Raw genomic sequence first — 136343 nt, 5'->3', positions numbered from 1 at the left:
GTGCTGAGGGGCGTGCGTGTGACTGCGGTGCGCGGTGTGTGTGTGCTGAGGGGCGTGCGTGTGACTTTGCAGGGTGTGGTGTGTGTGTGCTGAGGGGCGTGCGTGTGACTCTGCGGTGCGTGGTGTGTGTGTGCTGAGGGGCGTGCGTGTGACTGCGGGGCGCGGTGTGTGTGTGCTGAGGGGCGTGCGTGTGACTGCGGTGCGCGGTGTGTGTGTGCTGAGGGGCGTGCGTGTGACTTTGCAGGGTGTGGTGTGTGTGTGCTGAGGGGCGTGCGTGTGACTGCGGGGCGCGGTGTGTGTGTGCTGAGGGGCGTGCGTGTGACTGCGGTGCGCGGTGTGTGTGTGCTGAGGGGCGTGCGTGTGACTGCGGGGCGCGGTGTGTGTGTGCTGAGGGGCATGCGCGTGACTGCGGTGCGCGGTGTGTGTGTGCTGAGGGGCGTGCGTGTGACTGCGGTGCGCGGTGTGTGTGTGCTGAGGGGCGTGCGTGTGACTTTGCAGGGTGTGGTGTGTGTGTGCTGAGGGGCGTGCGTGTGACTCTGCGGTGCGTGGTGTGTGTGTGCTGAGGGGCGTGCGTGTGACTGCGGGGCGCGGTGTGTGTGTGCTGAGGGGCGTGCGTGTGACTGCGGTGCGCGGTGTGTGTGTGCTGAGGGGCGTGCGTGTGACTTTGCAGGGTGTGGTGTGTGTGTGCTGAGGGGCGTGCGTGTGACTCTGCGGTGCGTGGTGTGTGTGTGCTGAGGGGCGTGCGTGTGACTGCGGGGCGCGGTGTGTGTGTGCTGAGGGGCGTGCGTGTGACTGCGGGGCGCGGTGTGTGTGTGCTGAGGGGCGTGCGTGTGACTCTGCGGTGCGTGGTGTGTGTGTGCTGAGGGGCGTGCGTGTGACTGCTGGGCGCGGTGTGTGTGTGCTGAGGGGCGTGCGTGTGACTGCGGGGCGCGGTGTGTGTGTGCTGAGGGGTGTGCGTGTGACTGCGGGGCGCGGTGTGTGTGTGCTGAGGGGCGTGCGTGTGACTGCGGTGCGCGGTGTGTGTGTGCTGAGGGCGTGCGTGTGACTGCGGGGCGCGGTGTGTGTGTGCTGAGGGCGTGCGAGTGACTCTGCGGGGCGTGGTGCGTGTGGTGCCGGCGGGGCTTCTCCCGCGGGACACGCAGAGCCGGGCGTGAACGGCTGCAGGGAAAGCAGCCGGGGTCACTTTCCACAAGGGCGTGCTACGCAGGATTCGGGGGTTGCAGGAGTGCAGCCTCGGTATCCCCCCCTGTGGGACAGCGGTAACGACAGTCCCTCTGGCGTGTGGTGGGTTGGGATGACCTAACTGTTACCCGTGCCACGCAGTAAGAGCCCCGGGGTTGCGGGTGAAGCCCTTCGTAACGCTGTTCCTCCATCTGCCCTGCAATATTGCAATATTGTTATTTTAATACCGTAAAATATTAATGCAGTGAGATACTTTCTTCAGGCAGTGAGATAATCTGTTCTTCCCATCCCCTGGAGATGCACGGATAAGAAAGCTCCGGTGCTTTATGTACGTTTGTATAGGGCTTCACATTTTGCAAAGTATTCTCAAATACAAACGTTCTCACTCCATTGCCTACCCCGCCACTGCCGCCTCGTCTCCGGCCAGTGAGTTAATCCTTTTGTGCCCTAGACTGCTTGTCTGCTAAAATGAGGTGGATGGGAGGATCCAGTGACTCAGTAAAGGTGAAGTGTCGGCACCTGTGCACACAGGTGGGCGCCTGTAACGTCAGCCGGTGTCCCTAGCCGCCCGCCCTGGGCAAGTTCTCTGCTCTGCCTGAGACGCTTGGTCCCGAGCTCCCTTGCTGACAGAGGACAGTCTGAGAACATCCAAGGGACTTAAGGAGGGAGAAGGAAGGGAGGAAAGAGGCGAGGGGCGAGACACAGAGAGGGGAGGGAGGGAGGGAGGGAGAGAGATGCAGATTGAAGCCCAGCCAGCCCAGCCCACGCATGGCCCCGAATGAAATGCAACGTCTCCACTTTTCTGTTTCCTTCCCAAGCAGAATTTCCAAGGACACGGAAGTCGAGACCTAAGACCAGCCTCTTCCTTTGTTCTCTCTGATATTCGAAGATCGTTTACCCCAAATGTCCGTGTCCAGATCTGCTCACATTAACAGCATTTTCAGAATGTATATGTCTTAACAGAACACACCAATTTCGAAAGACGTGTTAGCACAAAGTGTAAAACATGGGAAGCAGATGTAGCAAGAAACAAGCGGACCGAGAAGAATGACGCCTTAGAAAGGGTTTAACATAAAATACCCTGGGAACCAACTGGGTCTACGTGAACATGTAAAAGGGAAATTACATAAAACCCTATGTGTTTAGCGACAAAAAGACAACGGAAATTTGTATTTCAGTCTTTTACTCAAAATCAGAGGTTTCAGTGCCCATTCACTTGAAAATTACTTTCAGAAACCCATGCAATTGTTTTAATGGAAGTTTTATTTATTAGAGACCCTGCAGTACCCGGACAAGATTCTGTGGTGTCCTCAGCTTGCTCTTCTACCCTTCTTTGCTGGGTTTTTCTCAAGTTCTGTACTTAGAGCGTCTCGTGCCAGGTCGGGAATGAAGAGTGGGCCCCACCCCACATGCTGGGCTCAGGGCACCACTGTCTCAGTCCCCTAAGAGATGGTTCGGCACAGCCGGGAAGCCACGGTGCTTCCTACACACGACAGCACCATGGCTGGACTCAGGGGCCCAGTGCGATGTGGGTTGACCCTGGAGTATGTTAACCTCAGCCCAGGTGGGAATTGCAGGCAGGAATTGCAGCAGCCAGGGGGACACGTAAAGGGCCACCCGGAATGCAGGACAGGCTGGGGACGCGGGGAAGAACAGGGCTGTGGGCAACCTTGGAACCCCTGCGGCTCCTCCTTGATTCATTCAGCAGACATATCGAGTACTCGCTCTGTGCCAACCTCTGTGCTAGGCATTCGGGATACGTCAATAGACAAAGCAGGCCAAGATCATGGCCCTCGTGGGGTCTGTGTGCTGGGGAGGGAGGTGTGCGGGGAGACTGAGAACAGGGAGAGGCGGAACGGTCAAGGGCAAGTGTAGTGAGCAACTCGTGTGTGTGGTTTGTTATGGGAGATAAGTGCTACGGAAGGGCGGGAGGGAGGGAGCAAGGAAAGAAGGAAAGTGAGGGAGGATGGGATGGAAGGAAGGGAGGGAGGGAGGGAGAGAGAGAGAGAGAGAGAGAGAGAGAGAAAAAAGAAGGAGAGAAAGAAGGAAGAAGGCAGGAGGAAGGAAGAGAGAAAGAAAGAGAAAGAAGAAAAAAGAAGGAGAGAAAGAAGGAAGATGGCAGAAGGAAGGAAGGAAGGAAGGAAGGAAGGAAGGAAGGAAGGAAGGAAGGAAGGAAGGAAGGAAGGAAGGAAGGAAGGAAGGAAGGAAGGAAGGAAGGAAGGAAGAACAGTGAGGTAGGGACGGGTAGGGGTCGGGGAGTGCCCAGGCCAGGGCAGGGAGGAAGTGAGAGGAACCCTCTGAGCATGGACTAGAAGGAGGTGGGGGAGTGACAGTTCTAGAACAGCCCAGGGGTGCCCTCCGGAGAGGGAACCGGCATCCGAGCGGCCCCAGGAGGACCCCCCCCCCAGCATCTCCAGAACAGCAAGGAGCTGGAGGCCCGGCTGAACAGGAGGGGCCTCAGGGATCACTGTGAGACGTGATCCCGGGGTTCCCATGGGAACCCACCGTGGGGTTTCGGACGGAGGAAGGACACTGTTTGACCTGCCTTAACAGGTGGCAGCAGCAGCAGGCAGAGAACAGACCCTGAGGGCGAGGGGAGGCGGGAGAGAGCTGGGGGCAGGGGCGGTGAGAAGGCTGGGGGCCAGGACCCGGTGGCCCTCGAGGGGCGAGAAGCATCGGATCAGGTTCTGGCGAATGCTGGAGGCAGCCCCTGCGTGGTTCCTGAGGACGGGCTGCGGGCGTGAGAAAGGGAAGAGTCAAGGGTGCCTGCAAGATGTGGGGTCTGAACAACTAGAGAGGATATGGGGTGAGTCACTGCGGTGGGGGGTTTGTGGGGAGAGGGGATAAAAGGCAGAAATTCGGCTCGGATCACATTGAATTTGAGATGTGTATTAGAAATCCCAGTGGATTATGGAAGAGGCGGTGATTATGCAAGAGTGGTGGGTGTTCAGAAGAGGTCTGGGCTGGAGCTAATGATATCTTAAGCCCCGATTGAGATCTGGGGGAGAGCCCCGGAAAGTGACCACAGGCGGGGCACAGGAGCGCAGCAAGGACAACGCCCTGGCACCGCCAACACTAAGAGGTTGAGGAGAGGAGGGGCCCACAAATGGTCTTGGGAAAGGGAGACCCACCCAGTGTAAGGAGGAAAACCAAGAGGGGAAAGTGAGGCAGGAACCACGAGAACAAAGGCAGGAGGGCCAGCCCCCCACACAAACATTGCCAAGGGCTCGGGTCAGCGCTGATTGCCTTCCCCGGGCTGTGGACCTTCTTCCCCAGGATGCACCCGGGGTCCGTCGAGTTCAACGCCCAGTGTGGTGGCAACAGAGACTCAAGGACGTGAATTTGCGTATTTTCTTCCAAGCGTCGAGCACAAAATACCCCGGGCCAAGGTCCGTCCCAGGGAGTTTGAAAAATAAAAACTCTACAGCCACCACTTTTCCCAAGCAGAAAGGCAGGCAAGTCCAAGAGCGAGCCACCGCATTGGTAAACAGAGGGCTGCCAGCCTGCAGGAGCAGATAAGGCAAGCTTGTTTCCATTCCACGGGGAAGATGTTACCGTCTGTGGCCTGTAATGTATGGATACATTGTTTCCTTTCAAAAGCAAACAAAAGAACTTTTCTTAAATGAAAATAATCTACAAACAGTGATAAAGGGGAAAAAAAAAAAAAGAACAAAGAAACATGTTACCCTCAAATTCTTCCTGAAGTTATAGCATGGGTCCATTTCTCCAGCGCCGGAATCCGACGTCTCCACCTAGGAGGGGAAAGTTCCTTAGCTTCTCTGGGTGTCTGTGGTCTCACTTGTAAACTGAGGACAATAGCACCTGTTGCCCACAGTTGCTTAAGAATTGAACGCGGCAGCCTGTACGTCAGCCTGGTACATAGCACTGGTGAACTTCATCGCAGCGGTGATTCTCTGGCTTTAATCATCCTTCCCAAGAAGGTAACTCTCTACCAGGGGTCCCCTGCCCACCAGGAAGCCCCACAGTGTGAACTGGGGGGGGGGATGCCAACTCTGAGGTCCCCACCCCGATGGAGCCAGGTGTGCCCTCCCGCCCCTCCCAAGTGCCTCCCAGATTCGTGGAAGGAGCCCTCCTGGAGTCTCCTCAACATGTCGGGACGAGGCTCTCTGCGGGCTCCCTGGAGGCGGGAGGAGCTGGCAGGAGCAGCGGGGGCTTGCTGTCCCAACCCCGAATCTGCGGCTTAAAACAAATAGTTGTGACGCATTGTGCACACAGCTCCACATCCTGCTCTCTCCGCCCGGGACGACACCCACGGGGCGACTTTCTTTGTCAGTGCTTTCTTGTCTGCTCCGGAGCTGGCCTCCACCCACCTGAGGAGGAGGAAAAGGGAGCAGCCCCAGCCTCCCCTGCAAAAGGCAAACAAGCCCCACCTTTGCAAACCCAGCCCGGCCCAACCCGAGCCTGGGCAGCCGGGGCAGAGACCGGGCTCCACCTGCCAGTCACCAGCCCCGGCCCCCTCGGGGTCTATGAAGGCGCTGTGCCCCACGGGGGCCACAGCCTGGCCCCGGGTGGCGAAAGTCAATGCTCCAAACCCAGAATGCAAATTAGTAGGGCTTCTGGTACGATTATTTAAAAGAGTCTAACAATATGTTTGAACCTAAGTCACCTTCAATAATAATTATTATTAATTAAGGAAATACGTGGTGACTAGCCCTTAAAATGTGTCAGCTGTCTGGGAGGTGACAGACGCGTGCTATCACGTAACTTCACAAGTACTGGATGGAGTGAGCTCTGTCTCCCATTCCACAGAAGGGGAAGCCGAGGTGCGAAGAGACGGAACGGTTCGCTGGAGAGCGCGCAGCTGGCGCGGTCTGAGTCCGGATTCACTCCTTAGTGTGGGACCAGGGCGATGCCCCTCCCAGGTAAGCCCTCCCTCGCCCCCACCCATCACACCCCAGCCCCACCCCCGCCCTGCCCTGGCAAGACCACGGGGCTCTCTTCCTGCCCCTCCCCCTATTCTCACCCTACTCCCCCCTGCCCCACCCCCAAAAGAGTTAATTGGAATACTCTGCAATATTCTTTCTAGGATGTTTTGTGACTTTTTGTCTTTTCACGCGGCACCTCCTCTGTTTCAGGAATCCTGTCTTAACGATTGCATTCCATTTTTCAGTCACAGCATCAACAATTTGTTTAGATTCCATTTTGTTGTGCAGTCATATGCCACATAATGACATTTCGGTCAAACAACGGACCACATACATGACGGTGGTCCCATGAGATTATAAAGGGACTGAAAAATTCCTCTTGCCCAGTGAAGTTGTAGCCATAATAACGTCACCATGCTATGCGTCGTTCCCGTGTTTGTGGTGTGCTGACGTAAACAAACCTACCATACCGCCAGTCCTATAAAAGTCTAGCGTGTGGTTACCTGTAGTACCTAATACTTGATAATGATAATAAATGGCCATGTCACTGGTTTACATATTTATTAAATATTTTATCGTTATCTTAGAGTGTGATCCTTCTACTTAGAAAAGAAAATTAACTGGAAAGCAGCCTCAGGCATCTCTTTCAGGAGGTGTTCCAGAAGACAGCAATATTATCACAGCCCATGACAGCTCCACGTGTGTCTTTTCCCTGGAGACCTTCCAGTGGGACAATATGCTAGGGTGGGCACGGCTACTGATGATCCCAACCTGTGTAGGCCTAGGCTAATGCATGTGTTTGCGTCACAGTTTTTAACAAAAAAGGTTTAAAACATAAAAATATACAAAATTTTTAAAAATCGAAAAAGCTTATACAATAAGGACACATAAAGAAAGAAAATATTTCTCTACAGCTATACAATGTATTTGTGTTTCAAGCTAAATGTTTCCACAAAAGAGTCAAAAAGTTTATAAAGTAAAGAAGTTACAGTAACCTAAGGTTAATGTATAATTAAAGTCTTTTGAATATCAATTTAGTGTAGCTTAAGTGTCCGGCGTTTATGAAGTCTGCAGTGATGGACCGTGATGTCCTAGACCTTCACATTCACTCACCACTCACTCACTCACTCACCCACAGCAACTTCTAGTCCTGCAAACTCCATTCATGGTAAGTGTCCTGTATAGGTGTACCATTTTTACATTTTATACTTTATTTTTACTGTATCTCTTCTATGCTTAGATGCACAAATACTTAGCATTGTGTCACAGCTGCCTACGGTGTTCAGCACAGTACCACGCTGTGCAGGTTTGTAGCCGGGGAGCCACCTAGCCTAGGCGTGTAAAGGCTATGCCATGTAGGTTCGTGTGCGTGCACTCAACGATGTTCACACAATGACAAAAATCGCCTAACAACACCTTTCTCAGAATGTACCCCATCATTAAGTGACACTTCACTGCACTTGTTTTCCCATTGTGTTATCAACAATGGTTTAGATTCAATTGTTTTACTCACATCATTTTTCCTCAGATACTTCATATTCCTTTTTATGAACTCCTCCTTCTGGTTCATTTTTTTTTCACTGGGTTGAAGTAGTTCATGAATAAGAACTTGTTCAGTAAGGGCACGCGGCAGCCGCGCCATTCTTTCCTCTGCTCCTTCCCTCAGGAAAGACAGTTGGGCTGGGTATCGAATTCTGGGACGCTCCTCTTTCCCTGGGATCTGTCGCTCTGCTGTCTGCTACCATCCAGTCTGCTGGAGAGACTCCCACTCCAGGTGCACGCAAAGCTTAAATAATTTCTCTTTATCTTTGGGATTTGAAAGTGTCTTTTAAAATAATTCCCCGAGCATCTGACAAGCATTTTTTATCTGGTATCTCCAGCTCAAGAAAATCTTCGTATTTCTTTGATGCTTATGTCACCTCCACCATTTCTGCTTTCTCTTCTTGGACTCCTGTGACATAGAGGTAAAGGTTTCCTGGATGTTCCTTCATCACGAAAAGCTCCTTTCATCATTCCAACCCTTCCTTGAATACACTGAGGCACTAATTCAGTGCATTAGAAGTTAGCTCAGTCCCTTCAGCCATTTACTGCCTCTACTGACTTATCCTTTTATTCTCAAAAAGTATGTTTTTATCTCTAGTGATTCTTTTTTGAGCTCCGATTGCTTTTTTTTTTTTTAAGTAAAAGCTCTTTTTTCTTTTCTGATACAATAGCTTCTAGAATTTCCCTGAGTGAGTAAAGAACTAGCGAAATCATCTGTGAGGTTCTCTATGGCCCTCTCAGCTTGGCAGCCCCCTCTTGTGTCTGGGTACTTCTCACTGTCCCCACATATTGATAAGTAACAGCTACGGTTGATGCATTTGGGCAGCTAGTGGGGGTGCTCTCTGCCACCATTTTAGTGGGAGTCTTTGGGAGGGAGCAGAGAGGATGGAGCTGGGGGCAGGAACGGCCGACACCCCCCACTCAGAGCGCGGTGCAGCGGGAGAACGGAGGCAGGCGGGTGGGGGCTGAGCTGGTGGCTGCCACTCTGAGCCGTGCTGGTGGCTGTGGGCGCTGTAGTCTGCCAAGGCTGGACAGTCCCCCGTGGGAGGCACTCTGCTGGAATTATTGAGGCTCTTTAATTAGCTCTCCCACAACTGCTCCGGGTTCACCCCCCGCCCTTCTGGCTTCTGGTCCCACTGGTGGGACCTGAGAGGGAAGAGGAGAGGGCAGGGCCATGAGTGGGCTTTTCACAGTGGCCTGGAGGCCTCGTCCTGTTTTATTATAGCATTCTAACGTGAACCGCAGCCCCGCCCTCTTCCCTTGGGGTCCTGCTGTCTGCCCAGGGCCCTACCAGCCCAGATGCCCACATCACTTAGCAGGCAGCCGATGGGGGGTATCTGAGGTCAAATGCCACTACCAGCTGCTCCGTGTACAGGAGCAGCTGTACATCAGGCTGTGCCTGATGATTTGTCTGTTGAGCTCCTTTGCTGACCCCTCCTCCGGCCCCAACCCAGGAGACCCACGGTGACCTACTGCTCCCCGAGCTTGGTGGACGGTCAGCAAGGTTCCGTGGGGCCCTGTGAAAGATGAAACTGATCTGATTTAAACCAGGGCCAGCCAGGGCTTCTGAACCTCCCATGAGCACAAGACTCTCCTGGGAGCGTGTGAAAATGCAGATTCCCAGCCACCACCACCCCATCCCAGTCTCACTTGCATTTTCTCCTGCCTTTTCTTTATTTTCCCCACTTCTCTCCCTGCCTCCTTCACTCTTTAACTTTTTTCTCCTATAGATCATAACTGCAGAAAAGACAAGCCCATTCTCTAAATGGTCCCTGTCAAGACGGACACTTTTGCAGGCACTGGCTTTAATGTGTCTTCCTCCAGACTTTTACCAGGGCAGAGAAAAGACTGAGACTGCTAGAAAATGATCAAAATAAACATAGCACATTAAAGAAGATGCTTGCGCCGCCAAAGGAGTCAGTCTGCGGCTGGCAGCACACTTGGGGTTTCACCACTCCACGACTCTTCTTTCCTGCTTGCGTCGGCATTGATATCAATTAATCATGACGATCCGGAAGTTGCTGCGAATTCCAAAAAGATGCTGAATGCTCTAAAGACGATTCCATTCTCTCACCTGCAGGGCCATCACCAAATGACTCCCGGTCTCTAAAGGAAGAAGTGGAAACTGTTCTTGGTGCAATGGGAACGGTGAACTCATGCTATCACAGATGGGAGTAAGGAGGGCGCTCGGACCAAGCCCAAGAAATGAGTAAGCAGGCAGGCAGGCAGGCAGTCCAGACAGGAACCCCGCAGGTCACAGGGACACACAGCCAAGGGGTCACAGGCTTAAAAGCCAAGGCAACATTCTCAGCAAAGGCAAACTGGTTGGTGTCTGCCGCTGCATAACAAGCAGTCCTCCTACGTTGCCCAGTCTCACCAACTCTGATGATATTAAGCTACACACCTCAGCCAAAAGAACCATTCTTTTATGTACCAACAAGGAAAAAAAAATGCCACCGTTAAACCATGATACTTTATTATCATTTAGCGTTTTTGTTTCACAAGCATGAAGGGGGCTTTTGGCCCCATTTAGACATTCCTGTATAAACATAAAATATAAGTGAAATCGACTGTTAAATTATTCCTAAAATTTCCAGGCTAACTCTTCGGAATCACTTTTGGACTCGGAGTCACCCATACCCAATTTTTTCTGCGTAATAGCTTCCTCTGTGCCTTTGGGGTCTCAGCTGTGATACAGGGGCTCCGGGAGTAGGGTATTAGTTGCCTCTAGCTGCCGTAACAAATTACCACAGCCTTAGTGGCTGCAAACAAGGTGGGTCTTACCACCTTTCGCTCCTCCGGGGCACAGGTCTGGCATGGGTCTCACGGGCTGAGTCAGGGGGTCAGCAGGATTGCTTTCCTTCCTGGGGGCCCCTCGGTTTCCCTGCTTTTACCAGGTTCTCAGGACACCTGTGTTCTTTGGGTCACGGCCCTTTCCCTCCCTCTTCAAAGCCAGCAAGTTCGCATCTCTCTGGCCACAGCTGGGGAAGGTTCTCTGATTTAAGGATGCACTTGGTCACTCTGGGCCCATCTGGTTTCTCCAGCATAATCCCCCCATCACAAGGACCTTCATCTAATCACATCTCCAAAGTTCTTTTTGCCACATCAGGTGACTTATTGACTGGTTCTGGGGATTAAGGCATGGCCATCTTTGGGGAACCATTATCCTGCCCACCACAAGGAGTTTCCTGTGGTCTCCGGAACACCCCCAGCCTCTGAGCCCTTCTCGCAAGTGTGCATGCTGGGGCTCTCTTAACAGCACCAGAAGGTGTCAACAGAGAGTTTTGAGACAAGCCCAAGACTCGTATACACTTCCCTAATGGTCCTCAAATCATTCGGTGACTGGAATGTCACGAGAAGTGGTTTCCAATCGTGACAGCAGGCATCATCGCAAAACCCATGCCTCCACCACGCATGCTCCTCAAGCAGTGGGAGGTGGGGATGGAGAGAGAAGAGAGAGAGAACTTGGGGAACACGGTGGCAGCGGTGTCCTGCCTTTGGACCGATACAATGGGGACAGAGGTCGGGTGTGGTGGCTCAACGCCTGTAATCCTGGCACTCTGGGAGGCTGAGGCAGGAGGATCACTCAAGGTCAGGAGTTCAAAACCAGCTGGAGCAAGAGCGAGACCCTGTCTCTACTAAAAATAGAAATAAATTAATTGGCCAGCTAAAAAAATATATTGAAAAAATTAGCCGGGCATGGTGGCGCATGCCTGTAGTCCCAGCTACTCAGGAGGCTGAGGCAGGAGGATTGCTTGAGCCCAGGAGTTTGAGGTTGCTGTGAGCTAAGTTGATGCCACAGCACTCTAGCCCAGGCAACAGAGTGAGACTCTGCCTACAAGAAAAAACTGGGGACAGAGAGAATTGAGAGACTGGAATATGATCGCATCTTGACAAGGCGCCTGCTACCCGGAGTAAATGAAACCATCCTGACACACAACTTAGGGAGGCGGCGTTCACGTTGAATCTACGAGAACAGGACCTTGCGGGTGGACAGTCGACACACGATAAAGAAGCCAAGTCTCAGGGAGCAGGCCACATCAAAGGGGTGGCCCCAGCCCCAGGATGAAGAGCACAGGCTCTGAAATCAGCCCCGGGATTGTGAATACACTCACCAAATAGCAACTCGGTGCCTCAGTGTCTTATCTGTAAAATGGGAATAATAATGATGCCTGCCGAAAGGGTTGGCATTAGGATTGCATAGTTCGCTGAATCAAGTTTTCTGGCACACACACCAGTGGCCTGGGGCAGAATCAGAAGTTGATGCCAGGTCTCGGGGCTTCTGAGCCTCCCGCCGGCTTTTGTCCGTCTCCACGAACACTGAGCACCGAGCAGGGCTGGAGGTGAGAACAGACCGGCGGAAACCTCTGTGCCTTTGGCCGTGCCAGGGCGGGACCCTGCTGATGCATTATAAGGACGGGCCTATTTATCCAACCGACGCGTTCCTGAGAGTGCGCATGGCTTTCTGTAAATGGGACTCTATTTTAGACACACGAGGGAAGGTTGTTATTTAAAGAACGTCTGAGGTGAAACCTTACTTCCCTCTGTCCCAAAATGTACCTAATTAGTCATTTTTAAGAAGGCAGCATGGTGTAGGAAAAAGAACACCGGCTTTGGAAGCTGACTGACTGGGTTCAAACCCAGGCTGCTCATGGGCGCTGTGACCTCGGAGGAGCGAGCAGCTCTCTGGCTCAGCCCTCCCCGAGACGGGGGTGCGCCATGCCTTCCTCGGAGCATTGGAGAATTAGAGTCCGGAACGTGGTGGCGGCTCACGGCTGCTGTCCCTCGATTTTCTTTTATAAATACTAGTATCTACTATCCCCACTGCTTCAGGAGCAAAATTAGACAGGACTTGTGGCCCTGCTCTGAAATCGAACAGCGCCATGCAAACAGAAGGAAGTATTTTGCAGATATCTGTGTATTGAGTGTTCTCCACACGGGAGCGTCCTACAATGTGTCCCTCCCGCGTCGTGAAGACGGACTCTGCTGAGCACTCCACGCTAAACCTCCCTCGGCGAGCTCGCTGCCCAGTCCTCATGCATGCTTGCAACAGCTACCCAATCGGCCCCCCCCACCCCCAGTTCTCATCCACCTAGAAGCTAGAATGGTGTCTCCAAAAAGGAAATGTATTTGCAGTCTGTCTCCTGCCAAATTGTAGTCTCTCGTGAAAGGGGCTTTTTGGGTGTTTTGTTTTTTTTTTTGCCCATGTGGCCCAACTCTAGCGTGGTGTGGGCACAGAGGAGGACTTGGCCTGTGTCTGTTAAGTGAGGGATTGTGGAAACAGTCTGTGGGACCGGTCTGCCGCATCTCACCTGCATGTCCCGCCTGGGCAGCTGGCGATCTGGGGGCCTTCTCCAGCCAGCCCATCCTGTGATCTCCAGAAAGGCCACGTCAAAGGGGTGGCCCCAGCCCCAGGATGAAGAGCACAGGCTCTGAAATCAGCCCCAGGGTTGTGAATACACTCACCAAATAGCAACTCTGTGCCTCAGTTTCTCATCTGTAAAATGGGAATAATAATGCTGCCTGCTGATGGGGTTGGTATTAGGATTGCATAGTTCACTGAAAACGCTGCCTGGAACATTCCCCACTAGCCCGTATTATTTTGGGAAAAAACCTCATTTCATCCATAAAGATGGCAGCATGTGTCTCCACTAGATAAGAACTCTAAACACACACATGCACACTACCATTAATATACTTAAAATATTAATAATTCCATATCATCATCCAACCAGTGCTCAAAGTTTTCTAATTGTCTCATAAATAACTTTGTCATTTTGTTCAAATCAGGATCCAAACAAGGTCCATATATTGCAATTGATCGACAGGGTGTTGGGACTCTTTTGATCTAGAGCAGGGGTTGGAAAACGTTCACTGAAAAAGGTTAGACAACAAATATTTCAGGCCTGTGGGCCACATGGTCTTTGTTGCACCTGTTTAAACAAATGAGTATGGTTGTGCTTCTTTTTTTTAATTTTATTTTTTATTTTTTTATTTTAGCATATTATGGGGGTACAAGTGTTAAGTATACTTATATTGCCCATGCTCCCCTCGCCCCTTGAGTAAGAGCTTCAAGCGTGACCATCCCCCAAACGTTGCACATCTTACTCATTGTGGTTACATATACCCATCCCCTCCTCCCTTCTCCCACCCTCCCAACACCCAATAAATGTTACTCCTGTATGTCCACTTAGGTGCTGATCCGTTAATACCACTTTGCTGGTGAGTACGTGTGGTGCTGGTTTTTCTATTCTTGAGATACTTCACTTAGTGGAATGGGCTCCAGCTCTATCCAGGAATCTACAGGAGGTGCTACATGGCTGTGCTTCAATAAAACTTTATTTACAAAAACAGACAGCTGGCCAGATTTGGCCCCCAAGAGGTACTTTGCCAACCTGTGATGTACAGGATTGATTGAATTCAGGTTTGATTATTTGGGGGCAAGAACATGTCATAGGTAGCATTGTGGATTTCCATCAGGAGACACAAGATGTCGGGCAGTGTGTCTCTCTCTCTGTCTCTGTCTCTGCTTCTCTCTCTCACCAGGCATGCAGGCCAATATCTAGATCCATTAACTCATTAAAGGACGTAAAGTGGCCACATTCTAATTCTATCATCCCCTCTTCATTTATTGGCTGCAATACTTCTATAAAGAGAAGCTTGTCTTCATCAATTATTTCCTTATACTGAGGGACAGTTCATACAGGAAAGTCAAGATAATAAAAATGCTGGGCTCCTTTCCTTTCTTTGCCAGCTTTTAAAAATAATGAGTTGGGTTCCTTAGCATTCTTCAAAGATAATCAATGTACTTTTTAAAAGAACATTATGAGTGAATAGATTTCAACATAATGGACGTGTTTTTGAGCCACTGCAGTCACTGCCTTTAACGGTGTTTGAATTGTCTCCGTTTTGCCCCAGTTACGACAGGCCCTCAGAAGTCTTTGATAACATCCTTGCTTTCTGATGTGATGGGATGTTCCAGGGATATCTTAGTCAGTATATGAAATCAGCCTTCCTCAAAAAGCCCTGGTTCCCTCGAGAAGGAAGTGGTATTTAACCCTTTGCACTCGCTTGCATTTTTCCCATTATCCACTCGACATTATCCACACTCGACATCCGAGTGCAAAGGGTTGAAAACCCTGATTTGAAAGGGCCAGGCCTGGTGGCCCATACCTGCAATCCCAGCACTTTGGGAAGCCAAGGTGGGACGACTGCTGGAGCTCAGGAGTTCAAGACCGACCTGGGAAACACAGTGAGACCCCTGTCTCTACAAAATAATAAAAACCGTAATTTGAGTACTAGGGACGTTCATGGTTTCTAGAGCTTTTCAGTAGACACAACAAAAAAATAGCTTTTAAAAAAATATGTAACAGAAGACCTCAGGAATACACAATGAAATTTCCAAATCAATTCAGGACCACAAGGTCATTCAACCTCTTCAATCTGACACCCGCCCCTCATCTCTCCCACATGCTCAAATTCCCGTTTCACTTGGGGACCTTTAAAAGCCAGCAGTTCAGGAGCCCGCCCCAAGCCAGCTGGAAGAACCTCTGGGGAAGAGGCTCAGGCAAGACCCCACAGGCGACTCTAAGGAACGTCAGGAAACGGCACAGGCACCAGTGTGGAATGCTGCACAGGGGATAGGAATAAAGACCGAGAAATGTCCATCTCACCTGTGATTTTGCGGGTGGAGTTTTTTAGGGTGAGGAGTGAGTGAAGGAGGGGAGTTAAGGAATGTAGACAGCACTTTCGGGGGATATGGCCATAAGGGGGGGGGGTGGGAGGTATGGGGCAGTAATCTGCCAAGGGCTAAGATCTAAAAAGGTTTACAAAAGAAGAGAGAGGTGGGAGCTTTCGTGTGTTTTATAAGTCACTGAGAAGGATGCAGGAGGCAGGCAGAAAATGGAGCTTCAGAAGAAAGAAGGGATGATTCGATAGCATCCCTCTGGCCGGCCGTAGGTGGCTGGTGTCCTCTTGCAAAGCCAGGGAGGTGCGGGTAGACAAAGAGGAATGTTGCCCTTGACCTGCCCTGCACACTGAAGAGTAGGCATCAGACCGGATTTGGCCTTTTCCTCCCCGTTGTTGACAGAGTGCCTGAGACACAGGACTTGTTATATATTGAAAACGACTTAAGACACAGATGAAAGACAACATAAACCAGCACTTCTTAACAAAGTGGAGGTCTGACCCTTTCAGGGGGTCCCTCAGCTCAAAACTATTTTCATGATAATACTGAAATGTTATTTGTCTTTTTCACTCTCATTCTTTCATGAGTGTTGGGTAGAATTTTCCAGAGACGTCAGCACGTGTAATGACCCAACAGACTGCAGAAGCAGATAGGGCAGCCCAGCTGTCTTCTTTTAAGCCAGGCATTAAAAGAGATTTGGCACAAATGCAAAATAATGTCAGTCTGCTCACTCATTTTTCTGAAAAATAGAGTTTTCCTCAAAGTGTTGTTTGTGTTGCTGTGTAATCAGTTTGTGATTGTTATTTGTGATTGTAGATGTTATCTACATACTGACAACATTTCTCAGTTTTAATTCATAATTTGGTAAATATTGATAGCTATGATCCACATAAACAAAGGCTCGTTGGGGTCCTCCATAATCTTCAAGGGTGTAAAGGGCTCCTGAGCTCAGAAAGGTTGAGAATGGCTGGTGTCAGAGGAATGGAGCTGGCAGTGACGGCCAAAGAGCATCGGGGGCAGGTGCAGGTGCAGACTCTTTCTGGCTGAGAGCCGCGTAGTCCTGCAAGGATCCTTGGTTGGTCCCTGGGGCTGGAGGTGAGATCCTTGCTCACCTGCCACTGTCCGGGGACAGGCTCAGTGATGAGGTTTGCTCTTTCCAAGGAGTGAGGGGCCATGTAATTGATGGGCTTTTGTCTTCCTCGGTGGCCCGTGGGAGGCTGTGGCTGAAAACGAAGGTGCCCACAGAGGCTGTAAGGAGAAGGGAGCAGGTGGGGGAGGAGGAGGCAGCTACCACGCAGTGAGGGAGGGCAGGCAGGTGCTGTCAGGCAGTGGGGAGCTCACTTTCTCCTCCCTCTGCTCTGCTTCGCTCACCAACGCTACAGGAACGGGTTCTTTCTTGGGGAAGAGCTTCAAGGTTGATATAAGGGGAAACTGATGCTCTCCCACGAGAGGGCTGCCACGTACCATTTCAATTCAAACACCTGGAAGGTCAAATTACTGTTTCCCAAATCCAGCCAGCACCACCGCCCCCAGTAGGGACCAAGAACTCCAAGGCCATTCATAAAAATAGAGACAGACAGCCAAGACGACATTCACCAAGTGCTGTCACTTTGTCTTGCATTATTTCCTGACAAGGCAGCTCTGTCATCCATTAGAACCGCAGGCACCACTGTGTTTACATCTTTACGCGTCCGTTTACCTGCACACCTAAACCTTCCCTCTTAGCATGAAAAGCTCAGGAATACTCACCCTGGATGCAGTCAGGAGTTTCAAGCACAAACTTTAATTAGACTTGATATTTTTAAAGTTTCTCCTGTGGTTTTTAACTAATAGAGAGAGCAAACGTCTCTAATATTGAATTTATACAACGCACAGCCCCTATATCAATGTCCTTAATAAATTTCATGTGCTTTTCACAAGGGTTATATTCTTCTGAGAACTCCCTGAATGTCTTTTTGAACCCCCAAGCCTGGACACCAAGGAGTATAAATAATCATTTTTTTAAAAAATTACACTCCCTCTACAACCTTGAATTTAAAATGTGAATATATGAATGTAATAGCTCTGGAATAACTATGCAGATTTATGGAGAATATCAAGTTAGGTTATATCACGGGGCCCAAGGAGGCTTTTCTTTGTGTGGCTCAGGATTTGTTAAACTTGAAGACATGGTTTGGAGAAAATGTGATTTATTGTTAAAGTCGTCTAAAAATCAATATAGCTGAAGATCTCTGACATAAGGGTCCCTTGCAGAGCTAGACGTGATTCTAAAATTGGGAACACAGGAATAAAAATCAAATCTCGAGCTGAAGTAGCTGGAAATTGCAGAGAGGAGGGAAGCCTGGCTTTCACTCCCCACTGTTTGAAGACGGGCTTGTTTGTTTTTTGAAACAACCAACATAATTCAGCTGGAGGAGGTAGAGAGATGTTTCTATCCCTTGTTCTAGTGGAAATCGATGGACTTTAGCTTGTGTAATTGTCCCCCCTGCGCTTAATACCTAAAATATAATAAAAATAACCCCCATTGCTTGCGTTACTGAACGCGTTTCTGCGTCTGGGTGTCTGGGGCTAAACAAGTATTAATTAGATGGTCGGAGGACCGGCTGGGGAGGGAGGCCGCACGGTAGCAGGCGACCCCGCGCCCTGATTTGGGACGGTGACAGCAACTTGCCAGGTGGACTGAGTGGCCCCGGGGAGGTGAGCGAGCAGCTCCTAGCAGCTCCTCACTGCAGCGGGCAGGCGAGGGCGGGGAGAAGCCCGGGTTCACAGCCGGCCGCCGCGCCACCTGCCCGCGGGGACGAAGGGGGCGCGCCGAGAACCGGGGGTCTGGCCGGCAGCAGGCTGCGCCCAAGCCCCCCGCTGCCCCCAGGATTTTTAGGGAAAATTCTCCAACGCTCTCGCGTCCTCGCCTCCCTCCCCGCCCCCACGCAGACCTCTGCTGATCACTCGGGGCGCCGCGGGGACGAGGAGGGGGGGCGGGCAGGAATGGGGGGCAGCGCCCCGGCAATGGCTCGGCGCGCCGCCAGACCCCGACGCGGAGAGCGGCCGACGATGCTCTTGGCGAGGGGCGGCGCAGGCTCGGAGACTCGCTGTGCTGCTCGCGGCTTTTGGGGGGCTCCCTCCCCTCCTCGTTGACCCCCGATTCACCCCCGACAGCTCCCGCCCCTGCGGGCCCAGGGGACACCCGCGGGCCCTCCCGCGCGCGGGCCCAGGGGGCCAGTCCAGGCCCTCGCTGCCCCTTTAAGGGTTCCCGAAACTTTCCCCCCTGGTAGCAGCTGAGCCTCGTCATATCCGTTGGCCGTGGCCGCCGGGCGCCTCCCGAGGAAATTGGGGACTTGAGTTTCCCGGGGAAGAGGCGCGGCCGGCACGGCGGGGGTGGGCAGGGCGCGCGCGGGGGACCCCGGCGGCCCGCGCCCCGCGCTGACCTTGGCCGCGGGGAGGGCTGGGGGGCAGGGCCGGGCCCTGCGGGGCAGCCGCCGCCCGCCAGAGGGGGCAGCGGCAGAACTTGCCCAACTTGGCGGCGCGCGCTGGGCGGCTCCCGAGCCTCCGCCTCCGCCCCACCTCCCGCGCCTCCTCCCCTGGGTCCTCCTCCCGCCGCGCCGCCGCGGGTCCCGGAGCGCGCCAGCCTGCCCCGCAGCCGGCAGCCCGCAGCCCGCGCGCCGGCCGAGTCGCGGAGCCGCCGCCGCACGGGACGGGCCGCGCGCGCCCCTGGGGCCCCGCCGTGGGCATGGGCGCGCTGGCCCGGGCGCTGCTGCTGCCGCTGCTGGCCCAGTGGCTCCTGCGCGCCGCCCCGGCGCCCGCGCCCGCGCCCTTCACGCTGCCCCTCCGCGTGGCTGGAGCCGCGAGCCGCGGGGCTTCGCTCGCCCCCGGGCCCGGGACCCCCGCCGCACCCCGCGCGGACGGCTTGGCGCTCGCCCTGGAGCCCGCCGGCGGCGCCGCCAACTTCTTGGCCATGGTGGACAACCTGCAGGGGGACTCCGGCCGCGGCTACTACCTGGAGATGCTGATCGGGACCCCTCCGCAGAAGGTAAGTGGGTGGGCGCCCCCCACCTTCCGGGACCCGCCGCCCTGCGTCCTCCTGGCTGCAGCGTGGGCTTTTCGGGGGACCCGTGGGGGGAAAGCCCAGAGTTGCCTCCGTGTGGCTTAGTGTCGCCCCAAAGCAGCAGCTGTCCCCGGAGAAAAGATCGGGGAACGCAGGGACCCGGGTGGGCCGGGGAGCGGGGCGCTGGCGCGTGGGACGCGGCGGCTGGCAGCCCCCGCCCGGGGCGCAGCTGGGGGTGTGCGCCAGTGTTTCAGAACTTGTCCGCTTCCCCTTCCGCGCGGCCGGCCGGGCAGCCAGAGGAGACCTGTAACTTGCTTCCAACGTGACTTCCTTTTTGTGAGCGACACCACCTTCCAGCCGCAGACGGTGCCGTGGGCATCGGGCGAGAAGCTGTTACTCGGGGGAAATCACCTTGTATGAATATCCCCGCTTCTGCCCCAGTGCTGTCTCATTGCTAAAGAGGCTTGTGGCCAGCTTCCAAAGGCGCAGTAGCCTTTAAGGGAGATTTATGCTGGAGCTCAGCTAAAAGCAACCCGGTCTGAAGTGGCCAGCTCGCTGCCCTGGGGCGAGCAGGGCTTCCTCTGCGCCCGCATGCCTTGTCCGAGCTGGCGAGCCAGCCCCTCCTCGCTGGTCCAGCCGCCCTGCCCTCCGCACCGAGCGCTGCATCCACGCGCGTGTGTGAGAAAGTGGGAAATGCAGTCCAGCCACGGGGAAAAAATAGGGGTGAGCTAGGTGTCCGGGGACAGAGTGTCTCCCGACTGACAAAAATAAATCCAAACAGCTTTCTTTCTCTCTTTCTCTGATGTTCATTTATTAACACTTTTTGTAGTGAGAAACAGATGTTCCCAGGCATGCTAATCTTTAAAAAACAAAAAGCAGAAACAGGAGTAGATTCGGGCCCCCTTCCTCCTTTGAAACTACCCAATCTAAGTGGGATTTGAAGTCAAGTTTTGTCATCAACTGGATCCACTGTATGAAGATACTTTATTTTTATTTTTAACGTTGTCATTTGGGTTTTAATTCAGCTATGATTCCCCCATAAATAGAACATACTCATGACTTTTGTATAATTCTAATTAAATTATTCAAGACTTTAAGAGGAAAGACATGCCATGCTAATTCTTTTAAAAAAGGAAACTGCTGAATAACTTCTGTAGTTGTTTAATTAGTAAAAAAAAAAAAAAAAAGAAAAGAAAAAAACCTTCAAAAGCGTATTCTGCGCTAAACTTTGATTCTAGTTGCCTTTCATCTAAGTGGTGGGAAGCCACGTGAGTGGTCTTTGCCGCTTCCCAGGGTGGGGAGTGGGAGGGAGGGAATCGAGTCAGCTGAGCCAGCTTAACTGGACCTCAGGATGCTGGTCTCGGTCAGGCTGCCACGTGAGAACATGTGCCTGCCTGGTGGTGAGAACCCTGCAAATGTCGCGGGCGATTGAGGAAGAACCGCTTTTGCGGCCTACCGATAATCTTTTGGAACAGGCCTCCAGCGGCTCCCCACCGGAGATGTGAGCCTTAATTGAAAAAAGCTCGTGCTGGTTTTAGAGTGGAAGGGAATGCTCTCCACTGAAAGTAGACTTTGGCAGTTGGAGGGCTGTGAAGCCCCGAGGCGCCCCCTCCAGAGGCAAGTGGAAAGGGAAGATCTTCAGGAAGAGCTAAGAAAATACGCTTGGGCTCTCAAAAGAAAAAAAAAAAAAAGCTTTCATAAAGAATAGCTTGCCTTTGTTAATTAATTCAATGACCTTTACTTGAAAATGACGCTTAATTAATCTAATTAACAGGTAAGCATTGAGTGCCTGTGCTCACACCTACACCATAACCAAGGAAGTGGTTTGCCGAAGATGATCTCTCAAACATTAGCATGTTTCCAGGGAGGGCTCCTTTTACAAAAGCAGATTTAACTTTTACATTTGATGGAGAATGAAATATTCTGTACCTCCTTCCTGGCTTGACTTAGCGATAAGCTGCTTTGTAGCAAAATCCATGTGTACCATCTTTCCAAATGCCTACTGCAGACTCGGGCTCCAGTGCCTAGCGCATCAGGGTTAGCTTCTTGCCTGTCTCGCCCTGAAATGTCTCTGACCACCAGCAGGGTGCCGGCAGCAGTGAGGTGACTTCTGAACCTTGGAGTGAGTTTTCCTGCTCTATTAATGGCCAGGAGTCATGCATTTATTCTCTGCTGATTCTCTGAAGCCTAAAATAAAAATTGCTTAGGTGGAGAGAAAAATGGAATTGTAAATTCAAGCAATAAATAACCAAGAATTTTTCAAGACTTAAGTAATGGTCATAGACGTTTCTGAGACCTCTGGGTGTGGCAAGCACTGTGCTGTGTGCTTTCCCCTGGAGTCCCCACAGTGTCCTCCTACCCCTCCTAGTTTGCATTGGGGCAAGGGAGGGGAAACAGAAGTGTGGAGGAGTTGAATGACTTGCCAGGGCAAAGGGCAAGAAAGTGGGAGAGCCAGAAATGGGACCCAGGGAGCTGGGACCCAGGGAGCTGGATTCCAGAACCCACGTTCTGAGCCACCAGGGAAATAATGACTCTCTTACCCTCAAACCTTCTGATCTCTTTGGTTTTGGCCTCAAACTCCACTTTCCAGCCCAGGATCCCTGAACCTAATTGTACCCCAAAGTGTTAGGAACTTAATGTAAGTACAACTAGGCCCTCCTAAGCTGCCTCCCATCTCCTCCTGCCTTTGCTGCTGCCTTAATGAACAGCAGAACAAATCCTTGGATCCAGGTGTGCACGGGAGGGGACTTGAGAAAGGACATTCGCCAGGAACAAGAACCCCGCAGGTCCCTGTCTCCTACGGGAAACCCAACTGTTGGATGTGCACTTGTTCCCCGTGTGCTTTCATCGTGAGCTGGGGGGCCATTGTTCTGCCCGACTACTCTGCACGGCGCCCGAGCAGAGCCGCAGGACCCTGCGCTGGTGGGCAGGGCCGCGTTGGCATGGAGATGAGCCCTGGGCTTGTGCGCTGATCCCATTATGTGACTTCTTTCCAACAGTAGAGAACCAGCATCTGCTTGAACCATGCAATTTGGTCTTGTTAATAATAATAACGGTCTTCTAAAGTGATTATAATTACAGCAATTTCCATTATTAAAAAAGACTTTCATGCTAACACAATAAATCCAACTGAAGATAGGAAAAGCTCTTCAGCTATGTACCTGGCTGTGGCTTCAAAAGGGCTTTTGGGGTTTCTGATGAAAGATTTCCTGTCATCTCCACTAATGTGGATAACACAGACAGGGAAACCCTGTTCATATCTAAACATTTGACTGTAGAGAGCTGACAGATTATTTTGGTGGTTCACATTTTAATCATGATGCATTTAATTGTGATGCATTGATCACCAGCCTCTCAGTGCACAATTATTTGGAAGACTTGGGATTGAAAGTATGCCGAGCATGTGCACTTTGAGAGTGTGCTTTCTTCAGAATAAGCCGTCTGGTGTCCCAAAGTGATATTAAGCCAACTGCAGGTGAGGCTGGAAAAGGGAAGGCCATGGCCAGCAAGAAGGAATTTACACTGGAGCCACCTATGATGGTAAACTATTAAGAACAATGGAAAAAGAAACGATTACTGAGATTGAAAGAACAGGAAAGTCAAAGATGGTTTGCCTGCAGCCAGCTTCTCTGAGTGAGAAGCGAAAAGCCCCTGGCCCTTGGAGAAGGAATCTGTCATAGGCGCGATTACAGAGGACGGGGGCAGGCAGCAAGGAACCGGCTCTAGACAACAGGAGAGACGGGGTCTGCGGAATAGTTAACCACCGATTAATAGCCAGCCTTTATTTCTTGCTTGTTGGGAGCTGAGCCTTTTGCAGGGCTCTCCTCTTTCTATCCTCACCGCGTCCTGTGAGGTGCACGCAGTGACTTGACTTAATTTTCAGGTGGGAGAACTGAGGCTCGGAGAGCTGGAGTAATTTGTGCGAGGCCACACTGGTGAGGGCTGAGCGGGGATGTCAGTCCAGGTCTGCCTAGTTCCGAAGTCTGCGTGCCTCACTGCTCCAGACACGCCACTGTTTCAGTTACAGTAACTTTGTTTCAAAAGAACCATCTTGGTGCTCCCGGGCATGATTGGTACCTGGAAGGCAGCCTGCGCTGATCCCGGGTCCTGCACACTGCAGTGTGTCACCCGTGGCCGTGGGCAAGGAATTGAGCTCTCCCAGCTTCTCTTTCCTCAATGGTTGCTCATCTTCTAAGCTCTATTGCTTTCCTTGGGCCACTGTAACAAATTGCTACAAACGGGGGCTTAAAACAAATAGAAATTTATTCTCTCACAGTCCTGCAGGCCAGAAGGTCATGGAGTCAGCAGGAGCCGTCTCCCTCTGCAGGCTCCAGGGGACAGTGCCTCCCGGCTGCTGTGCTGCCAGCGTTCCTTGGGGTCCCTTGGCTAGTGGCTGCATCACTCCAATCTCTGCCTCCATTTTCAAATGACGGTCCCCACCCTATGTGCGTCTCCGGGGCCAAATTCCTCTCCTCTTGCAAGGACACCAGTCTTTGGTTTAGGGCCCACCCGAACCCAGCCCGGCCTCGTCTTGACTTGGTTAAACACCTGCAAAGACCCACTTCCCAATTAAGGTCACGTTCACAGGTCCCAGGGATTAAGATGTCAACATATCTTTCTGGCGGGGACACAGTGTAACCCACAGCCGATTCATTCTCTGGATTTTCCCCCTTTTATTCTGTCTCACTTTTTAATTGTCGATAATCTCAGTTTGGGATTCAAGTGGATTTTCAGTAAAGGCAGCAAGCACCTGCTGGCTCCGGCCGGCCGCTGTCTTGGCACCCAGCCTGTGGCAAGGCTGTGCCCTGGGGACTGGGGCAGCAGGAGGGGAGGGTTCCTGCTGCTTTTCTGTGTCTCTCTGTTGTTTCCCCCACTCGAGACTAATCAGTTAAGTCTTGAAGTGTCTCGTGCCACGTTTCACCGTTTGTCTAGAATTGCTGGAATTAGTGTGTAAAATGGGAGAAATCCTTCCAACTTGTGCCAGCTCAGAAAAATGATATTTAAGTACCTGTGAGTAACAAATACTCGTGTTGGCAACAACACAGACGTGGGCAGCGTGGGTATGTCGTGTTTTAAAGACACTGTAAGGCAGCCCCCTTATCACTCAGGACATAGTTAATGAGAAACAGACACTTTCCTCCCAGCACGTCTGCCCACCATGCCTGGCCTGGCCTGGCCTGGACGCCTGCTGGTCTCCTTTGTTGTGGGTAGTTGGCATAACGACCTCTTGGCCACCCTTTCTTGCTGTTCCTCCCTGAAATGATTCCCAGAAGGGCCAGGCTAGCTGCTGTGATGCGTGATTTCTCACTGCGGTGGTGGCACCGGCTGTACTGGACCTGGAAGAGGAACTAGAGGTGGGGTTTCTCCCTGTCCCCCGGCACCTGACAGCATGCCTGGGGCTTTGTTTGATGTCTCAGCCACTGCGGAGAGCAGGCCAAGCCTCTGCACCCTGAATTCAGGGTCCCCCAGTGCTGAGGGGAGCTGGAGGGCTGGTAGCTGCCAACTTGCCCCCCAGTGATAAGGGGGCACAGCAGGAGCGGGGTGGGGTCCTCCACGCAGGTGAGCAGGGTACCTCTCCGTGTGGCCTCCGAGCCTCCTTTCATGACCGGCCTCCATTCTGCTTGCCCAGCCTTGGCCAGACACTGGGGCTCATTGTCCGTTGGTGACAATAGACACTGCCTGGAGCGCAGCACACCTGTGAGGCCGGTGGGTGGCCCGTCTCACCTTCTGTGACTTCTCTGGCTGTGAACGAGTACCTGTTTATGGTGGAATCCCAGGAAGGGCGCGTGGCACCTGTCCCAGGCTACTTTCCCAGCCTGCGAGACTGTGTGCGAAGCTGGCTGGGTGCCCCTCTGTCCTCTCCTGACCCAGATGGACTATTTGATATTTTGCCTGTTGCTACTCAACAAAAAACAGTCACTTTTTCCCTCTTAGAATTCCCAAAAGAGGAAAAGGTGCTTTCGGAGAGCCAACATAGCTGCAGGAAGGCGACACTCCTGCAGGTTTGCTCTGAGTTAATGCTTGCTCGCCAGCACTGGGCGCGGGCTGCGTGCTCTCAGACTTTTATTATACGGCAATCATCTGCCGCTACCATTTCAGGAAGACGGAGAGGAGTGTCGCAGACGGAAGCGGGCAGTGCCCTGGGCCAGCTCCGTCATTCCAGCGAGCCATAAAGGGAGGTGGGAGCGAGGCTCTTCCATTTCACACCAGACTGAGAGGCGGCAGGGTGGAGAATTTATACCTGGCCTGCCGGAGGCGACCTCGTGCTCCAACTGCGGATCACCAGCCTCTCAGCCCAGCGCTCGGGGAGCGGCCTGGGCGGCGCAGGGTGGGAGGCTGGTGCGGCTGGTGCGGCGTGCAGCCATGCAAGCTCCCCCGTCACACACACCAGGGAACACGGCTCATAAAGCAGCCCCTCGGAATTGCATGCCGTGGGGGGAGAGAAGGTGGAAAGCACTGAATCTATTAATAACAGTCTTCCAGGTACCAGTGACGTCAGGATGACACTGTCTGACTCGCTGTCGATGTGAGACCCGGTGCCGGAAGGGAGCGGCGTGCATTCCAGAGCTTTCCCGCTGCATCCTGCTGCCTCCTGGGCAACTCCCTGAGCTCTTTTCCCAATCAGGGGAGCCACTGGGAAGCGCCCAGAGCCGTGTGGTTTGCTCAGTGGTCGGGGAATTCAGTGCTTTGGGTACTGATCCCAGATCTGCGACTCGCCAGATGTTGGGTACTGGGGAGAGGTCATTTAACCTGTCTGAGCCTCGGTTTCCTCATTTGTCAATTAGGGAATTTGACCAACTGACCTGAGATTCCTTCTATTATAGACGCTCTAGCATTCAATGATTATAGTCTTTTATTTAGCAGAACTTTCCCTAGCTCTGATGGGGTTTCTTTGCCCGCAGACCGGTCTACTTCGGTGCTGTGCAGCTGAGTCACCTGGCATCTGCTGAGGTGCAGAGTCTGACCCAGTGTACCAGGGCAGAGGGGGTGCAGCCGCTGCTGGCTGACAGGCCCCATTTGGAGTCATTGCTTCTTTCCCTGAGCCCACTGGCTGTGGGAGAGACCAGGAGTGCCTTGCAGAGCTGGCTAGAAATACAGGTTGTTCTTGGGACCCAGTCCAGACTCACTGCGTGAGACCGTCTGCACCAGGGCCTGAGAATCTGCATTTGCTCGTATTCAAGTCCCCGTTAAGCAGCCAGCTGGCTCCAGCCCTTAGACGCTATTTGGAAGCCACTACGGAGGCCAGATTTCTCCTCTGCCCCGCGGTTTCCTGTGCAGAACGGGCATGTTCTTTCATCTTCCTACATGCTGTTCTTTGGTTAAGTGTTTCCCTTCTTTTTGTCCGTTTAGAAAATCTCTACCTCCAGCAGATTGCGTTCCAGAAGCTTCCTGTGTTGGGCAGGTAGGAAACAAAGAGTGTGTTTTCTCTGGGCATCTCATTCTCAGGCAGTGGTGCTCCAAGTCTCAAAATCTCGGTGCTGAGAGCATCTTTTTGAGACTTCCAGTCTGTCGTGGAGCAACGATTTGTAAATCAGCAAAAATGAATTACTAGGAAAACAAAGTGAAAAAGAAAAAGACATGCAAAGTACAAGCGCTGTGCTTACCGTTGTTAGACTGAGCAGAGACCCCGTTCTTCACGCTCACTGCCGAGTCTGCAGCTCCCCGGGCACTCCGCGCTCACCTGGTAGCCTGGGTCTCGAGCCGCCCTCCACGGAGGGCACTTCCTCCGAGAGGCAGCCCAAAGCAGCAGTTGCTGCTAACCGTTCCAGGAACAAATGTGTTTTGCTGCCTCCTCCCTTTAAATGAGACAGTGAGGTTTTGTTTATGATTTTTTTTTTCCCCTGACAATGCCAAAAGGAAACGTGATCCTATGGGAATCCGTTTTGCTCTCTGGAGTGAGCCTGCCTGGGGAATATTGAGGCTGGCCCCAGGACGCAGAGATCCTTTTTAGCGAGGTATTCTCAGGCTAGAGACCGTCTGCCTGCATCCCCAGTGCCTTGTAGCTCATCCCTAAAGGCCACTGAGATGCGACTCCATCCAGAAGTGGAACATCAGCACAGAGGGGGCAAGAAGGGCAGAGGATCTCACCTGTCAAAATAGATACTCTGAAAATCCGAGTGCTAAAATAAGGCAGGCCTCCCCTCCCAGCCCCCTTCTTCCTAGTCTCGACAGGACCGCAGCCTCTCTTGCTGCGGCCTATCCCGGCCCACGGCAGATCAGAATCAGAACGAGGAGGCGGGCCAGGGCAGCCACTGCATGGATGACGAGCCTGTAGGGTGGTGGGCAAGGTGTGTGCCCTGTCTACGTGTCCATCCCCTGCCCACAGGTGGGCACAGGTGAGACAGAGTGCGTCCTGTGGTCACTGAATGAGGCAAACCTGGGGTCCCCACTGCCCGGCTGGGCATCATGGCCCCATCTCCTGCACCGCCCCCCTGTCCCCCGGCCCTGGTCTGCGGAAAATTTGTCTTCAGTGAAACTAACACACCGGGCCGCAGAGCAGGAGGTGAGCGGCAGTGAGCAAAGAGTCATCTGTCTTTACGGCCACTCCCCATCCCTCCCATTAACCCCCATCCGTGGGAAAAATTGTCTTCCATGAAACCCGTCCCTGATGGCTAAAAGGTTGGGGACCACGGAGGTAAAGGGCGCGAGACCCTCAGCACAGCCCCAGCTGTGTGGTACGTGTTCCCTAAATCTTAGCTTAGGGAGAGAAAGAGGGGAAGACAGAACAGACCACCGGGAACTAGATCTGAGCGTCCGGGTCTGCGTTTGGAGGGAATCTGAACTCGGGCGAGCTAGGCTGTCCTCTGGCCCTCTTAGCGGGGGCGGGAATAGCGCTTTGCCCTGCCGGTGGCAAACAGGCTCAACTCCGTGGTCCTCTACTGAGGAGGTTGTTTCCTTCCAGGGGACGCTTGGCATGACCCGCCATGACACTTTGGGTTGTCACAGCTTGGGTGGGGCTGCTGGCATCTCACAGGCGGAGACCAGGAGTGCTGTTCCACCCTCTGCAGTGCACGGGATGGCCAATCCGGTCCCAAATGACAGCAGTGCCAAGGAGCAAACCCTGGTAACTTGACACCCAGCCTAGGGGTCGCTGCCCGGAGTGGTGATGGGAGAACATCTGGTAGAAGGATCTGCCCAGGGCGCAGGGTCGTGGCTGGCACCTGCCACCTCCCCGGTCTTTGCGGTCTGGTCTTGCTGCTAAGAACACATGGCTCTTCCCAGATGCAGGAAGGCTAGAAGAGTTAAAAATCACTTCTGCCAGAGTGAGGGAAAGAATTCTGAGCTAGACCCAAAGAATGAGTCTTTTATTCCTTTCTCGAGCGTATTTATGCAGCACCTCCTGCGTGCCGGGCCCTGGTCCCGGCCGTGGTGTGGCGGGCAGCGTTCGGCCAGACAAAGATGGTCCTTGTGTTCGCAGGACCTCAGTTCTTGTTAGGAAGACGGATTATAAAGAAAGCCAGCAGAAGTTTTAGATAAGTGCTGTGAGACAGCACAAGCTGGAAATGGGTCTGGGCAGAAGAAAGGGCGCTGGGAAGGGCTTCCCTGAGGAGCTGCAGTTCGAGCTGAGACTGGACCCAGCCCTGAGAAGTCAGGGAGTGAGGACTTCCCTCGGGGGCAGTGTCTGCAATGCCGGAGGAGCGGCTCTTCTTTTGTCTGAGACTTTTGCGTTGGGGTTAGATTTTATCCAAACAGAAAAGCCTTACAGAGAGCGAAAACAACATAGGACACCACTCGTAGGCAATTCGCGTGGGGGCATAGGTAGTGAGACATGAGTGGCCAGGAGAGTTTCTGAATTAAAAAGGAAGATTAATCTCACAGTGCCCGGGGAAGGTGGGGTGGAGGGGACTACTCAGGGTATTGGGTATATTTTTCAACAGTGTCCTTGGTCGGGTTTCCCCAAAGCGACCTGAGACAGCATGTGAGTGTGGTGGCGTATTTGGTAGGTGATCCCAGCAGTCTGGGCAGGAGCGCGTGAGTGACGGGGAAGGTGGCAGGTATGGGCCCCTGGGCGCACTCCCCCTGGGAGATAGTGTCAGACAGACTCCTCTGTCCTGGCTGGGGGGCAAGGCCTTTATCGCCCTCTCCTCCCAGTCGTGGGTAGAGGCCAGCTCCCCAGGGAAAAGGGGGTTAACTCGTCAGCATTTGTGGTGGGACAACTGGCCGGAGAAACCAGCCAGTAGAGTCACAGGTGCTTTGGTCACCTGGAGCCTTTAGGGTCAGGTGCCTAGGAATGGTGGGGCCAGCACAGTTTCCTGCAGCCATTGTGTGCCTGGAACCACGGTGGCTGGTGCATTCCTTTTATTCGAGGAATGAAAGAACTAGTACGCCCTACCATTGGATGTATTTGAGAACATCATTTCAGCCCAGGAATCACGAAACAGTTTTACAACAACTCTCCTTTAGAATCACTCCCTCCTTGTGTGATCCAGGATCTCACTCTGAAAGCCTGTGGGGGTCAGTCTGGAGTGTGCCTCTCACCGCTCTGTTGTACTTTGAACTTCTGGAAGGTGAAGATGTGATGTGAGCAAGAGAGAATGGTTGGGGAGCAAAGGACAATTGTGTTTAGAGACAGCCGCAAGACCTCCTTTGAAAATTGAGTGTTCAGGACATAAGGGCTTTCAACCCTTTGGAATGGCCGGTGCCTTGTTGACTAGCAGCTCAGCAGAGGTTACAAAACAGGTGGTAGATTCCTAATGCACTAACACGTGTAAGTACGTACAAGTACGTTTTCCAAAGAATAGCTCCATAGCTTTTGCACACATAAGAATTTATTATGCAATAGTTTGATTGTGTTCTATATGACATTCATTGTTAAGTACACACAAATATTTAAAATACATATATACTATTTTTTATCATTCTTTGGTTAGTAAATATATGCACATCTTGGCGTGACCCTGTAGTACAGGGGCAACTTCTATCATCCCACCTTCTTGTTCTTTCCATCCAAATAATTGAGAACACGATGTCGAGCGGGCTGGCTGGCCGCAGGCACACGCGTGCTGGGCCGTGTTTGTAGAGGGCGGAGTCCCTGTGTGCCCAACAGGACCCTCGCCTTCCGCTCCATGTCTGAGCTGGTGCCTCACTTGGGGTCCGAGTATGCCCAGTGACCCCCAAATGCTGAGGCAGCTGGGAAACCAAAGAAGGAGGAAGACAACCCAGTTTGTCATGAAGGTGATTTATTAGTGGACCTACAGACAGAAGGGTGGTCTTGGGCACGTGCAAGGCAGGTAGATCTCCACACTGCAGCCCCCCAGACCCAGGGCTTATGTCTGGGGGAAAAGCATACACGCTCTGGAAGAAATGTGCAGGTGGCTAAGAGGATGCTGTTGATGCCACAGTGCACCGGCATCTAGGCTTGTTTGGGAGGAACGGTGAGACTTGTAGAGTTTGTACAGGGTAGATCGGAGTTAGGTAAATGAAGGCCTGTGGGCCAACTCCGGCCAGCCACCTGTTTTTGTAAATAAAGTTTTATTGGAACGCAGCCATGCTGATTTGCTCACATATCACCTGAGGCTGCTTTTGCACTGTAGTGGCAGAGGTGAGTCCTTGAGACAGATATCGGACCACCAAAGCCTAAGACATTTACCCTCTGGCCCTACACCAGGGAAGTTTGCTGACCTCTGGGTTAGACGGTCAGGCTTCGAGACTAAGGAGGGAGTGGGAAGTGGCCAGCTGGCCCGAGGAGGGGGCGCCCACACAGGAAGTAGCAGGTGGGACATATCCAGGGACGGGTGTTGGGGGCTCAGGAGAACCCACTGGACACCCGCAGGAGGGAACGTTAGCATATGGACACCAGCCACACTCAGAGCGGACCGACCACTTAAGTCCACTTTCCTGTCCTCAAGGGGAGCTTTCCTGTCCTCACGCCTCCATTCTCCCTGTTTCAGCCCTGGTGAAATCAGAGGCTTAGTCCTGAGCAAGGTGGGGAAATAGTGACAAATCCAAACAAGCTCTTCTTCCCCCCTGCAGGTCTGCAAGCCTAAATCATGCCTGTTACACTGGACGACAGAGAGAAGCTTTGGTATTAGGTAGCACTGGACTCATAATGCCTAAAAACAAATGTATTTCCACTAAGCTATTAGAAAAACATAGGCTTTGTCCAATATTTCATTCAGAGGTGGAGAAGGATAATTTACAGGGCTTGTTTGAAGGCAGTAGTGTGGCAAGAGAAAGTTCCATTGAAATGTTATTTCATCATGCAAACCCTACAGCGGGGAGTTTGGAAATGTTCAGCAAAATTACGTATGCGTGTATCCCTTGACTCAGAAATCCGCTTCTAGAAGTTTATACAGAAGTTAAACTGGGGGGAAAACATCTGAAAGGCGATTCACAAGGCTATTCACTGCAGTGCTACTTGTCATAGCGGATGATTAGAAACAGCCCCCAAGTACGTCGGAAGGGGCTGGCTGGTTACGGCCCTTCTACACCATGGAGCACGATGGGAATGGATGAGAATGTCTTTAGGTACCGCAAGTGAGAAAAGCAAGGTAGAAAAAGCGGTCGATCGTGCACCACTGGTCATGCGAGAAGGCAGCGTGTGGCACATGGAGGTGTCAAGGAATAGCCCGGAACAGAGGTCTGCAGAGTTGGGCTGGACACATCCCAGGGTGCATAAGGGGTGCAGGAAGGAAATTTTAGCATGTTGCATTTGTCACTACCTAAGATAATAAGGAATTAGACTATGCTAAGTTGTGATGGACGCAGGTAGTCTCGTCTGGTCCATCTGCCAAGTGGGCTGGTCACCGTGGCGACGGTACAAGAGGAACCTGGAGTCCGGGAGGTCACTGGTCCTACAGCCCCATGAACATGACCAGCACTGACCCCCAATGTCCCTTCTCCTACCCTCTGTGGCTGGCTTCGGTTTCTAGACTTCAGCCTGTCACCAGTCTGTTGTTTTTTTGTGTTTTTTTAAACATGCTCTGTAAAGATGGGTTACATGCTTTTATTTCCCAGAAAGTCATAGTTCCAGATCTACTCACTTTTATTGTGGTAGCAAGTGGCTGGTAGTGGTATACTACTGAATAGATAGTGAAAAAAGTAAAATTAGAACAGGTCCCTCTAACGTGGTATTTTAACGCTGGGTGAGAAGCCGCTTCTCTAAAGAAACTCCTGGTATGGAGTCTTTTGAAGATGGTATCTGTAAGTGTTTCCGTCATTATTTGATTTCTGCTACCAAAAATGGTATGTCTGCTTCCTGCAAAAACACTTCTACAGGTGTTTCCCTTAACCTAGAAACAGAATTTCCTACCTTTTTAAAAAATTGTCCACAGAATTTCAGTTATGTGAAAACACCCCAACAAACTAGAAATACGCAGTGCCTTCCGGTTAGTTTGCTAGCGCTACTGATTGACATTAGGGAACATGAAAGTTTGGTCACTATCCCCACTGGACAGGTGGGGAAAGCGAGGCACGGACAGGTTATATCGCAGAGGTAACACAGTTCATGAGGGCAGAGCCAGGCTTTGAAAACAGGTCATCTGGTCCCGGACTGTTGTCTGAACCCGTGTGCCAAGCTGCGTGTTCTGTAAATTTCAAAACGGACATAGCATGCCAAGGGAGCGTGTGCCCAAGTTATAGATACGCACACATGTAGGAGGTAAGTACTCAAAAATATTTTTCTTGATGGGGCAGTTTATCCCCAGATTTCAAAGTGGCTCATCTGCGCGAATTCTAGAGCCCTGCCGGGCACGACGGGCCCAGCCTGCGTTGAGAGCGGCTGCGTGCTGCTGACTTGAGTCCCTGCGTGCCTTGGTGCTCAGGCCAGTTCTCGGACAGTCCCAGTTGCTCAGCAGACACGCGCCCAGTTGCTCACTCACCTGCGTGTTCCTGGCACGTGGCCTTCCGGAGCATGCACCTGCTTCCTTCCCTCAGAAGCTTCCACCAAAACAGTCCCAGAATAGAACTGAGCAGTTTCTTTTAAAACCTTTATCTAAACCATAAATATCAACTTGCAGCAGCGCTCCCCACGCAGCTCGGGGCCCGCTGTGGCGCGGCGGCCCTGTTCCCAGCTAGCGAGCGGGGTGGGCACGCCCCTCCACTTCCAGCCGTGCCCCTTCCTGACAGGAGCCACGTCAGAGGTCAAGGTGCTGCACACCTTCCTGCCTTGGGGCGGGGGCCCTGCCATGCTGCTGCTCAGCTGCGTCTGCAGCTGCTTCCAGAGAAAGGCCCTGGGGCGGGGGTGGGGGGTAGGGCAGCTGCTGGGGAGTCCAAGAAGAGGCTGGGGACGCCCCTGTGGCTGGTGATTGCTGCCACGTGGCCCTGCCCCATGCCTGCATGGAAACGGCCCCATCCACCCAGTGGCCCCACCTGTGCTTACTCCAGGGGCGGCGAGTTTTCCTGGCACTGCTCCCTTCTGTCCTATGCCCGGGAGGCCAGCTTCCAACAGCGGTACCGTGCGGGCTCCTTTGCTTCTGACTTCCGAGTGGGCGTAGCAGGGCAGAGGAGAGCTGGTGGCCGGGTCCCGCTGGCCGTGCCTTGCCACTCTGGCCTGGCCCAGGCTCCCTCTGCAGCTGCAGCCACCGCCAGCAGGACCTCCCCCGGCTCTGGCCGTTCCCGCCGTGCCCAGCAGGCCTGGGCAGGATGGTCCCCACTGTTGCAGGTCCCCGTGCCCCGCCTGTGCAGAGCCCCTCTCCGAGCCACTCGTGACACCTCTTCCCGGGGCTCTTGAGTGGGGTTCTCTTCCCGGCGGGCTCTCGCGAATGCAGCAGGTGATAGTTACAGCCGGGGTGAAACTCTGTGTAGAGTCTGTCCAAATCTTTTGGCCGTTTAAACTCAGGCTCGAGTTGACCCCCTGTGGAAGAAATACTGAGCTGCGGAGACCTAGGGGAGGGGACGGTTGAATCCGAGCTTCACTGCCGTCCCCCGCTGGTCCGGACGGGGGTGTCTGTGTGCGCCCACGGGGACTGCAGCATCTCGGGGCCGTGTCCCTGCACTGTGCTGGCCCGGCCCTCTGCTGTGGGCAGAATTGTGTCCCCTGTCCCCCCAAATTTATATGTTGAAGTCCTAAGCCCCAGTGACTCAGACGATGGCTACTTTTGGAGAAAGGGCCTTTGAAGAGGTAATTAATTTACGATATGGCTATCGGGGTGGGCCCTAATCTGTTCTGACTGGTGTCCTTGTAAGAAGACGAGATAAGGACAAACAGAGGGACACCAGGACATGCATGGACGACCATGTGGACAGGCAACAAGAGAAAGGCTGTCTGTAAGCCAAAGAGGCAGGCTGCCTACTGACACCCTGATCTTGGACTTCTGGACTTCCGGAACTGTGAGAAAATAAGTGTCCTCTAAGTCCCGAGTCAGTGGGACTTCGTTCTGGCAGCCCGAGCTGCCCCACACACCCGCTTCCATCCCAGTCTCCGAGCAGGTTCTAGGTTCGCATGGCCATGCCCGCTTGGCCTCTGGCCGCGTGTGCACAGCCTTCCTGTGCCAGCATTGCTCCCTGGACCGTTTTACATTGGCAGGAATGAGACGAGGAAGGCCTTCCGGGACACAGTGGCCCCTCTGCTGCCCTGTTCCACCTGGGCCATAAAAAATTTTTGTCTTCTGAAATCTTCTGGGATGAACGCCTGCCACTAAAGCAGACCCGTCCCGAGCATCCGCTCTGTGCCAGGAGCCACACGGCTCTGATACCACTAGCAGTGGTTCTAAGAGAAGCGTGTTTAATAAAGTTTGCTTTTCACAAATCAAGGCACAGCCACTTGGGGCAAAATCGTGACATTCATGTGGATCTGAAAATTACGGCTTCTTTGATAGCCGGTTATTCGAGGGCTGAGACCCTCCAGCTGCCTGCCCTTCTGAGCACTTGAGACGAAAGGATTGGAATGTTTGGAACAAAACCGGCACTTAAAAAGCATGAGGCTTTCAGCTGTGACTCTTTCCTTGTCCTCTCTGTCGCGGCAGTTCATTGATCCCCAAACCTGGCAGCCTCCTCAGGGGGAGAAGATTTAAGACAGAGCAGCCAGCTCCAATCTCCACTTTGTGCAAGAGCCAGGAGGTGTGAAGGGCGGCCGGTTAGGAGATATTAACGTTCTGCCCAAAGCCTGCAAGACCCCTTTGCATATAAATCTGAGTTCAGGAAATTGCATAGTGAAATTTTTTTCCCCAAAATCTGCATTTATGCTCTTTTCTGAAGGAAGTCTATGTTGGCATTGGCGGAGATAACGTTTGAGTTAATTTTGGCAGTTTTAAGCAGTAATCGATATTTTCCAGACTAGCAAACCCAGCAGTTTTTAGGATCGTTGTCAATGATTAAAATTAAAACTTGGTTGTTTTAAAACTTCAGTTGAATTCTCACGGGGGGAGGGCCTGGATCAGACAGGCAGATGTGTCGGAGCGCTAAAACGTCTTTATTAAGTGCAGATCCCATTTTCGTCTGATGTCAGCTTTTGTGTAAGTTTTAATGTTTTAGGAAATTGTGAAATCGTGTAATACGGTTTTTGCTGTGAGTTTATCTTCAGAAGTCCTTGTACTCAGTGACCGGGCATGAGCGTAACGAGATGTTGGTTGTCTGTATCGTGGTAAGGATAAAGCTTAGTTGGCGTGTGCGGAAATGGGTAGATGTCGGATTAGGTGAAGGGCTGGACATTGACTTGGGACGGGACCCTGAGACACTACTGTGATGGGGAGGGGGCAGGAGACCGTGTCACATGGCCCGTGCTTGGAGGATCCGGGGGAGTGTGCAACCTGCACACCTCCACCCCAGAGAAGGGACGCCGTGGGCTCTGGGCAGGGCGTTCTGTACTCAACAAGCTGCCTGGTGGAAGAGGGAGCTTCTGCAGGGACAGGTTCAGGTCTGCTGGAGAGCAGGCGCTGGCTGGGAAGTATTCAGCAGACTTTGGCGGCGCCCATGTCGTTAACCATTCATGGCCAGGGTGGAGCATCGCTCTGGCATAGGGCTCAGTGCGTCGCTGTTGAATCAAACTGGAAAAGGAAGAAAATGGTGGAACAGGAGCCCTGAAACCATAGCAAGCTGGGGCGTGAGGTGGTGCGTGTCCCGTCACTGGGTCTCCAGCATGACGCCACCGCCTGTGGGTGCTGGGGGGGAGTGAGTGCTGCATTACGGGGTCGGCCCTGTCGTGGTCCCCAGGCCCGGCCGACCGTCGGTTACCTGGGGACCTGGTTAAAGGACGGATTCCAGGCTCCATTCTCTGGGTTGGAGAATTTACATTTTTTAAGTTCCTGGGGTGATTCTGGTAATGATCTAGGACACAGTGGTGACCCCCGGGATCCCCTTAACCCTTTGCACTCCCTTGCCTTTTTCTCAATTCCTTTATTCTACTTGGGATTTAATTTTTTAAATACCCCCGATTTTACAAAGCACGGCAGTAGAATAAAAAAACTGGAGTTTCTTTTCATACAAACTTATTTGGATTTTTTTCATATTTCAAATTATTGATACTTTCAAAGAGTAATTTTAATCTCTATAATTTTTGCCAACTATGTCGAATCACACTTGACATCTGAGTGCAAAGGGTTAAGGCTTCGTTTTCTGTGTTTGTTAATAAAATCTAGTCTGGGGGCTGGGTCTGGCTGTTGTTTGGTAGGGCAGTTACTGGAATCCACACGTGACCGCAGACAGTCAACAGGTGTGTATTTAATGTGCTCTTGGGACTTGTCTGGCCCTGTTCTAAGCAAGGAGGTTACAGCAGTGAGCAGCTGTGCCCCAAATCCTGCCTTCTTGGAGCGTGCACATTGGTGGGGAGAGACAGGCAGCACCACGTGTTGTGAGCATGTTGTATCTGGATGGTGGTAAGTGCTATGAAAACCTTAAAATATGGGCACAGGCGTGCTGGGGGTAGGGAAGTGTCAGTCATTTACATAGATGGCCGGGGAGACATCTCCATACGGGAGAGGGAGTCAGGTACGGGGGAGGATGTCCAGGCAGAAGGAACAGCCAGTGCGGAGGCCCTGAGGACACCCAGTGTGCTTGCGTGCTGGAGGAAGCCCACGGAGGCCCGTGTGCCTGGAGCTGGCGGGTGAGCAGTGGGTCAGAGGAAGGGGGTGGGTGCTGGGAGGGTGAATTAGGAGGTGGTCTTGGAAACGCCAAATCCAGGTGCCTGTCATAACACTCAGGTGGGAGGCCCAGTAGTGGTTGAACGTACCTCTGGGGTGCCAGAGAGACACCTGAGTTTGAGAGTCCACTGCGCGGAGGTGGCACTCAAAGCCGTGGGAGCATGCGCTCCCCAGGGAGCGAGTCTAGACAGAGGAGGTGAGGCCAAGCATGGGCCCCCGGGCACCTCAAAACTTAGAGGCGGGGGAGGTGAGGAGGAGGAACCAGGGAGGCGGGAGGAGCCCCAGGAGCTGGTAGAGTCCTGGAGCCCAGGGACGCAGGGTGGCTCGGCCCTGCCCACCCCAGGGCAGGCGAGGGAGGGGAGCCCAACGGTGAGCTTTGGCCTAAGGGCGAGCTTTGGCAGGAGATGTCCCTGTTGCCGAGGGCAGAGCTGCTCTCACCAGGTGGGGGAGAGAGGGTTTGGAGCCCTCGAGCCCACTCCCCTCTTCCAAGGGGTTTACCGGGAAGGGAAAGAGAGAAGTAGGATGTGGTTGCAGGTCTAGGTGGGTGAAGACAGTCTGCATTGCTTTCTTTCTTAAGACGGGAATGTGACATGCTCTCTGGGGGCCGGTGGGAGGGATGGGGCAGAGGAAGGAGAAATGGCTGGTGCGGAAGAGAGGGCAGTTTAGGGTCCTGCTGTCCTGAGTGGCCCGGTGCCCACGGAGCAGTGCAGGTGCCCGGAGCCAGCAAATACACAACGGTGATATACAAGGGCCCTCACATGCATGTCGGAGACTTGGCCAAAGTTAATATGTCACATTTTTTTCCCGAGTCTTTTTGGTTTCTCCCATCTCTAGAATGTTCAGGAAGATTTCCATGGGACTGTTCTATACCCTAATTAGGAGAACATCTGTATTTCACTGGCATAGGACCAAAAGAGGGTTGCTTCTGACATCTCTCCTCTGGGTGAGTTTCCTTTCAGAATGTCTGGACACCATAAAAACACAGAGGTCAATGGAGATTTAATGTTTTTCCTGAGAGCGATGTGCTTGGAAGGGCTTTAAAAAAATCTTTTTAGCAGAGAATGCTATCTTTGATCGCCATATGCCATTAAAATACTTTTTATTTTCTTGTGGGTTTAACAAGAAAAAATCATCAAAGCCTTTTACGAACCACATAGCGATAGCCTGTTTCTTAGATGGATGCCAGAAATTCGGAAAGGGGTAGCGCCTTGAAAACAGCGGCCTTTCCGTGTTGCACGTTCCAGGTTTGGCGCATGCAAAGAGATTCATGTGACATGGAGATAACCTTTTAGATTTCAAGAAGGTTCCGTTGCAAAGCTAGGTCGCAGCATTCCACTTTCAGACGAGTATTAGGATTTGTGGGTTATCGGTCATTATCCATTAACATACTCGTGTACAGTCATCATTGTTGCTAAGAGGTGTTTGTCCCTCTCTGACACTTAGGACTCAAATCCCATTTTCTGCTTTCAAAGCCCTTAATCACGGTCAGGATTTTACGATGTGTTTTCATAGATAAAATAAAACTCCAAGAGGCCAACCTTGCAAAGCCATGCAGCAGGTCACTTTTAAATACAATATGGTTATTATGCAGTCATCCGTGTGCATAACTCAGAATAATGGGTTGTGTGATTGGCAGTTCACATCGCTGTTAGGAAATTTACCTTCCTGCTCTGTTTTACACAGTATTAAAATTGTGCTGTTGCCTTGAAAAATGGCATAATCAACAGAAGGAGTAATTTTTTTTTTAAGTGTGTTGAGTGGCAGAGGAAAGTGCTTAGAAATTAAGCTTTGCGTAGATAGACCCCGTATGAATTGTCCGTAGTCGCTTATGGGTCAGTCCTCAGCGTCTGGAAGCCAATTCCACAGGAATTGAAAACGGTTAGGAAAGAGACGGCTGGTCTTTGTCTTAACCTTAGGGACACCGTATCTTCTTCATCTCCATGAGCTGGGCATGTGGTAGCAGCTCACTAAATATTTATCAAAAAAAAACGAATCTCCCCAAAAGAATTGAAAGCAGGGTCTCGGAGAGATAGTTGCATATCTGTGTTCACAGCGGCATTATTCATAACAGCCCAAAGATGGAAACAACCCAAGTGTTTATAGACAGACGAATAGATAAAAAAAAAATGCGGTATAATACAAGGACATATGTGTTAGTTTAGGCTGCTATACCAAAATACCATAGCCTGTGTGGCTTGTAAACAATATAAATTTATTTCTCATAGTTTGGCGGCTGGAAGTCCAAGATCAAGGTGCCAGCGTGGTCGGGTTCCGGTGAGGGCTTGCGTCCAGGTTGTGGACTGGGCTACTTCTCGTTGTATTAATAGCTTCACATGGCAGGGTGAGCAAGCCCTCTGGGGTCCTTTTGATGAGGGCACTCATCCCATTCATGAGGGCTTCGCCGTCATGACCTAACCTCCTCCCGAAGGCCCCACCTCCCAACGCCATCATTTTGAGTGAGGATCTCGGCATGGGGTGGGGGAGGGACGCAAACCTTCAGCCTTGCAAAGGAGAGCCATCCTGGCACGTGCTGTCACATGGATGAAGCTTGAGGACATTATTCCAAGTGAACTAAGTCACAGGGAGGACAAGTACTGTGTGCTTCCACTTACCTGAGGCGGGTAGGGCTGTGACAGAAAGTAGAGGGGGATTGCTGGGGAAGGGAGGCGTGGGGAGCTGTTGGGTGAGTAAAACTTTCAGTTTTGCAAGATACACAGAGTTCTAGAGGTGGACGGTGCTGATGGCTGCACAACAGTGTGAGTGTGCATAATGCCACTGAACCGTACACTTAAAAATGGGTAGGGTGGTAGATTTTGTGTGTATTTTACCACGCTTTAAAAAAATAAATCCCAATACCTGCCATTGGATAATAATAGTAACTGGAAAATCTTGCTGGTTGCTCCAGCAGGTGTATACCCCTTCTCTCTCTCTCTCTCTCTCTCTCTCTCTCTCTCTCTGTCATTTGCTAAAAACTGTGACAGTATTTGAATGTTGAAAACCAGGGTGAAGTTAACTATGTCCTTTTTGTGAAAGTTCAGATCTGAAATGGCTTTTTCAATCACTGTTAACAACTCTTGAGCAAAAGGGAAGATTTATTGAAACTCCGGAAATATCTTGAGGGTTTAGACACTACACTTTTGATGAGAAATGTGTTTAAACTCCTAGGGGGAAAAATGTGCAGAAATGTGCTAGTTTTTAGGTAAAAATGACGTCTCCCGAAATCCTTGGAAATGTGTAATGGGTTCCTGGGGCTTTCTGGGGAGTGGCTTTGGTTGTCTCTTCCGGAAGGAACAAGCTAACCAGCCCTCTGTTAATGGAAGTGTTTTTCTATTTGCCCCCCTCCCCCACTATCACCAAGATGTTGGGACAAAGTTTCTTTTGTCCTGTTTAACAGTTTGCTTTCTGGAAAGTGGTTGAGTGTGAGTTTTCTTTTCCATAGGAAAGGGATTGTTGTTTTATTGGCATCGGTGATTGAAGTCCAGCCTTGTGACTCACCCGTGACTGTTTAAATATCCGCCTTCATTCCTTAATCAGTAGGATTGCATCCTGCTGGCAGGGGCCTGTGCAGCCTCCAGGCTTCCAGAGAAACTCCGCAGCCCCAGAGAGTCGGGGTGGTGGGGGCGGCCGGCCTCCATGGAGAACACTCCTTGCTCTCCACCTCCCCAGCCCTGCCGACGCCTGACCCGCCCTTGCACAAGGTCGTCTGCAGAGACAGGGGCTGGCCAAGCAGATGGAAGCACACCTGTCACTGAGTAGACCCCCTTGCAAAGAAACACTTTCTCTCTGGCCTCCAGCGCTCACCTCCAGAAGCTTGGTTGGCGTGAGGCTGCTTACGGCTGTTCCCCTTTGAGTCCACGGTTAATTTCTGCGTCCCAGAGCTAGACAGAGAACTGGGCCCTGGTTGGTCGTGATCCCAGCAGACAATCAGAGGCGTGTGCTGCCTTGGCAAGCAGCCAGCGCCCTCAGGTGGGACACCTGCCTTCAGATGTGCGGCGGCTGCTCTGCAGGCTCTGAGCCCAGTGGTGAAATGGCCCCGGACTCTGGCCCTGGCTGTGTCGGTCACTGGGCAGGCAGCGCTTGGACCATGATCACAGCCCTGGGCCTAGGGGCTTGTCTGTTAGGAATGGAGGGACGTGCATGGAAGCGTCTGCCCCCATCCTCAGCAGCCTAAATGGACGGACAGAGCTCAGAATGTTGAGTGAAACCACCAGGGTCAACACCCACATGTGAGAATATGGCCAAGGGCCGGAAGGCCCACAGACACACCTGTGTGAAGGTGGTGGCCTAGAGGACTATTTTGTCTCTCTTTTCTAAGCGACCACGCTCCCCACACCTCGGCCTCAACCACAGGGGGACCCGGGCAGCACAGGCAGGATCCAGCTAAAGGCGTCTTCCACGAGGTGACGAGCATTTAAAACCCCAGATGACGGGCAGGTGCCTTTGCCCGCTGTGGGTACGGGCAGGTGCATGTACTTCCTGTCCGTGGGAAGTGAATCCTCCGCTGCTCTCCCTAGCTGGCTGGGAGAGAGGGGAGGAGGGAAGACTTTGGAGGTATCAGGCTGCTCCCAGGGTGAGGCCCTGGCAGTCCCCTCTGTTCAGCAGAGGCAGTAAGGAGCGTACCTGCCAGGAGAGCCGGCCTGGGCTCCGCACCTGACTGGGTGGAGAGGGATGCAGTGAGATGGGAGGGTGGCAGCGCACGGGGTGGGGGCTGCTAAGGACGTGGTGTTTGCACTCCTGCCACCCCACCCAGTCCTCTGCTCCCCATCTGCCTAGATCACCCATCAGCAAAAGGGTACTAGTTCCACGCCCAGGTGGCACCCAGAGGGAAAGCAGCAGCCACTGGAGGTGCTGTGCATGGGGAGGTGGGAGCTCAGGGGAAGCAGAGCCCCGAATCAGGAGAATTGGGCGGCCAGGGATGGAGCGGCCACTCACCCGGGGAGGGAGGGGAAAGCAGGTGACGCGATAACAGCCCGTGTGCCCTGGAATTGGAGCGTTCCAGGACGGAGCGCTGCCTTCTTGCAGCCTTGCGCAGGCTCTGCTTACACTCGGGCCACTCCCAAACGTCCCATGTGGTGTCCACTTCCACCCCAGCATCACCTGCCACAGGTGAGGCACAGGTGCTCCACGGAGGACTGCCGGGCACGCTGTGCCTGGCCCTGGTGGCTGGGCACTCCACGTCTGGTCTGCATCCAGATCAGCAGCAAGCAGGAGACAGGAATGACAGTCTGAGGGGTGATTTGGTACATTTCATGTTGAGCAGAGTGACACATATTTGTGAAGTTAGCCCTGTAACAAGCAAGAAAAAAATCTTCGGGAAATGAAAACATGCTGGAGTGCCAGGCATTCTTCCGGGGCGTGACATGTGTGATCCCACGTGCCGCTCAGAGCAGCACCCCACAGTACCCCACTTTACAGAAGGGGGCATCGAGGCTCAGAGAGGTTGTGCACACCTCACAGAGACCCCACAGCCAACAGGCAGTGGGGCCTGGGTTCGAATCCAGCCATCGTGTTTCCACACAACTGTGCCTTCTTTCATCGAGTAGATACAGCTGCGTCCTGGGACGAAAGCTAGAAAATGAACATGAGCCCAGCCTCCTATGCATCCTGCAAGTGGACACGGCGGCCAGCACGTTCAAGGGCATCGGCTGTGGGTTTGGGATAAAATCTCCCCCACCCTTAGGTTTGTCCTTGCCACTCCTTATAACCGGGATGGGTTGTTTGGAACATTGCAAAACTCAGGGAGGTCCCAGGGTCCGGTAACCACCCCAGGGTCCCAGGGTCCGGTAACCACCCCAGGGTCCCAGGGTCCCAGGTACCGGTAACCACCCCAGGGTCCCAGGGTCCGGTAACCACCCCAGGGTCCCAGGGTCCGGTAACCACTCCAGCCGCAGAGGTAGTGGCAGCTCCAAGGCCAAAAGGATTCTGATTTGGGGGCCCAGCTTTGAGTGATCTCTTAGGTTTTTAAGACGGGGACCTCCTCTGTACCCTAAGCATTATTGCCCTCAACTTGAGCCCCTGCGGTTTTACACGCTGAGCGCCCGGTGAAAAACCATCTCCGCGTCCCACAGTCAGGCAGCCAAACCTGTGTCCCTCCCCACCATCCACTTGGCAGTTACGGTTTCCCCAAACGGAGCCAGAGTATCCACGTGTCTCTCGACATGTGTGTTTCTAGTAGGAGCCTGTGAGGCTGTAGTGAAACCGCTCCACGTGCTCTTGCGTGCACACAAACACACACACACACAGCCGGAATAAATTGTATAATCAAGCTGCTCTGAGCTAAGTTCTGTAACATCTGTTTGTGTTAAGTGGTGCTCTTTGAAAATGATTTTTCCCCTCCTTTACAAAAACAACCTTAATTTTAGATGGTGGAGAAGTGGTGTGTGGCAATTATTTTTGCTTTCTTCAACAAGACGCGTTTAAGTAAATGAGATTCATTTCTAGAACTGAAGCGCTGAAAGAGCCTGATTAACGAAATCAGTGCCTGCAATCACACGTAATCACTGTGGGCAAACAGCCCCCAGTAGCTGGGCCGGAAAGGCCGGGGCTGGCGTGGGTGCTGCTTGCCGGCAAGCCGTCAGCAGATGGGCTGCTAATATAATTAGGAATCGTTGTGTTAAATGAGCCATTATTTAAATTATCTGCTAATTTTCCTATCTATTAACCTGCTGAAAAAGAGACAGTACTATCTGAGGAATCTCAGGCTGCTAAGCACCAACTAGATGAATCACCCAGTTTTTTTCCCTTTAATGCAACATTTTACCTTACTGCAGCAATTAGCAAATGGCTTTCCGTAGGGTTATTGCCCGATGCATCAACTGAAGATTAAGAAGGGGCAGCGGGAGACACCTGCAGTCTGCACTTAGGTTTCTGCCAGGTGGCAGGTCTGCGGTTCATCACGGGTCCTTGGCCCTGGGAGGCCCTTGGCTTTCTTGAGCATTCTGTTGTCTAGTTGTGTTCATGGTCTCTGAGTTAAAGGTCACTGGACCTTTAGAAAGCATGTCTTAGTCCATTCTGGCTGCTATAACAAAATACCATAGACTAGGCGGCTTAAAAGCGGCAGACATTTATTCCTCAGTGCGGGACGCTGGGAGTCACAGATCACACAGCACTGGCATGTTCCGTGTCTAGCGGGGGCTTCCTGGTTCATAGAAACGACACCCTCTCTCTGTGTCCTCACTTGGCAAAAGGGGTGGGAGAGCTCTTTGGGGCTGCATTTATAAGGGCACTAATCCCATTGGTGAGGGCTCCACCCTTGGGCCCTAATCACCTCCTGAACACCCCACCTCCTCATACCAGCACGTTGGAGACTAGGTTTCAACATAAGAATTTTGGGGTGAGGGACACAAGCCAGCAGACCACTGCAGAGCAGAAGGTGAGGTTTGCGTGAGTAAACTCCTCATGCTTTCCCTGCCCCGAGACACTGATGGGTGTTAGGGAATCGAGGCAGGGAGGAGAACAAGGAGGAGGAGGAGGGCAGTATAGGGTGCACCGCAGAGAGGCTTATTGCATTGCAAAAATGGGGCTCAGCCCCACCGGGGACTTGTGGGGGATGGCACGGAGCAGGTTCGGAACTGTCGCCCTGAAGAGCGAGGGAGCGAAGGCTTGAATCCGCCAGCTGTTTGCTTTTGGTGGAGGGCTGCTCCCGGGAGCCTTCACTCTGGCACTTCATGCCTGCCCTGGGTGCTACACACGCTGGCTCCTGAGGTTGCAGAAAACACCAGACGCTGAAGCCAGTGCCCAAGGAATATGGGTAGGCTGCCGACAACCTCTGCTGTCATCTCGCTTCTTTCTTTGGTTATACTTGGACATTTGAGAGATAAGTTTGTGGTTATTTATGTAGCAACTGGGAAGTTAACCAAGTTTAGCCTGCCTTAGACAATTCTAGAAAAGCTAAATAAGTTCTTTGCACACATGCATTAGGAGGTTGGCCTGGTGAACTTTCTCCAGCTATTTGCGACTTCTTGGCAAGTTTGCTTTCTTAACTGGATTTCCCTCTGCTCCCACATGAAGCCCATGCCTATCTCCCCCATCAGAAGTAACAAATAATTGGTGAATTTCTATTAGTCATAGGCACTATGGGACCAAAAAGAGACTAAGAAAAAGGGCTTTGCCCTCAGGCGACTAACAAGGTGTGTTTCCGGAGCTTTGTGGAGGGGGCTGGTCCTCTGCGGCCATTGCCACCTGCAGGACAGACAGGTAAGCGGAGACCCAGGGGTGACTCCGGGTCTGGACCTCTGAGGTCACCCGTGCGTCTGGCCAGCCGTGGACCGCTAAGGCAGAAGACCCATCTCAGCAGGATGCAGAGAAGAGGCATGAGGAATGGCCACCAGGCGGCCCCACTGCTTGGCTGTGCAGGGGGCAGGGCAGTAGCTGGAAGGAGAGTGTTTGGGGTTTTGCTGCTTTTAAGAAGTTGAGAAAAATTAGCCTGCTCCATTCCTGCAGTTCCTAGGTCTCTTGTGCATTGGATCGTAGATGGCTTTAAAGGACGGGTGCTGGTGGACACGCTCTCCATACTGCATTCTCCACCATGTGGGGCCAGGACGCTGGCACCGTCGTCTTTGATGCTCTGGGCCCTGCTCCTGGCCAGGCACTCGAGGTCCTGCACCTGCCCTGAGAGTGTCCTCCGGGCCCCTGGCGACGGCTGTGGGGTCGGGATGGTTAAAAACCAGTGACTGTCGGCATGAGAGCCCCGGCTCCTGGTGGAACGAGGTGTTCGTTTCTTGTTGCTGCCATGTTTCCCCAAAAATAAGACAGGGTCTTATATTTAGTTTTCCTCGAGAAGACACCCTAGAGCTTATTTTCAGGGGACGTGTTATTTTCCCCTCAAAGCCTCAGCTTGCAGCACGCACAGGATGGCCGGGACCCGACAGGGGGAGCTGACCTTGTAGGTGGGGCTGCCCCCACCATTCCGGTCACCTCTGGGATAGTAGCTGTCACGATGGGGCAGATGAGAAGGGCTGCTCGTCCTCTTTACTGCTCCTCGACGAAATGCATGGGTTGTGCAGACGAGCTACGTAGCCACACCCGTCACTAGGTCTTATTTTCGGGGTAGGGCTTCTATTGTGCAAATGCTTAGAAATCCTGCTAGGGCTTATTTTATGGGTAGGTCCTATTTTCGGGGAAACACAGTATGTTCTGGAAAGATGGAAGGCGAGTTCCGTAGGAGGCTGCTTTACAGTGGGGAAGGACTGCAGGCTCTCCCGGGCCGCTGCCCCTCACCACGCCTTTCTGTTCTCCTCCGTAGTGAAGTAGGAATCACATCTGTCTCTGTGCTTCCGAGCCCATTGTAAGTCGCGCTTTGAAAGTGCACAACATTCCCTGAATTTGAGACTCTGCATTTCAGTTTCCTTTTGGTGGCTGAACGACATGGCCTGGAGTTAGGCCATTGTGTGTGTGTGTGTGTGTGCGCGCGCGTGCGTGCCTGTGTGTGTGCACCTGTGTGTGTGCGCACACACACTTGTGTATGTATGGAGTTGAGCCCAAAGAGGCAGGAAATGATTTTGGAAATTCCTAGAATAAAGGAAGCAGCGGATTAAGTTACCGGCATGTGGCGTGGGGTGAGGTGTCCAGAAGAAACCTTCACCCCAAAGCGCTTGAGTTTCCGGTTGCTTCAGAGCGTATTGAGACATTTATAGGGCCAGTGGCTTTACTTATTTTCCTTTGTGGTTGAGACTTCTTGCAAAAGGGGGTAATGGTCTTGGCGGGAATTCAGCGTGAGGAATGTCTACCTCTGGCATCTCCACGCAGAAAACGGTGTCGGCTTCTGGTTGCTGCTCGGACTCTTTACTGGAAACACAGCCCGGGGCGCTTACTGCCCTCTGGGTGTCTGTCCCTCACCTGACTTTGCGGCTGCCTCGTTTATTTGGGCCGATGTCGCTCCTCAAATCACACACTCCAGGAACGGCCCACGGGGTGGCTGGTTTTGCTGGGCTGTGACTCTGAACCGAATTTTCTCGAAAGCGGCTTCTGCCGCAGTAGCCGTGAAAGATGGGGTTGTGCGGCACGCCCGGGCCACGGGGAGAGGCCATCTGCGTGAACCAGCGCGCACTGCCTTTTGGCCTGACGTCCTCCGCCTCCGTGTTCCCAGGCTTCGCACAGGAGCCCCAGGGCAGCGCTGGGGGCCGGGGGAGAGGAGAGAGACGCTGCGGAGGCTGGGGTGGAATCCAAACTGGGGGAAGGAGGCTGGAATGTCTGTGCGGAAAGTTCCCGTCACTGGGCTATTGTGTGGGGACAATGGCCTTGTTCCTGCTCCGGCCGTGTGCGCCCGGCTATGCAGGGCAGGGAGCGTGGACACGCGGTGCCGGCCTGGCCAGCCACACTCGGGGAGCGCCGGGTTTGTGGGCGTTTTCAACGGGCTGCTGGGCGCTGGGGTGCCGGTGAGACCCAGGAAACACCGGTGGACGTGGCGGCGCGCTTCCGTGGCGGGCAGTGGGTGTGGGGAGGAAGGCTGCTCTTGCCCAGGAATCTATAGCTTTTACTACCTGTGACATTTAATGACCAAGAAAGAGAATGTCTCCGTATCGTGTCACTGGTCATTTCTGTATGTTGATTGGTGTCTCTTGCAGAACAGCCACAGTGGCCTCGTTTAATGACCTAACGTTCCCTGGTTTGCTTCATATGGGAATTTCTCTTGTGGTTTTTTACTTTTCTCTCTTTTACGCAAGCAACTTTAAAATCCATCTCGCCTCCAGGAAATATTTAAACCTGGAGACCCAGGCGAGGCCCCGGGGCCATGCGCGTTGCATGTATCGGCTTTGGTGGGGCAGCTGCTGGCGGGCCTTGGCGCCGCCCACCCACCCTGCCCACCCTGCCCACCCTGGTGCTGGGCGAGGTGCACTCTGGAACCCACTCCCAGTAATGTCACGGTCCCAGGCCTTGCTGTGCTCACATCAACCACGCGTGTAGCGTTTGCTCCCGCGTTCACCCTACATGGGCTGCAGGGGACGTGTCCCAGAAGCCAGCTCCGCAGGCGGCTGGGAGGCTCGGAGACCAGCGTACCTTGGAGATGAACGGCATGGTGAGCTGGCAGGTGTCCTGAGCAAGTCATGGCACCTGCGGGCAGAGTGTGAGCATGAAACATGGGGAAATGTCTTCTGTCATCCTCCACCTGGGATTGCCCTCCCCTGCCAGAACCTGGATGAGACAAGAAAGGGTCCTCCCCGGAGCGTGGGCGGGGAGCACAGCCCTGCCGGCGCCCTGGTTGTGGCCTTCTGGCCTCCAGGACCGGGAGAGGATAGATGCGTGTTGATGCCACGCAGTGCGTGATCGTATGTTTCGGCAGCCCAGGAAACTCACGCAGCGGGTAAGCCCCACCGTCCAGGAAATTGAATCAGAACAACCCATATCAAGATATATCGAGAAAGCTATAGAACTTCGTGGCTACAGAAAGAATTCTTTATATATCTAAGAAGAAGAATGAAGTTGCTTCTAAGAAGGAAAAATAAGACATGCCTAAAGATTTCTCCACAAATGCTCGGTGATGAAATACCCTGGAGAAGGTGGCGTCCACTTCCCTGTGGGGCCCGCGGGCGCTGGACACACCCGAGCTGGTGGAGCAGGGGCCGTGGGCTGGTCTATTTCCCGTGGGATGGCGAAGCCACTGTGGGAAATGCAGCTATCGAAAGTGACCTTGCGAATGTGTCATGAAACAACCGATTTATCTCCTGGGGGGTTGGTGGGACGAGATTCCTGGCCATTCAGGTGCAGTCACCATCTCCTGTTCCTTAACGCGAGGACGGTCCTGAGAACCAGAAAAAATACAGGCAGGTGGGTAAAAAAGGCTTTATGTGCATGATGTAAATTATAAAAAGGCATCTCATAGAAGGAAAAATGATGTTACAACCCCACACTCCTTCCCATCTCTCCCTACCCTAGAATACCCCTTTCCTTCCCAACATCTTGATTTTTTTTTTTTAGAAATGTGCTAATTTTGTCAGATTTCAGAGTGGGGAGTACACAAACACTCTCAGTTGCATAATCAAGAGGTTAATGGGTATCATTTAAATGACAAATAAAATGACCAAAATTATTTAAAGATGGACGATCTTTAAACCTGTAGATCACCAGAAAAATTCTTAAAACAAGGAAATCTGTGAAGATTAAAAAATAAAGGAGGAAACATTAAAACAGAAAAGGCAACGTAGGAAGTGATAGGGTAAGGAAAAATATGTATAGTTGGATGTAAGTGGGATAAATTCATCCCTTAAAAGAATTGAAGTTGGGGGATTTAAGAAAATGGGGCAGAGATTCTGACATGCCGACCCCTCTGAGCACCGGGCTGTGAGCCCCTGATAATCTAGTGTTCAGCACTGAGGAGCAGAGGAAGAGAGAGCCCCGCCCTGCTGGAATATCTGGCCCTGCCAGACTGACCTACCAGTGGATTCCCCAACCCATCTTGACCTGTTATCCACGGCTTGGTACATACGAGAATCTCTCAGCACCCACCAATTCCTCTCCAGTAAAATCCAAGTGAATGCAGATTTGTTTGGTTCCCTGTAAGTGGAAAAACCGCAAAGAGTTTTTCTCTGCTCTCACACCACGACGGTCAACAGAGAAGACTCTGGAACCAACAGTGTGGGGATCCCCCCGCCCACAAGCCAGCGATTAGTTCTGCAGCAAACACGACCTAGGTGTCCTCCAATCAGTTCAGTCCCAACACCGTCTACCTGGACAGAGCTCAGACCCCACAGCTGGATGGGAGGGCTCCCTCGGTCTCAAGTACTGCCCCGACTTCCGATGCCGGTCTCACGCCCTGGGCGGTTTCAACCTGTGCTTCTGCCAACTGGCTACCAATCGCGATTCCCAGGATCCCATCTTGAGTTGGATTCATTTGCTAGATGGGCTCATAGAACTCAGAGACCCAGGTTTGCCAGTTGATTACCGGTGACATTACAAAGGGTACCGATGGAGAGGTGCATAGGGTGGGGCGTGGAGAGGGATCAGAGCATCCATACTGTCGTCCAGATGTCTCCATGTGTTCAGCCACCTGGAGGAAGCTCCCCGAACCCAGTCCTTTTGGGTTTGTGTGGAAGCCTCAATTATGTAGGCGTGATTGACTACATCACTGGCCTTGGCGATCAGCTTAACCCTCATCCCCTTCCCGTCCTGGAGGCTGAGGGTAGGGTGCGAGACTGGAAGTCCCCGCCCTCTGATCCTGCCCTGAACACTTCCCCATCCTGAGGCCGCCTGGGGGACAGCCATCCCTCAACTCACAGCGTCACAGACACACCGCTTTGGAGAGTCCCAAGATTGCAGGGGTCTGTGCCAGGAAGTGGGGATGAGAATCAGATACACATTTAACAATTTATCTCACGCTTCTTTGCACATGGATGAGAAATACAGACCGGATCCAATCAAACTGTGGTTTGGGGGCTTGCGGCTATTGACTACCAAATATTTGGATGGAGAACATGGAAAATACATGCACGTTTTTAAACCACATTCCATCTGCAATCAGCTCAGACATCTCTCTGGGGCGGCGTGAGATCTCACGTTTTCTGAAGGCTGTGTGTTAGTAACTGAAGTTGAGGGTAGAGAATTCATTTACTAAAACTAAGATGTGTAGAGCGACATTTATAGTCCCTGTATTTAGTGTGTTGTCGCCTTTATTTTAGATGCACTGCAAGCCTCAGTCCCCAGATCTGTTTGTCTGCAAAGTTTTCCTGAACTCGGTCTTCGGTGTGGACTTCTCTCCAGTCACAAAGCGGGGTTTGGCTTGGGAAAACAGGGTGTCACCATTCGTCACCATTTGTCACCACAGCCCCTGCAGATGCTCCCAGGACCATTTGTTCCACACTCTCCGCTATTCCTGCGGCCTCCTGTGGGGCAAGGCCAATGCTCGGATCAAAGGAGCAGGAACCTACCTGGCTTCTGCAACAGCCTGAAAACCCTGCCCCTTGCAGGGCCTGCGCACGGCAGGTCTGTGTGCACACACTGCATTCCTCTTGCTTGTTTATTTCCTCTGCATCTATCATCTCTGTACCAAGGGCACAGTTGGTGTCTTTGTTTTCACCTTTGAGAATAATTTAGTTGTTCAGTCAACAAATATTTGAGTGCCTACTATTTGCCTGTCTCTGCTCTGAGCCTTGGGGTCAGAGCAGCGAACAAAATTAGCAAAAATCCCCTCCATAGAAAGCTTTCTCGCCACCGAGAACCGTCGGGAGCAAGTGAGTGCATGAGGGTCCCCGGGCCCAAGCAGTGGGAGAGTGGGGTAAGGGAATGTGGCCAGAGTCGAACTCTCTGGGTTCGAGCCTCAGCTCTGCCACTTACTCTCGTGTAAGAGGACAAGTCAGCGTCTCTGCCCTCAGTTTCCCCATTTGTGAAATGGGGGTGATGACAGTGCCACCCTCAGAGAGCTGCTGTGAGGTCTGAACAAGTTGACGTAAACACGAAGCCCTCACAGGCGTGCCCCGCACATCCTAGGTGCTGTTATTCAGTTAGAGGCGACGATATTATGGGGGTCAGGGGACAGACAGGTCAGCAGGGGGCTGGGAGTGGCGGTATTTCAAAAGGGTGGGCAGGGCAGGCTTCCCGGAGGCATGAGGCAAAGCCTGGGAGGAAGCGATGGGTGCGCCAGGTGGACTCGGGGTACCCTGGGGAGAGCTCCCCGCCTTGGCGAAAGCAGTAGCTGAAAGCCCTGCATGTCCAGGGCAGGTGTGGGGTGTCCAGGGCAGATGTGGAGTGTCCAGGGCAGGTGTGGGGCATCTAGGGCAGGTGTGGGGTGTCCAGGGCAGGTGTGGGGTGTCCAGGGCAGGTGTGGGGCATCTAGGGCAGGTGTGGGGCGTCCAGGGCAGGTGTGGGGCATCCGGGGCAGGTGTGGGGCATCCGGGGCAGGTGTGGGGTGTCCGGGACAGGTGTGGGGCATCTGGGGCAGGTGTGGGACGTCCGGGGCAGGTGTGGGGCATCCGGGGCAGGTGTGGGGCATCTAGGGCAGGTGTGGGGCGTCCAGGTCAGGTGTGGGGCGTCCGGGGCAGGTGTGGGGCGTCCGGGGCAGGTGTGGGGCATCTGGGGCAGGTGTGGGGTGTCCGGGGCAGGTGTGGGGCATCTGGGGCAGGTGTGGGGCGTCCGGGGCAGGTGTGGGGCATCTAGGGCAGGTGTGGGGCGTCCAGGGCAGGTGTGGGGCGTCCGGGGCAGGTGTGGGGCGTCCGGGGCAGGTGTGGGGCGTCCGGGGCAGGTGTGGGGCATCTAGGGCAGGTGTGGGGTATCAAGGGCAGGTGTGGGGCATCCGGGGAAGGTGTGGGGCATCCAGAACAGATGTGGGGCATCTGGGGCAGGTGTGGGGTATCCGGGGCAGGTGTGGGGCGTCCGGGGCAGGTGTGGGGCGTCCGGGGCAGGTGTGGGGCATGTCTGGCGGTGGGTGTGCCTGGGAGCAGTGAGGCCGGGCGCAGGCTGGCGGCGGGAGCCGTCGGAGGTCTCTGGCTGTCACTCTGAGAGGCGCAGGAGCCGTGGGGGGGAGGATCGGCCTGCTGTGACTTACACAGTCATGGGGTCGCGGTGGCCTCTAGCTGGGAGTAGACTGAGGAAGGCAGTGGGAAGACCAGCTGGGAAACGGAGGTGACGAGGGGGACACAGACCACAGCGGGCCGGGTGGAGGAGGAGGAAGGGGCAGTGGTGACCAGAGCCCGGTGGTGGGGCCCAAGCCGCTCCCTGGTCGGCTGCAGGGGGCGTGAGGGCGGGAAGCACAGAGCTGACTCCCAGAGTGTCGGGAGCTGACCCAGTGGAGCTGCTGTGGGCGGGATGGCCGAGACCGTGGGGGGAGCAGGCGTGGGAGCCGGGGACACGGTTCTGGGCTGTCAGACTCGAGGTGGCCTGTCGGTGTCCTGGGCTGCCTTGGCTGCACCACAGACTGGGGGGCGCAAAACAGCAGGAACTGATCCTCTCACACCTGTGGACACCTGAGGTCTGGAGTCAAGGCGTCAGCAGGGCCACGCGCCCTCCGAGACCCTGGGCAGGGCTGCCCTTGCCGCCTCCAGCTCCCGGCGCGGCCATCGGTCCCTGGCGCCCACTCGTCTGAACACGATGGCCCCCACAAAGGCCCACCTGCCGCTGAGGCCGAGGCTGCGGGGTCAGCACTCGCACCCACCTCCAGGGAAGACCAGTTCAGCCCAGCACAGGTGGTCGCAAGGCGTCAAGCGGAGGAGCTCGGGGGCGGGTCTGGCCTGAGATGGGAGCTTGGGGGTCTCGACGAGGGGAAGGCGTTTAGAGCCTCAAGACTCGGTGGGCTCACAGAGGGTGCGAGTGTAGACGTGCCCCAAGTATAGACGAGCCTCGGAGTGGTCCCCACGCTGAGCCCTGGAGAACCCCCAGGCTGGGGAGGCAGAAGTGCCCATGGTGAGACTGAGGCAGAGGAGTCAGGAAAGGAGGATGTTAGGAAATCCCGATGCCCCCGAAGGCAAAGTGAAGAAATTATTCCTGGAGGAGCCGGGAGTGAAGAGTCAGAGTCTGCCGGTGGGTCAGGTGGGAGGAAACAGAAAACACCGGACCTGGGAGAACTGAGGTTGTTGATTAGATAATCCTGGGTAAAAAACCTGCCTGTCTTGATTTTCTGTTCTGTAGCTTTTTAAACTTGATTTTCAACCTTTTGGGCTGTGTCTGCATATTCTACGTTTATTTCTAAAAGACGTGTCCCTTCTGCAAGCCCCTGGCCGTGTGTCTGGACCGGAGAGGTGCTGGGCAGGAGAAGATGCATGACAGTCGTGCCCACCCTCGGGTGCCGTCGTTTAGCGGGGCACACGGGTGACACTAATGCAATACAGTGTGACCGCTCTACGGCTCTGGTCGCCAGGGACCTGCAAACTGAAACCACAGCAAGATACCGTTCAGCATCCACAGGGATGGCGACAATAAAAAAGACCGACCACACCAAATTCCAGGGATGGTGTGGAGCAAGTGCACCATGGATAGGCTGCTCATGGAAGTGTCACTTGGTTTATGGATGTTGCAGAACTGTTCAGCAGTTCTTTGGATGAAAACATTAAAAATACGTCTACCCTATGACCCGACGAATTTCACTGCTAGGAATTTGCCCAAGAGAAATGGAAATGTACATCCACAAGAAGACTTTTATAAGAACGTCCATGGCAGCCTTATCCCTGATAGTCTGAAACCGGAAACAGTCAGGTGCCCATCGGGAGAAACGGGGAAACAGTGGCATGTCCCTGCAGAGGGATCCACTCCACAGCGAGAGGGAACAAAGGACCAGTGCACGCAACGTCAGAGAATCTCAAAAACAAGTTGAGCGTAAGAAGCCATAGCCAGGGGTCCTCAAACTTTTTAAACAGGGGGCCAGTTCACTGTCCCTCAAACCATTGGGGGGCTGGACTATAGTTTTAAAAAAAAACTATGAACAAATTCCTATACACATTGCACATATCTTATTTTGAAGTAAAAAAACAAATGGGAAAAAACACCCGCATGTGGCCCGAGGGCCGTAGTTTGAGGATGCCTGAGCCATACTAAAAAAACAGATCTTGTATATTTATTGCATGCAAATTATACCTCAGTAGAACTGAAAACTGGTCCCTGTGACAGGTGTTTGCAGGTGCTCTGCAGAGAGGTGAGGGGCATCCTGCAGAGGGGAGGCCAGGCCTGGGCACGAGTTCAACCTGGCCAGAAGCCCAGCGCCGAGAAAGGGCTTTTGGCCTCCTTAGCGAGTTCCAGTGGCTTAAAAAGTAAACCTTCATTATTTAACAGAATTTATTTTCTTTTAAGGCTCAGTGCGGATGTGAGGCAAGACTGCCCCCCGTCCCTCGTGCAAGCTGCTTCAGGGACCGTGCTCAGATTTCAATTTTATAACAGCTTTTCCTCCCCTAATCAGTATAAGTTTTTCTTCAATGGATAAATGACTCCTCGTACGCAGTTTAATTTTTTGGAACAAATTATTTGAGTATTATACAAATAACCTGACGCTTTGTATTCTTTTTCTCCTTAAAAAACAAAAGCTGCAGATTCTCGTCGACACTGGAAGCAGTAACTTCGCCGTGGCAGGCGCCCCACATTCCTACATAGACGGCTACTTCGACACGGAGCGGTGAGTGAGGGTCTGCAGGCGTGCGGGCCCGGGCACTGCGTGCTTCAAAATGCACCGGGACACGGCTTCCGGCTGCTGCATGTTAAGGGGGGATGTGTGTACGCATGTATTTGCATGCACATGCACATGTAGACATATATGCTGCATGTGTGCATATATATATGTTCATTCCAGGGGGATCCATAGCAAGATTCTAATAGCCTTAGTGCGTTCACGTGAGATTCACCTAATGAAAACTCAAGTCAAACGCAAGCTTTGTAGCCATGCCTAAATCGAGGTTTACTGCAATGCCTCTAGTCCTGCAGCAGAGCCGGGCCTGGGCAGGGGAGGAGTGTCGCAGGAGACTCTGAGGCTGCCCTGGGCAGGCGTGTGGGGCTGCTTCCTCCCCGGGAGAAATGCGTGAAAACCACTTGTGCGTGGCCACCTGGTTCAGTAGGGTAAGGTGCGGTTCGTGGAGGCCAGTGCTGTGGGGAGGTGTTTCCAGAGGAGAGAAATCCATTGCTCGTTTGGAAAAGAGTATATGCTGCGAGTACAAGGCATTAAGACCCCAGAATGGGGCTGTGCGCCAGCGATTGTGGGGCTGGGTTATGAGAAGAGAGCAGAGGCCAGAGGAAGGTCCTTGCAATGGAGCTGACTCTGCCCAGGACGGGCCCCGGAGCCCTGGCTTCGCAGTGGCCCCCGGCGGCCTCTGGGGGAGCCCACGGGGTCTAGTCAGCTCCTTCTGGGAACTCGAAGCCGCACTAGGGCTGTGCACATTTTGAGTTCACATCTGCTTTTGTGATCCTAAAGCTTAAACTCAACAGATAAAACAGAGAAGGTGACAGGGAGTGGTTTGCTTTTTAGGGCAGAGAGCTGTCTGCAGACTCGGAACTGCCGTGTTGGGTTTCCCTGCCGTAAACCCTTTTCATGTCTTCTTTGTGCTCACTTTCCCTTGCCTGCAGTGTTTGGGTCCAGGGAACAAAGGCCGGCTTTAGCTCGGGGAGGAAAGGAGGAGAACGATAGCTGGCGGTTTCTGAAAATGCCGAGAACCTTCGCGAAGCGGGAATGGCTGGCCGTGTGTAGTCTGTCCGACCTACGCTGCGTCCTGGGCTCTTGGTGGCATGAGTGACGTGGCTCGTGCATGCACAGCTGAGCTGCTTGCTGGGGAGAGGGCATGGCGGCCAGTGCGGTGTGGGGTCTTGCACGGCAGACCCCTCCCTCAAGTGTATGACGTCAGTGTATGACACCCTGTATTGAAAAGCCTTTGTCACTGATATTCTGGGGTACACCACACCAGCCAGTGATCACTTTGTGACTAAGACTAATACATGCCCGGCTGTTGTTGCTGTCCCCAGAAGCATGTGTGGGAGTGGGAGTGGCATTGCTCTGCGTGTGCATGCCTGGATTGGCGGTTTTCCACTCAAGTTGGGGTTCCATCCAAATCCTGGATCCCCGAACAGCTGCCCACCTGCAGCGGCTCGCTGTGGACTGCTTCGTCATGGAACGGGACTTGGAGTCGGTCCAAGCCTTTCACTTTGATTCATGCAGCACAGGAGGTCAGAGAGCCAGGGAACTTGCCAGGGTTTGGGCTTTGAGACCCGCAGTTTCCAAACCCTCAGCCAGCACCCTCTTTATATAATGAGTGCTTTACAGTGCCCTGCAAATTAGTAGTTAAATGAACAAAAAGGTCATTTAACTACCCACATACGTAGCTCTGAATGCCCTGATGTGATGGGGGAAATAAAAGGGTGGTCGTGCGCAGTAATCGGTATCTTAGCGTGGAAACGCTGTGTCGGTGGTGCTGGCAGACCACGCAGTCAGGGAGGTGGAGGCTGAGTGCATGTCACTGTGGACCTGCAGCACCCAGTGTAGACTGATCAAGGCGGATTGAGTAAGACTCGGACACCCAGAGCAGCTTAGGTTGCTGTCTTAGTCCGTTGGTGTTGCTATAAAGGAATACCTGAGCATGGGTAACTTACGAAGGAAAGAGGTGTGTTGGCTCAGGGTTGCGCAGGCTGTACAAGAAGCCGGGTGCCAGCATCTGATTCCAGTGAAGGACTTGGGGAGCTTCCACAACTGGCAGAAGGCAGAGGGGAGCCAGTGTGAGCTGAGGTCACAGGGCGAGAGAGGAGGAGGGGGCTGGGAAAGATGCCAGCTTGCAGAGCTAGTAGAGGGAGGACTTGCCCATCATCGCCAGGGCGGCCGCGAGCCGTTCGTGAGGGATCCATCCCAGACGCCTCCCACCAGACCCCACCTCCAACACGGGGGACCAGATTTCAACACGAGATTTGGAGGGGACAGATATCCAAACTATCTCAGTTGCAGACAAGAATTTCCAAATTGGTGAAGAATCTTGGTAAAATTGAAAAATTACCACCCTTCCTCAGTTTACACAGCAGCTACTACCCAATGCCTGTGAAACTTGTGGAGGATATTTTGTGCGTCTGTGAGGGGGTGGCACACACCGTGCTCAGGCGGTCAGTGGCAGGTGGAGGCCCAGAGCGGCTTTGCAGAGCGGTGCGGCACGGCGCCAGTGCTTCATTTTGCAAGACTGCCCCAAGCATTCTGGAACAGCCAGCGTGCCAGGTGCGGGCCCACCAGCAACCAAGAACGCCCCCAGAGTTTCCAAAAGTCCCCCGGGGGCAGTGCCTTTCGCTCTGAGAACCACTCATCTCGACGGCCCCCAGTGGCCCGAGCCCAGTGCTGTTCCCGCTGCAGGGCTCTGGTCGGCACTGCACGTTTACCCAGGGTCCCCGCACCTGCCAGGGGCCCGGCACAGAGAGAACCCACACACTTGGAGCTTCCTTCCCATGCGTGGCAGTTTCCTCCCCCTGGAGTGATTTTGTTTCTCACCACACATCTGTAGAGGCAAGACACGGTGGGAAGAAACAGCGAAGTGCAGTGAAGTTAGGGTGATGTGCACGTTGAACACTGTGCTTGGTGACTTCCTTCCTGGTAGATTAATGGCAGTTCTTTGGCAGCCGCCCATGGCCGGCGTCCACAAGGGTCAAAGTGTCCGTCCCTTACCCCAGCATCCTTTTGCCATGCAGATGCAATTGTTGAAACGTTCAAGGGCAAATAATGGCCGGCATTACCGGTACGATGCACAGAATGTAATCACCTGTAGACACCCCAGCACCTTTCTCAGTTACCTTCGAGTGCTCACTGGCTGAGTCGCAGTTCTCTCTCAGGCTCCTGTGGGCTCATCTGTCCAACTTACCTGCCAACCCTATTTGCCTTATTCAGGTGGGTGTTGTGCCCATCACTAGGTTTGCATTTACACGGCAGATGGTTCCTGTTTTCCATGCTTAAAACGTGTGGCTTCTCTTGTCCACGTACATCTGATTCAATATGAAAACTCCTGGGACCGTCTGAAGCTCCTTTGGTGACAAAGTCCTCCGTCCTGATCATCCCACAAGAGAATTTAGGACTCTGTCAGCTTTCTGGCCTCTCGAGGTCCTGATCTCTTTCTCCTCTTTTGGGTAAACGAAAAGCGAAATAACAGAGCACACCCATGCCTAGGGAAGGCCCCAGATCCCCTGTCAGTGGTCAGTTTCACCCATAGCCACTTTGCTATTCAAATCCGGCCTTCCTTCCCCATTTGCAGGAACCGCTGAGATTGACTTATTACACGTAAAACGCCACCCACATTTTGGGTCTGCAGCCCGGCACTGCCTCTTTTATTCAAGAGACCATTCTTCAGCAGAGCTGTGGGGTCTCTTCTCAGCTGAATCAGGTGCAAAGCACCCCCCCCATCTGAGTTTTAAGCTTGCTCTGTCCCCCAGCGGCATCCCTGCTACCAGGCTTGCTTTGCAGCTTACGCACTTTCCTGGGTTTACGTTTGCCTTGTTTTCTTTTCTCTGCTTTTTCCATGCTGCTTATAGGCTTACAGTCAACATGGATTTGAATACTATCTTTCGATGTCAATTACGTATTGTTAAATTGTCTAAAGCTCTCAGCTAACCTGAGAGTCGAGTCTGCCTAAGGTATACTTTCCACCATCGTACCTGACGGAAGCCACGACAACCGTGTTCTTTTTCCTTCTCAATTTTTGACAAAGGTTCCTTTTCCGAGATGGAGCTCCCGCCCCGGGACGTGCCTGCGTTTGCTCGCGCCTCTGATCTCTTGGTTCTAATAAGGTTTTTCTGGTCGGGTTTGCCAGCCTGTGATTCAAGTCCACGGTCTCCGGGTATGCAGGTTTCACGCTTCCTGAAACATTTTATAGTAATTGGAGATTCGGCTTGGGGTTCTTTGACAAGATCGCTTTGATCTGCGGAATGAGATGTCAGGCCACCATTAGTCACTGGGGTGGCTGGTCTTCGTCAGAACTCCTCTTTTCATGGCGGTGAATGTGCTAATGAATTACTGTGTAGCAAGAAAAAGAAAGTTGTGTGTGTGTGTGTGTGTGTTTTAATGTACAACTTTTTTTAGCCAATAAAACAGCCTCCAGCCGGTTGGCTTGATGAGAGATGCAACGTGTACTCATTCCTCGACCCTCTGTTAATCTACTCAGGAAATTAAGTTTCCATGAAAATGTCTCCTCATTCCTGTACTGCCCCCACCCCAAGGGGTGAAGCTCACAGAGCAAGAAGCCAATTTATTTTCGTCAACTGATGTTTGTAAGTGGAATTAAGGAATGAAAGAATTACCTGGTGGCTTCTTGAAAGAGACTGAAGTGGGTGCAGATCAAACACCTTTTCATGCAGCGACGACAGATGACTTTGCCTGGTCGCTTAGATCATGTCTCGAGCCTGCCTGGCATTTGCCTGTGCAGAAGGGGACTCGCCACTGCTGAGGACGTTGATGAGCCAACAGGTTAGGCAGGTCAGGTGGGCAACAGCAGCCCCTGGGCTCAGTGGTGGCATCCAATGCAGGTGTGGGGACTGCCAGGATCACAAAAGAGTAAGGGAGGCATCCGGCCCCCGAGCCAGGCCAGGAAACCCACAGGGGATTCCAGACCCTGAGTGCAGAAAAGCCCGGGGCGATCTTCGGGGAGTTCTTTAGGGCATCTGGCACTCTGGGTGGGGAGGCTTAGCAGAACCAGAGCTGCCCTAAGGATTCAGCTCCTTGCCATGCCGTGCTTCCCCACTCTCTTCTTATGTTCTCTGAAAACAATAGTGGGTTAAAAAAAAAATGTTCTGTGGCTCTTATCTTCCTCAGTTCAATTGATTTCACTTTTTAATCCTGCATTGCCTGAACACGCTTATCGGAGGTGGAGCGTCTTCTGAATTTGGTTCAAAGTGTTTTTACTACCGCGAGCGGGCTTTCTCCCGCGGCCCGCACCCCTGATCCATTGCTGCTTCCGAGCGAGCGGCGTGGACCCTGCACGTGAGAAGCCCGTCTGGGCTTCTCTCTCCGTATATTTAATTATTGTGCAGAGCAATTGAGAGCCAGAGCATTTTAGTCCCAAGAGGTAGGATGTTAGAAAAACGGAGATGAAGTTATTTATTTTTTAATTTAAAGTGCTAGAAACTATATGCTCGTAATAACCCTGAGAGTTGCTTAGGATTCCTCTCTGGGGTTTTACGCAGAGCTTTAGTTCAGGGAGCCCAGGGAATATGAATAGGAGCTTAGAATTACTTTTTTTTTTTTTCCACTTTAGGACTGTGCTTTTTACAAGGGTAGTCACCAGCCGTATGTGGCTATTTAAACTTGAATCAATTAATGTTGCAAGTTCAGGTCTTCGGTTGCACTCTGATCACATTTCAAGGGTTCGTTAGCCACCTGTGGCCACCGTGTTGGACAACACAGATAAAGACTATTTCTGTCCTCACGGGAAGTTCCGGCCCAGCGCACAAAAGAACTCTACTTTTCAGACACCTGTTGCACGAGAGCTTAAAAGTGTCACGGCGTCCCCTGACCTCCGTAGCCAAGTCACCCCCCTCCACAGACTTGTCCCTTTTCATGGGTGTGGATGGACTTTAGGATGGGATAGTTTCAGGTATTCAGTAAGAGTAGCTCTATAGGAGCATTTTCTAGAAAAAGAAAAAATCCTTGGATTTTTCTAAGAATAGCTCATAGATTGAATAAAGGTAGCAAGTGATTAGATGATTATAATAGTAGCAGCTATTTTTGTTGCATACCTGCTGTGTTCCAGGTTTTGTTCCAAATGCTTTACAGAAGCATATAATCCTCAAAATTAACCCCATGAGGCATGGCATTATATTAGCCCCATTTTTTAGTTGAGGAAACTGAGGCACAGAGAGGTTAAACATCTTGGCACACACAGGTGCGAAGGGGTTGCACTTGTATTTGAACCTGGGCAGTGTAACCCCAGCTACCTTTCGTCTCTCTGCAAATGGTACCAAAACATCCAGAATGTTCCCTGGTCAGGAGACTATAGAAGAAATAAATGCTAAATAGATGTTCAGGCTGGTTCAGATTCTTATTAACATTGCAGATTCTAAGGAGTTTTTTTGTAGCCTGCATGGAATAAAAATAAAACAACTTTTCAAAAGGAAGTCATAGCACTTTAGACTATTTGGGGAAGATGCAATTGATCTACCAGACCAGGAGCCGGCAAACTGTAGCACAAAGGCCAAATCCCACCTGCTGCCTGTTTTTGCAAATAAAACAGCCCTGCATGCTTGTTTGTATATCATCTGTGGCTGCATACGCATTGCCTTTGCAGAGCTGAGGAGTTGTAACAGAGATCATGTATCAAACACAACCAAAAACATCTATTTTCTTTTCTTTTGCAGAAGAAGTTTGGGGACCTCTGTGCTAGATCGTATTCTCCAAGCGTTTCAACATAATTAGCATTAGTGAATTTCTGAACTTGAGGAATGACCCCTCATTGCGGAAGGGATTGACTAATTCAGTATTGTCATTGCTTTGCATCATAAATGTGTGCACCCCCTCCTGTGTGCCAGGCACATCTGAATTTACATTGGCTCTGAAACTGGGCATTTCACCAATCCTCCAATACCCATGTCTCCAAGAGCGGACTGCACTTTAGCCGGGTCATTTCCAGGGGATCCGTTGGTGCTAAGTGTGCCTGTCACTTACCTCTCTCTGTGCCTGCCCACTGCCGGGAGGTTGTGCCCAAAAAATGCTCACGTAATGCTTCTCTTACTTTAAGATCGTGGTGGAGTGAACTTAAAATAGTAGGCAAATATTAAAATTCAACACTCTTCATATTCTATAATCCATTATGTAGTTAGAATAAATTAAGTTTCCCCGAAATTTTTCTTGCCAGACAATTTTAAAATAACAGTTTTTCCTTGATTATAAAAGTTATATAGGCAGAAAATGTGGAGGGATCTAACCATAAGACCGGAAGAGTTCCCTTCTCTCCCCCTACCACCACCGACGGTCACCACTGCAAATATTAGAGTAATAAATACTTTTGAAGAAGATTCTGCCACATATACCATTTTTAACTTTGTGTCATTTAAAATTTCTTAGAAAAACAATTTTTCATGGCTGCATAATTGTCCATCATATGGAGGTACTGTAATTCACTGAACCGTTTCCTTTCTACCGAGCAATTGAATTGTTTGCAGCTGTTTGTGATTCTACATACAACGTAATAACCGTCTTTGCATGTGAGCCCTTGTGTCTGCTTCCTGGGTGCCTCCTTTAGTTAGGGTCAGATGCTCAGAAGTGCAAGTACTGAGTTAAAGATATGTAAAATAGGGAAAGCTCAGGAAATATCCCCAAAATAACTAAATCAAAGGTCATGTCCTCTCTGGCTCCGACTTCTTCCCTATCCTCAAACACGACTATGCTACTTCATGTAATCCTACAACAAAGACTTACTAACATTTGTTGATGTTGCACACACTTAACGTTAAAACAGTGAAACAAAACTCGCAGGCCAACAGGGACACTTCAGAATTACCTGTGTGGTGACTTCACATTAATCTTAGAAATTTGATCATTCTCTTAGGGAGAGCATGGTTTGAATGCCCAGATGCCTGCCTAGAGCTGTTCCTTGGGTTCCTTCCCATATTGCCATGGTTTTCAAATTCAAATGGGTATAAAGTGACCTCAGGTCAGGCGCAGTGGCTCACACCTGTAATCCCAGCACTTTTGGAGGCCAGGGTCAGAGGATCACTTGAGACCAGGAGTTCAAGGCCAGCCTGGGCAACATAGTGAGACCTGATCTCTACAAAAAATGAGAAAAATCAGCCGGGCGTGGTAGCATGCACCTGTAATCCCAGCTACTACTTGGGAGGCTGAGACAGGAGGATCGCTTGAGGCCAGGAGTTTAGAGATCACCCTGAGGAAGAGCAAGACCCTATCTCTATTAAAAAAAAAAATAGAAAAATTAGCTGGGCATGGTGTTGTGCTTATAGCTGCAGCTACTCTGGAGGCTGGGACAGGAGGATCACTTGAGCCCAGGAGTCTGAGGTTGCAGTGAGCTGTGATCACACCACTGTACCCCAGCCTGGGCAACAGAGTGAGACTCCATCTCTAAAAAAGAACGACCTTGTAGGGTTGGACGCCCCAGGGCCTTGACACCTGCTTTCCTGTCTCCAGCAAGTCCTGCCCCAGAGAGCCGCAGGCTCTTTGTCTTCCTTCAGGTCTCATGGAGGTCGTCACACCAGAGAGGCCTCCCCAGCGGCCCCGCCACTTGCTCACCACCCACCTTCCTCATTCCCTGGGCAGCTCTTACTCACTCTACTCCCTGTCCACATGTGCCTCTCCTCCCTGCAGCGCAAACCAGGGTTTTCCTGGGCCCTGCCCATCACCTGATCTCGTGATTGTCACCCCGTGTCAGTAGCTCATACCCTCAGAGGTACGTGCGTGCCAGGCTCTGGGTCACGCCGTGGTGATTTATCCCCAGGGTGCCATTAGCCTCATTGCCCATACTTTGGTGTGAGTGTCGTCAGCTTGGGGGCACTGGGGGAGAGCCGTGAGGAGGACCCGTGAGTGACATCCCGTGACATCAAGGGCCTGGGCTTTGCTGGGTGGGTTTTGTGCGTCACTTGGGCGGGATGTGGGAATCCGAGCCCCAGCCACTGCTGGCACGGCGTGTGGAGCCCCCTCCTGGTGCCGCCACCCCCTTGTGTCACAGAGCAGCAGCCCAGCGTCCCTGCAAAGCCAGAGGGCCAGGCGGGTGCCCCAACTGGGTTGGGACTTGCAGAGGCCAACGTATTTAAGTAAAGCACCTGGTTTGTGGGGTTTGACTTGGGCGCAGGGAAGAATTAAACTCAAGGCCTTTTCCACGTGGCTTGGAAAGCGCTGTCACCAAAACAGTAGTGATTAGGTTTTGGAGGGAACTGCCACTTTGTCCGCATCGACACTGCTAAATTATTACGCATTGCTCTCAGGCTTACAGTAGACTGTTTCGGGGACAGCTGTCTTTGGCTCGGGGAACCCGGACGCGTGCTGGAGTCCAACGCACTTTCCCTTCCCTCGGCCAGGTCCAGCACCTACCGCCCGAAGGGCTTCGACGTCACCGTGAAGTACACGCAGGGGAGCTGGACGGGCTCGGTCGGGGAGGACACCGTCACCATCCCGAGGGGCTTCAACAGCTCCTTTCTTGTCAACATTGCCACCATTTTCGAGTCAGAGAATTTCTTCCTGCCGGGGATCAAATGGAACGGAATACTCGGCCTCGCCTACGCCACCCTGGCCAAGGTAAGGCCGACCCTCGGGTTAAGTGCCTGGCAGGGTGGGACGGCGTTCCGAACGCCCGCGGCAGAAGGCGGACAGACGGGTCCTGGGCTGTCCCCGGAGGTGGTCGGGGGGAATCGCATGGTTTGAAAGAGACCACTGTGCACGCAGTTATACTTCTAAGCATTTTTAAAATTTAAGGTAAATGGCGCGATTCTTTGAACCTTTCTATGTGATATACTAATAGCATTAACGTTTTTTGGTTTTGTTTGTTTGAGTTCTGTACTTGAAAACGTTAACAGAATTTGAGTCATGTTGATTGTGGTGCACGTTTAGGAGGTTTTACTAGGGAAGGATTGAAAGAAAACACTTTTATTAAATCCATACGCTTTTATTAAATCCATACACTTGCATGAGACGGAGCCTGCAGGTGGCCCTGGAACCTGGGCAGCGGGACGTGCCTCCACAGGGCTGGGAGCGTGTCCTACTGCTCTCCTGACGCTGCAGGGGACACCTCCAGGGAGACACCTGGCAGCGGAATAGGGGCGACGACGGGAAGGTGTGCCCGGGGTTGCCGGCCACGCCCAGCAGTGAGGAGCCACGGGACGGTTCTGTGGCCCTGGCTCTCTCAGCATCGGAGGCTTCCCCAAGTGGAGAAGGACAGATTTGGATGTTCCCCACGTATTTGTACCTGGGGCTGACCCAAAGGAAATCATGTCCGTGTGCAGGAGGCAGAGGCAGGTAGGGGGGTTTCTACCTGGAAGGGTTGCCAGGGGCAGGTGGGGTTAGCACAGGGGCAGTGTCCTGGGCTCCCGGAGACCCGGCGGGTTTGTGTGTGCACTTGGGAACAGCAGGAGGAGGTCCCCTCTCTTTGCTCTGTACCCGGGCACTGCACCCCGGCCCCGTCCTTGCTCGGAGTTAGGCTTGGAGCCAGAGCTCAGTGTGGGAGGGAAAGGAATGTGCTTGCAGGATGGCAGGCCCCCACTGGCCTGTGACAGTCATTTTCCCACCCTGTAGGAGCATTTGTTCCAGCTCACGTTCATTAGCAAATGGTGTGGGGCGGGGGAACGGGCAGGGGAGTGCCCCAACCCTGGCTTCCCTGGGAGGAAGAGTGATCACCAAGAGCCTGTTGAGCTCTAGGCTGAGAGTGTGATGAGGTGCTGTTCACTCAGCGCTCGCCACCTCCTGGGTGGCGTGCGTTGTCAGGCCTCGGTCTCCCCATCTTAGAGACGTGGGGCTGGGGGCCAGAGGGGTTTGCCCGTTCAGGTCGGAACACGGAGCCCTGGTGTTCTTGTCCGCAGAGCTGGGACAGGCACAGGTGAGCAGCACAGGGAGTCAGCACACTGGTAAAAACTGACATTCCCAAGTTCGTTTTCACTGATAGCGGGACCTTGGACAAAATGTTTCATCTTTAAGTGACTATTTGGAAATGAAAGATGCAGGATTGGTTTTATGCTCATTTTTCATAAGATAGTAGAATAAACTTTAATTATCCAGAATTAATAACGTGAAACATCTATATGAACAAAAAACTACTTTGGGGCTCTTGGGGGGGTACCCTCACTCTCCACGTGATCTTACATCTCTTTTGCCTACGAAATGCCAAGATTACCAAAAACTGGCTCCCCGTTCCCCAGGTTGGAGGAGAGAGGAACAGAACTCGTAGGAAGCGGCGTGGAGCTGGGAACAGGACCAGCGGGGTGGTCTGGGTTGGCGGCCCAAAGGTGTCTCTGAGACGGGTTGGCCAGGCGCCCAGTGGTGGTTGTCGTGGTTTGTGGCAGCCCCTGCTCCATCCCAGGCGCTTCCCTTGCGGGCTGTGTCAGAACCACCTGTGGGGCTTCTGCACCGTGGGCCCCTGGGTCCCGCCACGCACCTGCTGCATCAGGTTCTCCTGGGCTTGGTCCCGGGCAACTGCCTTTTAAAATCTCTAGTGGGAGCCCGAGGCACAGCCCTAGTGCAGAAGGACTTGACGGAGTAGCCACAGGTCCTTGACCACGTGCCAGGCCCTGTCCCAAGCACTTCATAGGCATTGACCCATCGAAGGCCCCGGAGCGGCTCTACGGGCTGCCGTTATCCCCATTTTACAGGTAAGGAAACAAAGGAACAAGTTGCCCCATTGGCAAGTAGTAGACCAGGCTCCCCTTCCTGTGAGCGTTGGCTTCGCTCTGCCACGTCCGGAGAAGGGGACAGAAGGGGACGGTGGCACCACCAAGGAGGCACCCACCGCACTCACTGGCCCGTGCTCAGGGTTCCCACAAGGACTGCTGTGGGCCCTGCTGCTCTCTGCCTTAGAGCTCCACAGAAGCTGAGGTGAAACCACTGGGAGGCCAAGTGCAAATGGACCGTACAGATGGACAGAGCTGTACCTGTCCCATAATGGAGACCTGCTCACTGCCCTCAGGAATGACAGTTCTAGTCCTCCCGGACAGCAAATAATTATTCCCTTGAATGACCACAGGTGGTCAGGGGACGCCCATAGCGTCTGTTCTACGACCGTTAATTTTTAAGTTTTCACCAAAAAACTAACAGCTCGTGGTGACCAGCTGCAGCATCCCTTAGTTGTCAGCCAAAATGCCAACTCAGGTCTATCGCTAACCTCCTCCACGACCCGGCGCCCTGGGCCGCCCCCAGCTCAGAGCAGCTGAGCTTGTTGCAGATCGCTCCCCGTCTTTCTGCGCCTTCGTGGAGAAATGGGTGTCTGCCGAACGCTTAGCTGCAAGAGGGGGAGACAGGCAGCAAATTGTGCCCGCTGAAATTCGGCGGTGGCGAACAGTACGCTTCGTAAACTTCAGAAGTGTAGCTCTGTTCCTTTCCTGCCACGCTCCTGATCGCCCGGGTTCAGCCGGCAGAGTTGAGCTCTGTGCACGCAGGGTCTGGGGTCCAGATGAAGTGTCCTCGTGGGCCGGTCACCTCTCATCTGCGTGATTGACGGCTGCCGCTGAGAGGGGCGATCGAGGACTCCAGCAGCCGTGGCATCTCCGTGAGAAACTCTTCTCTCCTTACTCCAAAATGTCTGGGATTAGAACCCACCGCCTACTGCATAATCCAATTGCACAGCATCTCGTGCCCACCTGACAAGGCAGTCCTGATGGTACCTGTGACAGGGTCCTAATAGCTTTGGAAATAATTCCTTATTTTTACAGCAGAGCTGTACCAAAAGGAGGAATGCCAGGCGGCGGGCAGTTCTGTTGGAGCTGTCTGAATTACTGCATCTGATCACAAGCTTGTTTGTTGTTTAGCCATGAAAAAAAAAAACTAGCTATAAAGATCAGGAATGTCGTCTGTGGCTTGTGGTGTCTACACTGGTCACCCCTGTCTACGCTGTGAGTCATGAAGCAGGTGTCCTTCTTTGTCACCCTCCCACAGCCATCAAGCTCCCTGGAGACTTTCTTTGACTCCCTCGTGACACAAGCAGACATTCCCAACGTTTTCTCCATGCAGATGTGCGGGGCCGGGCTGCCCGTGGCTGGAGCCGGTACCAACGGAGGTAGTCTTGTGGGTATCTTTTAGTCTTAAAGGGGTGAAAACTCGTAAATGGCCGGGGCTGTTTTGTTTTTTGTTTTTTTTTTTTTTCTGTTTTGTTAAACACCTGATCGGGAGTATTAGACATGTAGGTGTGCGTAGGTACTATAAAATTGTGATAATCCTTGTTCTAGATCCTTTTGAAGATGGATAAAATTAGGTATTGCTTTTCATCTTTCCTAATCATCCTGCCATCTAGGAAGATGATTCTCGTTGCTTCTCCAAATTCCATTAGTGCTTTTCTCTGTCGTGCTTTGGGAGGGGGAGCTGCTTCCCATGGGGGGCCGGGGGTGGGTGCCACGTGAGCCTTGCTCTTGGCCGTGGGGCAAAGGGTGATTGCTTGTGATTTCATAAATTAGGTGGGGACACAGGGACACATGTACATCCTTTCTGTCTCTCTCTGTCTCAACACACACACACACACACACACACACACACAGCAAAACTGTTTTCTACTGAAGCTGAACCAAGGCCAGCAGCACTACAGATGTGCTGTAGTCTGGGCTCACCCCCTCGGGCCCTGCACCCAGACATCTACAGTAGGAGCTGGCAGGGAGGAGGCACGAGAAGGGGCCCCCTTGGGTGGGTGCCGCCAGGTGCTCTCTGCCTATGACAGGCGAGCTCCACACCCCGGTAGCTCGCACCTAAACGCCTTCTTACACTTACCTGAGAAGAGAAGGGGCAGCCTAGGCTGTGAGGGGGTGTTTCGCAGTCCTGCAAAATGAAGTTTTGATTAGGAAACTCATCTCTTCTTCTTTCCTCTTTTCTGACTTCTGGGGGACTAAGTTACTGTCAGACATCGTGGTTACCTATTTTATTGAATTTCCTTGGGGGAAAATCATAACATCGTGAAGCCGAAATTGTACTTTCTGTAGATAAAGGGAAACCACCAAAGCATCTTGGTTAGACTAGAGCGTGTTACTGTTGGGTGTTGGGTGTGTGGCCCATAACTTCCCCTGGTGATTTCTCAGGCGTTTGTTGTTTGTTTCATAACATCACAGTGACCTACTGATTCCAGCCAAGTGTCCCCTTGTGAGTATGTGCTTCTCTGTGTAGCCTGTTGATGTGTCTCTGTGTTTTTTCTCTCTTACCCCTGTAACTATTTTCCTTCCCAGGTCCTGGGCGGGGTTGAGCCCAGCTTGTATAAAGGAGACATCTGGTATACCCCGATTAAGGAGGAGTGGTATTATCAGATAGAAATTCTGAAGCTGGAGATCGGAGGCCAGAGCCTTAATCTGGACTGCAGAGAGGTACTTACGCCGTGATCGCCGTCGTGTCTGTCCGTCTGTGTGTGCCATACATAGCACGGCCGGAACCTGTCCGTGACATCAGACAGGTGCATTACATTACGAGCTAAATCAAAGCTTCCTAACGTGAAAAGATAAAGGGCCTTTTTGTATGGTGAGTTTAAATCGATGAAACTCCCCCTCCCCCCCCAAAAAAAAACCGCTTCCTCACAATCACCTGTCCTAACAGGACAAAGTTAGCATTGAAAGGTGAGTGAGGAGGACTGAGCCATGCCTTTCGCCACTCAGCTTGGCCTGTGGGGCCCTGGGCTCTGTTTAAGACAAAATAAGCGGGTTTTTGTCAGTGATAAATGAAACCAAAATAATGGCCAGCTTTATCCTCTGTCACAGCTGCCCCTCCCCGCCCCCACCCCCCACCCCCAGCACACGCTGGCCGCTCCAGAGTTAAGAGCTCTGACACCAACCCTGCACCTGTGTGCACGGCCTCTCTCAGCGTTTGGGCTGATGTGTGGCACGTCATGACTTTATGATTAGGGTTAGGGCCAGGGTCAGGGTGGCTTGAGGGAGCTTCGGTCTTCCGCAGCCCTTCCAGAGTGGTTTATAAACACCGCCAGCGTCTCATTGCGTCCCTGCCCGTTGGCACTGCTGTTTCGTTAACTGCCACCTTCCACCATCCGTCCTCGTGTGCGCGGGGGACGTCTGCTGAACCAAAGGAACCGAGAGTGATGGTCCCTGCCACCGTGATGGTGTCTCTGCCCTGAGTCCACAAATCTGTGCTTATTGTCAGAAGGAACTTATTTGCCGTTAAAGAGCCCAATGGTATACTCTAAAGTCAGGCCTAAAATAAAATATAAACCCCGTGTGTGTGTGTGTGTGTGTGTGCACAAGCACATACCTGGAGGTGTGAATCTTAGGTTCCAGGTTCTTTCCTGCCCACCCCAATATGCACCCACCCCACAAAACCTGGGACATCCTACCACAATATTTCAGTTTACTATAGGGCTTTCAAATATTTACTTTTCTTACATAAAAAAAAAATGATAATTTTATAAAGAAGCTAAGTTATATTTTAAATTAAAATTGTTTCTAAACTGAAAATAATTTTGTTTGAAAAGGACACTAATAAATTGGGATGCTTCATTTTTCTTAAAATTCTTAACTGCTCCGAACTTTTGACCCGACTGGGGGCGTGTCTGGCCGATGCCTCAGGGCTCTGCCTTGAAGCAGGAGGATGAAACCGCGTGCCTGGCAGCCTTGCTCGCACAGGTGTGCGCCTGGTGGCCAGAGTGGCCTGTCTCGGATCAGCCCGCTCACCTCCATGCCCCTCACTCTGCCACACCGAGAATGATGTTACAGGTGGGGCTGGGGCTGGCATTGCCTCTGTGTGTGTGTGTGTGTGTGTGTGTGTGTGTGTGTGTGTGTGTGTGTGTGTGTGTGTTATTGACTGTGTCTCTGGTTCCTTTCTAAATGCAATATGGGAGGTCTAGTGCAAAATTGTCCTTTCTTCGTGAATGAGATAATAGTTCATTTGTGCAGTTTGCATAAGTGGCTTTTAACATGTCATATCACCCTCTGAAGACACGCGAGTCTTCCCTCTGCCCTGGGGAGGGCCCCGAGATGAGGGAGTCGGGGCAGCTTGGGGGAAGGAGAAAGCTCTTCCTTCCAAAGGGCGGTTGATCCCGGTCACGTCACTTCCCTTTCTGGGGCCTGGTTTCCTTGTCTCTGGCGTGAGAACGCCGGGTCAGAAGGTCCCGGGCTCCCGAGTCCTGAGAGTATGAGACGGATCGTGGCCGACGGCGGCGAGATTCCTGTGTAGCAGACTCACAGCGAAGGTGGCCACGCGTGGCCGCTCACACGCCTTCTCCCCGCTCTCCTCCGTTCCAGTACAACGCGGACAAGGCCATCGTGGACAGCGGGACCACGCTGCTGCGCCTGCCCCAGAAGGTGTTCGACGCCGTGGTGGAGGCCGTGGCCCGCACGTCTCTGGTGAGTGCCCGGGAGGCGCGTGGGTCTGCAGACACCGGGTCTCGATCGCCCGGTGACGGTCTCCGAACCCTCACTCTGGACGGTTTGAATTTCACGTTTTATATTCGTATATTTTAAATATCATAGAGGTGTGACACACATAAATATATTTTACGTTTATTTTAAAATTTTATACTTTGAAGGTTTTTTTAAAGCTATTACTTACTGATTTCACAATCTTGCTCGTTGACATTAACCAGCAAACGATGCCTTCGTTGCAACCTCAGAGGACGTGGGCTTGAATGCGCAGTGCCTTTCAGTATCTCAAGTCGTGGTTTAGTTGGCTTAGCATGTTTTTATGTGAGCAAAGCAATGCCTGGTAATATAACTGTATTAAAGTAAACAGTAAAGCAGGAATGCATTTATAGCCTTTAAAACAAAGCACATAAGCCAAAAATCTTACTCTTTTTTTGGCCTTCACCCAAGCTGTGCTGGTATCTCAGCTTCTACTTCCATAAAAGAATATGATTCTTGGCCGAGCGTGGTGGCTCACACCTGTAATCCTAGCACTCTGGGAGGCCGAGGCAGGAGGATCCTTTGAGCTCAGGAGTTTGAGACCAGCCTGAGCAAGAGCAAGACCCTGTCTCTACTAAAAAAAATAGAAAAGAAATTAGCTGGACAACTAAAAATATATAGGGAAAAAGTTAGCCGGGCATGGTGGTGCATGCCTGTACGGGAGGCTGAGGCAGGAGGATCGCTTGAGCCCAGGAGTTTGAGGTTGCTGTGAGCTAGGCTGAAGCCACGGCACTCACTCTAGCCCGGGCAATAGAGTGAGGCTCTGTCTCAAAAAAAATCCAATTCTTCCACAGAAGATGGAGAAGGTCATTGGGCCAGTCCAATGGCCGTGCTCCAAATACAAGTCAAGTCACGGTGGGGGACATCGTGCCTCTTGGGGACCTGGCTGACGGTGTTCCCAGCATGGCCTCAACTTTCCATTCAGTTTAGGGACGGCAATAGCATTGGACAGAACACAGGCTTGGGGCTCCAGTGAAATGAATCAGGTCTGGTTCTTGTCACTCATATAGCAGGTGCCTGGGGCGGGGTGTCGTGCCCGCCGAGAGCCCCGCGTGCTTGTCCGTGGGGTCGCTGCGAGGGCTGGCTGGGTCAGAGGCCGGCGTGCAGGAGACACTCGGTAAGAAGGAGCTCCGGCATGACGTCCGGCCGCTTGTGAGATAGACGTTGCCTTTGGCATCCTGAGTCTTCCCGTAGCGTCTGTCCACTAAGGGCCCTTTTTGCAAGATCACCCGAAAGCAGCGTTCCCCGCACAGCGCTGGGATCGCGGAACTGGCGTGGGGCAGACAGCCCCTGCTCCGCTGTGATGGCTGAACCCGAACAACCGCGGGCAGGAGGAGGCATAGCAGTCCCTTTGCGGCCAGTGATGGCAAAGACATAGGAAGCAAGAGAGGGCTTTTGGTTGTCCCGACCCCAAACCGCAAAAGCCTGTAGCTGAAGCAGGCACGCGGACCGACGCAGAGGGGAGGGGAGCGAGAAAGGCCCGGGACCCTTTCGAACCAGCTGGTCTCCCAGGCGGCAGCCCAGAGCCTCTGCCATGGACAGCAGAGTGGAGTCGCGATCTTTATCCGCTATCTGCTGAATCTGAAAAAACGGCAGGTACCGTGGGTAGTGCCTTAAATTTGGAACAGTTGCTGAAAATCAGACCACGCTTAAAATAAAGGGCAATGCGCTTGATTTCTCAGATAGTAACAGTGTCCTCAGCAGAATCATCATGAGAGCGCCACGCTTAATATGCTGAATGACGAGGATCTGACAAGTGTCCCAAGGATGTGTTTGAAGCCTCCGTGTGCGACTGACCGCAGCAAGCGGTGGCCCGGGGGCCCCTGTCCCGTGGCACCCACGGGCGTTCACACTCCTGAGTTCATCCCAGCACGTGCTCAGCAGCGGCTGGCTTTGTAAGAAAACTGCAAGGTGGAAGCGGTGAGATCATGAAGTTTGTGTGCCTTGTCTAAAATTACCCACTGATCTCATCCGGTGCCTGTCAGGTGGGAGAAACCCGGGAAGCTTGTTAGTCTGGGGCAGGGGACGCTCAACAAGGCTGCGTTGTCTCCCTCCTGCCGTCTACGCCAGGCGTGCTCATCCTTCCCGCCTGCCGGGCTCCTGCCCGCCGGCCCTCCCGGCTCGGGCGTCTCCCTAGCGACGGGCAGGGCTGGCTTCGGAGGGCTGCAGACAGTGCAAGGGCCGGGCTCCGTCTCCCGGCTCGGATCGTTCAGATGGGACTTTAGAAGTTAGTGGGTCGTGGGCCTGTGTTTAGCAGTGCACCTGCTGGCGGGAGTTGCGTGCCGGGCCGTGTGGCCTGTGCAGAGGCTGGGGACCCCGCCCTGGGGTGGTGCCCATGTGCCTCGGGCCTAGCACTTCTCCAAATGCAAAGTGGAAAAGCAGAGGCCACCACTTTAAGAGGACTTCTAACCCTAAAACTCCACAGTTTCTCCTGAGTCACCTATGGTCAAAACTGTCCCTCAAGGGCACGTGGCTTAGCCCCAGGGAGGCCTCCGGACTTATGGTTGAGGGACCCGGCTTTGGGGGCAGTAAGTCCCAAGTCCAGCCCTGAGCCAAGTCTTGCAGGCCAGGAGCTGGGCCCCCCTGAGCCCCGCTCTGCAGTCGCAGCGGGTAGTGGTGCCATCAACGGAGCTCTGTGCCAGCACCGTAGGCCCAGCCCCGCCTCCCGCTGCTTGTCGGATCCAGCAAGCCGACCCTCCCGCCTCTCCGCATCCCCTTTGGGAAGGGGCTCTTCCCTGCGACCCGTATTTCAAATCCACTGAACTTTTTTAAAGAGCAAAGGCGTATTAATGCCAGCATTAGAAATTTCACAAATGGGTGGCAAGGGTCCGGCTAGAGGATGCGGGACGGATGGGCAGCGCTGGGCGCGTCCTCCCGGCGGTGCACCGGGTGGGGCGGGCGGGCACGTGTGTGCCGCGTGTGCGGCTGTGGCTGCGCGGTGCGTGGTGAGCACTCGGTATTCAGTACGTGGGCGTCACCAGGTTCATCCAGGGGCACCTGCCTTTCCCTCCGTCCTCACCTTGGCAGCGTTCTGTCCTGCTTCCTGTCCTCCTTCCCGACGGTCCCTCTGCTCCCACGATACCCCCTCCTTCCTCCCTGGATGTCCCTCGCCTGTGCCCTTCCCCACCGGTCCCTCTCCCCCCACCCCCTGCACAGTCCCGTCTGCGGCCTCAGTGACTCTCGGCGTGTGTAGCCCGGGCCTGTGCCCTGGAGCTCGGGGCGCTCGAGGACCAGCGAGCCCCACAACGTGTCCACCAGACGCCTCTGCCGAATGAGGTGCAGTGTGTCACTCCTTCACAGTGGTACCTGGTCTCCCCCCTGCCTCACCTCGTGTCCCTGTCTGTCCTTGGCACCAGCCTCAGCGCTGTCACCCCCATCGTCCGGGGCCAGGGTCTCGCCGGGCACCCTTCGCTCTGCCCCCAGCCCTCCCTGGCACCCGCCTGGCCTGCAGCCCAGCTCCCTCCAACCGGCCGGGGCCCTGCTGCCTCTGCCCGCCCCACCCCTCTCTCCCAGCGCTGCCCCTCGCGGGCTGCTGCCGTCCGGGATGTGTGAGGGGCATGGCAGACACAGTCAGTCCTCCGCGGGGTCCGGCAGGCTCTGCTCAGGGGCCGCCGCTGTGAGAGATCGCAGGTGTCGTTGACGTCCCCATGCAGCAGCCAGTGCACCTGGCAGATGGCACGCCTCTTCCTGTCCCTGGTGGGAGCCGCAGGTGGGCGTCCTTCCGGTGTTGCTGGCCACCGTTTTGTCCCTGGGAGGCACCCCAAATATTTCCCGAGTCTCTTCCACGTGCTGGGCAGCGTGGGGGCCGGGCACCAGGCCTCCGTCCCCAGAGGCCGCGATTCCAGTGCCGGAGACAGAGCTCAGTCACAGCCGTACCTGCGCGCGGTGCACCGCCACGGGGAGGGGGGTGCTCGGGGTGCCCCCCTGCTACCTGGGGGAGCCGGGGCCTTCCTGGCCCAGCTGGCGTCTGAGCCGAGCTCTGGAGGAGGAGGAAGGTGTTCCGGAAGGGCAGAGAGCCCACCCTGGGCCCCCGGAATTCAGAGGGCGGGTGATGCCCGAAAGGGCCTTCAGGGCCGCATTTAAGATTTCTCTCTCCCAAAAAGCTGTTGTCCGCTGCTGTGCAACCTTGGGCAAGTGACTTTGCCTCTCTGTGCTTTGTTTTCTTCAGTGGTGAAGTGGAGGGGATAACGCCATCACACGGGTTGAGGATTAAAGGGCGTACTGCCGCCGCAAAGCCACCGCGACGGTGCCTGTTGCGGGCAAGGGCCTCGAGTGTCCTGGCAGAGTTGGCGATGGTGATTTCGCCATCACCGCCACTCTTCCAGGGGACCGAGGTCCCTGCTGTCCTGTCCACATTAGACGCTGTCTGTCCCCGCGGGCATCTGGCAGGAGGCTGGGAGAGCCCGGAGCTGTTTCCTGTTGACGAGTCCCCGTTTCCCACGTGGTCTGCTTTTGTCTAGATTCCAGAATTCTCCGACGGCTTCTGGACGGGGTCGCAGCTGGCGTGCTGGGCCAACTCCGAAACTCCTTGGTCTTACTTCCCCAAGATCTCCATCTACCTGCGGGACGAGAACGCCAGCAGGTCCTTCCGGATAACCATCCTGCCTCAGGTAGGGGCTCCAGTCTGTGCTTTTCTCTGCTTAGCACGTAACGTGCAGAGGTGAAAGCACTTCGTGCGTCATACGTGTACTGACTCATTGCTCGTGAGTCCGGGCCGGGCGTGCCCACGTGCCTCCGGTCAGCTGCTGGCCGGCCCCAGCCGAGGCTGGCGTGGGGTGGCCCCTTCTCGGGTCTGGTGGTGAGGTCCGTGGAGTAATGGGGCCACGCGTGTCATTCCGTGCAGTGGCCGGCGCACGTGTGGTCACAGGGTTCCAGGAGAGAGAAGAACACGCGGGGCTGCTAAAGTCTCAGCTCAGAACCGGCCACCGTCACCTCACGGCGTCACCCAGGCAGGCCGAGGCCAGCCCAGGCCCCCGGTTGGGAGACAGACCCCTTGCAGCGGGGGAGCTCAGAGCCAGGGCCCGAGGCTGCGTGGAAAGGGGACGGACGGGGCGCATTTTTGTCACGGCCACCACACCACCTGTATAAGCTTTTCTGCTATTTATGTATGAATAAGGACCAAAGCTAGACCATCACAAGTGAAGACAATCAGTTTTTTTACTATAATCCCAACACCCGAGGATGCTTTCTCTGCCCTGACTGGTTAACAGGCCGAGTTCTGGCTTCCTGGGGCCTGGTTCTCTCCCCTGCCCGCCGCTCCGCGGCTGTGGCCGTCCCTCCTGTGTGGCTGTCACCACCTCACCGCCCGTGCCTCCCAGCCCCCACTGTCCCTTCTTTGTCACTCTGTCAGATGAATGTCCCTAAAGCACCGTTTTCCTCTGAGCCCCCCAGGCCGTGAGCAAGCGCCGGGTCCCCGCGGTTGCAGTACAGAGGTGCATTCCCTGGCGTGCCCGGGCGTGAGTCCCTGCCAGGCCCTCCCAGCTCCCCAGCCCGTCTCCGGCCGCCCTCGGACACTCCCCCGGGCACTCCCGGCCTCCAGGGCCTCTTGCCCGCCACCGTCCCCAATCCTGCGTTCTGCCAACCCGGCCTGCACTGCCCGCCCGCCCTCCTGCCGTCTGCGCGTCCAAGCTCTTCCCGTTCTTCCAGGTCCAGCTCACACAGCTCGGCTTTGTCGCGACTCTGCTGAGCAGAATGACCGTCTATGAGTGTGCACTGTAGTCCCACGAGGCGTGTCTTCCAGTCCGCTCATGGGGCGCGGAATCCTCTCTCTAGGGGACGCCGTTTGCCCTCGTTGCCCGTTGCGTTTGACTTCTGTTTTCTTCAACAACGCGCCGACTTATGTTTCTTCTTCAATTAAGTGTAAATCCCTCAAAGATAAAAGCTGCGGGTTTAAAAGCGCACCCTTCCTTCTCCGACCTCGCCAGGCGGCGCGGGACAAGTGCGGGGTAACCGTGTGTCAGACGGACACGCGTCGCCGCGTCTGTGTCGGGATACCGCGACTGGGGCGCAGGGGTTGGGATGGGCGGGGTAAGGAGGGAGGAATCAGGTCAGAAGGAAAAAGTGAGTGGGAATGCCGCCTTCTTCCCCTTTTCGTCTGGCATGTGGGATGCATGTTCCGGAAAAGGAGAGACCTTCCGGGGAGAGGGCTGAAAGCTGCAGGAGGAAGCCAGGCCGGCGAGGGTGCCGAGCGGGGGCGGGGCCCGAGTCACAGCCTCAGCGCTGCCCTTGATCGCGTGGCAACTCTGAGCGGCTCCCTCGGCCCTTGCTGTGCCCGTCTCTAACCGTAAAGGAGAAATAGCAACCCTTGCTGCGGGGGGACGTTTTCGTCCTCGGATGCATGGCGCTGTGCAGAGCTGGAATGTTGGAACGATATGTTTTCAACGTCTTTAAAACGTGGTCTCCGGGTGACTACGTTTTGGCCAGTAGAACGGCAGAATGCGGACGTCATTTCATCAGTGTGGTTTGTAGCTGATGTCAAACCCAGCGAGGCGGGCGTGTGCTGGTACCCGAATGCCCTGGGGCCGGCCGGCGGGGCCGGGGGTGGGTCCCGGGAAGCAGGAGGACAAGCGGCACTGGGGAGAATCCCTCCGTCCAGGGCAGGCGACAGCCGGCAGGCTCGCTGGGATGTCGGCGCTGTTAGGACTGAGTACGGGCGGTCCAGCAGTCACAGGGAGGCGTGGGGCCGGTCCCTTTCATTCCCGCGTCTCCACTGAGAACTCGTTCCTGCTTTCACTTGTGAGACGGGAGAGATTTTTTTGGTTGACTTCGACATGTTCACATTTTTGATTTTTCAGAATCTGCTCTCCCTGCTGTTTTCTCATGAGTTACCCGACATCACCCCTCCTTTCCTTCCCCTGCCTTGCTGGGCGGGGGCTGGAAACCTCACCTGGTCACAGAGCCCCGCACGGGCCACCTGCCTCGCCGGGCGGGGGCGGGTGGGCCTGGGAGTCGTTTTCTAGAAGGGCTGGCCCTGCCCCGCCAGCCCCCTCCCCGACACTGAGGGCAGCCATCAGGGCTCCCTGTCACCGAGTTCTAGGACAGACCCCTACCTGGGACCTGCCAGACGTCAGCAATCACGGGTCGGCAAATGATCGCTAGCGCCGGGGAAAAAAGTCAAGTCCGAGGCAATTATCTTAAATTTCGTCTGTGCCCAGCATTGCTTTCCAGAAACACATGGGCCAAATCCTGTTTGGTCTGTTAAAAAAGCAGCCCCAGCCCCCAGGGGAATTCTGATTTTTTTTTCCCATAAAATTGTCGTCTCGTGCTTTCCGGTCCTAACGACCAGTCCTCACCCCACCGTCAGAAGCCTCAGTTTGCATTGTCTTTTTCAGAGCCGTGGCAGGGCAGCCCCCAGCCCCCGCCCCCTCCCTGCCCCGGTCCTCTCTCAGTCTTCTCTGCTCCCTCCAAACCCAGCGCCCCGGCCAGCAGCCCGGGCTCCTGGGTGAGACTCACTGTTTATCCCCAGCCCTTCTTCCTGCCTTTGCCCTCTCCAGCTAATCGTGACTCACAGGAACGTTCTCTTTCTCACTCATTTTGCACTTTATTGGTTTTTTTCCAAATATGTGGCATTTTGTCCTATTAAGCTACTCTACTCTCTAATTGCCTGCATTTGAATATTTTGCTGTTAATATGAGAGAGCAAACAAATTGCTATTACTGATAGGATATTATTTGCTCACTGATTATTTTAGGTTTTGGCCCATTTCCTCACATACCGTGTTTCCCCGAAAATAAGGCAGGGTCTTATATTTATTTTTCCTCCAGAAGACACCCTAGGGCTTATTTTCAGGGGATGTGTTATTTTTTTTTTAAGTACATTACAACAATCTACATTTATTTAAGTATAGTTAAGTCATTGTCTTCTGGAACATCATCATAACTCTCCAAACCCTGAATTTCATCCTGAATTTCTTACGACTCTATTTCCTTTAGAACCATCGGCCCCAATCTCTCATGTCGAGCCATAGAGCTCTCATGGGGCGGATGAGAAGGGCTGCTCGTCTTCTTTCCCGCTCCGCGACAGCATGCATGGGTTGTGCAGACGCGCTGTGTAGCCACGCCCGTCACTAGGTCTTATTTTCAGGCTGGGGCTTCTATTGCGCAAATGCTTAGAAATCCTGCTAGGGCTTATTTTATGGGGAGGTCTTATTTTCAGGGAAACACAGTACTCTTGGTGCCAGGATCTCAAGGGCCACGTCCCGTGTTTATTTAACACCCCAACAGCACGTTCAGGGAGTAGTCCTCAAACGCAGGGAGCTGCTCACCCGTGGATGGACTCTGTGTCTCCTCCCTGCTCACTTCTCCCTCTTCCTGCCAGCACATCATCCTGCCTGTGCTGGCTGCCTGCTTTTAAAACCCGCTTTGCCGCGGGGGCCAGTTAGGAGCCGTGGCGGTGGATCACGAGAGACAGGGTGGGCGTGCTGGGGTGATTAGATCCAGACTGGATTTCACGGGAAGGCCCCCGGGCCTCTGGTTATGGTGTGGCCGTGGGGAGAGAGAGAGAAGGGGCTGACCGGGATGGCAGGGCCTGAGTAACTGGGGGAATCATGAGCTTGCCAACACGGAGACCCCGGGAGACACGCTGATTTGGGGGAGGTGTCCAGAGTTCAGGTGTTTAAATGTCACACGTGCGCGAGATGCCATTTGACAGGCGAGGAGGCGGGCGGATGTGACAGTGCGGCAGTGACGGCCGGGTCTGGGCTGGGGGTAGAGACTGGGGAGTCTTGGCCCAGAGCACAGGTGTGTTTGGGGCTGCAGGCGGGCTGGGTGGCCAAGGAGGGGAGACCGAGAGGAGGCCAGCGCCCGGGGTGCTCCGATGCTTGCCAGCGAGGAGGCTGAAGCCCGTGCAACACAGAGCTAGGAGAGGAAGAGGGATTCCCCAGGTGGAGGCCCAGCAAATTTTAAGGGCTTCCAAGCAGAGGGAGCTTGGTCACCACTCCTGATAGATGGGTCCTACCGGGCCACTTCCCACCCTGTGGTTTCTACCTGGCTTCCCTGCAGGCAGGAAGCAGGTGTTATTCATAGTTGGAAGACAGGGTCTGACCGTGGTAAGTATTCGACTGCTGGGTGGATGGCTGGCTGGACAGATGAGCAGGTGGACAGGTGTCTTCTGGGTGTGCGCACCTGTGTGTAGTCACCGTGTTTTTGGTCTCCTCACTCGGGGGGAGGGATAAGCCATCATCTTTCCTTCCAGGCGACTCCTCCATGCACCCAGGAGGGTCCTAAGCATGCATGTGACCTCCACGCTCCACGGTTTTGGGGTGTTGCTGACGTGTGCTTGTTCTTGTTCGTTTGCAGCTGTACATCCAGCCCATGATGGGCGCCGGCCTGAATTACGAATGTTACCGGTTCGGCATCTCCCCTTCCACGAACGCGCTGGTGATCGGGGCCACCGTGATGGAGGGCTTCTACGTCATCTTCGACAGAGCGAGGAGGAGGGTGGGCTTCGCGGCCAGTCCCTGCGCAGGTGAGCCGTCCTCTCGTGGCACAGGGAGCCCGGGACTCTTGCCCCTTTGCGTAAATGTACTCACTTGGAAGCAGTTCTCGGTGAGGAGCCGGTTGCCGTTGGATTGTTCCACGCGTGCCTCTTATCAGTGATGGAGAGCTAGTCAGTGAAGCGGGCCGTGGGGTTGCTGCAAGGATTGAATGAGATCATCCTTGCACAACTTCTAGTCCAGCGCTCGGCACGTGGAAAATGCTCCATCAGTGTTAGTCACTACAGTTGCCGGGAATAAAAATTCTCTGGGGAGCCTCGATGTTGAAGTTCAGTTTTTTGGCAGAGCAAAATGAGTGAAGAAGAAAACTCCTAGACAGGCTGTGGACACTTGTTTTCCCTCAAAGCGGTCCTCATTACGAAATAAGAAGCAAACACTCATCATTGCTATTTCTCAAAATTCTAAAATATTGAGACCTGGGAGCCCCGTTTGTCGTGGAAGTCCTCCCAAGGGGCAGGTGGGGGTGGCGTACCAGCGTTATTCTGCAAAATCCGGCTCGATGGTCGGGCAGGTCTTCAGAGAAACCAGGAGAGTGCAAGAAAGTCGATAGGATGGTTAAACCCCTTAAGCGTGAACGTGTCTTCGGATCTGACGGTTTGCCCGAAACGGAGCGTTCACGCAGCAGGTGGTTTGATGGGCGGAGCGGGCACTTGTGACTAATAAGAGTCCCAGCCGGCGGGGAAGATGCACATCACAGGAGTGGGCACGAGATGGAATTGCTGGGGACGAGGGGAAGGAGAGTCAGCTCAGGGAAGTGGCCGGGAGCCGGCAGTGTTTCAAAATGGGATTTCCAAGGACTAAAAAGAGGTTGGCACGTTGGATTTAAAGTCAAGAACAGAACGAAATCCCAAAGACGTGCTGAAAACACGCCCCAGGGAGGGGCAGCGTGCGAGGCCGAAAAAGAGCGGAACGACAAGGAAGTGGAGTAGAAGAAAACGTGGGGGGCGATAGTGAAATCCCGGGTCCCCACGTAGACGAAGGGAACGGAGGGGAATTTGACAGACGCTAGACATCGCGGTAGGACAGGTGGGAATGCGGGACCCGGACCGTCACCCTGAGCTCAGCCCGGCTGAAGAGCTGCCGGATGACAGTGAGCACGTGAGATGTCAGGTGATCACAGCGGAGTTGTTCAGGGAGGCAGAGATTTTGGTTATTGTTTTTTAATAAAAACACATTCTTAAAACGGGAATTCTGGTAAGTGAAGCAGATAAGCGATACTTGATATTCTCGTGTCAGCCCAGTGGCATTTCTGAAAAGTGAAGTCACCGCTTAGAGAACGGAGGAAGAGAAACACTGAAAGGAGAAATTACTTCTGGCGTCTTTGGCCGATGCCTATTCTCTGTAAATAAAAATCGCCCGGCCCAGTGTTTGTACGTGATACGTTGTAAAACGTCTTCTTAAATATCAGTGCAAACTTACTTCCCTTTGCATCGGTGAGCAGATTTGAAGCGTTCAGACTTGTCGTGTTTTTAATCTTTGTCGTGAGTAAATGTTTACCTTTCGGGTGTGCATTCACTCAGCCAGTTAAATTATCATCGACAAGACGTTCCTCTATTTGTAAGCGGGACTGAAACATCACTGTATTTCCCAACCGTGAATATTTTACTTCTTTTTAACCGAGGGAATCTAAGAACCAAAACAATTTTGCCCACAATTTCTGTTCTCCTGCTAAATACCATTAAAGTAGAGGATACTATGGCAACAGCAGTCAGAGCGTCCACTTAATACTGCAGAGCATAATAACCGTGTGTTTCTTAAGTGAATTGCCATTGGAAATGGTTTCATATTAAGCATGTCTAGGCAAGGCAACATTTTTTTTTTTTCCTGCATTTCATTGCGAATTCTTTGTTAGGAGCTCGTGTGTAAGTTTTGTGTTGCTTTTTAAAAAATGTATTTGAGGTTTTGGTGCTTACACATTCGATTTAACCAGCTCTGGGAAAAATCCACTGATACATGGCTCATCTTCAGTGCAAATTGTTTAGCCATTAAAGTAATCACTTTCCTCGGGGCTGCCATTAAAGGAGCCAGACAGCGCTCTGTATCCCCGTAATAAATGGACTAGATGTGCTGCCTTTCTTCCTTTCTAATAGTGTTTATTTTTAATTATGAAATGTTTTAAGCAACAGATAAAATGCCTTTCGATATAGAGAATCATATACCATGCACAGCACACTTACGGGGATGGCCAGGTTTAACTGCTAACATCTTGTCATATTTTCTTTAAAAATTTGTCACAGAAAAGAAAAGCCAGTGTAGCTAAAGCCCCGCCCCAGCCCCAGCCCCAGAGTTACCCTTTATGCTGACATTGGCGTATAGTCTCATCCTAATACAACTTTGCCAGGCAGGCGTCAATACCTTGCAGTGGTCAGCTATTGCCACGTGACAGCTCGCCCCCAAGGCGCAGCTCTTTCCTCCTCCGCGCTGTTGCGGAGGGGCAGGAGTCGAGGGGTGGCTGGGCGGGGTGTTCTGGTGCAGGGTCTCTCCCGAGGCTGCAGCCTTCTGAAGTCTGTAGGAGCGAGGCCCCCATTCCTCACCATGTGGCCCTTGTCACAGGACTGCCGGAATGTCCTCTGGTCACCCAGAGCAGGCGGTCCACGGGAGAGAGTGCCACAGAGCACCCAAGACAGAAGCCACCGTTTTTTTATAACCTAATCTTGGAAGTGACATGCAATCATTTCTGCCCTGTCCTGTTGGCTGCACAGAGCAAGCCTGGTACCAGGTGGGAGGGGACCACACAGGCTGCATGCCTGGAAGCCGGGATCATCGGGAGTCCTCGGAGAAGCTGCCTACATAGACTTATAACACAGTGTACGTTGGTTGGTCTGTTTGTTTGGTTTCTTTATTTCCTTCTTTCCTTTCTTTCCTTTCTTTTCTTTTCTTTTCTTTTCTTTTCTTTTCTTTTCTTTTCTTTTCTTTTCTTTTCTTTTCTTTTCTTTTCTTTCTTTCTTTCTTTCTTTCTTTCTTTCTTTCTCTCTCTCTCTCTCTCTCTCTCTCTCTCTCTTTCTTTCCTTCCTTCTTTCCTTCTTTCCTTTCCTTCTTTCCTTCCTTCCTTTCTTTCTTCCTTTCTTTCTTTCTTTTCTTTCTTTTCTTTCTTTTCTTTCTTTTCTTTCTTTCTTTTCTTTCAACAGAGTCTCACTCTGTTGCCCAGGCTAGAGTGCCGTGGCATCAGCCTAGCTAACAGCAACCTCAAACTACTGGCCTCAAGCGATCCTCCTGCCTCAGCCTCCTGAGTAGCTGGGACTACAGGCATGTGCCACCACACCCGGCTAATTTTTTTCTGTATGGTTTTTTAGTTGGCCAATTAATTTCTTTCTATTTTTAGTAGAGACGGGATCTCACTCTTGCTCAGGCTGGTCTCGAACTCCTGAGTGCAAAGGATCCACCCACCTCGGCCTCCCAGAGTGCTGGGATTACAGGCACGAGCCACTGCACCTGGCCTTTTCTTTCTATTTTTAAATGTGTGTGAATGCTATGCTACTGAGTGTATCCTTTGTCAACTTGGTTTTATCACTCAAGGTTACATTTTATAGATTTTCCACTTTGACATGACGTGAGTACTAGGTCATTTGTTTTGACTGCTCTAGAGTATCTCTTTTTATGGACGCACCTAGATTATTTACCCAGTTCCATGCTGGTTGGCATTTGGGTTGTCTCTAGTATTGGCAGTTAGAAACAGTACTGCACTGAACACCATTGTGTGCGTGAATGAGATCTTCTAGAAATGCAATTTCTGAACGCTTTAGTAAGCCAGTCTTCAGTGTTATTGGCTAATGTCAGATTTGTCTTCAAAGTAGCTGGAACATCAGAATTAGTAATAGATGGGAATTTCCATTCCCTCACAGTATTATCCTAGTTGTTTTGTTTTTGTGTTTTGATATTCTATGCATGTGAAATGGTGTCACATTTTAATTGATTACTTTCCAGACTACACCATGTAGGATATGTTTATGGTATGTTTGAGCTTTTTCTCTGAGGGTGAATTTCTCTATTAATATCTTGTGCACATTTTTCAACTTGTCTTTTTTTACTGATATATATGAGTTTCTTATATATTTGAGATACTAATTTTTCAGGGTTATATCTTCTAAGCTCCCTGACTTTTTACTTGTTTCTTATGTCTTTTACTTGTTATGTCTTTTACTTGTTTCTTATGTCTTTCATTAGCATTTAAAAAAATTTAGTGAAATCGAATTTACCAATCTTTCCATTATGACTTGTACTCTCTGCCTTATTTTAGAAATTCTTCCTTAATCAATAAGAGAATAGGGATAATTTTTTCTTCCTAAGATACTATATACTTTTTTCTTATTTTCTTCTAAAACGTGGATTAGGAGCCTATTTTTTATAAAAACATTCAATTTTCTCAGCATCATTTACTGAATATATAATATTCTTCCCTCTGATTTTCCTAACATTTTATTATGAAAAGTTTTGGTGTACAGAAAACTAAAAATAACAACAATGATGGTCCTGTATACCAACCATCTAGATTTAATGATTTTTGTCATTTTGCCCTATATCAGTATGTGTGTCTATGTAGTTTTTGCTGACCCGTTTGCACATAACTTGCAGATAGCATGACAGTTCACCCCTAAATATTTCATTATGCATCTTAAATATGAGGACATTCTCTATATAACCACAATACCATTATTATACCTTAAAAAACTTAACAATATTTACCAAATGTTGTGTAATATCTTGGTCATAGTCAGATTTTTCCAGTTTTCCCAAAAATGTTTTCTTAGCTGCTTTGTATTGTTGAAAGCCAGTTGTTTTGTAGAATGTATTGTATTCAGTTTTATCTGGGTATTTCCTAATGATATCATTTAACCTGTTTATTTAATCTCGTATTTCCTGTAAACTTGAACTTAGGTTTAGAGGCTTAATTAGATTCAAGTTTAATATTTTCTGCAAGGTAGCCACTAAATTTTAGTAGCATCTTTGTCAAGCACCTAGTCCCCATTTGTACCTGAGCCTATATCTAAACCTTCTGTTCTGTCCTACTGGCCTAGTTCTTTACCACTGTGCTGCACTATATAGTTTTAGTTTTCATCATTAATAAGAAGGCAGTATTTGGCAGGGGGTTGACCTTTCTCCTTATTTCCCTTAAAATAGTCCTGGCTACTTTTGCCTTTTTATTCAGCTTGCCAAGATTCCTGGAAAACCCTATTGGGATTTTGACTAGAACTACATTGAATTTATAGATTAACTGGAGAAGAAACCAAATCTTTATCGAGCTTTTCCCCATGGATGTGCTAAATCTTTTCGTTTGTTTAGGTCTTCTTTTGTGTCCTACTGCAATGTTTTGTAATTTACTTCAAAAAAGGCCTGGCGCATAGACTTATTATTAGGTGCCTCTTAGTTCGTATTATAAATGAGATTATTTTAAATTGCTTTTTCTAGTGGATTGTTTGGTATATAGATATGCAATTTTTTGTATATTAATCTGCTATCCAACCACATTGCTGAGTTCTTTTTTTTAATAGTTTTTAGAGTCATTTGGGATTTTTCTATTAAAACCATCATATAATCTGCAAATAATACATTTTTAATACTGTCTTATTAAAGGTAGTAATATACCTTTATTTCTTTTATTTGTATTTTTGTGATGCCTTCTGAGACAATATTGTATAGAATTATTGTTGTTAGACTTTTTTTGTCTTTTTCCTTACTGTAAAGAAAATATTTCTCACATTTCACCATTGGGCATTATGCATGGGGATAGGTATGTGGAATTTTTTAAACTCTAAATGTAGAGATTCCCAGTTTCTTGAAAGTGTTTACTAAGAATGGTAAAGCTTTTTAATAGTTTCTACTAAAATTAAACATATACCTACTCTGTAATCTAGCAATTCCACTTTTAGGTATGTGCAAAGGAGAAATGAATGTGTGTATCCACCCAAAGATTTGACTAGAAGGTTCACTAAAACTTTATTTATAAAATTGCTAAGTCATACATAATTTAGTAAATGTAACTACAGAAAGCTATCATTTTCATCAAAGTAAAAACAACCCAAAAGTCCATCAAAGGAGAATGGATAAACAGCCGTTGACTGTTCATCCAGCAGAACATTCATTACACAGCAGTTTTCCTTCTGAAGAAATGAGGTTTCTTTTCACAAAAGATTGTGAAAGGTAAACTTCATTTGGCTCCAGCTTTTGAATCATAATTTAGCTATACATGGAATTCTAGATTGACCATTTTCCCATGGTGTTTTAAAAATGCTATTTCATTGTCCTCTGGCCATGATTATTGCTTTTGAAAAGACCCTGGTTGGTCTCACTGGTTATGCCTTCAAGGGCAATCTGTTTATTCTCTCTAATTGCTGTTGAGACTGCTCTTATTTTATACTTCTGGTGTTCTGAAGTTTCACCGTGACTCGTTTAGGTGCAGGTTATTGTTTCATCCTGCTCAAGATCCTTTGTGCTCTCTGAATTTGATAATTCATGTATTTTGTCATCAGTCCTAGAGAATTCTCAGCTGTCACCTCAGACACGTTTTTTCCATGGGTCTCCTGTGACAGTGATATAAGATTTCTTGTTCTGCCTTTCAGGCCCCTTGACCTCCCATTCATATTTTCTTCTCTTTGTCTTTGCTGCATTTTGTGTACATTCTTGGGATACATCTTATGTTGTCCTAGTTCTCTGTTCAGCTCTGTTTAATCCACGATGTAACCTATTCAGTGAGTTCTTCATTTCAGTGCTGTATTTTTCATTTCTAGAAATTCTATTTTGTACTTTTACAAATATACTGGTTAACTTTTCTATAGTGTCCTGTCATAATTTTAGGGTACCTTGGGTTTTCTTTCTCTTCTTTTTATTTTTTATTTCATTAAAAAAGCATAGGAACATTCAGAAGGTCCAGTATATCATATAGTGTCCCACCCCCTTAGAGGTAATCATGTTCGTACATAAAGTGCTTCTTCATTTTGGTTTTGAGCCTCATTGTCTATTATATAGATGTTCCCTAATTTGTTTAGCCAGTTCCTTATTGGTAGACATTTAGGTTGTTTCCAGTCTTGTTGTTACAGTACTACAATGCTACATTTCTGTGTCCATTGAGGCATATGAACATGTATCTCCAGGCTAAATTACTAGAAGTAGAATTGCAGAGTTAAAAGGTGTGAGCATTTGTAATTTTGATGAATATTGTCCCATTGCCTTCCACAGAGCTTAGACTCATTTATCCCTGGCTAGACCAGGCCTTTCGGAATGTATATGGTGGCCTGTTCCTCCAGTTGGCTCTGCCAACGTGGTGTTAGCAAGCTTTTTGGAATTCTGCCCATCTGACAGATGAAAATGATTGTCCCAGCATAGTTTTAACTTGTGGTACTTTCCGTGGGTGAGACTGAGTTTCCTTTCATATGTCTAAGGCCATTTGTTTGTCTTTGTCTGACAACTATCTATTCATATCTTTTGCCTGTTTTGTTTTTTTTTTTCCTGTTGAGGTTTTAGGGTTTTTGTATTGCTTTGTAGGATCTCTTTATGTAATGGAGTAATTAACCATTTCTCTGGAGGGAAAAAAAAAACTGCGATTCATATCTAGGTTATAAATTTTTAAAACTCTGCTTATGATGTATTTATTATAAAAATGTTTACTTTTGTGTATTTAAATATTTTGGTCTTTTGCTTTAAGGCTCTTGAATTTACTATTAAACTTTAAATGGCCTTTTTCACTAAAAGTATTTTGTGATTTATTCAAATATTTTTATATTTGACTTACCTTGCATAGAGTATATGGATTAATAAGCATTTTCCCCCGAGATGACTACCCCACTGTTATATATTCATCCAATAATCCATCCTCACTAATTTTAAATTTTCCAATTATTGCGTACCAAATTCCAACAAATATTTGGGAGATGTATATGTATTTCTGGACTTTCTGTTCTATCCCATTGATACGTTTTTCAGCATTAGTTCTTATTCATTATTCTTTTTCCAAAACTTCCCTGCTTTTCTTTCTTAATTTTTCTTTTGCTTTATGAACTTTCGAATCAGCTTATTTAGTTAAAGAAAAACCCTTGTTGATATTTCAGTGAGTTTTTCATCATTTCAGACACAGCTGTAGTATAATCTTGTGCAGATTGTCCTATTTTTCTGTGGTCGATGGAGTGTTAATCTGGTTTCATGTCTGCTGACTGTTTCTCATAGTGGCCTTTCTTCCCATTTGCTTTGCAGTTTTTTGCCGTGAGCTCGTCTTCGGTGGGAATGCCTTCTCCCTTCTGAGCGTTCGGTGCGCCTTGGGGGTGAAGTGTTACTATAAAGCAATTTTGCATTTGTTTCTGCTGCGCGTCCTCAGACCACGGGAGCTTTAGATTGTGTGACTTTCGGTTCCAGCCTAAATGCTCCAGGTGGAGATTTGGCAGCTCCCGTTCTCAGGGGAGGTGCGTCCTTGCCTCTTTCCCAGCTTCTCCTCGGGCTGAGGCAGGGCCCTGGCTGGCAGAGCTTCCCGGCGGGCGCTGTCCCCTGTCGGCCAGGCTTCCCCGGCATCCGGACACCGGCGCCCCCTCCCTGGCGCTCAGGGCCAAGCCTCACTCCCCACCTGGGCCTTGGAACCCGAGCCCAAGGACTTGTTTCTGGCTGAGGAGTCTCTCTGACTTCTAGGCTCAGATATACAGTTTAAATTTGGGGTTGTATTTTATCCTGTATATTATTACAGCAGGAGGAGGTTCCATCTCGGCACCAACTAGCATCCGACGGAGCCGAAATCTCTGGGAGCTGCCCTTCTCCCCCCGCATCTTGTATTTTGGTTTTCAGGACCATTTGTGTTTCCACTCTTAGCCTAAGTGTTGGGGTGGGGGGAGCAGTGAGTGGGGGCTCCTCCATTAGAATTTCCTGGGGAGCTTTTTCAACATTGTTGAGATCATTGCACCCTTTTACAGCCCCCAGGGCACGGCTGAACGGTGGTGGGTTGGCGGGTGGTGGGGTATTTTGGAAAAAGTTCCCCAGATACTTCTCATCTGCTGCCCCGGCCTCTCCCAGCCCACCTCCCGGCCCTGCGGAGACCTGCGCCCATCAAACCCGGGGCAGGGGGGCGTGTGTGACAGAGCCGTCCTGGGTCTTTGGCGTGTGGCGGTCTCACCTACCCGGGGCAGATAGGGACTGGGGACTGCAGCGTGTTCAGCTGCCTCTGTGTCACCTGGGCCAGGCATCCTACAGCTAAGAAAATAATAAGAGTGTTAAAACTGACAACTCTCTGTTATGTGAATGTATCCGAAGCTTCTGAAATACCACCCGTCTCTTTTTATAGATTGAGACATTTAGCACCGAGAGCTGTATAGATTTCAGCTTATACGGCTTGAGACACATCATGGATTATAGCAGTCATTTCACTGTGAATTTTTCTTGCTGCAGGTTGAAAGTGGATCATCTGGTACATGCTCATGTTTAAAAATAGGAAACTTAGCTGTGAAGAGCAGGGTTTCAGACATGTGCCTCTGCCATCCACCGGGACTTTGGCAGTCGAAAGGTGCCAAAGCCAGGGGACCCCCCAGGACATAGGTCGGGCAGCTCTGCTTCCTCGGTTTACGAAAGAGAATAGGGAGGCCCCCGGTGTTCAGTGGTTTTCATGTGGTTGCAGAGAAAACCGGCCCTGGATCCAGAACCTCAATCCCTAAACTCCAGAACATTCTTCTGAGTAAGCCATGGCTACCCAGAAAGCCTCTCGGTACCAAATAGTCAGCTTGGTGGGTCAGCTAACGTTGTTTTGTAGGCTACAGGGAAAAAAAGACCTGACCGTTATAATTTTTATCCTTGGTGAAATGATAGGTCTTCTCCAGGCACGTATTATCAACCAGGTCCTGACCTTTTGGAGGACAACACAGAGAAAACACAATTAAAATTATAACCTGAGACATTGATGAAAGAATTAAAAATAACAATATCGTAACAGGTGACGCTTACACAGCACTGACCTAACCCAGGCTAAGTGTTTAACTCCGTCAACTTGGTTGTTCTTAGAACAAGACTGACCGGTAGGGTCTGTTACAACCCCATTTTACAGATGAGGAAACTGAGGGGCAAAGAAATTCAGTAACTTGGCCCAGATCACACAGCTTGCACGTGGGAGCTAGGGCTGGCACCTCAGAAGTCTGGTCCCAGGGCCCGTGCTAACCCACTGTATTCTGTGGCCTCCCATAAATGCACCCCGTGTGAAAAGTTAGAGTCTGCTTTGTGACCGCAGAATTAGTAGTGTCTGCGTGAGCACACAGACCGTCAGTGAATGGCGTCCCTAGAAAGCGTGCTCTGGGGGTCATTTTAAACCAGCTTTCCTTTAATGAGTGCTGAGTGGCTAGTGAGCAGATGCCGGGACACAGTTGTTTCCGGATAATGCATCCTGTCCCACAACCTGAAGTTGGTGGTGTTTTTTAAAAACTTAAAAACAAAATACACAACTCTTCTAATTATAAAAGAAATACACGTACACTATGATCACACTTGCGAACAGCCACTACATTCCAGATGGGGCAACATAGCAAGACCCATCTTAAAAAAAAAAAAAAAGAAAAGAAAAGTAATACATGTATTTTGAAGAAAGTTTGTTGTTGTTTTTTTTCTTGTATTTTGTAATTTTGTTATATATACACACCACACCTAGCACCTGTGGAAAGAAGTGTATGAACGGAGGCATTCAACCTGAAAAACAATGCTAAAACCAGTCCCCTGTACCTGGCATGACTGAGCGTGGCTTGGTTTTTCTGTTTTACCCTCAAAGTGATTGTATCACACATGTTGTTCTTTGACGTGCTTTATTGACTACCTAATTCTCCTTAGACAGCGTTACTGAGATGTAGCTGCTATAAAACAACAGACTGCTTTCACTCAATGTAATTATTTTGAGGTCCATTGATGTTGTTTCATGTTTCAATAGTTCATTCATTTTTATTGCCGAGCAATGATCAGTTATATAGAAATGCTACAGTTTCTTTAGCCCCATTCACCTGCTGATGAACTTTTGGTTTGTTGCCAGGATTTTTTTTTGTTGTTGTTTGTTTATTTTGCAGTCACAAAATAAAGCTGCTATGAATATTAGCATGCAAGTTCTTAGACATATATTTTCAACTCTCTTAGACAAATGCCTGGGAGGAGAATGGCTAGGTCATAGAACAGGTATGTTTCATTTCCTACAAACCTGCTAAACTGAATTTTAAAGTTGGCTATATTATATTACATTCCCACCAGGAGTGTGTGAAAGTTCCAGTTGTTCCACATCCTCACCAACATTTGTTATGGTCAGTCTTTTAAATTTAATAGGCATTTAATGGTATCTCATTGCATGACTGATGATCTTGAATATCTTCTCATGTGCTTTTTTTTTCCCATTCAGGCACCTTCTTTAGTGAAATGTCTTGTCAAATGTTGTTGTCCATATTTGTATTCGGTTGTTTATTTCATTTATGTTCATTATTGCATTTTCAGAATTCTCTATATATTCAGAATACAAGTCCTCTATCAAAAATTTGACTTGCTAGTATTTTCTCCCAGACTTTCCAGTCTCTTTATTGTCTTTCACAGTATTGTCTTTCAAAGAGGGGAAGTTCTTACTTAATTTTGATGAAAGCAAATGTATCAGTTAATTTTTGCTTTTACAAATTATGATTCTTGGCATCATAGCTAAGAAATTTTTTGCCTAACCCAGAAACACAAAGATTTCCTCCTGTGTTTCCTTCTAGAAGTTTTATAGTTTTAGAAATGTGTTACTTACTTTTCAAACATTTAGGGATTTTTCCAGATAACTTTCTGTTACTGACTTCTAATTTAATCTCACTGTGGTCACAAAATATAGTTTCTATGAATCGAATCCTTTTAAATTTATTGAAATTCGTTTTATGGCCCAGAATATAGTCTACCCTGGTAAATGGTCCATGTGCTCTTGGAAACAATGTACATTCCACAGTCACAGGTAGAGTGTTCTGTAATTTTCAATTAGGGCAGCTTAGGTGAGAGTGTTGGTCAGGGAATCTGTGTCATCACTGATGTTCTGTCTACTGCTCTATTGAGAAAGAGATGTTGAAATCTCTAACTATATTTATGGGTTTGTATATTTCTCTTTGCAGTTTCATCATTCTTGTTTCATGTATTTTCAAACTCTGTCATTAGGCATGAAAAACATTTAGAATTATTACATCCTATCTATGAATTGAGCATTTTACCATTATGAAATTACCGTCTTTATCCCCGGTAATTCTCTTAATCACTATCTACTCTGATAGTAACATAGCCACTCACGGTTCCTTTTGATTAGTGTTAACATGATACATCTTTTTCCGTCCTTGTACTTTTGTCATATTCGATCTTTAGAAGTGGGCTTCTTTTAGGCAGCATCTAGTCAGGTATTGCTTTGTGTCTAATTTGACATTCTTTGCTTTTCATTGGTGTGTTCAGACCAGAGATCAGCAAACAATAGCCTGCAGGACAATGGGCATGCGGCTGATTTTTGCATAGCCTGTGAGCTGACAATGGTTTTTACATGTTTAAAGGGTTGAAAAAAAATTCTTTTAAAACATGATCCAAATAAGCCTAACGTGTTTACTGCCTGGCCCTTGCAGGAACAGTTCGCCAGCCCCGGGTTGAGCCTGCGTTTGATGTGATGACTGCTGGGTTGTGTTCAGGCCCACCGTCTTGCCGTTTGTTTTCTCTTTGTCCTGTCTGTTCTTTTGTTCCCCATATCCTCTTTTTCTGGCTTCTTTGGGATTGAGTATTTTTATTCCTTTTTATATTTCTGGCTAGTTTATTAGCTGTAACTCTTCATTGTGTATTCAAAGGAGAGGAGGGAGTGGGAAGCAAAAAAAAATATTTAAAGAAACAAGAACCAGAAATTTTCCAAGTTTTATGGAAACTGTAAATCCACAGACCCAGGAGGCTCAGAGAACCCCAAGCACAAGAAATAGAAAGTAAGAGTATACCAGTGAACTGCTGAAAGCCAGTGTTGAAGAGAAAATCTTAAAAGCAGAGAGAGAAAGAGAGAGAGAGAGAGAGAAGAAATATTATGTACAAAGGAACAAATATAAGGATTTTTACTTTAGAGCTTATAGTGTACATTTGTAACTTATCAAGTCTATCAGTCATGTAGTTTAAGAGCCCCACAACAGTGGACTTCCATTTCTGCCCTTCTTTTCTTTGTGCTGTTATTGTCATACATTTAACTTGTGCATATGTTACAAATTTCCCAGTACATTGTTATAATTTGTGCTTTAATTCGTCGATTATCTTTTTAAATAAGTAAAGTTAAAAATAAAGATTTTTATCACTGGCTAGATTCAGGTTTCCCTCTGCTACCCCTTTTCTCTGCTCAGAGGATTTTTGTTAGCACAGATCTGTCCATGATGAATTCTTTCAGCTTATGTAATCTGAAAACATGTTTAGTTCATCTTCATTTTTGAAAGATATTTTTGCTGGGTATAATTGTAGGTTGCCAGGGTTCCCACCCCCCAGTACTTTAAAGATGTTGCTCTGTTGTCTTCTAGCCTGCATTGTTTCTGATATGGAATCTATAATTTGTATTTTTGTTCCTTTGTACACAATATTTCTTCTCTCCCTCCCCCCCCTCCTGTTAAGATTTTTCTATATTTTGTTTTCAGCAGTTTAGTGGTATACTTTATTTTATGTTTCTTATGCTGGGGGTTCTTTGAATCTCTTTGACCTGTGGGATTACATTTTACATAAAATTTAGAAAAACGTTGGTTATTGTTTCTTTAAATATTTTTGTCTTTCACCCCCTCCTCTCCCTTGAGTACTGTGACTTAGCAGCCTGAGGGTTTCCACAGTGCACCGATGTTCTCTCTCCTTTTTGTTTTTTCCCTCTGTGTTTCATTTTGAATAGCTTCTATTGTTATGTTTTTAAATTTACTAGTCTATTTTTCCAAAGTGTACAATCTGCTATTAAAACCATCCAGTGTATTTTTCATCTCACGTAGTTTTTATCTCTGAATGTTTGATTTAGGCCTTTTAATATCTTCTATGTCTCTATTTAACATGTTCAATATTTCTCTAGCTTCCTGAGTAGAAAACAATTATAATGACTGTCTTTATATCCTGCCTGCTAATTCGGTCATCTGTGTCATTTCTCGCTAAGTTCCAATTTTGATTTTTCCCCTTATTATGAATTGCACTTTCCTGCTTCTTTGCGTAATTGGTGTTATTGACCAAATGTTGTGTTCCTCCAAAATTCTTATGTTGAAGCCTAACCCTTAATGTAAAGGTATTTGGAGATAGAGCCTTTGGGAGGCGGTTAGGTCATGAGGGCAGAGCCCTCCCTTGGGAATGGCACCAGTGCCCTTATTAAAGAGATTCCAGAGAGCTCCCTTACCCCTTCCACCGTATGAGGACACACCAAGAAGACAGCCACCTGTGAACCGGAAAATGAGCCCTCACAAGACACCAAATCTGCAGGTGCTTTGGTCCTGGGCTTCCCAGACTTTAGACTATGAAAAATAAATGTCTTTTGTTTATAAGCCACCCAGTTTATGGAATTCTGTTATAGCAGCCCAAATGAACTAAGACACTTGCTAATTTTTTTACTGGATGATGCCTGTTGACCTTTTTGCATGGTGAATATTTTTGTATTCTTAAAAACATTCTTGAGATTTGTTCTGGTTTACAATTAAGTTCGTTAGAAAGAGTTTGATATTATGTACTTTCTTGTCTCGCTTTTGAGCTTCATCAGATGAAATCAGAATAGTGTTTTGTCTATGGTTAATTTTTCCCATTACAGAGGAAAGACCCTTCTTAGTACTCTAAGTGATGCCCTGTAAGTTGTTTTATTGGTGTTTTCTTCCTTTACTGTGACAGACAGAGTAAACAGGAAACAGTTGGCAACAGGCACTATCTCAGCCCTGTGTGAGCTCCAAGCTCTGTTCCTTGTTCCTTGTAATCCTTTTGAGTGGTTCTTTCCTCAGCCTGCATCATTCCCTGGTCGGTACTCAGCTGATAGTGCAAAGGAGGCCTCCTGAGATACTTGGAATTTCTCTCTGTGCACCTGTCTCTCCATTACTTCTCCTGCTGGCTCTTGCAGGCCTGACCTCCTTGGTCATCCACCTGTCTCCCTGCCTGCGGTCCCTGTCACTACGCCATGGCTTGGATACTTTCTTAGCACAGTGAGCTGGGACGGTCCTAGGGGCTGTCTGCATTTGTTTCCCATCTCAGGATGCACTCTCTCCTTGCCTAATCTCCCATATGTTCAGAACATTTTTTTTCACATATTTTCCCCAAAATTTTAGTTGTTTCAGGTGGGAGGATAAGTCTGGTCCCTCTTACTCCAGCTAGGCTGGAAGCAGAAACAGTTTCAAGTGATTTTTTAAATTTCTTTATGCTTTACTGTATTTTGAGGTATTGTTGTCTTTGCACTAGGCATGTTTTCATTTCACTTATATTGGTTAAAGCTTCTCCATTTACAAAAGTAATTTTTAAAAAAGCAGTCAAATGACCTACTGTGGAAAGACATTTGCAACATAAGAAAGTTTTAACCATATAAAAGATTTTTATAGATTAAGGAGATAAAGATAGTAACATAATAAGACTATAAATGACCAATAAGGTTTTTTTTTTTTAAACAGTGCCCCCATGAGTACTCAAAGAATTGTAAAAATTATGTACTTGGGTTGAGGACCATCGTTTTCATATTTTCCAATGCCGGTGAGGGGTGGGGAGTGGGCACGCCCATGCCACGCGCGCGGGTGGCACTGTGTGCTGGCTCAGTCTCTCTCACGGGCATGGTATCAGTATGTATCAGGACACTTTAAAGAGAGCATACCTTGATCCACAATTTTACTTTTAGGAACTCTTACTAAAGAAGTTAAGAATATAAGCAAAGATTTAGGTACAAGCTGTTTCTTGCACCAATGATGGAAATATTGTAAACCACATAAATGGCCAAAAAATAGGAGATTGGTGCCCGCCCGTCAATTCATGAGTGGATAACTAAAATGTGGTATATGCTCACAATGGAATATTACTCGATCCTAAGAAACGATAGTGAACTAGCACCGTTTATGCTATCCTGGATTAAGCTTAAGCCTATAATACAAAGCGAGACGACACAAGACCTGGAAAATGGGCTACACATCTACCCGCCATCAAATTGGTACTGACAGCCTAAAACTATGGTGCTCAAAAAACGGTAGTGTTCAACAGGGATTTGGGGAGTAGGGGGAGACCCACATCTTAAGGATGTGGTGAGCATTATAAGGGGGAAGGGATTACCTCTATCCCTTTTTAGGGAGAGGCAAAGATACACACTGTAACCAAAATGTCTAAAAAAAAAAATCTGTTATTGGGAGGTGGACAGGTGGAAGGGGGGAGGAGGGGAAGGGCACGCACTTACATGGTGGGTGCAGGCCGCACCACTTGGAGGCTGGGCACGCTTGAAGCTCTGGCATGGCGGGGTGGGGAGGGGGGCAGGGGCAAGATATGTAACCCTAACAATATTTGTACCCACAGAATATGAGATAATAAAAAAATTTAAAAAATAGGAGATTGGTGAACAAATTCAGTGCATCTATAATATGGTTTTTGTGTGGTCATACAAATGGTAAGGTTGAAAATTAGATGACAGTGAAAATGTCTTTATCATATTAATGGGGCTGACTTTTTTCTTTTTGCAAGTAAAGCTGAAGATGCTGTACTCCTGAATGGGGCAGATAAGCCTATGTAGGTAAAGGAAATACACTGGTAATCCCCAAACCAGCTTTGAGAAATCATCTCAGCTTTCTTCCTGGTTTGAGTTTATTTAACAGTTTCTAACAAAAGTCACCGGATGAAAATATAGTTTACAAAACAGCATGTACTGCAGAGTCCCACCTATGTTTTAAAGAATGATGCATAAGAAAAGATTATAGTATGAATATGGATTGTTTCTGGCTGGTGAATTTATGAGTGTCTTTATTTACCTGTATCCTCACATTTTCTACCATAAATATGTATTGCCTTTTTAGCAAGAAAAGTGGGGTTATTTTTACTTATTTAAAATGTTTGTTAAATATTTGCCTTTTCATGCTTATAGGCCAGAGATTGGCAAACTTTTGCCATAAAGGGCCAGATAACCAACTCTTGTAGTATCTCGAGCCAGACGGTCTCTTTCGTACCGCTCAGCTGCAAAGCACAAAAGCAGCCGTAGGTAGTATGTTGATGAGCAAATGTGACTATGTTCCAGTAACACTTGATTTTCAAAAAAGATAGCAGGGCTGGGCGTGTTGGCTCACGCCTGTAATTCCTAGCACTCTGGGAGGCTGAGGCAGGAGGATCACTCAAGGTCAGGAGTTTGAGACCAGCCTGAGCAAGAGTGAGACCCCGTGTCTACTAAAAACAGAAAGAAACTAGCCATGGACAACTAAAAATATATAGAAAAAATGAGCCAGGCATGGTGGCGCATGCCTGTAGTCCCAGCTACTCGGGAGGCTGAGGCAGGAGGATCACTTGAGCCCAGGAGTTTGAGGTTGCTGTGAGCTAGGCCGACGCCACGGCACTCTAGCCAGGGCTATAGAGTGAGACTCTGTCTCAAAAAAAAAAAAAAAAAAACAAAAAAAAAACAGGTGGGTTTGGTCCACTAGGTGTCATTTGGCGGCCACAGCTACAGGCACTTGGGGTCTAGATTAACTACCAGCTACATCCTTTGGGCCTTAGGTGTTGGCAGGCTCTTGTTCATTGCTCTCCTTTTTCAATGCACTTAGAAAAACCATATTATAATGGAATCCACGCTAGCCGGAAACTGTACTTTCTTTGCAAAGTAATCAAGTCTATTTTCCCCGCACTTTAAAACCATTCTTTGAAGGCCATTATTCCATTGTTATTTTGACTTTTTCTTTTTTCACTTGAAAAGGATCTTATTTGGCAGTCCTGAAGATCTTAAGGCTTTAGTTAAAGAAAAATTAAATGCTTGGTGGCGTTATTGTCTGGTGCTGAAATATTCATCTCTGCAATTAAATACAGGAGAAATGGGTAATGAGGCCTATTTCTTTTTCTTTTTCCAAGTAAGGCTTAAGATTCCATGCTCCTAAAGGGAGCAGATAAGCCTCAAACCTGCTTTAAGAAATCATCTCAACTTTCTTCCCAGTTTGAGAGTCTCCCCCTAGCAAAAGTCACCAGATGAATTTTGGATGTTTCTGTCACCTGCGGTATCGTGAACTGGATGCTGTGTTCATTGACCGCTCCTGGTTGTCACAAACATAGGGTGAGAGTGGGGAGGGGGTGGGGGTCTCCTGGGCCATCTGACCCAGTGGTCTTGAACCCAGTAGGACCGTGGGTCGCATGTGGGGACCTGTGTATCGTAGAATCCATCTCACAGCGTGGACTTGGGGTGGCTCCACCAGGGAAAATGCCCCGTGAGGCAGGCAGGTCCCACGGAGCTTCATGCAGCAGCTGGTCCTCCCCTTTCCACCCTTCCTGCTCACCTGCAGTGCAGAAGCACAACGGCAGAGCTGTGGCTCCTGGGCGCTGGGCGGTGCTGTCACCGTGCAGCCCTTCGGGAAGCACACGTGGTCCCGTGCGTGCCCTCTGCACACTCTCTCGTTCCAGCACGCGGGGGCCAGGACCCCCAAGGCTGCTGCAGCCGAGCCCCTCGGCACACACGCGGCTGTCCCAGCCCCGGGCACCCGAGTGCCACTTCGCCTGCGGTGTGACAAGCCCAGGGTTGTCTCGGCGCCGTGTGTTGGAGGCAGACCGCTCGTTTCACAGCTGTGCATTTCTCCCCTTCTGTCTCCCAAGAAATCGCAGGTGCTCCGGTGTCCGAAATTTCCGGGCCCTACTCGACAGATGACATGGCCAGCAACTGCGTCCCCGCCCAGTCTCTGAACGAGCCGGTTCTGTGGATCGTCTCCTACGCCCTCATGAGCGTGTGCGGCGTCATCCTGCTGGTGCTCATCGTGCTGCTGCTGCTGCCCTGCCGGTGCCCGCGGCGGCCCCGCGACCCCGAGGCCGTCAACGACGAGTCCTCGCTCGTCAGACACCGCTGGAAATGACGGGCACGGCCTGACCCCAGGCGACCTCGAACGCGGCGGTCCAGAACGGGACAGGCCGGGGCGGCAGGCAGGCAGGCAGGCAGGCAGGCGCGGGGTAGGAGGCAAAGCCGCTTCCTGGGCGCCGGCCGGACATCTCCGTCCTGCTCCCAGACGCCTTCCAGACTCACTGTATTCCAATCCATGCACTTAACGCTTCCGATTCTTCCTCCCCACTTCCAAGAAAAATGGTAATAAACTCCTCATTCTTAACCGAGTCAGAGTGAATTGGGATTTAGGCTTGACGGGACCGGTGACAGCTGCTTAGGTGTGCCACTGGAAAAAAAAACAAAAAAGCAAATGAAAACCCAACAAGCCTCAGCTTGCTCTTTCTCTTTGGTCTTTGGGGAAAGAACGCGCATAGTTGATACCCCTCCTAGCTTGCAGGAAGCTTCTTGTATAAAAAGCACATTTAAGGGTGTTCAGAAGGCTCGCGACAGGATGGCAGGAGAAGCAGCCCAGGGCTGATGCTGTGACCGCCCTGCCCCTTCTGAGTCGGAAGTGCAGCAGCTGCCCCTTTTGGGGGTCCCTCTCTGTGCTCTGAACGGGCGCTGGGAGTCTGCTAAGAGGTCACCGTCCAGCGGTCCTCACCAGCCTCCGCTGACGGCCTCCTGTGCGTGCAGGTAGCGTGGAAGGAAACCTGTTTTGTACCCAATGCTCCTGTGGTCTTCTTGGTGTGCACATGAAAAAGCTACCTCTTTTGAGACCTGGACCAGGGTCCTGTGCCCCGGGGTGGGGTGTGGGCAGGCTGCCTGCAGCTGTCTCCCTCGCCCCAAGGAGTCCTCACCCCAACAGGTGCACATAACAGGTGCCGAAGTCCTGTGACCAACACAGAGAGAAGTCCTGCCACCGGGCTGGTCATGATCACACATGCTTACTCTTACTTAAAATTAATAAATAGTGTTTTAATGAGAAAAATTTTATTTCACTAGCTTAGTTTTTTTTTTTTTTTTTCCCCAGATCATCTCTGGGAAAAGATCTGGGGGAAAAAAGATCGGTTATTAGCCTGCTGGGAGATAGCTACGTGCCCGTAACTTCCGAGCAGCTGCTGGGGAGGGAAGATGCAAGACGGGCGGAGGACGCGGAGGGAATTCCTACTCTTTCCTGTGCTTCGAAGCCACGTGTCTCCCTCCCAGGACCGCAGGCCGGGGCAGCCCACGCGGGTCTGCTCGGCGGCTGACCTGTGTGCTCCCTCCCCCGGGCGCGGTCCGGGTCTGGTGCCCGGTGTGCAGCGGGGTCCGTCTCTGGGGAGATCCCCACTTCTGTCGCTTATTTGAGGCCTTTGCCAAAGAAAAGTGGAAGCCTTTATCTCCCTGTACCCAGCCTTTAACTCTCATGTAATTAGGAGAAGGGTGTGAAGCCAGTGCCGTATCCCTTCTGTCTTGTTTGTGTGCCAAGTTCGGTGTTCGCTTCGCTTTGCTGTTGGGGTGGGTTCGATGTGTAACGAAATTCCACCGATGTGCTAAATGTCCCCTCTTGCGGGAGTGTCATTTGTGTTCTCAGCAGGTGACGCAGGATGTTCCGGCCACCTGCTCTGCTCACGGGGCCACCTCCATATGAGAAATGCGTGGCCTTGCCAAAGAGACACGGAGGCCACTCGGGCTGGCCATGATGTCCCCGAAGACACTCCAGCAGCCAGAAGAGGCTTCCGTGTGATTCTAGCGAGAGAAGATTTGAGTTGCATCCCGGAAGGAGCAGGAGGGACTGCAATGGGAGGCCAGGTTTCGGGGATCAGGTGCCCAGCGTCGTGTCTGCTCCCAGCTCTTGGAAGAGCTAATCGTTTCAAAACGCATTTCAAACTTCCAGAGATCTCCAGAAGTCCAATTCACTTCTTGCCCTGTTAGTTTTCTCAGCGGTTCCTGTTTTGCGGGCCACTTTGCACAGAAGTGACGCCAGCGTCCCTAGACTGTGCCTTCCCCGTGCTCTGAAAAAAATGCAAACCCCTGAAATGAAAGGAGGGAGCCGCAGGTGTGACCCGGCCCGTTTTGCCGCCGATTCCTCCGTACAGGCGTCTTCCGTCTCATTTTGTCATCGTGTGAGGTTGCGCGGTGGGGAAGCTTCCCACGGCGGCGGGTGGGCGGGCTGCGTTCTCAGGATGCCTGACAAGTCCGTCTCCAGGTAGGGCAGTTGAAGGAAGTTTGCTCCAAGTCTGTATCGCATATCACGTTTCTCCTCCTTTTCATCTCAGACATCATTGGATGTGACATTTTAATGAAAATACTTAAATTACAGAAGCATAACTTAGCAACAGGAATGAAATAGACACCTGAACGCAGGCCGTTTCCTGGCATGCCTCGCCACTGGGAATTGGACTTTGACTCAAAACCCTGTTAGGGACGCCCACGCCCTGCAGCTATGTAAATTGAGGCTTAGCTTGGCAAGCCTTCAAGGAGGTTTGCTTTGAACAGGAGAGGAGGTGGCAATCATTTGAGGGTGTCACTTTCTACCTTGTAATGCCCTGTGGAACGTGCAGGACGATGGTTCCCCCTGCCTGAAAGGTGCAACTGAGCATTAGGTTGTCGTCAGAAACCTTGTCAACTCTCTGATGGAGAAACAGACACTCCTGGGTGAGTGAACAGCGCTCTTTTCAATAGGACGAGGCTCTGTGTTCTCGACAGCTCCTTCGCAAGTCTGAAAGGAAATCCTGCCTTCAGTCACTGAAACTGTTTATGAAAAATAGCAAGAAGATCGAAGGTGAGGATTGATTCTGTTTCTCCCGGGAAATTAAAAGAACCGCAAGTGACTTGGTATCAGATCTCCTAGCATAAACCGTATACTGTTTCCTCTCTCTGCTAAACCAAAAACAACTACCTAGCATTGAAGAAAAAAACAGATGTCCTGTGTGTGACCACGAGGAATGTTTTTCCTGAACACGTTCTGCTTCTGAACGTTTGGGAGGGCTTTGCCTGATTCATCGTGAAACGCGAGAGGCTTTGGTGGGAGATGCATTTGGGGTCAGTGACTTCAAAATTTCCAATGTGGTTCCCAGCAAGACAGCATCACTGACTCCACAGAGCTCTGGGTGATGGATTTTGAAAGGCGGCTGTGATTTGGGAATTGCATTGTCTCATTTAAGAGGCGAGGAGGGATTATTTAATTATTTAATAGGCTTGGCCAAGCGCGAGTGAGAATTTGTTAAATTCCTCTCGCCATGTCCCTGCTTGGAGGAACTGCCACACATGGTTCAGTTCTGAGTTCTGGCCTAGTGCCACTCGATGTCACTGGGAATAAATCACCGTCCAACCGTCTGTTCCATAAACAACAATAATTAAGTTTCACAGTCCTTATCCTTATTAGTGGAAACCAAATAATTGGGTGGAATCCCAGTGTGTTTTCTCTGGCACAAACATATTAGAATTGATTGTAGAACTGTTCAGAGGAAAAACTCGCCGCTAAGAATTTTTTTTAAAGAAAAACAAGCAAACACCATAAAATGCAAGACTATGGGTTTTGCCAAGAGACCTGCTAGATTTTTTTTGGTGCCAAGAAAACTGCACATGGCAGAAGTTACTGTGTACATCTCTAGCAGGTCTTAACAATTTCATATTTGAACTTATGGCAGTTGACCAATTAAGTAGCAAGCTGGAAAAATACATTTTGAGAGTAGGGAAGGAAAATAAGAATATAACTAAAAGTATGCTAACAAAATAAGCAGAATTAGCTCTTTTGGAAAAGGAACTTAAATTCCAGGCGTCCTCGGATTTTTTTTTTTTTTTTTTACCCTTAAAGTGGCTGAATCCATCGGAGCTGTGATTTGTCTTGCGGAGCCAGCAACCCCAGACTTCAAGAATATTCAACGTTGACATTGGCAGAAGGAGAAAATGTGGCCTGGTGGCCTGCGTGGTGCCCACACCGAGCAAGGATTGGTGCATGCTTGGGACGGAGTGGAGACTTGGTAAATTCCAGAATTGGGGAAGGGGGTCGGGGGCAAGAAGCAGCCGGAAGAGAGGTCGTACCCCGCTGTGGGCAGTTGGCCGTGAGAGTCTGCACAGCCGAGGACACCGGCAGGATGCACAGCACCCCATTGCACCCCAAGTTTTTGGCACAGCCGATTTTTTTTTAGGAATTTTGCAAAGGAACTCCTCATGATCGAAAATTTGTCAGAACAATTAAGCCAAGAGAAAAACTGCTTTGTGGTCACATTTAGAGCACGTCTGTCCTAATGAGACTAGAGGTGCCGGAACACTCCTGGTGGCAGTTGCCCTTTTTGTGTCATTGAGAGCCGGAGCAGCCCGGACCTGACCTTGTGGGGGACCTGACCCTGCGGGCCCAGCCCTCAGGTGCTGGAGGTCGTGCAGTCTCCTGCTCCAGGACTGTCCTCTATCAGAGACACTCCAGAGAAGGAGCTTGAGGCTCCCCCTGGTGCTGCTGCCAGCCTCTGTGCCCTCGGGCTCCGGCAGCCCTGGCAGGTCCAGGTCGGTCGTCCTGGGGCACAGCCAGGCCTGTGGGGGAGGAGCCGGGAGTCCGCATTGCCCCGAGCTGCCCAGGGGAGAACGGGGAGCACAGGTGGGCTTGGGCAGGTGCCCTGGGCTGGCGGTGTGTGCCAGCCTGGAGTTGACGGAAGGCCTTTAGCAAAATTTGTGGAATATGGACCTGAGAACAAGGCCACCCCTCCTAGTGACATCAGCGTGTGGGCAAACCCTCTAGTCCCGTCAGTGACCAGAATCAGGTGAGAGCATTGAGCAGCTTCGACTGATAAATACAGCCTCTTCTCCCCTACCCACGAGGTTTCTTACAATCGGATGTTACCTACAGATGTCTCATGCTGCTAAACTGAATTGCACCATGTACTTTTTACAGCGCACTTGCTCTCAGCAAGCACAGGGTAGGTGAAGGCTGGGCCAAGGGGCACCGTAAATCCAGCTGGGGCCAGAGCGCCGTGGGGGACCGGGTCTCTGGCCCAGGCTCTGTGTGCCCCATGCTCCCTTCGGGGACTTGCTTAGACACCGCCGTGAAAGCAGTGGTTCTGGATCTTTCCAGTTAGCATCTCGGAAGACAAGAAAGGACGGGGATGGTAAAACATGTCTCGCCTCTGGGAATCACCCGGCAGCATGAAGTGGGCATGCATCTCCCTGTACAGATGGAGGATTGTTTGCGTAAGACCAACGGGGTAAAGTCTAAGCTGTGTGTAACACGCGTGCGCCTCACACATGGCGGTCTGAGCAAACTCTTCTGCCGCTGCGGATTTGCGGTTATAACATCATATAGCTATAAACGATGGATCTGTAATAAAGACTTCAAATAAGCTGTCTTTTTTAGTGGCATCAATAAAAGACTAGAAGCCTTGAGCAGCCTTTGCAACCTGCCTCCTTTAACACCGATGTCTTTCCGCAGGATTTTTTTCATTTGGGTTGAAATACAGATGCATTTTTATTCACAGTGCATGCACAGATCAGAATATCATAAGGAGGCAAATGTCACCAAAGGTCAGGGCTGTTTTTTCCCTCGGTTAAGTGCTATATATACATATGGAGAGAAGGAGGTTGTTGACAGTTTCTTGTTATGACAGGTTTCAGCTTGCCGCTACCTTGTGCCCATCGAAGTCAAATTTTACAGTCAGATTTCACATTTCTGATGTTATCGCTTCTGAATGGAAATGTCAAGAAAGCATTAAAAAGATCTCTTTTTGAGATTAAAGAAGTGAACAAATCTAATGATCTGTTAGTCTATGATGAAAATCACACGAAGATAAAATTCCTTAATTTTTATGCAATTTTGCATTCTTTGTTGCTAGTGATCTAAAACTTGGCATTGTTTTTTCTCCCCCCCCCCCCCATTTTCCTAGTTGTAGCTGTAATGTCTCACGTCCATACCACTGAGGTTTGAAGTTCCGGGTAGCAGCTACTCAGTACATGTGAGAGGACAGAGGACGAATGAGATTTGTCATGCGCTGTGAAAGCTGACTTTTTGTAATCTGAAACGATGTATTTCCCGCTGCTTCTGTTAATTTGCACTGTTAAAAGTTCTCTAAATCTAAAACACCTATGTTCAGTCATTTGAAGAGGCCGCTCATCTTTTCTTAAAGTGGATGGCTTTTCTGCTGTGCCCGCAGCCAGTACTTTGGTTCCGGTGTAAGAGCTGCAAGCTGCGTATTCTAAAACAGACGCTGAAAGTAGTGCTTTGCAAAATGTATTTTGTGTATATCTCAGATTAACATCCTTTAATACATGATTCTTAAAGTGTAACTAGTATTTCCAGAAATGCTTAAAATTATTTTATATTTCCCTTTTGGAATTCTTCTCTATTTCCAGTACACCGAGTTGATTTAAACTTGTGCTGAGACCAAGCATTAAAGGATATTCATTCCGTCCTAGAAGTGGCTTCCTAAACACTGACAAATGTCCAAACCATTGTGCCCTCCAGAGCTGGAGTTTTCTAAAATAATCTTATTTTTGTATTTGTATGTTCCACCAATTTAAGGTATATACAACTGAAGAGAGAAAACACTTTTGTTTACTTGAATAAATAATACTTCCAACTTGTTGGGTTTGGAATCTTTTTTTAATACTGATTTCTCTTGGGTCACACTTCCCAAATGACCGTAGGTGACGTGTCAGGTTCTGTTTACTACTTCAAAGTGGGTCCCTGGGAAGTAGCAAAGATAAAAATGAATGGCGGGGGAGGGGGTGTTCAGGTTCAATCATTAAGGTGCAAAACGTGCTGGAAATGGGGAAGGAATAAAGCGCTTTGAAATCTGGAAACCATACAGGCGGAGAGAAACCACCAGTAGAAAAGAAACCACCCCCCCAAAAAAATAATAATTAAAAAAAGACCAAAAAAAAAGAAACCCAGTGCGCACTTGTCCGCAGTCTTAAGGCTGGGACACGGCCACTCGGTCACCAGATTAGCAACGCCTGTACGAGGTCACTCTCAGTTACCTTGCAGGGAGGTGGAGTCCTCACTCACCTCGCAGGGAGGTGGTGACCTCCCATTTTACAGATGAGAAATCAGCTCTGAGTCGCCTGCCCCGGAAAACTCAGCTAAAACAGCGTTCCCCCGGGGAGTGGGACCCAGCTCTGTGCCCCTCCAGACGCCATACTCTCTCTGCACCACACCCTTCTGCCCAGCAGTCCTGAGCCACCGCCCTGCAGAGCCTGGGGCATCCTTCGTGCACGAAAGAGCCAGTCCCATGGTCCAGTCTCTAGAGAGGGTGGGTGTGCACCAACTCGGGGCACAGCTGCAACTTTTCATGAATGAAACAGAGATCATGCGTGAACCGTGATCTAGCTGCTGCTCTCATCCTTTAAAAATATGCTTCTTTCAATAACTAGACCCTTATTGTTTGACAATGCCCAGAGGAGAGAGAAAAAAGAGAATTTCCAACAATTAGGAGGTGAGGCAATAGTCGCTGGAGGCACAGAATGGGATTTTTTACTTTCTAATAATGAAGGAGGTAACTTGACTTCTAGGCTAGACTCCCAGGCTTGTCGTATTTTGCCATCTGTAAGCGGTGGGTGGCATAGCAGATGGAATGTCACAGGGCTGTCACTAGGTGGCACCATTGTGAAGCTTTGCGGTGCGACGTCTGGGCTGCTCGTAGCTTTCACAAGCAGCTTTTTAATCACATGTGGGCAATTAACTATGAAATGTCCGATTTCCTTGCGAACTAAATTGATATCTCTGACATTTCATTTCGACACTTATTTTTATTATTGTGAAAACACATCATTCCCTCAAATGCACAGTTTGGCTTGTGATTATCTCCCCAAAATTTTTTTAAAGCAAATTTTGTGAAACCACGGATACGTCAAAAATTTGTGTTATTTTCAAATACGAGTTCCGTCGTGGGACCAATGCTTCACAGACAGCCCAATATAGCAACGAAGTGTTTGGGAAGGATGTGGCTAATGAACGCACAGTTTGAGAAGTTCCCTACCGGTGATTTTAACCTTGAAAACGAGCCACGTGGGCGACCTGAGACCAAGGTGGATGATGATGAGCTGAGGGCTGTAGTGGAGGCGAATCCATCTCCGCCTACTTGTGAGTTAGCTGCAAGGTTTGATGTTACTATTTCAACAGTACTGAACCATTTGAAACGAATTGGCAAGGTGAAGAAGCTGGATAGATGAGTACCGCATGAATTAAATGAGCATCAGAAGAGAAATTGTCTTGAGGCTTGCCTTTCCTTGCTGTCAAGATGAAGTGCCAAAACACAGCCCAAAACCGAATATTCATCAAAAAAAGCTAATGGTGTCTGTTGGGAGGTCCAGCGCTGGTAACACCCACCAGAGCTTCATGAAACCTGGTCAGTCAATGACAGCGGATGTCTGCTGCAACCAACTGGACAAAATCATGAGGATGCTTGCGATTAAGCAGCTGGGATTGGTCAACAGAGACAGGCCAGTCCTTCTGCAAGACCACGTGTCCCACAAGCAACGCTGCTCAAACTACAGCAGCTGGACTTGGAAACTCTCTGTCATCCACCGTGTTCACCAGACCTTGTACCAGCTGACTCCCACTTCTCCCAGGCTTTGGACCACTTCTTGCAAAGAAAAATATTCAATTCCCAACAAGCCGTGGAAGACGCCTTTTGCAATTTCATCGCCATTCGTTCTCCAGGCTTCTTTGCTGCTGGCAGGAACCAGCTACCGTTAAGATGGCAAACCTGTGTCCGTAGTTTAGGTGCACACTTTGATTAATTGCACTGCTGCTTGTTTAAGTCATAATAAACTACACTTTGATGTGCAACCTTTGGGGGATGGTCACGCTTGAAGCTCTGACTCGAAGGGGGGAGGGGGGCACGGGCAATATATGTAACCTTAACATTTGTACCCCCATAATATGCTGAAATAAAAAAAAAAAGAAGGGCCAAATACATAAAAGAAAACATCTGGATATCACATTAAATATTGAAGCACCGCAGTGAGTAGAGAAGTAATAGTAATATTTAGGAAAGAAAAATAAGACTTGGCTGACTCCTGAAAAAAAAAAGACATAATAAACTACACTTTTGATTTGAAATAGGACATTTCATATGTAATGACCTAAGTCTAACCCAGAAACTACCCAAGGATGCCCACTCTTCCATTCTGCTCTGGAACCTGAAAATCAAGCCAGCTAGGTATGTACCATAGCTTAAAGATAACTTCCAGATATATGCGTCCGCGGGCCTGGCCTGTTCCCGGGCCTTCAGATGTGGAGCTCCAAGTGCTCTCTGGACACGTCTGCCTGGCTGCCACGCTGGGATGGGAGCTGGGGCACAGAGAGGGGCCAGGAAGTCCATAGGTGCTTTGGTAAATGGCACAGTTCAGATTCGAAAGACCAGTCTGTCTGATTGCCGGACCCATGATCTCAGTCATGATGCTACTGCCTTTGAAAGGTTTAAAAAAAAAGTGAGAATTGAAAGTGATTTTTTTTTTAATTAAAAATTATGCATGCTAAAGTCAAAATGCTGCAAGGGAATACCACTGAGGAAGATATTTGTGACAATATAAGGGCGGACGCTGGCATTTATCAAACAGCAAGTTCTGGCCCTGCGTCATGGCATTTCATCCTCAGAACAGCCTCCATCACTACACACCGTCACTAAAGTTATTCATGAAACCCTGGGACGGGAGTCAGGGGCGCAGAGAGCACAGGTCCCAGAAACCAAGAGGCTCGGGGACAGGAAGATCTCTCCACAGGAGGAGACTCCACAGGCCAAAGTCCTAAGCGTGTCACCGTGGTTAAAACTGAAAACCAGAAGGCCTATGCTTTTACTAACCACTCCAGCACGAGCGTCGCTGTAGTCGATAGCCACAGATGAAGGCGCACAGCCGAGCGTCGCTGTAGTCGATAGGCACAGATGGACGCGCACAGCCGAGCGTCGACTGTAGTCGATAGGCACAGATGAAGGCGCACAGCCGAGCGTCGCTGTAGTCGATAGCCACAGATGAAGGCGCACAGCCGAGCGTCGCTGTAGTCGATAGGCACAGATGGACGTGCACAGCCGAGCGTCGACTGTAGTCGATAGGCACAGATGAAGGCGCACAGCCGAGCGTCGCTGTAGTCGATAGGCACAGATGAAGGCGCACAGCCGAGCGTCGACTGTAGTCGATAGGCACAGATGAACGCGCACAGCCGAGCGTCGACTGTAGTCGATAGCCACAGATGAAGGCGCACAGCCGAGCGTCGGCTGTAGTCGATAGGCACAGATGAACGCGCACAGCCGAGCGTCGACTGTAGTCTACAATTTTGGATTGACTTTTCTAATTTTTCATTTATCAAAATTGTGAACATTTAAGAGTAACGTAATGAAAACATGTATGTATACGTTCCCTACTCTGATGTACATGACAAGTAAAGCTGCCTGTAAAGTAAAACAAGCTTTCAGCGCTTTCAAGCTTTCCTCATCACACAGGAGCAAAACGGACGCGTCGTCAACGCACAGCGCAGACGCCGCGCGGGCTGTGAGTGCGGCTGCGGGCGAGGCTCCGCGGCCGGTGAGCGCCGCACTGAAGTGGTTAAAATAGCATACACAGGCCGGGCGCGGTGGCTCACGCCTGTAATCCTAGCACTCTGGGAGGCCGAGGCGGGCGGATTGCTCAAGGTCAGGAGTTCGAAACCAGCCTGAGCAAGAGCGAGACCCCGTCTCTACTATACATAGAAAGAAATTAATTGTCGGACTAATATATGTAGAAAAAATTAGCCAGACATGGTGGCGCATGCCTGTAGTCCCAGCTACTCGGGAGGCTGAGGCAGGAGGATTGCTTGAGCCCAGGAGTTGGAGGTTGCTGTGAGCTAGGCTGATGCCAGGGCACTCAATCTAGCCTGGGCAACAAAGCAAGACTCTGTCTCAAAAAAAATAAATAAATAAAATAGCATATACAAATTGTATACAGATGAGCCAAATGTGTTACCAATGTCTTATTTTTTGCATTCGAATGCTTTGATAGCTGGGGCCCTGCTGACCCTGGAGGGACAGCCCCTCCCCTCAAATGCAAACCCCCCAAGCCAGAGCCTACATCCCAGCCTTCTCCTCTGTGGGGCTCTCACGCTCAGGCTGTACCCCGTGGCTCATCACCCCGGGGCTGGGAACCAGACAACCGGGCACAGGCCCTATGCCCCAGAGCCCGCTGGGAATTATTCAGCTGGCTAATCCTAAACCTGCCTCTTCCGTTCCTTCCCACGGAAGCCACAGTAAAAGCTCTTCCCCCTCCCTCTGTCTCTTAACTGACCCCCAATCTGTCCCCGTGTGCCCCTGCAGTGTTCCAGGCCTCCTGTTTTTGTGGATCTGTGAGTATAAAAAGCCTCTTCCTTTATGCCGGTCATTTCCATGTCTACCTTTCAAACCACACCTCATTGGGACAAATCCCGGGTACCCATAAAACACCAAAGAAGAATATCAGAGCAGAAAAACATGCAAATGCTATCAACCCACAGCTGGCCCCAGTAGGAGTGCGAATGGCTGAGAACCATGAGATGTGTTCAATCTCATTAATAATCTATGCAAAATATTCACGTCGTTACAAATCAAATGAACAAAGCGTTTGGGATTAGTGGCTGCCCAAAAGGTAGGCAGTCTTCTACTTTGCTCATGGGAAGTGTAGATTGCAACTATCATTCCAAAGAGTTCTAAAAATACCTCAGTCATCTCTGAATCAATACTTCTTTTAGGAATCTATCCTAAAGAGGTAGAAATGTGGGCAAAACAAGATACGGTGTAGAGTAAAAAAAAAAAAAAAAAGCAATTTGCGGAATATGCCAATATTGCATTGATTTTAAAAGAGAAATGGTATATATGAATGTGAGAGCAGAGAACTTGAGTGTGGTGAGTATATGAAATTCACACTAATCTGTTACCACCGAAGTGGGAATCATTCATAAACGGGGATGGCTTAAAGATTTTTAAATTAATTTTTATTTGAATAATACTTTGTGATGGTTAATTTTATGTGTCAACTTGTCTGAGCCGTGGGGTGCCCAGATATTTGGTCAAATATTATTCTGGATGTGTGTATTAGCTCAGGCTTCTATAAAAAAAAAATGCCATAGACTAAAATAATAGAAATTTTATTTTCTCTATAGTTCTGGAGGCTGGAAAGTCCAAGATCAGGGTCTGGCAGGATTTGGCTCCTGGTGAGGGCTCTCTTCCTTGCTTGTAGACAGCCACCTCCTTGCTATGTCCTCACATGGCCTTTCCTTGGTGTGTGAAAAAGGAAGGAGTTTCTCTCTCTCTCTCTCTCTCTCTTTCTCTTTCTCTCTCTTTCACTCCCTCTCTCTCTCTCCCTTTTCTTATAAGGCCACTGCTCCTATTGCAGCTGGATCCCACCCTGATGACCTCATTTGATCTTAATTACCTCCTAAAAGCCCTGCCTCCACATGCTGTCACATTGGGGGTTAGTGCTCGGAATGGGGGGAAGACACAGTTCAGTCCACAGCTGTGTGTCTGTGAGGGTGTGTTTGCATGACATTAACATCACCCTGGTAGACTGAGTAAAGACTTTCCTCCCTAATGTGGGTGGGCCTCGTCCAATCAGTTGAAGGCCTGAATAGAACAAAGAGGCCGACCCTCTTACAGGTAAGGGGGAGTCCTTCTGCCTCCTGCCTGGCTGCGTTGAGTTGGGACATGGGTCTTTTCCTGCCTTCAAACTCTAATGAAACACTGGCTCTTGGTGGGTCTCAAGCCTGCCTGTTTTTGGGACTGAAACTTACACTCTTGGCCCTCCTGGGGCCCCAGCTTGCCAACTAGAGGTCTTGGGACTTCTCAGCCTCCATAATCATGTGAGCCCACTCTTTCTAATAAACCTCTTGGGATAACTTAATTCCCACGGGTTTTGGATTTCCTATTGTCATTACCAGTAGGAGGTTTCCTTACATATTAAGTTCATACTAGCTGTGTGACCTTTGAAAATACACACACATATATGTATAGGCATATATCCCATGGGCCCTGTTTCTCTGGAAAACCCTAATACATACACTTACATCATTATTACAAATTCAGGCCAGGCCCAGTGGCTCACACCTGTAATCCCAGTGCTTTGGGAGGCTGAGGCAGGAGGATCGCGTGAGGCCAGGAGTTCCAGGCCAGCCTGGGCAACATAGCGAGACCACCATCTCTACAAAAAAAATTTTTTTAAAAAATTAGCCAAGTAAAATAGTCTCACCTACTTGAGAGGCTGAGGCAGGAGCATTGTTTGAGCACAGGAGTTTGAGGTTACAATGAGCTATGATCGTGGCATCACTGCACTGCAGCCTGAGTGACAGAGTGACGACCTTTCCCCCCCCCCCAAAAAAAAAATTAAAAATGTAAGTAGTTTCAAAAAAAGGTGTTTCCTGCCTCACTTCTGCACTTCTAGGTCCCTCGTGCAATGGTAGCCTCTCCCCCACCAATCTTCTGTTTGCACTGGCACGTACTTCCTCATTTCTAAATAATGCAGTGACGCTCGATGTGCTGCGTGGTCAGCTGATAGCATGGTGGGCTGAAAGCCTTGATCCCGTTGATCAATTGCCCACTTAGCATTCCCTAAATGCCTACGTTTACTAGGGCCTGTTTCTGGCCCCTCCCGATCCCGTCTGTATATCTGTTTTTGCATCTGTGCCCAGTTTTAGTTACTGTCGCTTATTAGTGTGGTTTTAATATACAGATGGGCGATCTCCCCCAGTTACTAATCTTATGTGACATCATCACATATTTATTCTTCTAGATATCTCTTAGAAACACTGAGCGGCATTATTTAAATCGTCCTTTGAGATTTGTTTTTTTGTTGTTGTTGTTGTTTTGGTTTTTTGGGTTTTTTTTGGGGGGGAGGGTAAAGGGATATAATTTAATAACAGACTGTATAAGATCCAGGAAAATCTCACCCAGCAAGAGCCAGAAACAACACTAGTCTATGTTTTTCAACAGCGGTTCAGACACTGCGAGGTGGCCTATGAAACTAGCAAGAAAGTAAAATATCTTCCCAAACGTGAAGGCGCCACAGGCTCTTTGTGGAAGTAGCCGCCACCCCGAGCCCCAGTCCCCTGGAATCAAATCCATTAGCCACAGTCATCCTTAATGGAAAATATCTCTCCCTTCCAAAATGTAAAATAAAAATGATACAAGCAAAAACTCAAAATTTAAGAGAAAACCTGAGCAAACTTTAACACCTCTCACTTCACCTATGCCCCAACTGCCGAGGCCTGAGACGCAGTCCGCCCTGTTGCTTACACTGATTCCTTACCGCAGAACACAGCAAAACCTAGCACATCACTGTTCCTACTACATCCCTCCCCATGAGAAAAGTAAATAAATACTACACAAAATATAAACTTACCCCAAATAAAAGTCAGCATTAGCCTAGGGATTCTACTGCAATATTACTTACTATACTAACCCAGGATATTTTAATCCTCTTCCTACTTATTTACAAAATATCCTCATTCTGAGAACTCTGGAAGCATTATAAACATTAGATCCCTCTTCTTGAGGTAGTTCAAAGGTACAACACAGCAGGTTTACCTATTTTTCTACACTCCCATGGTGGGGTAATTATCATAAAAGGCCTACAAGCAAAATCCTCATTCCCCATTCTGAGACTGTTATCGTTTTTTTCCCTCAGATCAAATAAACTAACCTAACTGTAAACACACACCAGGAGAGGAAAAGTCATACAAAAATTTAAAAAGCAAAAAAACTTAAAAAAAAGGAATCTGTAAGTACCATCACACTAAAAGTCTAAACTTCACTAAAGAAAAAAAAAATTTACTTGGTTTACCCAAGCTACGGGCATTTTAGAAAGTATTTAAGACATTAAACAGCTTATAAAAATAGTGCAAAAATTTCAGGTGAGAATAAAGAGTTCTTCCAAACAACGCCACATCCACGAGAAGTGGTGCGTGGCGGGCCGTCCGTCCGAGGCTGCCTCGCACGCTGGCCACTCTCAGGCCGCCACTGTCCTCGCCCTCAGGTGGGCTTCAGAGGCGCAGGGATGGGGGCTGGCGCCTGTTCCGGGCAGGCCAAGGAGCCCCGAGGGACGTCGGCTGGCTTTTGTGCTGCACGCTGATGTCCCCCGGCACCTGCTGCCAGGGCCTCGGCTTGGCCAGGTGCCTCTGGACCTGCGCGTCCTTGCGCTGCGGCTCAGTCCTTAGCTCCGAGACATCCTCTTTGATAACATGCTCTGGCTTCTGGACAGATAACTGCAGTCTTTTTTGTAGAAGAAAAACATTCTGTCTGTCTTGCGATATCTAGAAATTTCTGGATACGCTGATCAACACCCACCAGTTCTAATTTCTTCTTGATCGGTGTCATTGACACAGTCCTGACTCACCAGAGAAGCAAAGCGAGCCCCGAAAGATGGCTCCAACCCGTCAGAAGGTCTCTGAGCGCCTGGCGTCGCCTGAAGAAGCGCAGCCTCGCCCGGGAGTCCGGGCCGGGGTGGCGGAGGCCGCCGGGTGGCTGCCCAGAGAACACACCACCTAGCACAGCCGCCGTGTCTAAAATGGCGGGAAGAGGCTCTCTCTGAGATTTGTTTTGGATCCACGCTACATTTGTAGATGAATTTAGAGAGAATGTCCTCTTCACAATGCTGAGGCTTCGGTCCAGCAGAATGGTGTACGTCTACGTCTATTTAAGTCGTCTCTTCCATCCCTTGGTAGAGTTTTTTGACATGCAGACCCCTGCCTTTTCCCTGATGACTTCATTCCCGAGGGGTCTGGATTTCCTGCTGTCATTGTGAACAGGGGGGTCTCTTTACACAGTAGACTCATCCCAGCTGTGTGACTGCCCCAAATTATGTAACCGCTCTCTGCCTCAGTTTCCCAGCTTTGTGGTGGGGCGAACAATATAGTCCTACATCACAGGGTTGGTGTACCAATTAGATGAGCTAATTTTGGTAAAGTGGTATAATGCTTGTCGCAGAGGAAGGGCCATTTGCGATGCTTAAATTAAAAAAAAAATAGGGAGATTATAATTTTCAAATATTTTTTCCAGTGTGTCGTAGCTTTGACTTTGCTTGTGTTGAGATTTTGATTTTGCCTTGAGGAAAGGTGTATGCATATGTACACATTCAAATTTACTAAACATTTTTAAATAAAGATAATGGGTTTGGGTCCATTAGAAAGGCCTTCCCAACTCCAACTTTCTAAAGAACTTTCCTGTGTTTCCTTCTAGTATACTTATGATTCAGTGTTCAACATTGAAATCTTCAATCCATTTGGAATATCTGCTCCTGTAAGATGTGAGTATGGGTATGGTTTTACCCAGGTGTAGGATGGGTTTTTTTGTTTCAGCACCATTGATGAAATAGTTCATTCTTTCCATTGATGAAATAGTTCATTCCTACCATTGATGAAATAGTTCATTCTTTCCATTGATCTGAGATGAAATTTCATCACATTCTAATTCTGTATATTTGGGCCTCTCTCTTGATTCTCTTTTTCCATTTATATTTCTCTTCCACAGCCAAAACCATGCTGTTTTATATACTAAAACTTTATGTTTTAATAGTCATCATGGCTACATCTAATCCATTCACTTTATCCTTCTTTATCAAAATTTTCATGGTTATTTTTATTTTTTCGTATGAGCATTTACATCAGCTATTATATACTCCCTCCAAAAAATGCTGGAATTTTTATTGGAATCACATAAATTTATAATTTAACTTATGAAAACTTGACACCTTTTTAATGTTGAATTATCTTATCTAAGAAGGCCAAATATGTTTGCATTTGTTAATTTCTTTATGTTTCTTTAAGAACATTTTAATGTTTCTTTGATATCAGTCTTGCCAACTTCCTGTTAAATTTATTCCTAGGTATTTATCTTTTGTTGTTATTGCAAAGGAGGCCTTTTCTTCCATTAAATTTCCTAACTGGTTATTGTTTGTGAATATGAAAGCTGGTGATTTCTATATATTAATTTTGTATCGTGCTTTCTTGGTGAATTTTTTTATTTGAGATTTTTCAGGTGAGTAGTTTGGGGTTTGCAGGTGTACAGTTGTATCACATGCAAATGGTGATGGTATTTTTTCATTCTTACCAATTTTAAACCTCTGTTTCCTTTCTCCTGTCTGATTACATTGTCCAGTCCCTCTAGTGTGGTCTTTTGTAGTAATGGGCATTCTTATGTTGTTCCTAGCTTTAAAAACTGATAGTGGCTGAGAGAGATATAGTTTATTATGTGGAGGAAATATCCACTCATTCCTATTTTGTTGAGAATTTTGTCAAACATTTTGCAATTTTGTTAGGTGTCTTTTCATCCTGTATAGAGGATACCATGATTTATCTCCTTAGATTTAAGAACATGGTGAGTTATACTATTACTAGACAACCTAATACTGAATCATTTGCATTTCTAGAATCACTTCCGTGTGATCATGGTGTCTCTTCATGTGCTTTGGGTTATGTTTGCTCGTGTTTTATTTAGCATTTTTCTAACTATATTGCAAATTCAGTGGGTCTGTAGTTTTCTTTTTCTGTGCATTCTGTCAAGTGTTGCTATTAATGCTGTACTTGCTTCATAAAAAGAATTTGGATGTTTTTAAGCACAAGATGTGGAATTATCCACGGTTATGGATATGGAATTATCCACTGTTTAAAAATTTGGTAGAATTTTTAAAATTCAGTAGAATTCCCTTCAGAACTCGTTTTGTCCTGGTATCATTTTGGGAGGTGGTTCCTTGACAATTTTCTCTATATGTCCCCTATGGAAATAATCTGTTTAGATTTTTTTTTCTCTACTATGTCAATTTAGATAAATTATATTTTCTGATAAAATTATTCATCTTAATTCTAGTTTCTAAATTATATTTAAAGGTCAGGGAAAACAGTGCTAAGATTTGTGTAGCTGTTTCTCCCTTGTTTCCTATGTTATTTGTGTGCACTCTAGCTCTCTCTTAAACCCTTGGCTCATCACTTGCCTTGTCGCTCTTGTTCCTGTCCTACTAATGTCTGTTTTTATTTTTATTGATGCCTTCCTTTTGCTTTCTTTCAGTTTCTTTTTGATAGATGATAATTTCATTGGTTTTCATTCTGTTTTATATAAGCATTTATGACCATAAATATTCCTCTTTAGCACTGATTCAATTATATTTCATATATTCTGACATGGTATTTCTTTATTATTATTTTCTAAAACTTCTACAATTTTTCTGTGTATTTCTTCTTTCACCAAAGAGAAGTTTGAGAGAGACTTCTGAGATTTTCCAGTGGAAATAGCTCTTTTGGTCTTCTAAGAGTTTCCACTTGGTTTGCTCTGTGATTATGAGCGTGATCTGAAACATGTCCGGGATTTGACACTTGCAGTTTTCTTTGTGGCAACACAGAGGCCAGTTTACATGTCCCATGGGTGCTTGAAAAGAAGGTGCATTCCTTTCTTCGCGGTAGAGAACTTGAACTATACTCACCAATTCTATCTTATTATGATGTGTAGATTTGCAATATCTTTGCTCCTTGAAGTTCTCTGTCACAGACTAAGAAACTTGAGGGACTGAAGTTTGCTAATGTTGCCTGCCTGTCTCTGTAGCGCTCAGCTAGTCTCCATGTGCTAAACGCACACGTTACTTCGTCCATGCCTACCGTGCGAAGTGGTACACACTTCTTAGGAACCTCCCCTTTGGAAAACAAGGCAAGGTGCTCATCTCTAAACCGTGTCATGCCTTTCGGCTTAAACTGCTCCTTGAGTGGCATGAAGACCCCCCACCTCACTGCATTGTTCTTTTCAGGGTTTCCTATGAAGTATGCGTCCCTTTATTTCCAACTTTTCTGAATCAGCCAGAGAGCTGAGTCTGTCTTTCTATGAAATCAAGAACTATTTTTAAACAGATGAGTGGAGTGCGACAGTTTTGTTTCTGTCCTACCATTGTGTTTTATGTTTAAGTTTGTATACCTTCTTTTTCTTTCATTGTGTGATCTGCCTGCTTGTTTGTTTGTTTGCGTAGTTCTTTTATCCAGGGAAGCTGGTGCTTTTAGTGTAGCCGTTACTGAAAGGGTGAATGACCCAAAGGACACGTGTCACACACAGGCTGTGTGGGAGCAACGCCGCTGGTTTATTCACCCGGGTGCGGGTGCGCTGAGTCCTAAGAGAGGATCAGCACAGAAGGGGGTTTAGTGAGGGTTTTTATAAATGGAGAAGCTGACCCCCTCCCACCTGCCCTGTTCAGTTCTTTGTTCCTGGACCAAACTGGCAGGTGAAGAGTCGCTTCCTGCTACGTGCATTTCTGGTATGGCAGAGGACGGTGGGCAGAACAGCTGCTTGTAGTAAATTCTTCTTCAAACAACCAGCTCCTACGACCCTGACCCTCTGCCCCAGTCGCATCCACCCTTCTGCGCTGGCCTGGTCCTTACCAGGAGGGCTGGGGAGAGACAGCCTTGGGAGGAGGGGAAGGAATGCTGGCTGCAGCCATCTGCCAGATCTACAAAGTTCTCGCACTCCCCAGACTCCTGCGGCTGTTGTTTCACAAGCCTAAGTTTTGCATTAACCACATTCTGTCCCATGCACACTTTCCGGGTTCCCACCTGGAACGAACCTAACAGTTACCTTTATCATAATGTTACAGTGTGATGTAAAAACAAAGAGTCTCTTTCTTGGTCCTGTATTTTGCAACAGCACCTGTGAGGTCCCTACTATCCGATGAGCACATTTTCTTTCCTGCCGCCTCTCTCTGCCTCCACTTGATTTTAGTCACTCTTACCATTCACCTTTGGCTGGATCTGTCAGCTGTATTTGTTCCCTGGGCTCCCAGGAAACTCATTCTACCCCTGCCTTCCTTCCTGCTTCCCTCCTCAGTTTCCATCAGTCATAGCATTTGCTTGCGTTTTTTGTTTTCTTAGAGACAGGGTCCTGCTGTGTCACCCGGGCTGCAGTGCAGTGGCAGGTCACAGCTCCCTGCAACCTTGGACCCCCAGGCTCAGGGGTCCTCCCCCCTCAGCCTGCACAGTAGGCAGGAGGGAGGACTGAACTCTGACCTCCTTGCCCTGCTTCCTTTCTAAGAAAGAGGCCTGGTGAGTCACACCGACAAACAATAAAATCTCATTAAACAGGTTTGCATGAGACCCGGTAGTATGGTACAGCCTCACGTGAGAGGTAGAAGACCCCCGCTTTCTACAGACTCCAGGTCTTTAGACAAAGCTTAACTGTTTCAACCAGTTGCCAGCTAAAGAATCCCCCAAACCCACCTATGTCTGTAAGCCCCCGCTTCGAGATGCCCTGCCTTTTCAGCCGGAACCAATCTACATTGGACACCTTCCGCGTATCGATTTACGGTTTCACCTGCACCTCCTGTCCCCGTGAATGTGTAGATAGAGCCTATCTGTAGCCCGGCCGCCTCGGGCATATTTTCTCAAGACCTCTTGAGACCACGTTCCCCGGCCACACTTGCACATATGCAACTCAGAAAAAACCTGTTTAAATTATTTTGTGGAGTTGGGGATTTTTCCGCTGACAGGCAGGAGAGATGGGACTAGAGCAAAGGCTGCAGACTTCTCTCAGCCCTGCCCAGCTGCTGTGCGCACTGTCCTCTCCCGGCCTGGACTCCCTCTTGCTCCGGCCTCTCTAGGTGCCCTCTGTGGAGACTGTTCTAAGGCGGGGCTTCTCAGAGTTACAGTGTACGCGAATCACCCGGGGTCTCCTTCAAGTGCACACTGCCATTCTCTGGGTCTGGGGCGGGCCTTTCTGACAAGCTCTCGGGTGGGCAGTGCTGCTGGTCCCGGGGCCCCTTCACCAAGGTCTCAGTTGTGCTCCAGTCCCATCCTTCAGGCCATAGCCAGACCTCACCTCCCCCTGGAAGCCCTCCAGGTCCTCCTGAGGTGGAATAAAAATCCCCACCAGGCACCCGCCCTAGTGGAGGTGATTAACTTGGCCTCTATGGCCAGCCCAACCCACTGGCTCCTTCTGGGAAGCAGGAAGTGGGCGTGGTCACCGTTGTTCCACCCAGCCCTGCACCTGGCTCCCGGAAGATACTCAATCACTTCTGAATCAGTGAATGAATGTTTACTAGTCTGGATTCTCTATGCTTTTTACAATCGCATTAAAACATTTCCAGTCCCCAGACAGTAAAACTGTACTGCATGTATCACGCACCTGGGAAAAGCATGTTGATTTCATTCTCCCTATCGACCCACCTGTGCCTTCCAGACCCTTCCCTGAGCTCCCAACCCCCACCCATCCACAAGTAGCAGGAAGAGCATTGAGCTCATCTGAACCCTGGAGGAGAAAGAAGGCCACATCTCCGCTTGTCCCCTCCCCCCCACACACACGGGTAGCCTGGGGTGACCCGTCTCATGATTGCTGACGTATGTAGACTTCCTTCCTTCAGCTATCAACAACGTAATGAGTTCAAAGTAGACGTTTGTTCATTCATTCATCCATCTAGTTAAGATATTGGAAGGAAGGGGAAGGAAGGGCAATGACCAGGCAGACTGGATTCAGTGAAAAAGTGAAAACTTCTTTTGTTTTTCTCTTTAGAAAGAAGGCAGACATTTTTGTTGAGTAGAGTCTGAAAATTTTCTTGTCCTTTGTAAAAAAGAAGTGTGTGTGTGTGTGTTACCACTCTACTGATCCTCGCTTGGCTTCCTAAAGGAAAAGCTGGCTTTTGCTCCCTTCTAAAAGAGGCATTTCAGCCGGGTGCGGTGGCTCACGCCTGTAATCCTAGCACTCTGGGAGGCTGAGGTGGGTGGATCGCTCAAGGTCAGGAGTTCAGAAACCAGCCTGAGCAAGAGTGAGACCCTGCCTGTCTCTACTAAAAGTAGAAAGAAATTAATTGGTCAACTAAAAATATATAGAAAGAGTTAGCTGGGCACGGTGGGTGGCAAATGCCTGTAGTCCCAGCTACAGGAGGCTGAGAGGCAAGAGGATCCCTTGAGCCCAGGAGATTGAGGTTGCTGTGAGCTAGGCTGACGCCACGGCACTCACTCTAGCCTGGGCAACAGAGTGAGACTCAGTCTCAAAAATAAATAAATAAATAAAAGGATCATTTCCACTGTAAGAACAGCAGGAGCTGCGTTCACTGGCATGACTCTTGTGTGGCGTGGGGCCAAGCAGTTTCTGACTGCATTCCTAGTTGAGTGTTCGTCCTTCGTTCTGCACAATGAGATTGAGAACAAACTATGGGAAGAGAACGAGTTTAGTGTGTTTATTTCTCTCAGAAAACTGCTTTTCTCCAGCCAAATCCTGTGCTGATCAAGCAGCCGTGTAATTTCTCACCTGTCAACCTTGACAACCAGGACAATCAGAGGTAGGGCTTCAACTTCTCTTCCTGATTCCTGTGGTCTGAACTTCAATTACACTTAATGGGAGGAGCCAAGAGCACTGCTGTGTGCCACAAATGTGGTTCAAGCCATAGTAGCTTGTTGTTACTGCCAGTTGAATCCAGTTTGAGGCCCTTGAAGATCAGGCCTTCAAGGGACAATATTTACAAATAACCTAAGGTGTGGGAGCAAACACTCTGAGCAGCCATTGCTCGAGTCATTTCACCGGAGACTCCATCTCCTCACTGGGCAGCAAGGGACTGCAGAGCAGGCTGCCTAGCAGGCTCACCCAGTGCCTGAAAGCAATGAGGCCCTGGGTTTGGATCGCCACTGCAATGGAAGAAACAATGCCACAAGGGAAGTCTAGACTTTTCGCCAGCTCTGCATTGTAGCAGGCGTTTATTCAACACATACGGGCAGACGTGTGAGATATTGCAGGCTCAGTTTCAGACCACTCCAATAAAGCCAATGTCACAATAAAATGAGTCACACAGATGTTTTGGTTTCCCGGTGGCCATAAAAGTTATATTTACTCTGTACTGTAGTCTATTAAGTGTGCAATAACATTACATCTTAAAAAAGAAATGTACATCCATTAATTAAAAATACGTTATTGCTAAAACATGCTAATGATCATCTGAGTCTTCAGCAAGTTGTCCCCTTTTTGCAGGTGGAGGGGCTTGCCTCTGTGTTGATGGCTGCTGGCTAATGGGGGTGGTGGTTGCGGAAGGTAGGGGTGGCTGTGGCAATTTCTTAAAATAAGACAAAAATGAAGTTTGCCTCATCAGTTGACTTTTCCTTTCCCAAACATTTCTCTGTAGCATGCCATGCTGTTTGATAGCATTTGACTTTGCCCAGATGCATCAGAAGAATCACCCTCTGTGGCAGCTAGAACTTTACAAAATGTATTTCTTAAATCATAAGACTTAATAGTCAAAATTAATCCTTGATCCATAGGCTACAGAATGAGTGTTGTGTTAGCAGGCATTAAAACAACATTTATCTCTGTGTGCATCACCATTAGAGCTTTGGGGTAGCCAGGTGCACTGTCAATGAACAGTAATAGTTGGAAAAGAACCTTTTTTTCCCAAGCAGTAGGTCTCAACAGTGGGCTTGAAATATTCAGTGAACCACGCTATAAACAGACGTGCTGTCATCCAGGCTTCACTCACTGTTGCATTTCCAGAGCACAGGCAGAATCGACTGAGTGTAATTCTTACGGGCTCTAGGAATTTCAGAATGGTAAGTGAGCGCTGGCTGTAACTCAAAGCCACCAGCTGTTTTGTCTACATTGAAAAATCTGTTGTTCAGTGTAGCCACCTTTATCAACGATCTCAGCGAGATCTTCTGGTTGACTTGCTGCAGCGTCTACATCAGCACTTTGCAGCTTTACCTTGTACTTTTATGTTATGAAGACAGGTTCTTTCCTTAAACCTCGTGAACCTACCCCTGCTAGCTTCAAACTTCTCTTCTGCAGCTTCCTCTCCTCTGTCAACCTTGATGGAATTGAAGAGAGTCGGGGCCTCGCCCAGAATTAGGCTTTGGCTTAACGGAGTGTTGTGGCTGGCTTGCTCTTTCCAGACCCTGAAACTTTCTCCGTATCAGCAACTAGGCTGTTTCACTTTCTTACCACTCATGTGTTCACTGGAGCAGCATGTTTAATTTCCATCAAGAACTTTTCCATAGCAATCACAACTTGGCTAACTGGCACAAAAGGCCTGGCTTTCAGCCTGTCTCAGCTTTTGACATGCCTTCCTCTGTAAGCTTAATCATTTCTAACTTTTGATTTAAAGTGAGAGAGCTGAGACTCTTTCTTCTAACATTTATCGGGTGTCGGGAGGGTGGGAGGGGGGAGGAGGGGAGGGGTATATACAACCCCAAGGAGTGAGATGTGCAACGTTTGGGGGATGGACACGCTTGAAGCTCTTACTCGAGAGGGGAGGGGGGCACGGGCAATATATGTAACCTTAACACTTGTACCCCCATAATATGCTAAAATAAATATACAAAAAAAGAAGACAGAAAGAAAGCTCAGAAGCCATCGTAGGGTTATTAATTAGCGTAATTTGTTCTGTCTCAAGGAACAGGGAGGCCCAGGGTGTGGGAGAGGGAGAGAGATGGGGGGACAGCTGGTTGGCCCAGCAGACAGAGCACACACAACATTTATGGATTAGGTTCACAGTCTTATACGGGCATGGTTAGTTTGTGGCACCCCCTAAAGAAGTAAATAGTAATATCAAAGGTCATTGATGAGAGATTACCACAACAGATATAATAATAATGAAAAGGTTCATAAAATATTGCAAGAATTACCAAAATGTCATAGGAGACTCAAAGTGAGTACATGCTGTTGGAGTAGACCTCCTGTACACAAATGTGAACAGACATGACCTGAAAGAGCCAATCCTTCAGGATGGATCCAGAGTTGCTAGCTGGACACAAATGTAAAAGAGAGCCAAGCTGCCATTTGCTGCCCGGCACTGTTTATCTTTGATGTTATGCGCTCAGAGCTCACCCGAGCCAACCAATCGGAGCTCAGCCGACTTGGCCAATCAGGGCTCATCTGTATTAACCAATCAGAACTCAGCAGCATTGACCAATAGGAACCATGCAAAATTCCATCCTTTATTTACATGATCGGACCTATTTGGGAACCTCAGCGGGAACTTTAGCACAGAACTAGACTCTTCCTTTTGTCTTCCGGAGTGCACCTTCCCCTCATACCTGAGGCGGGGTCTCGGGTTTGCACACTGTTCACTAGAGTAAAGCCACTTCCCTCTAGATTCCTTTTTCAGATAACTCTTGCTCCACGGGGCTCCCGCACTCTCGGTTGGTCAGGGTACAGGTGCACAGCGCGGTCGGAGAGATGCCCCAGGTGGGCTGCACTAGTTCCCGAGCGTGCGGAGCCAGCCGGCGCCCGCTCACCTGGCCCTGCAGCCCGCCTGTGAGTGGCGCGGGGAGCCCTGCAGCCGGTCCCAGCGGGCCCGGAAAGTGCGGGGTGGGCAGGGCGCCACGCCCTCGGCCTCTCCACCGACACACTTTCACTTGAAAATCATTTCAGAGTGGTTCCGCCCAGGCTCCTCACGCCGGACCTGACGCTCCCCGATGGCAGTGGGGAGTCGCCGGGAGTTTCGCCGGGACCCAGCGGCCGAGAGACGGCTGGACCGGACTGCGCTTGGGGGAGACGAGAGGGGACGTGGCCGGAAAGGGGACGTGGACCCGAGGGGACAGGTGGGGGGAGGGGCGCAGCCTGATAGGGGACGGGGACCCACCCAAGGGGACACGTGGGGGAAGGGCGCGGCCAGATAGGGGATGGGGACCCACCCAAGGGCACACGTGGGGGAGGGGCGCGGCCAGATAGGGGACAGGGACCCACCCAAGGGAACACGTGGGGGAGGGGCGCGGCCAGATAGGGGACGAGGACCCACCCAAGGGAACACGCGGGGGAGGGGCGCAGCCTGATAGGGGATGGGGACCCACCCAAGGGGACACGTGGGGGAGGGGCGCTGCCAGATAGGGGATGGGGACACACCCAAGGGGACTCGTGGGGGAGGGGCGCGGCCAGATAGGGGATGGGGACACACCCAAGGGGACTCGTGGGGGAAGGGCGCGGCCAGATAGGGGATGGGGACACACCCAAGGGGACTCGTGGGGGAAGGGCGCGGCCAGATAGGGGATGGGGACCCACCCAAGGGGACTCGTGGGGGAAGGGCGCGGCCAGATAGGGGATGGGGACCCACCCAAGGGCACACGTGGGGGAGGGGCGCGGCTAGATAGGGGACAGGGACCCACCCAAGGGGACACGTGGGGTAGGGGCGCGGCCGGATAGGGACATGGTAGAGGAGGTAGACAGTGGAGGCCCGCCCCGCCCCCTGGGTCCACAGGCGGAGCGTCCGCGTGCTCTCGACGCGGGCCGGGCCTGGGCGGCCGTGGGGCCACCACGCGTGCGCGGGCGCTGCAGCTTGGCGAGGATGGCGGGAGCGCGGCGCCGGCTCGTGTTTCCGCGCGCCTCAAGGGCCCGGCGACTCGGTGAGCGGACCCAGGCGGCGCACGTCCTCCGGGCTGACCTGCAGCGGTCGCACGCGGTCGTCAGTCCCCTTCCAAACCACAGCCCCTGGGGGACCTGAGCCTCGCGCCCCTCTGTACCAGTCCCCAGACGGGGCTCCAGCGCGTGGACCCCAGCCCTGGCCCGGGACCTCCAGCGGGCGGGCCCTGAGGAGCCCCCGATCCCCCTTGGGCGACCAGAGAGGTGTCCTCCGGGAGGATCCAGAACCCGTGGTGGGGAGGGTCCTCAGTTTGCCCCAGCAGACGCCGGGAGGCCTCGCAGGGCCGGTAAAGGGATCCCGGGGGCCGGGGGCAGGACGTCTGGGAAGGGGACGGGACAGCGGCTGGGGAGACCAGCTAGGAAGGAAGCCGCCAAGGCCACCGTCCAGGGCAGGGGCTGGCGAGCCAGGTGGGAGGGACGACTCCGCGGTGCGGCCCGGGCCCCCCCTGCTACAGCCCAGGGGACCGGCGCGGAGCGTGGTGACCCCTGCGCACGCTCTTTGCGCACTCATGTTTTCGCTGCTCCGACCACTGCGAGCAGAAATGCGTCGGGAAGGAGGGTTTCCCACTCGCGCTCCCCGGAGCCACCCCCGCGGCGGGCAGCAGGCTGCAGGCTCAGTGAGGGAGCATGAGATGGAAAAGAGTGAGCTCGGTGAGGGGCCGCGCGGGCTTGCTGAGGCCGGCTTGCTGAGCGAGCACGTGGCACCCGGGGGCGCGGTCCCACTGCCGCGCCAGCTCCCACGCGGGCGGCTCGGTCCTCCCACTCGGTCCCTCTGAGCAGTCGCACTGATGTCAGAAATACGTTCTGCGTTCCTCCACTTAGCAGTTTCGGACTCTTACATGCATGCGCTACTGAGATGTTTCCTTTTCCTTCTCAGAGGACTTAACCTGTAGGAAGAATCTTTGTTCTTGGAATCCAGGCACCAGAGATAGTGCAGGTTTGGTTCCAGCCCTCTGCAGCAAAGCGGATATCACAGTAAAGCGAGTCACACAAGTGTCGTGGCTTCCCAGTGCATGGCAGCCGTGTTTACGCTGTGCTGTAGTCTAGTAAGTGTGCAGTAGCCTGGTGTCCTTTTTATATGTTATGGAGGTGGCTTCTCTCCTTAAACCCCATGAACCAGTCTCTGTTAGCTGCCAGCTTTTCTTCTGCGGCTTCCTCGCCTGCCTCACCTCCTGCAGCCTTCCTAGGATTCAGGAGAGTTAGGGCTTTGCCCTGGGTTAGGCTTTGGCTTAAGGCAATGGCGTAAGGCTGCCTTGATCTGCTATCTAGACCACTAAAACCGTCTCCATATCTGCAAAAAAGCTATTCCTCTGTATCATTCTTGTGTTCGCTGGATTGTCACCTTTTATTTCCTTCAAGAACTTTTCCTTGCATTTATGACTTAATTGTTTGTGCAATAGGTTTATTAGCGTTCGTAAGCGTTTGGCTTTTGGACAGTCACTAAGCTTACTAAGTGAGCCACTTACGAGTAACACACTCCCTCACTAAGCTTAATCATTTCTAGCCTTTGATTTAAAGTGAAATTCGTGTGACTCTTTCTTTCACTTGAACACTTAGAGGCCATTATTATCCATTGGTCTAATTTCAATATTTGTGTCTCAGGGAACCAGGAAGGGGAAGGAGAGGCAGAGAGACACTTTGAGGGAAGCGACAGAACGTGCAGCACATTGGTTAGGTTCATGGCACCAAAAACAATCGCAATAGTAACATCGAAGATGGCTCATCACAGCTCACAGATAGAATAACGAAAAAGTTTAAGATATTGTGAGGATTACCAAACTATGACACAGACACAGTGAGCACCTTATTTGGAAAAAAATGGCGCCGTCAGACTTTCTGAATGCAGGGTTGCCACAGACTTTAATTGGTAAAAATATCTGTGAAGTGCAATACAGTCAAGCACCGTAAAGCGAGATGTGCCCGCATTTCAGGACAAGTGTCACAGAGATTTTTTGATAGTTCCTTCTGTAACTTTTTTCTAAATCAACACTGAAATCCGGCTGGTTTTTCTCTGGATTGCGCATGGCAGTGAGAGACAAAATAAGCCATTAAAATAATAATGGTAGCCACTTATGGGATGCCTCCTTTGCAGCCGGCTGAGCTGTTCTAGGTATCTTCTGTTTTCTCACTTAATCTGCAGGCCCACCCTATGCGGTGCGTGCCCTTATTCCTTAATAAGGACACCCTTCTCCAAATGTCTAGATGAAGGCCCAGCCAGCGGTGTTAAATAGCCTGTCCCAGACCACCTGCTGCTGGGGGCTACCGCTAGGGGTTCCCAGTCAGGCTCATCCAACCTCCACGCTCTTCCTCTGAACAATTTCAGTGGTTGGTGTGCTGGTGACAATTGCTTTTTAAAGAGTGAGAAGCAGCAGCATGACAATGAGTTTGGGCACTGGCCTTTTGTTTGCTCTTTGTCTTGCATTCCGGGAGGGGAGAGTGCAAATGCAGGGGCCTGGCTGGTCATCATTCCCAGGAGGAGGTAAGGACCAGGAGGAAGAGGAGGGTGGTGAGAAGCACTGGGGGGGGGGGGTGTCCGCAGAAGCACAAGGACCTTTGCCTTGCTTTTGAGTACCTGGTGACCACCTGGTTTGGATTTGTCTTTGTGAGAGGAGGCACAGACGCACGACCAGGATCTAGGACGCTCCATGCCGGGTCTCGACTTAGGAGACCCAGGTTATAGCCGAGTGCACACACTATATGTGCATTTAGGTTGCCTAACTGGTCAGAGAGAGGGTGGGCAGGGGTCTGCACGCTGCCCAAGGGAGCACACAGCCTCGTCCTTCTCCGGGACTGGCCAGTTAGTTGATCCTGCAAACTGCAGTCCTCATTTTTATTCCACTTCTGGCCAAAACCTCTTTTCTGGTCTCCACATGGACCCTCCTTCCCTGACAAATGGACGACAGTTGCTTCAGCCTCCCCTAGGACCTGCTTCTCACTCTGTGTCTCTCAAGTTCACGACCGCCGGGTGCCTTTCCTTCACGCAGTGGGTCGCCCATGCGCGAGGCCCTCTGCCATGCCAGCTCCAGTTCTGCTCCAGGTCCTCCCTGTCCCGTCACGCTGGCCACATGCATTGCGACAACGCAGAAAGCAGGGAAGAAACATTTGGAACCGTAGGGTGCAAACATGCCCAGGGGCAACTGCAGGAGTCGAAACAGTCCAATGCTCTGGACTCTTCCCACAACCTAGAGCGTATGTTTCGGGATGGCTTTCTGCAACCAGAGTTGTGACCCAGAGCTGGGTTTCTGCAGTCTGCTCCTTTCCGGTCGGAAGCCCCAAGGTGGCATGGATGCTCCGCACAGATGCAGCTGGCACCTTCAGGAGACTCTCAGGGGAGCTGTCTGCAAGTAGCAGCGTGACTAGCAGAACCAACAGGACCGGGGTAGGAGCTGAGATGCGCCCGCCTCCGTGGGCCGTTGGCCGGTCATCCTGAGTGCAATGGCTGCGTACCATCAGGTGTGGGAACTGGACCTTCGGCCCATCCAGAACAAAAGGGAGCAACCCCAGATGGCAGCTGCCCCTTTCAGGTGAGATAAGGGAGAACACTTATCAGTTGAAACTCTCAGGTCACCTTTGCCTGCTGCTTCTGCCTGGCACCTTTCAGACTCAGCGAGTTCACGAGTTCACGGCCCCAGAGGTCTCCTCCCCCCAGGCTGGTGCCGCAGGGAAGCTGTAGATTCTTGGTTTAGGGAGGAGGGGTGGATGTTTCTACCCAAAGGCAGCCTTCCCCAAACTCTTCCTGTCCCCTCCCTCCTCTTGCTCCAGGGGAAGCCTGTGGTCTCTGCCCTGTCCTGCTGGTCATGGCCTGGCTCTCCAGGGCTCTGCTTACAGAGGGAGCCCCACCCTGGCCCCAGCCCCCAGCACTGCCAGTGCATCTTTGTGGCACCCCATGGCCCCACGTTCAAGCACCTTTGGGGGCCACTGTGTATCCTCTGCCCCTCTGTGTTCCCGAAGGTTTTCCACTAGTGGTGCTACCAGCTGCAGGTTGGGCCTCCCTAGGAACCTGTGGGCTGTTGCCTCACTTTCCGGAACTTTGTGCTAGAACATGAGCTGCACAAGTCCCACATCTTTGTCAGTTTTGTCTGCTGATGCGTCGCTGGGGCTCACACAAAGTGCCTGGGATCTAGTAGGTGCCTCATAAACGTTTGGCAAACTGAATTGAACGAGGACCTGTACCTCCTGCTGAGACGCTCCGTCTGGGCTTCTGGCCCCTTAAAAGATGAGCATGCCCCTTCTCTGAGGACGGAAGAGCTGTCCTGGGCGGTGTGTGTGCCAGGACCTGGACGGCCTTTTGCTCTCCCTGTGGTTGGTCAGTGGCTGTGGTTCTAGACAACCTTGCCCCCACCTCAGCGAGGTCTGGCTGCCCCAGAGCCTTGGAGGAGGAAGTGCAGCTTACATAATGGTTTATTATCAGCCACGTGTAAGTGCCAACTAGCTGTCGGTTGGCAGTGCTAGCATGTTCCATGTATCATCCGGTTTCATCTCAACAATTCTGAAAAGACACTCTTCCCATTTGATAGATTAAAAAAAGAAAAACCCTGAGATTGAAGAGTATTAAATAAGTTGCTGCAAATCCATTAATGTGGTGTGAAACCTGGATTGAAACCCAGGTTTAAATCCAAATCTGAGCCATTCGTGCCTTTGGCTTCTACTGGGTCAGCCCAGTGTTCCGGGCAGGCAGCCCAAAGCAGACTCTGGGCTCAGGACCCTGTATACATATGGAAGTGATCTGGGACCCAAAACAGCCTTTGTGTATGAGGCTATATCCACTGATGTTACTGCATTAGAAGTTAAAAAAGTAAGAAGGGTTGAACTGTTTATTAATGCATTTAAAAATAACAATACAACCATTGCATGTTAGCATAAATATTTTTATGAAAAACAATTTTATTTTCTAAAACAAAATAGCAAGAATGGCTTTGTTTGACAGTTTTGCAGATCTCTTTAATGTCCTCAACACAAGACAGCTGGATGCTCAGGTCTCCTTTGAATTCAGTCTGTTGCAGCCAGTTCCAGTTGTAGGAATGGAGAAAACCTGGCCTCACACAGATACGCGGTTCGAGCAGTGAGAAGTTTCTTAATACCCTTTTCAGATAACTGTGCGTATTCTTCTTCGATACTATACCAAAACCTGACGAGTGGTTATGTTACGTTACTCGTATGTTAAACCCATCTCTGTCTGGCCCTTCGAATGGATCTTTTGCCCTTGCGTGATTGCGTGCTGTTGCGTGTTCATCATTTGGAACGTGCTGGTCCACCAAGTCGGGCAGACCTTCCAGATGTACGGTGGAAAACTCCACTGTGCAATCCAGAGGGGATAAGAGTGAAAAGGCAACTAACATCTTCGTATTAAGTTTTCACCTGGCAAACTCCCCAGGGGGTTTGAGACCACACTTTGAGACCTGCTGGTCTGTAGTGTAAATTGAATGATCAGTGAATGCAGAGCTCTGTGAGAAGATACAAAAGAAAGAAAACATTAAGTCCAATGATCTCTGCATTGAAAAAGGTAAGATAAGCATCTGCAATTCAGCAAGTGAACTTGAGGGAAGGCAAACGAAGACATGAGCATGTTAAATTGCAAAGCAGCAAAAACACATTCTGATTCGCATTCTGTGTGTGTGTGTGTGTGTGTGTGTGTGTGTGTGTGTGTGTGTATGAGATGTCTACATCGAACTGTCCTGGGGACTGTGTGTGTGTGTGTGTGTGTATGTGTGTGTGTGTGATGTCTATATCGAACTGTCCTGGGGACTGTGTGTGTGTGTGTGTGTGTGTGTGATGTCTATATCGAACTGTCCTGGGGACTGTGTGTGTGTGTGTGTGTATGACATGTCTACATCTAACCATGCTACACCTGCACTGTGACTACTGACGTCCGCAAGTCACAGGGACACATGCTGCCAGCCTGCCATGAGCCGAAGGGTGCTGGGGAGTTTGGGATGCCCAGAGGCCCGAGGGGGCCAGCGAGGAGGGGGCAGAGGAGAGGCGTAGGGGAGGCCTTCAAGGAAGGCAGGTCAGAGTGTAGCGGGGAAGTGCAGACCCCACACAGGTGGGACCACAGATTGTCCACCCAACCCTGCCGCAGAGGGGCTGGCACAGCCTGTGGTGTGTGCAGCAGGTCAGCACTGAGTGCCGGCTTCCCGAGGCCACTCCGGGTCTGGCACTTGCACCCGGTTGGCCGGACTGAGCCAGTGACCTGAGAAGTTCCACCCAACCTGTTCAGCTCTGTCATCTTGATCCATTTGTTTTTTTCTTTTTTCTTTTTTTTGATAACATACCTTATTGGAGTGATAATTCATATGCAGTTAAGTACACAAATCCAAAGTGTATATAGCTGTAACTTTTTATGTAGTATTCTTGAGTACTCGCCACCAAGATAAAGGCAAAGAGCTTTCCATCACTCTGGAAAGTTCCTCCGCTCCTTCATACTGAACTCTGCCTCTGCACTCAGAGGAAACCATTGTTCTAACTCCGGTCGCCACAGATTAGTTTTATCTGTTCTTGAACTTCAGCCAAATGCGATCGACCATGCAGCGAGGTTGCATGTTGTTTTTGAGAGCCATCCATGTTGTTGTGTCTATCGGTAGGGCTTTCTTTTTTTGTTGGTGAGTAGCATTCCATCGTATGAACCTACCAAAATTTGTTTACTCATTTTCCTGTAGCTGGACTTTGGGGTAATATATGGTTTTGGGCTATAATCATCTGTGGACACTATGGATATAGTGTATGCAGTTTGTTCTCCCAGGTCTAGCTGCTGTGGACGGAAACGTACCTCCCTACCCAACCCCCAAACCAAAACTTCATATGTTGAAGCCCTAACCTCGCAGTGAGATGGCTTTCCGGTATTTGGAGATGGGGCCTTTGGGAGGCAATTAGGGTTAGATGAGTCCTGAGGGCGAGGCCCTCGTGATGGGATTGGTGCCCTGGTAGGGAGAGACCCCAGAGAGCTCACTTCCTCCCTATTTCTCCACCACGGTGGGAAGACGGGGAGAAGTCTGCAAGCCAGGAAAGGCTCTCACCAGGAACTGAATCAGCTGGCGCCTTGACCTTGGGCTTCCCAGGCTCCAGAACTGTGAGAAATAAATGCCTGCTGTTTAGTTAAGCCACCCAGTGTGTGGTGTTTTGTTATGGCAGCCCAAGCTGACCAGGACACCGTGGCACATGCTCAATAAATACTTTTTTACTTGATTTTATTTAAGCTGTGCTATTTTAAGAGGCGATTTCAGCATCAAGTGAAAAATCTAAAGGAAAAAAATGGAAAATGAAAAGATGTTTAAAGCCACATTGTCAGGAGTTTACTTAAGGACATATGACAAACAGGGATCACTTACCAGAGAGAAAATAAGTATCTAGAAGAATCCGAGGACTGAAGCGTGGGCTTCATGTAAATGTGTGTTAATTGCATAACCTGCTTAGGTGTGAATTCAGGTTAATGGTGCCTCAGGAGGCTTAGAGATTAGGATGGAAACTGCTAAACACTGTTTGGCACGTCTTAGGTGCTTAGTAATTGTGCATTGAATGAGATGTTGTAAAATATCAGTCAAGCTTACCAGATTATCTGTGCACCCTCAGTAAGACTCTAAGCTGGCTTTCCAATATCCTAAAGGAACTGGTTTATACCTAACTTCTTACTCTCTAATCAGCTATGCTAGAAAGTCCCGGATTCCCCATGTAATCTGGTGATAGGAACAGGAAATCAGGACTTGTCGACCAGTGAAATAGAATTGAGAGGCCAGAAATAAACCTGCACATATATGGTCAGATGATCTTCAACAAGGTTGGCAGGACCATCAAATGGGGAAAGGACAGTCTCATCAACAAATGGTTCTGGGAAAACTGGATATCCACATGGAAAAGAATGAAGTTGGGTCCTTACCTTACAGCATGTACAAAAATTAACTCAAAATGGATTAAAGACCTAAATGTACGATCTAAAACTATAAAATTCCTAGAAGAAAACATGGGGGAAAGCTTCAAGACTTTGGATTTGTCGATGATTTTTTTTGGATTTGATGTCAAACATGCAGGCAACGAAAGCAAAAACAGATAAATGGGGCTGTGCCAAACATTAAAACTTTTGTGCATCAAAAGACACAATCAATAGAGTAAAAAAGGCAACCTACACAAGGGGAGAAAATATTTGGAAATCATATATCTGATAAAAAGTTAATATCCAGAATATATAAAGCATTCCTACAACTCAATAACAAGAAAAAATAAATAGTCCTATTTAAAAATGGATGAAGGACTTAAAGAGACATTTCTCCAAATGACTAACAAGAAGAGGAAAAGATGCTCAGCATCACCAGCCCTTAGGGAAATGCAAGCCAAAACCACAGTGAGACACCACCTTACACCCATCAGGATGGCTGCTGTCAAAAAATAAAAAACACCCAGAAAACACGTTATCGAGGAAGTGGAGAAATTACATGCAACTCCTGTGCACTTTTCGTGGCATTGTAAAATGATGTGGCTGCTATAGAAAACAGCATGGCATTTTCTCAAAAAATTAAAAATAGAATTACCACATAATCTAGCAGTTCCACTTCTGAGTTTGTGTCCAGAAGAATTGAAAGCCGGACCTGGAAGGAGAGATTTGCACAGCCATGTTCATAGCAGTATTATTCACAGTAGTCAAGAGGTAGAAGAAGCCCGTGTTGGTGGATGGATGGATGGGTGGGTGGATGGATGGATGGATGGATGGATGGATGGATGGATGGATGGATGGATAGATGGGTGGGTGGGTGGATGGATGGATGGATGGATGGATGGATGGATGGATGGATAGATGGATGGATGGATGGATGGGTGGATAGATGGATGGTTAAACATATGTACAACGGAATTTTATTCAGCCTTAAAAAAGAAAGAAATTCTGACGCAGGCTACCACGTGGATGAAACTTAAGGACATCATGCTAAGTGAAATAAGCCGGTCACAAAGACAAATACCGTATGATTCCTACGTATAGGAAGTATCTAGAGTAGTCAAATTCATAGAGAAGGTAGAATAGTGATTGCCAGGGGCTGGGGGAAGGGCTAAATGGGGAGTGGTTTAATGAGTACAGAATTTTTATTTTGCAAGATGAGAAAGTTATTCTGGAGATGAATAATGTGAATTTACTGAACTGTACGCTTAAAGATGGCTAAGGTGGTAAACTTTATGTTATGCATTTTTACCATAATTTTTAAGAAATGCAAAGAAACCCAGAGATAAAACCCTCACCTCCAACATCGGGTGAGCTAAAGACAAAGGCAGGGCTGGCGGTCAGTCACCTGTTTACAGTAGCCGTCAGGACTAGCTGCGTGGAGCAGCTCGGAAGGGCGTCCAGCCCGAGACGGGCCCTGCCCAGGCCTGGAGTCGGTGCGCTTCCAGAGAGCTTAGGAAGGACGACTTACTGCGGAGACCCCCATCTTCTGGCCCCTCTGGTTTGGGAAGACAGCAAGTGGGGTGAACTGGAGGAATGAGGCCACGGGATCCACAGGACATGTGTCCCCGGGGAACCTTGGATGGAGCCATACAGGGGCTTCTCAGGAGCAAAGCTTCTCAAGGTCATGGCCAGGGCCCCCTGATGACAACCAACAGGGGATGGATGTCCCCAGGTAAGCAGGGGGCCTTGTGCCGCATTGTTGCTGAAGCCTCTGGGCTTCTTGAGAGAGGAGGGACAGGAGCAGAGTAGAGCTATGGGAGCCAGCGCAGCCCAGCGTGGGGACCGGGTCTCTGCAGAGCGTGCTTCCCTGGAATCTTTGTCGGCACAAGTGTTATACTTGCTCTTGGTAGCCTGGGGCCGCTATGAGTACAGCGGGTCACCAGCATGGTAAAAGCCGGCTGGGTGTTGGGAATGCAGTTATGCTCAAGGGTGGAGAGGGAGGGGCGGCTCCTGTTTGGGGTCTGGAGGTCTTCTGGAAGCCTTCTTCACACATCTGCCTGC

At 50.3% G+C, this 136343-nt stretch overlaps 1 protein-coding gene across 1 annotated transcript; it reads left to right on the top strand.

The window, feature by feature from the left end:
- The first annotated feature begins 18885 nt into the window (after nt 1-18885).
- BACE2 (beta-secretase 2) lies at nt 18886-100441 on the top strand. The gene is made up of 9 exons (XM_012758538.3): nt 18886-19324; nt 55296-55384; nt 64735-64951; nt 68294-68422; nt 69565-69699; nt 71581-71682; nt 76197-76346; nt 81033-81201; nt 99935-100441. The coding sequence occupies exons 1-9, from the start codon at nt 19025-19027 to the stop codon at nt 100186-100188; spliced, it is 1545 nt and encodes a 514-aa protein (XP_012613992.2). The 5' UTR covers nt 18886-19024; the 3' UTR covers nt 100189-100441.
- Nucleotides 100442-136343: the final 35902 nt, after the last annotated feature.

The sequence above is a fragment of the Microcebus murinus genome, chromosome 1 (genome assembly GCF_040939455.1).
Source record: "Microcebus murinus isolate Inina chromosome 1, M.murinus_Inina_mat1.0, whole genome shotgun sequence".
Taxonomy (NCBI): domain Eukaryota; kingdom Metazoa; phylum Chordata; class Mammalia; order Primates; family Cheirogaleidae; genus Microcebus; species Microcebus murinus.
Note: the sequence above shows the minus strand (reverse complement) of the source record. Positions and strands in the feature narration are given on the sequence as shown.

Bases quoted from the DNA above. Each gene is read 5' to 3' on its own strand.
- BACE2 (XM_012758538.3), top strand. From the start codon at position 19,025: ATGGGCGCGCTGGCCCGGGCGCTGCTGCTGCCGCTGCTGGCCCAGTGG. The intron at 55,385-64,734 runs GTGAGTGAGGGT...TCCCTCGGCCAG, and splicing joins GGCTACTTCGACACGGAGCG to GTCCAGCACCTACCGCCCGA. The intron at 68,423-69,564 runs GTGGGTATCTTT...TTTCCTTCCCAG, and splicing joins GTACCAACGGAGGTAGTCTT to GTCCTGGGCGGGGTTGAGCC.